The 144,179-nt window shown below is 43.1% G+C and overlaps 2 protein-coding genes across 2 annotated transcripts; one reads left to right on the top strand and one right to left on the bottom strand.

Moving 5' to 3' along the window:
- Window positions 1-19,542: 19,542 nt before the first annotated feature.
- zgc:153039 (uncharacterized protein LOC767698 homolog) lies at window positions 19,543-79,023 on the bottom strand. The gene is made up of 13 exons (XM_041940511.1): window positions 78,441-79,023; window positions 75,723-75,857; window positions 73,517-73,654; window positions 72,608-72,928; window positions 71,082-71,189; window positions 70,860-70,971; window positions 54,933-55,090; window positions 51,357-51,439; window positions 42,984-43,108; window positions 31,814-32,006; window positions 26,449-26,623; window positions 24,389-24,535; window positions 19,543-23,111 (listed from the first exon to the last, which is right to left on the bottom strand). The coding sequence occupies exons 1-13, from the start codon at window positions 78,658-78,660 to the stop codon at window positions 22,159-22,161; spliced, it is 2,868 nt and encodes a 955-aa protein (XP_041796445.1). The 5' UTR covers window positions 78,661-79,023; the 3' UTR covers window positions 19,543-22,158.
- Window positions 79,024-100,878: 21,855 nt separating this feature from the next.
- Window positions 100,879-118,669, top strand: chrd (chordin). Its single transcript, XM_041940467.1, has 21 exons — window positions 100,879-101,252; window positions 103,637-103,740; window positions 103,928-104,054; window positions 105,855-106,007; window positions 106,127-106,244; window positions 106,467-106,554; window positions 107,515-107,656; window positions 107,921-108,058; window positions 108,369-108,451; window positions 110,202-110,349; window positions 111,730-111,836; window positions 112,519-112,798; window positions 112,965-113,206; window positions 113,323-113,436; window positions 114,767-114,958; window positions 115,145-115,238; window positions 115,414-115,470; window positions 115,713-115,816; window positions 116,068-116,331; window positions 117,169-117,262; window positions 117,595-118,669. Exons 1-21 carry the CDS (start codon window positions 101,111-101,113, stop codon window positions 117,657-117,659), a joined length of 2,856 nt encoding a protein of 951 aa, XP_041796401.1. The 5' UTR covers window positions 100,879-101,110; the 3' UTR covers window positions 117,660-118,669.
- The last annotated feature ends 25,510 nt before the right edge of the window (window positions 118,670-144,179 follow it).

The following is a 144,179-nucleotide window of genomic DNA, read 5'->3' on the forward strand; positions in this document are numbered from 1 at the left end:
ACAAAGGCGATCACACGCTCACAGAGAAATGAAAAGGTCAGAAGTAAGAATAGCAATAGAATTCAGAGGAAAAAAGGTCAAAGTTATAAAGACAGAAAAGAAAAGAAAAGAAAAGAAAAGAAAAGAAAAGAAAAGAAAAGAAAAGAAAAGGCAATGGGTAACCAGTGAAGTCCCACAGTATGACGTGATGGTGTGCATGACTGCGTGTGTGTGTCAGCATGTTTCCTGCCTTAATGAGACTGTGGCTCAGTGGAGTGAGGAGGGCGTAGAGGCCGACTCCTCCACCTATCCCTGCTTATTAAACAGGTGGAGAGAGAAAGAGTGAGGGAGAGGAGACACAGAGAAACAGCAGAAAGACAGAGAGAGGAAAAGTGAGGAGGCTGAAAGAAGAGAGGAGGAGAAGAAGGTATGGAGGTAAACAGAGAGGTATCTGGTGTCACAGATTTCCACTCTTTTAGCTCTTCTACTGAATAAACAGCTTCAGCGTCAAATCCTCGGAGTGAACATGAAAGATCTCATTTTGCACAGCTATGCTAAAGATTAGCTCAACACATTGAAGTTTAATATGAATATTTTTGTCTGTTATGCGGATTCAAGAATTACATGTGATATTACGTCTTTCCAGTAAAAATCTGACATTGAGCAGTGGGTGTCACTTCTGATTTAATGCAGAAAAATAATCAATTATTAATCTAATAGAAACCATTTGGGTGTGTAATGAACCTAATCTGTACCTAATATGAAAATATTGATGTGCAGCTTTAAAACTAAATTTGAATGCAGAGTACCAGTGACTGAGGGCGCCACAGGCCATTAACATGTTTGATCCTTAAACTGGGGGACCAGGGTCAGACCTGTCAGCCCTCCCTGTCGTCACTTCATGTAGGAACAAGTTAACTCAATCCTTGTTGCTCTAGACCATTATCTTTAATGTTCAGAGGCCCAACAGTTCCCTAATGAGCAAACCCTTTGAAGAAAAACCTCCTGTTCACAGGTAGAAACCAGACTCTGGGTGGGTGGTCATCTGCCTCGACTGGTTGCTGCTGGTTCAGTTTATACAGAAGAAGAGAGAGAGTGCAATGAATAATAGTTATAATAACAGCTATGATAATAATAGAATATGACTAATGTGATACAGCATGATACATGCATGATAGTATATGTATGTACAAATATATGATGCAGATGGTGCACATAATAACTGTAATATGTACATAATAGTCATAATAGTAATAGAAATATGACTAATAATAATAACAGTAGCAGTGGGTGTCAAGCAGGTCCACGGTAGCTGACATGACCATGATCCACAATCCAGGCGCAGCCACGATCCACCAGAACCTGCGAGACGAGAAAATACAAAGACTGCAGGGAAGAAGCCAAGTTAGTAACATCTCCATCTGAGTGTGTACAGATGGAGAATACAGGGGTGTGAAACATACCTGTGCAGGTTCAAATGTCATCCAAAAAAAAGTCAGCATTTCCTTTTTAAAGATGCTGTATCTTCAGCACATGTGTGCACACTGTTTATACAGCTACCAAATCCTTCACATTATCCAGAGAGTGGCCACAGTCCTAGTAAAAACTGGTGAGTGCATTTCCCGCTGTTCTCAGGCCTGATCTGTGATATGCTTTGATACTAACACTGGGGGGCACCAAAGTCAGAAACTTTCTAATTTTACCTGTGCATATATATATATGACTTAAAAAACTAAATCCCCATGGATCTCTGTCTCCTAGAAATTACATTTATATGCAGCTAATTAGCAACAGCAAATACGTTTTGAAGGCAACGTAATGGCAACCGAAATACTTTTGTATTAATGTACTGAGGAACTGCAGTTAGTTAATGCACCTGGCATAGCGGTACATCGAAACACTGCCAGTCCTTCTGTATCCAATGGCTTAAAGACAAGTTTTTTCTCAAGCTTGATAAAGTAGAAAATACACTGTGAGACTCAAGGGAGAATTGTTTTTTCATACATGGCAGCCCATTATAACCCATTTTAATGTCTTACACCGCTCGCCTTACAGTATTTTGTACCTGCGTGCTGATGCGTGATTGCTTCCTTGTTCGGTTACTGCTCCTTGTTTTCTGTTTAGGCATTTTATGGATGGATTCTCATTCATCCAGGTCATGGTATGTCTATGTGCTTTTCAAGGGCAATTAGGCTTGCTTGAGGTTCTAGAAGACGTTTCGCCTCTCATCCAAGAGGCTTTTTTTTACGGTTGAGATTTGTTTTGGAGAAATCTCTGTAATTTTGTGAAACCTCCAAAGGTCACTGTCAGTATTGAGGTACACCCCCTTTGAAAAGAGAAGAATAAAAGAAATGATCAAAAAATAAATATCAATATACCTGGCAAGTCGCACAAGTGTTAATGATACTGAACATATGTTTACTGACAACATATTTCGTCGTTCACCAGTGGGTGGTGAACAGCACAGGACGTGATGTGTAGTGTTTCAGCCACTCAAACAGTGAGTCTGAACATAATCCAGGCAGGAGCTACCTTTGTCTGAACAGTGTAATTATGAATGCAAATATGCTGTATATAAATGTAAGTTCTAGGAGTTCTGATCAAACCTGAGTTGTGGCTGATGAACCCGGCAGAGTGGGCTGGCTCTCACCACCACTGACAGGCCTTTGGGCAAAGCCCTGAGCACAACATTTGCAATATGTGCTTGTCATGTTATTATTGATATTTTCAACACTGTGTATGTTTCAGAGTACAAATTTCTCAATAAGTCCAGCATTTTCAATTCAGTGATGTGAGTGATGTGACTGCTCTTAAAGCCACTGTCTCATTAATATTCAGCGGAGAACTTTAAAGCTGCCCTAGAGGCCACATCAAGAAATGCCTCAGGGACAAACAGGGAGGTGTTTGCTTTTCCAGTATTGTATGGAAAAAACCTAAAAACGATATGTGAAAGGCTGACCATGGAAGGAAAAACATCCTGCCTGTTTATATTTCTGCAGATATTTTAGTGCATAATTAACCAGTGGAGATGGATGAAAATGGAGGAAGAAGAAAGAAGAGGGGAGAGTGGACTGACAGAGGAGGCAGGATGGGGGGCAGGGGTATAAACTAAAGATCACTTTCATCCAAAAAAAATGAAAAATAAGACTTACAACCTCATAAAGACAAGCCACATTAAATCATGCTCATTCAGTTCCTCCCCACTCTCCCTCCGTCTCTTTCATTTCCACATTTCTCACATCCCATCCAAACTTTACTGTTGTCTTTTTATACCTCCTCTCCTGTGTCTCATCAGACTAAAGGACTAAAATTCACTCGCTCTTTCATAAAAGCACCCTCTTTCAACACCTCTCCACTCTTTCACTTCTGTCTTCATCATTCTGCTCCATCTCTGTCATTTCCATCCCTCCGTCCTCTCCTACCCACCCACCCGCTTTTTCTTCTCTCTGGTGTTTTTTATTAGAGGAGAGGACATGAGTTGGGGGGGGGGGGGATTCCTTGATTGCTCCAGCATATGTGAGTGGCCTGTAAATCTATCATCTCTCTGCTCTCCACACACACACACACAGTGGAACTTAGCCAAACCCTCAGAGGTAACACAGCTACATATACACACAGGGGGGAGATGGAGACGGAGAGAGGGACGGGAGAAGAAAAGGAAACGCAAACGTAGGAGAGTATATTTGCTTAACCCTCCAAACACTAGACTGGAGTGGTGGGCTTTGGAAAGAGTATTGGCTTTCACAATAAAGGTGAGGAGGGCACCTGTCAATCAAAATGGGATCCCAATAGGGGGGCACAGGTGACACGAGAGGCACAAACTGTAGCTCGTGAGATACACACAGAGGCAACCTCGGTCTCCCACACACACGAAAGAGACATTTGGAAGCGGGTAATTTCAACAAGAAGATGAGTTTCGTATCCCTGAATGCTTTCTGGTGATTTATCTGTTAGTGAGACAATCTGCGAGACACACAGCTGTTCCCCGGGAAAATAAACTTGTTTCAAAATGACAAGCCAGCCCCATTACCACACAACATTTTTACAAAGTCGCAAATACGGAAATCTGTTTGAAATGCTCAGATCTATCCGGCAGCTGTTTTTACAGTGACTGATGCTTGCTTCATAGCCTCCAGCATAGAATCAAAACATGCACCATTTAGAAAACCCAGTTGATAGAAGAATCCTGTTTGATCAAAGTTTTGTGTCAAATGAGCCGAAACGCTGTACACTGTAGGTTTCTATGGTGTCCACTTTACAGATTTCAGTCTTCAGTTTTTTAGTTCCCACCGTGATCCTGGTCCTCCTACTTTTTATAACTTAAGTCAGAGTACTTTTATGAGTCGGGAAACTCAGCAATAGACAGCAAGTTTGAATTTTCTGGCTCCAGGACTTTCACACGTGCAACCTTTCAATCGCTGGGTTTACTGACACCTCTGATAACATCAGTGCCATCCAGAACCACTCCTATCTGCCATCTGACTGTTGGTATGAGACAGGATCAGTGGTCTGCTGTATCAAAGGCATATGCATTCCCCGACCCCCCCCTCCTGATGCTTAGATGCTTCGAGGTGCTATACCAATGTTATATTCCTTCCTGCTCAGACAGTAGTAATTGCTGGCACAGCCACACAAGGTCCTAATCAGGAAAAGTGTTTGAACTAACAATCAATGCTCTTGTTTTTCTGGCGAGGACAGTCAGTCACAAAGTTTGAAAGACTTGTCAATAACTTATTTTAAGGGTGCTACAAGGTCAAATGTAACATAATGAAATGGGATTTTTAGTTGCACCTAGTGGTAGCTGAGGGGAACTACAACAACACTGACGAGCTGTGTGTTCCTGCACTACCTCTGCTTTGTGTCCATGGAGACTCAGGTGAGGTGGTGTCACACCACTTCAGGTAGCAGCTGGAGTTAGCATGATTCATGACAAGCAGTGTCATGTGTCCAGACACAGTGAGAGTACTACTGAGTTTGGTTTATTTTTCTAATTGTTTAATGAGTGATGTCAGGCTTGGTTAGCTCTCTCTGGACAGTGACTTGAGTTAAACATAGTGTGGGCAAAAAGGACAATCTCTGCCTCGTGATTTAAGAGTAAATCTAAAATTAGGAATAATGCAGCCCATGCTGAGACGTTTTCCAAGACTATGTGTGGTGTTTTTTTTATATATATTGTGTTATTTTAGTAAGTCTTGAAACAATGACTTTTAAAGGACATATGTGCAGGAGAAAATCCTGGTCTGCAGGACACTGAATAGTGTCTAACTGTGTTAGTAAAAGAAATTCATTAAAAAGTTGGCCAAGTCTGTCAAATGTTAATGGAATTTATACTCAATTGTATCGCAGCGCATTTTTAAAAAAGATCCAGAGCTTTTCCAGCTCTTTTAGTTCAAAGTATCCCAAGTTTGACAACAGTTTTACAGGCGTCACTTTTATAACAGCAGCCTATAAGGAAAAGGCTTTTTGTGTCTTTTTTTCTCGCAATACCATGATTGGCCACTGGAAAAGAGAGGCAGAGAGTCTTACTGGTGACACCATATCCAGCTCCTTAAAACATCTTCCGTATTTGCTAAAGGTTGCTGTATACTGCGCTATGTGCATAGCACAGTATACAGCAACACATTGAAAACAAACAGGACAGCTCCCTCTCCCTGTTTAGAAAGCCTGAAGCCTCAGCAGCAGTGGAGGTAACAGACGACTGACTGGCACTGATCAACAACACTTCCGAGCCACCCTTCAAAACATATTATGGTAATTGCCTGACAAGTGAACAGCCAATCTCAAAGAGGCACATGCTCATCCTTAAAATCTGTGCAGGTGCTTGAATCCGCACTGCCAGAAGAAAAAAAACACAGGAGCACTCTGTGTGCTCGCTCCCAGTTGTTCTTTTTTATTACGAGCAGATGATGATTGACAACGTGTCGATCACAGATGGTCTTCCTCTGGCTTCCTTACCTGCAGAGGAAGAAATGAAGAATTGGAAATGAGCGAGCGGTGCAATTACTTTTTGTCTGTAATTGTGTGCAAAGTGCCAATAACATATTACTGATTGCAACTTTAAGCCTAGACGTCCTCCCATTTAAACAATCATTTTTTTTAAAAACAGACTCACAGAAAAAGAGAAAGTTTAATCCCATTCATTGAAATTGATTTGGGGGTTTTAGAGTCAATTTACGGCACTTCGGTACTGCCTTTAAAAGTTGTAAAGGTGGAGTGGATTACATTATGACAGTGTGTTAAAATCCTGTCAAAGTGAGAGAGCTTCTGCAAGGCCAAATGGGTATTTAAAGGAGTATTTTTTAAAAGTTATCGTCATATCAGGGATGTTAGTGTCTCATCAGGAATCAGTAATTTCATGACTGGGACAAACTCAGTGAACTCCTTTAAAGCAGATCTGAGCTGGTGCAGCACTCAGATGCTTTTCTCTCTACCTGTGTGTGCTGTTGTGATTGCAGAGTCCAGGACGCAGTGTAGCGTAAAGCCACCGCTCCAAACTGCACTTAATCACACACTGCAGCACCGAGTAAATATCTAATCACACACACTGGGCTGCATGAATGCTGATGCGCACACTAATGTGTTTATCATGCACACACACACACACACACTCTCAAACTGCACATTTATGAATGAATGAACACACACACACACACGCAAGCGCACGCTGACTTGTGCCTTTCACGAATCGACGGGAAATTCCATCTTTTTCCACTTTGTGTAACGGTCAGACCAGGCAGGAGCACACACACACACACACACATCACTGTTTGTGATCTATCTCAATGCCACGCCTCAACAGATTCAATCAGAGGGGAGCCTTTGTTTTTTTTCCTATCTGTGGTTTTATTTTCCTATTCTCTCTCTCTCCCCTCTCTCTCCCCTCTCTCTCTCAACCACACACACATATACACGTGCACACGCACATTCACACACCTACACACACACACACAATCTCTCTTTCGTTCCTCGGTTGGAGCCAAATAACTTTAGTCTGAATGTTCCCACAGCTCTCACTATGGAGCTAAACACAGACATACAACAGGACCACACACACACACGCTGAAAGTTCAAGAGAGTGGGGGAGGATTGTGTTTGTGCGTGTGTGTGTGTGTGTGTGTGTGTGTGTGTGTGTGTTTGGGGGACAGGTGACAGTACGAGTGAGTTACAACTGCAGCTCGCTTTCTGTCCAACCCTCTAGATTTATTACACACTCACACACTTCAGATGCTACACACTTAAACAATTTATGTATTACATAACACACACACACACACACACACGCACACACACAAGCACTGAGTTTATATCACTATATTTCTGTGAAACCAGAAGCATTAGATAGATCAGTTATGCTGGAAGATTTCTGAAAGTGAAGTATTTAGATTAAACAAAAAGACATATTCTCATGCCTGGCACAGGTGCACAACTGCACTGAGCAAAGGTGGAGGGAGAAGCACAAGAAGAAGGGAGCAAATGACATACCATAAGAAGAGGAGTCGGCGTGCTGACGGGTGTCTGTAAATGTGAGAAACACAAGACACTCATTGCCTTGTCATGATCTGGTTGATCCCGTTTTGTCACTTCCTGTTTTATGTTGAAGCTTCACCTCATGTGTCATCTTTAACTTTACTTCCTGTGTTTTCCAGCCCAAGTGATTGTTTGATTTGTTTCACCTGTGTCTCATTAGTTGTCCTCCCCTGTGTGTTTAAGTCTGTGTTTTCCCCTCAGGCTTTGTCAGTTCATCGTCGTTCTTTGTGTCAAACCTACCTGGTAGGTAGGTTTAACCTACCTGTTATAACACTATAGTGTGAGTGTACGCCAGCCATTTTGGGATTTTGGACCTTGCCTAATTTCTCATTTTTTAAACTCGGGCTCCTTAGTTGGATTTTTGTTCTTCTTGGGACTTTTGACTTTGGTTTAGATTCTCACCTGCCTACCTGCTTGTAAGTCTTTGGTTTGGTATTATCACCTTGATAAATTTGTTAAACTGCGCCAACCCTATACCGTGTGTCTGCGTTCTATCCCTGTCCACCTGTGACACCAACCCTGACACAATGATACTTTTGATGATTATATATATATATATATATATGTCTATATATCTATATAGATTTATAGAAGCTGTATGCCAGTGGTTCTCAAACTTCACCCCTCATTACCCTCTTCAGAAGCAGAGAAAAGTTCATACCCCACCACATAATTTATATCAATCATTATCACTGGAAATCAAGTAATAAAGGATCCCGAGGTCTCAAAAAGATACTAAGGCTCCGTTGAGGTCTGGTTGTTTCCACGTGGAGAAACTAACAATCTGACGAATACTGAATGAAGAGCCAGTGCTTACATACTGTGTACTCATTGATTATTTATCATAGCTCATAGCTTTTTTTGCCGAACACAGCTACCTGAAACTGCTGGAAACAAGCTTTAGAGGAGTGCTGAGACTGAATCAAAACAGTGAAGTGGTCCAGAAACCAAAAACAATAAGATGAAAGATTCTAAAATGTTCCACAGAACTAAGAGGACCTGCAGCGTTTTCAGATTTTTGATTCCTCCTGGGTTTGTCTCGACACTAATGTGTTAACATAGTAATTTGATCCATTGTTGATAGAAATATGTGTATCAATTAGAGCAGTTTTAAGTGTATGTAAAGTGTTCCTCTAATTGACTAAATCCCTGCAATCCCCTGAAGGCAGAGGGACAGTGGAATGAATTCTATTAAATGGAATAAAAAAAAAAGAAGCTGCACCAAAGTGCAGAGCACAGTTACACACACTGATCAACGGGGCATCTTCACTGAAACATGTGCAGCCAGCATGAAACTCACCATATGCACATATACCGCACGTCCTGCCTTACAGAGACATCCACGTGTGCATCTGACACTAATCGTCGGTGTTGATCGACTGAAAGCTGCTTATCACACCAGTTTATGGCTAGGACAGATGCTTGAGCAGCTGAATACGGCCCTTTTGGCTTTCCATACTAATCACTCATAATTCACTCAGTAATTCAAACTCACTGCTAAATACAGTGTGATCAATATTTACCCAATGAAGGGCAGACTGGGTAAGAGTAAAATTTTTGCTTCAGTTATCCGTTGCTGGAGCACAGTGCGATAGTATGGGTTCAGCTGCTGTCACATCCCTCCTTCTGTTCTGTCTGCTCTTTCTTTGCCGTTCTACCTCTCTTCATGACAGTTAATTGAGAAATATACACAATTCACAGCCTTAAGGTACAAACCGTACAGGTGGGGCCCTGAAATATTGCGGCGGATTGACTAATTAAAAAAGAAAATCCCATTTACCATCAACTTTTCATATCCCAAGACCGATTTGATACGCTTGATTCAATACCAAATTCTAAAATCTCACCTGAGGCGGCAAATATTGCCGAGCGTCTGAATCTAAAAGTCTAAATCCATCTGTTAGCGCGCAAAGCTGAACCCGCTGCTGTCTGCCTGAGCAGAGCAGGTTGCACTGCAGAGTGAGGCAGATGTTAAAGCTAAATGAAGATGTCCTATTTCATTTCCTCCTGCTCCTCAACTCCTCTGCCCACAGTGTCCCAGTCACTGCCCCCCCCCCCCCAAACACACACACACACACACCTTCCTTCCTTTCTTTTCCCTCTCTTTGGTTATGTCCATTTTTTTTCCTTCCTCTTCTCAGTATAAACTCTGCCGTGCACGACTGACTTTTATATGAAAGCGCCATTTCCCACATGGGCTAAAGAACACACTAAGCAGTTAAAGTGTCAGAGGACATCAGTCAGTGGTTACCTCAACAAACACACACACACACACACACTGCTTCTCTATATTCAGACCTCGCATTTTGCAACAAGCGACGACTTCATCCATCAACTAAACACTATGCCTTTTCTACGTTTGATATGCAGTTGATGAGTGATTACTTCACTTTGTATTTCTTAGTGAAGAGAAAGTAACCACGGGACCCAACGAGTCCTGACGTGAATGAAATCTCAAGAGCTGTGAGAGATTATCAAGCTGTCAACGGCAGCTTTCCACTGAAAGGGAACCCAGACTTCTCAGGGATGTTTGCAGCACTTTAAAGCTGCTGCGATTCTACCGCACAACAAGACAGAGTCGAGTCTCGTCAGTTTATTTATAAGGCCCAATATCACAAATCACAAGGGCTTTACAGTCTGCACAGCAGACAGCACCCTGCATCCTCAGACCCTGATGAACATCACATTCTGGTTAAGGTCAGAAAATCATTTAAGACTTACTCCCATTTGAGCATCTTTAAGCCAGCACACCCTCCACACGAGCCAAATCCCGGCCTGAAGCCGTCTGACAGGAGCTCACTGGCTGCTCCGGGGTCTAGATTAAAAACAATATTTTTTTATTGGCTCCTTCCAGAAAACAAGAGGCTTTCATGGCCTGTCTCGGTGAAAAACAGCAAGCGTAAGTGAAAAAAAATGAAAAAAAAAAAGATCTAGATGAGAGAAAACAATTAAAGTAATCTTTAAAATCAGGGCTCCTGCTCTCTCGACCTGCCAAAAGAGTTTTGGCTGTTTAATCTTGTAACATCTTTTGAATGTTCCAGTTATAGATCATTGTTGTTGATTGTCTCCCAGCTTCAGTATCGTCTGATTTTCATCACCACCAGATCAGATATGATCATTTATGTGCTTTCAGCTAACTCTGAACTAAATGTTGATGTTTGCATGATTTTGTATCTTGCATCGCGGGCTTTATATTGGGATGTGAAGCCGGGTCAGCAGCAGAGTCCAAGCAAATGACGACAACAATGGCAGAAAGCTTTGCCACAGCATAATCAATATTTTTGTCTGAACAACAGATCAAACAACTACATGTATGTGAATGTGGTTGCTCATAGTAATGAACCCACATGGAACTATTGTCTGACTCTGCAGATCCTCTTTGCTGCACCAGGCATGTTAGCATCTTTCAGCATATTGTTTCGGTTTAACTGCTCACAACTTCGCAGTTTTCTCTACCCAGATCTCGTGCCCCAAGCCGAAGTGTCCTTCCAGCCAGTAAGGACGGCTTACCGACCAGGCAAAGTGGGCAACTGCCCTCAGAACCCCAAGGACCCAAAGGTCCCAGGTTCTCTGCATTGGTTTTGGTTTTGATCATTTGCTTTGTTGCAAATTAATTATTGCAAACTGAATTATTGCAAATGAAGCACTATCAATATTGAACACTAACTAAGGTGGGTCCTGCAGTATCAGATCTTGAAGCCCTGTCCTGAGCGGCCCTTTGTCAAATCACTTCAAGACATGTTTTTCAAATGCAGGTCACATCTGGATAGCGTCTTATTCATTTTGACACTTTTTGAATATTTTTCTCTTTTTTTCTGTCTGGGTTAAAATTACTTTATTAAAGCACACTTAAAGGGGTTAAAACAAAATTCAAAAGCATTAGCTTATAATGGGAAGCAAAGGTTATTAAGACCTTTTTATCCAAGCACCTTAAAGAGCCATTAGTTGATCTATTTGTAGCTTGAGCAGCCTGATTGGGAACCAGCTCCCTGCCCGAACAAAGTTAGAGTGTTTAGTCATGTCATTGACCCTGACTTCACTGCTGGACTGTGGAGACCTTGATGGACTTCTAACTGCACCTCCACTCATTTACATAACTTTAAGTTGCCTTTCAACTTCTGAAATCTGATTAATCACACAGACCAATGATCATTTAAGTAAAACACTTGCCATTAGCCTCTGTGACATTTTGTTTCTGTGTTTAGTGGATGCACCCACAACCATGTATGTGTGTGTGTGTTAAATGAACCCTGTGGGTGTGCTTTGGCGTAGGTAACACTCCATTACTTGTCCATTTCCTCTGCATGGCTGGCCTGAGCATTTTACCCACAGCATAGTGCACTAATTACCGCTGTAAACACACACAAAGACAAACACTCATAACCATTTACCTTCCTAACTTCACAGAGCCACAGTCCTCCCATCCCGCTGCTTCCACTCTCTGTCCGATTCCATTCAAGTGATCGCAGTTTTCTCCATTGTGTCAGGAGACACAACAACAAAAGGATGACCAGATTCAACCAGGTTCAAATGAGAGTGGGTGGAGGAGGAGGTGGATGGAGGGGATTTCATCTTCATCGCTGAATAGATGTGATTACATCTCTGGGGTTGAGCGGTGGGCCGACGGAGGGGAGGAGGCAGGAGTTGACAGTGGGTGAAGTAAGAGCTGGACAGATAATGACAAGCTGCGAGGCTGAAGTGGGACAGAGCAGATGAGGTCTCTTGCCTCTTTTTGTTCATCTTTTGGGTCATTGCTCTGATTAGTGAAGATGAAATGAGCACTTGTGTGCTTTTTCTTAATATTGTTTAAGCAGACTGAATATTAGATACAAAGCACAGCTGTGTGGTCAGTTCTTGTCGAGCTCAATAGGTAGAGCATGATTAAATTCTTAGTGTAATGAGCCACTGAAAAAGATGAGATTCTATGGATTACAAAATAAGATGAAACTGCAATGTTTATAAGAAAGTTTTTCTGAGGTAAACAATGACCGTCTCGGTTGTAATCTCACAATGTTTTTTCTGTTATCTCAGACCTCGTCTTGGTCCCATGGCTTGTTGTGTCTGAAAGACTGGAGAGGACTCCGCTGTCAGTTAATCACTGCGACTCTAAATTCTCTAATGTCCCCCTTAATGCTTATTTAACTACCAAGCAAGCTCATTTTAGCTGTGAGGTTGTATGCGCAAATGTAAGGAAAGATATCACAATGATACAGTTAGCTTGCGACATTGTGGGAGAATATTTGGACTGCTGTCGACTGTGATCAGCTGACTTGCACCACCAGCAGGTTGACATTTGCAGTTTTGAGTTTCATGGCTTAGCTATAGGGTGAATTGCCATGAAATTTGAGGCAAAAATGCATGTTCCCCTCAGGATGAACAGTATGCACGTTGGCGATCCTCTGACTTGTCATCTAGCGCCATCATCAGGTCAGATGTGGACAGCATATTAGCATACTGACATTAGCATTTAGCACAAAGCATTGCAGTGCCTAAGTACAGCCTCACGTAGCTGTTAGCATGTTTGTAGGAAGATGTAGGAAAGCATTGACATCTCTTCAAAGCCAATCAGGGGAAAAACAAGTAAGCAGCGGTCTTAAACAAACTGCAACGTTAGTCCAACACCCAAAGCTTTAACAGTTCACAGACCAACTTCGGGGTTCAACTTTGACCTCCATAGTTGTTTTAGGTAGTCTGTGGTCTTCTTTACAACCTGTCTGATCATGTGGCTGCCTGTTTCTTGCCCTGCCGTATTTTGTTAATATCCCTGTGTTCACATCGGCCTCAGAAATGGCTTTGATGAGTAAGAATTGATGGCCCGAACTATATGACAAGACCCAAGTTTTAATTAACTGGGATTATCTTTAAAGCATGTCTACCCCCTCTGGCAGTGAGAGTAATTACACAAACACTGTCAACTTGCTGAAGACGCCGCCGACTTAATCAGCATTGTGTCAACTCATTTGGCAAGGGCTTAAATCTAACAGACATCCATTTATGTGTACAAATCCCGCACTCCGGCTTTAAACACTTTTAGGTGTAGTAATCGTGGCTGGGAAGTGTGGATCTGTGCACCAGATTTTGAGACAAACCACTGAATAAGCATTAAGACATTTCACTTAAAAAAACATAAATATCAGTCCCATTGTGGTGCTACACGAAATGTGATCATCATCCAGGTCAGTAGGCAGTAGTAATGTCTGTACAAAATTTCACACCATCCATCCAGCAGTTGTTGGGATATTGAGTCTGGACCAAAGTGGGAGACCAACCGACCGATTGAGTCACGGTGCGAGTGGGGCTAATTGATGAAGTGTAGAGGGATGACAAGGGCTGCTAAATCTTCTAAATGAGGTTCTCATTTGTTAAGTTATTTACCCAATGCCCCAAAATCAATGCAGTAACGATTTCCTGATGTCAAAATGCTACATGTAGCACCTTTTATAAAAGGCAACCGAGAAGAGAAAGTGTTGGAGAACGAAAGAAATAAGAGGAAATCTGGAGATTAATTTTGGACAGTTATTAAACGAGGGGAAAGGAGCGTGCAGCTCGGTGGATAGATGGAGAGCAGATGAGAGGGAAATGTTATGAAAACAGATGTTAAAATAAGAGTGATAGAGAGGAGGGCCAACTCACACAGTATGTTTATTCAGCCTGTTTTTAGTTACATGGAATTGATATGCCATGGCATTCACTCCCACTACTCAGGGACACACAGGCCTTTCACAATGGTCTTGAGTACAGTCAGCAAGGACAAACAACTTCACACTTCCGCACACAATCCTTATCCGAGCTCAGCCTCAGAGAGCATTCCCACTCTTACTGCTAAACATGAAACCAAGAATAGATGAAGGGTGAAGGCCATGGATAAACAGGAGTGAGACCTTTCTGCGTCATTATACCTAAAGCAGTGCTGAGGCGCACACTTTCCTACACGGTAGTGGTTCCATTTGATGTGATTTGTTCATCCCATCCCCTCTCGTCCCACACGCATCCCCTCAGCCCCCTCGAAAATACAAACAAAAAGCAAATGTTGCCAAGTCTCGTGGTGGGACAGTGAATGGAAAATGTAATGGCATTCAGCCAGTAGGCCGCCATCTTCATGCACCTTATCCCGTCCAAGCTGTGTGTGGAAATGGATGAGTATCGCGCTGCAGCATATGGGCCAAACATAAAACAGAATAAGCAATAAGGAATGCTTCTCCACCTGTGGCTCTGCAAGCGCATCCACCATACATATTCAGCAGCACGACGGGAAGCTCAACACGGAGCACAGTGGGGCCACGAGCACACACTGCTGACACTGTAAAACTATGCTAATTTGAGCTCGCGAGCGTGCAAGGCAGATTTTTACAGTAGATGCATTTCATGTAGCTTGTTATTTGCATGGGATGGCCTCATGAGAGTCTTTAAATGTACAAGCCCGTTCCCAGAAAAGTTGGGACACTGTGAAAGTAAAATATGAATAGAAAAAGAGTGGCAATAGCACAAAGTCAACATATGAAATGATGAAACTGAGACATTTCATTGTTTGTTTTGGAAAATTCTACCCTCATTTAGGATTTGATGCCAGCAACACGTTTCAAAAAAGTTGGGACAGTGAGAACAAAAGACTGGAAAGGTTGTGAAATGCTAAGAGAAAACACCTGGTTAAACATCTCACTGGCAGCAGGTTAGTAATATGGCCCAATATAAAAAAGAGCATCCCAGAGAGAGAGAGAGAGTCTTTCTGAAGTAAAGATGGGGAGGGGTTCAGTGGTTTTCAGTGGTGTGAGTGCCTTAACATACCCATGAAAACCACTGATCTTGCTTTGGCTCCTGAGGGCGGATATCGTATTCTCAGCGCTCATAATGTAAGAGAAGAAAGGAAACATGTTGCTAGGCAATGTTTTTAGCAACACTAGTAGCGTGGCTCTGGATGGCGATGTCAATCAGTTAGTCAGTCAACCTCGGCCCATGCTATATATCAACAAAATTGGATGAATGCATCAATCCACACTGGCTCATGATAATTTATTTTCTCAGCTGTCAATCTCAAGTGGGCGGGTCTTGCATAATATGAGCCAACCTAAGGGCAGGCGTAGTGAGAGTAGAGGAGAGGTGCTGCTGCAAATGCAATTCTTTTCATGGTGACCATGATGGAGAATGAAGCATAACCCTTGTCAGTGAATATTTTGGTTTAATTTGTCTTCATTTATCCTTAAATATAAATCTAAATACAAGAATATAATTCGAATATTATTATAAATGAGCCGATATTTTGTGCTCCCCCTCAGTAGTCCAGTATATGAACCTCATATCCAGAAAATGCATCACAGGCTTGAGATAATCTCTCAAAATGTTCTTTCCATAGATCATTTGTTCTTTTCTGTTTTTTTTCTTACCTTCCAAAGGGCAGATAAACATTGCAGATTTGCTTTTTTAAGCTCCACCCTAATTCAATTCCCTTATTCAAACAAGTGCATACACAACCTGATGAGACGGTGGCTGTTTGAGTTTAAACAGCTTACCAAGTTTTCTGCTCAGACACCACGCAGCCAGACACAAGAGCCTGGAAAGTTAAATCTGTGTTTAGACCAGTGTGTAACATTCACAAGTAGAGTGAGTCCACTGCATTACAGCTATTAAAGACCTTTATTCAGAATCTAAGAGTGCTGTCAGTGTTGTTCATCTATGTTACTGTTATTAAACTGGGTTTTGATGAAGAGTTTGCGTGTCCTGCTATGATTTTCCTGTTGGTTTGGTAAAGTTTAGGACTGTTCTGTTGGAAGACGTGATGTCTCAGAAGGAGACAGGTCTGCTGTGTTGTTAGCCACTGGTGTACTGGTGTAATTTGGAGGGAGACCAGTGTGGCAAGGTCACTTCTATTTTCTTTTGTTGTATTTTAATGCAACATCATTGCACTTTAATAGACACGTGAAAGATGCTGTACCGCTGCAGATGGAAGATCCATGGAGGAGGCCACATGATGACATATGACAACAACATTATGCACGAGTCAGGCCTTATTGTTCAAGGACAGAGTGCCTCGCAGGGCCAACCAAGAGCATGAAAGCATCAGGAAGAATGATCATGACGACATGACACAGTCAACATATTAACAAGCATTTCATGTCTTAGGATGCCAGATTTGATGCTGCTAAGAATGAACAACTCTTTGTGTTAAGGTGGAAATATTCTGTGTCACGTTCATGGTTTTTGCATTAACCTGAATGGCCAGGATAATTTATATCCAACAGTTATCAACAACATTTGACAGCAAGTTTAGGGCCCGTGAGCAGTTCCTCTTAATTTATAATCATGCAGGAGACAAGCTAAGACCCCAGTCTGCAGTCTTCACAGGTGAACCTGGGAATCACACAGAGCTACATCATGCTTCAGGATAAAAGAAAGGTTTGGTTTCATGTCAGCTTTGTCCACATGCACGCTCCCACTCTCTCTCTCACTCTTTCTAGTCAGGAGCAAGAACCAGATATCTGATTGTTCTCAGTGGTCAGTGGCAGTAATTCCAGCTGCATTATGTATTTTATGTACGTGTTATGTGCTACAGGTGTCTGGGTTGATCTCTCTCCAGGGGTCTGTCTGACAGGATGATCTGTGCCCTGATGTCCATGTGTTTGTGCATGACAGAAAATCTCCAACCGGCATCGCTGTGCAGTAACTGTTGATGAAAGGTGAAAAACTACTACACATTTACAGTGCTACTCAAAAGTGTGGACATATGTTCTCATCCAGTGGTATTTTCAATGTAGATTAGCACAATAAAAGAGATAAACTGTAAACAAAGCAAACATGTTTCTGTTTTAGATTGTTCAGAATGGCCACCTTTTTGTGCACATTTGTACAGTATCTACCAGATTCATGCACTGTTATATACTGTAGGTATCTGGTAGAGCCTTTCCATCCAGTTCCATCTCAAAGGTTATTGGTCAATGTATTGAACAGAGTTCAGAAGTGAAATATCTCAGTATCATGTTGAATTCCTATCCAAAATTTATTTATAACAGCTACACAACATCTCAAATTGTTCTCTTGGAGGCTTTTTCCTTCTTTCAGTTACAAGTCAAACACTGAATATCTGCACGCTGCTGCAAGAAAACGTCTGCAGCTCCAGAACATTTGCCTGCAAAAACCCCGCACGGGCCGCATCCTATTTGTAATGTATGTCGGAGCGATACACAATGAAGCGTCCACCGGCCGGGTAACACTCTCACGCTGAGCTCACATTGTTGAAGAAAATGGAGCTGTGATTTGGCATGAAGAAAAATGATTTGCTCAAGCTTTCACTGTCGGCTTACACGACACCACTTAGTGCACTCTCCTCTGGGATTGTAAGGAGCGCAGGATACATGTACACACACTCAGCTCAGAGCATACACAGGCTGTGAAGTGCACTCTTAGTGCCACGCTGCTGAACACACACCGCAGACGTGCACCCGCAGCGGCGGAGGAGCGCCTCGGATGCTTTAGCAATCAGACTACGACTGCCGTGCTGAACTCTTTGAGTGCCCTCGTACTGTAATCTGAATGTGCACACACACTGCCTGCTTATTGGAATGCAGACACGATTGTGAGAAAAAGCCAGGGGTCTGTTTGGCCTCTGAAAACCTTAACTAGTAGCTGAATCTGGGTGTCGGAGGGACTAAATTCTACTTGACACCCCGGCCTCCTCTTCATCTGATGACTCTGGCAATCTGTGTGTCATGTAAAATTAAGTGGATCTGAAGATGCGGAGAGGGAGATGAAATGGAAAGTGTGGTAGAAATTAAAAGTGATGAAGTGTGTGTGTGAATCCCGGCAGCGTTTCTGGTGGTTAGGGCTATGACGCACGGTGGGAGTGACAAGGTAGTGACAAGTTTCCTCTGATCAGGGCTGCAGACATGACAGAGCAGAGTTTCAGACTTGGAGGCAAACACACTCAGCCCTGATGGTCTCCATCTTTGATTTTCTCTCTCTCTTACACACACACACACTTGTAAAAGCCCTGTGGGTGAGCGGTTCCTCTCCTCTGCCACAGCCACCCTCCTCCTTCCCGCTGCGCTCTCTTGTTTTTCGTAGCCTACAACTTTTCTGTTTTAACAAGCGAAACGCTTTGAATGCAAAATTGAACTCCTAAGCCTGAAGGAGCCGGAGAGAAATTAGTGTCAAATATGCGTGTTGCATGATCCAAAAATAAAACTGGATTTACAAACGTGTATGATGATCCAATCTACAAACATACCAACCAATCTGAACAAAGATTGGTTGGTGAAGGTTTCATAAATAAATACAACCCAAATTCAGTAAATGTCAGTATTCTACACATACATTCCCACCGTCAGCTTCACAGCGCTGATAGCATTTGCTTTTGAAAAGCTTCCCATGCATGGCAATGCTTTGAGTAATGGTGACTGAGCAGATTTAATTGCATGGTGATATCATCTTATAGAGTGATTGACATTAAATTGTATTTAAAAAATTGACTTTCAGCTAATAAACTTATTGCAATTTAAAATAAGTTATTACTTCTATCTCACAGGGGTTGTGTATTTTCTCATATAAAGTTTTTTTTTAACTCTTTAAACGTGAAAATGAAATCAGTAATATGATAAATGAACAATAACACAATCTACACCGTCTCATCTAAACTAGTCATGGTCTGAAATAAAGGAGTCATCTGTGTCTGAAAATGACTTCATGTAAAGGGTTCACGCTAAAAAGCCCTGGCCATGAACCAGCTCACCGTCAATAAGCTGCACTTTTGCAGGTTGAGGCTTTAGAACTCATTGCTTGAACAGCAGCAGTCAAATCAATGATCAAGCAAACTCAGTTATGTATGTAGCTACTGCATGTTTTTGGTTTGTCACATGAATCCACTGAACGCTGGACATCTGCGTTTTTCACCAGCAGTTTAATGAAACATTTGTTGTCCAGGAAGCTTTTTAAATGTGAATGGCATTCAATTAATGAACTTGAAGTTGAGAATATATTTGGAGTAGTTCAAGGTGGGTTGCATTTATTTGCAAATCTGTTTTACATTGGTTGAGATTGGTTGGTAAATGTTTGTTTCTAATCACACAGTACTAAAAAATACACATGAACATATGAACATGCAAAGAAAACCTAGTCTGAACCATTCTTTACGCGAACACACACACACACACACAATCCTCTCAGTGATAAATGTCAGCCTTCCTCCTCCTGAACAGATATCGATGGTTATTTGGGCTTATTTCTCCAATCTGTTGTTCACCTCAGAGCGGAGATGGAATCCATTTCTGCCTGGTTGGCGGCGAGGGTGACTGTAGGACAAGGTAATTTGGCTGGCTGGCACCCTCTAGTATCTCTCTGTCTGAGCTGCTGAGCTATCTCAGCCTCTGTTTCCAAAGTTTACCTCAAACAAACAAGTGCAGCGGACACAAAAAAACCCTCAGCTCTCTGCTCTGAGGCGCACAAACTGGTCTTTGCTGGAATGAAACAAAGTCCAGACACATCAGTGTTTGTTAAGTTTGATCTGGCGTTCGCAGAGAAGTGAAAAAAAAACAAGACATGTAATATAAACTTATTTTTTAATGTCATTTCAGTTTATATCTTGTAAGGTATACATATATACTTTCAGATTTCAACAGGAAATCAAACACTGAACATTTCATCTCTTCAATAAACGACGGTGTACTGCTGAATTGTTTTGCACACCTGCGAGTTCAAGAGCCAAGACTCCAAGAGTCCAAGACAAAGACTGGAAGAAATGTAGTGTCATCGGTTTGTCTAGGAGTGTAGTGTCCAAACAAGGAGCCATCCGTGAAATGGGAGGGATCCAATTGGTCCACAAGTAAACATAGATCTCATTTCAAACACAGGGATATCAAGATAAGTCCACATCCAAGTACCAGCCTTTCTTCAAATAAGAAACTGAACCAGACAGATGTGTCCAAGTCAGTGTGATGAAGATTGTCAGGACGAATCTATTAAACTCAAAGAATCTATTTGTGGAGACTTTAGACTCGAGGATGCCAGCCGTTTAGATTATTTTCACGATACAGATGGCGTCAAGAATGAAAACACAGCACTGTAACACAGTGATGCTTCCAAAAGAACAGGAGAAATCACATTCTGTCTCTTATAAATGACAAGTTCAATTTCCAAGCAATAAAACGTACCTCTTCTCAAGTCAGTACACTCAGAGCATTTATGTTACAGCCTTACAGCTCTCAGTCTGATGTGACCAAGAGCTTATTGAGGCTAATGTTAGCTAACGTTAGCGTAGTTTCCATAGATAGTTTCTGCTGTGCAGTTGACGTTACAGAGTCAGTTCTCTGACTTTTCACACTCTTCTGTTCTTGTGCACCTGGTAGACAATGTTTTAGTATTTCCTGTAGATGCCACAAGTGGCAACTGTTCAGCCAAAGTTTCATAGATTCACTTATGTTACAAGCACTTTGGGTAAAGGCAGAGGCTGCAGAGCTGAGCCAATATTGAAATCCATTAGGCACTGAGGCTCGTCATGCAGTGTGGTCACTAGTGAGTAAAAACACTTCTAAAAGCTACAGAGTACCTAAAATACATAAACAATCAAAAACAATCACTAAAATCTTGTGGATAATCACAGTAGTTGTTGGCGCTGTAAACACGTTTGAGGAATTTGGGAGAGCTGCACAGCATGCAGTTTGGCAGAGGAAGATTAAAAGTGCATTTGGAAAAAAGAGGAATGTCTTCCTGAGATTCACAAAAAACGATTTCTGGAATAAAACTTTGAAGACTTCCATAGTAGCACCGTAGATAATATTGTTCAGCCGTTTCATTTGTTTTAAGCTCCTAAAATGAAAAGGCAGACTTCCTGCGAATGACTGGTCCAAGATGCAACGCAGTCCAACTTTCTGTCCATGCTGGAATGAACTCGAACTTTAGCTCCCTGACTAGTGAGGCACTTTTCAATCTGAAGGCATATGGAATGATCATTTTAAGGAATTTGAGCAGCAGCACACCGAGAGAAAATTTCAAGAAAGGAAAAAGGGGAGTCTCTCTCCCGACTGTATCGGGAATTAGACCATGGCCTCTATCAAAGATACTGTATGGAGGAAGAAGTAGCTGATGGAGTGACAGAGGTGGATTTGCAATCTAAGTTATCCCCTGTGGGTTGTCAGCTTGTTGAGTATTGGTGATATACAACCTGCTTGGCAGGCTGTATATCTGAATAGCTGTTAGGTACATGCAACCACAGTCTGATTGTTTCATGCTTAAATTGCAAAAGGTTGACTTGAAGGTTTATGATCACGGGGCCTTCAGAAGCTTGACGGGAATACCAGAACTACAAGTTGACAGCACAAGAAAACATTAAGATAGTCAGGATTTTTGCAATCCAACTGGACAAGTCTAACATCCGGTCATCATTTTATATAGTCTAAAAATAGGCTGTCTGGAGACTTTCCTCTTCATTTTACCTCCACGTTGTGCGAGGCAGTGCAGATGGTATCAATGAGTCAGCAGTGGCGTCCCCATCTGGGTCAAATTTCAAGGGCTGCTTTCCCCAGACTGTGTTTGGGTGGAGAGGTCAGTGCTGGAGCACTGCTGAGGTCTGCAGTGACGCTGCACTAAAAGTGGTCACCACACCTTCAGCGGGAACCTTCAGCAGCGGCTACACTCACCAGCCCTCAGCTCCTAAGGGAAGGGGATTGTTCAAAGGTCAGTGGTGATGACAGGTGTGACACCGTGGATGAGCAGCGTGGGGCCCAGGTCCTGGGTCAGCAGTTCCAGCTGGTGTAAGTAGGTGGTGTAGCGGCGGGTGTCCGCCGGGGGGCGGGGCAAGTACAGGAAACGCACAGCAGGGGCGGGCTGAGCCGTGTCCAGGATCATCTTATTGACAGAGGACAGGTAGTCATCTGACAGGCGAGTGGCATTGCTCGGGAAGCTATTAACATAATCTTCATCCTCCTCCTCCTCCTCTGTTCTTGGCTTTTTCTCTTCTGTAGTGGTATCAGTGGACTGCGACAGGTGCTTCCTGCCCCACTTACCTTGCCGCTGCCAGTGTAGTGCCACCTGCTGGTCCCACGGCACGGGATAGACCTGAGCTTTGATTCTCAGCTCTTTCAACAGCTGGCCCAGCTTCTCCTCCGAGCCCCTCACACTCCGCCCTTCCTCCACGCACAGGAAGAGGCGGAGGGTAGCTTTGCGCCAGGCTCTCACCATGTTGAGGATACATGCTAGCTGTAGCAGGAACAGAGAGCAGGTGTCGACGTAGCTACTGCTGTCCGGACGCAGGAGGTTGACCGGCCAGACGTCAACATACACAGCTCCTTTCCCCGGAGAGGAGGAGGGCGGGGAGAGGACCTGGGCTCGGTCAAAGCTGTTGAAGTATCGGGCCAGCACCACATTCTTTAGCATCTTCATGGCATCAGCAATGATCGCTACATACTCCTGGGGTCCGAGGACCTTCCCGTCTCCAAATTCACCATGATCATGTCTGTCGCTGGAGCACCGCAGGGAGGCAAAGTGGAAGAGAGGGGGGTGCTGCTCGAGCTCCTCAGAGGAATCTGTGCACTGAATGGTAGACAGCGATGGATCGATCAGCTTGTCCTTTGGAAGACAGTCATCATAGAATCCGAGGACAAGTGTGTTAGGACGCATCCCACCTGGAAAGAGGGGAAGGAGGAGAAAAGAAAACTGAGGGAAAGAATGAGACTAGACCATTTGTGACAATCTAATGCAAATCCTTTCTTTATCATTGTCATTGATTTGTTGAGTGAAGGGTAGAGGTAGAGGTTTATCAGATGAAGACGTGAAAGTGAGAGACAGATGTAAAGAAGACACTCGCTGGAGTGAGAAATGGAGCCAGGGCGAGATAAGAGGAACGGCTGGCGAAAAGAAGAGTGTTCAAAGTCAGACATGAGTGACAACTCTCAGGAAAGCAGGAAGACGGCAAACAACAAGGAGGGAACTGGAAAACCACTGACAGTCAAACGTCTGTAACGTTTGCAGTGAGTGTTACTGAAGAGGCGAGTGTGCTCCAACCTTAGTTTACATTTAAAACCAAGACTAAAATTACAATCAGACAATTATTTTTAAAAACTTACAGTACAATAAGGGCCTGAAAATAAGATTTAATACATAAACTAGAACTGTAAATGTGCTTGCAAAGATTTGAAGTTGGAAGCACTGAAAGAAATGTCATATTACTGACAGAAGCTGAAATGGTAACTAAAATAGAAGTAGTGATGGGAGTTTAAGTTTCAGTTTAAGCCTTAAATGAAGATAAAATGCCATTTTAAGTATGAACTGAAAGAAATTCAAGTGGCATCATATTTTGAATAAGAGTATAGATTTTGGAAATATTACCTTTTTTGTAGGGATTTAGAGCAAGTATATCATCAATAACATTCTTTGCTGGTATATTAGGAAGTCTAAAATGTTTACTAGCAAAACTTCGCATTTGTAGAAATCTAAAAAAATGTTTTTTGGGAATATGATGTTTTCTTTGCAGTGTTTCAAATGACATGAATGTTCCTTTGAGACAGAGATCTTTTATAAAGACCAGACCATTTTTATGCCAAATTTGAAATTATGTGTCAGTTTTAGACGGTGGGAAAAGGTGATTGTTAACCAGGGGGGAGAAAGAGCTGGTTAATATGAAACTGTTTCCTGAACTGAAACCAAATTTTCAGGCAGTGTTCACAATGGGATTTAAGATTTGAGGGTGTGGGCCTGTAGGTATTGCAGAACTCAATAATGAAATAGGTGAAATTGCTACATTAACATTATTTTAACAATGCAGTAATCACATGAAATATGTCACACAGCAGCTTTAACTACAATGTTAGCACCATCAGCAGCTGTAATCCCAGATATCAATGGAGGCTTTCCAATGTCCTGGTGACCAGCAGGCACATTATGTGGTGAAGGAGACACTCACCTAGTCCAGATATGAAGAGGAGATGTTGGATCCCGTGACGCACAGAATCGGCCAATGTCAAGTTGACAAAGGCTTTGATGTTTAGATGGTCCACCAGGGACAACCAGGAGTCGTACTGGGACTGCAGAGGGTCAGATGGCAAAGTGTCTGGGAGGGTGGAGGGAAGAGAAATGGTACGATATGAGAAATACAGCTGACGGTTCAACTGAAGCGTATTTGGATTCAGAGAAGGTGAAGGGAAGAGAAGGCCGGGAACAACTGATATACAAGTCAAAGGAGAGAGCAGGGAAGTCGGTATGACAGAGCTGGAATTAGAGGCACAGCATGAGAGAGATACGAGACAAGACGCCGAGATGTGGGGGGGCACTGAGAGAGAAGGATGCGAGCACAAATGACAGCGTAGACAGAATGTGAGACAGAGAGAAAGATACAGGGGAGCACAGGCAGGCAGGCAGGTGATCAATCATCCAAAAAACATCAATATGTATGTGGAGAGCAATCCAGAGACCACATCTGCCAGCTCCAGAGACAATTCCTGTGGTAGTTTAAGCAGCGTTAGGCCCTCGACAGACTCCTAACACTGTTGTTCCTATGGATAAGCTCTCTTTACATTCAGCTTTGAAGCGCTCGGCTGTTAGACAAGTGGGGGAATAAATGGACGGACTTAAATATATCAGGGCGGCGATGTAGAAGTACTGTAGCTGAGAGTCCTCAAAAACCAAACTCTTTGAATGTAATTATGTGAATGAATGACTCCTTCATTTCTCAAGACCAAGTGCCTCGTCAGTACTCAAAATGAGAGAGGGGCTCTTCAGCGGCTAATGAACTTGTCATTTTTTTTTTTTTTTCACTGTGAAGCACTCAGAGGATTGAGATTCTGAAGAGTCCATTCAGGGCCAGTCCCAGTCTCCCATCAACACATAAAAACTCCCAACAAAATCCTCCGAAGACAAAGAAAACAATCAATGGCCCTGCTCCTTTAGAGTCTGGAAGTGTAAGCCTCTGCAGAGAAGAAAAGGAGATGCCTCCCGAGCACTGTGCGCAATTACATCCCACGAAATGAACCGCGGCAGATGAGCCGATGTCATGGAGAAAGGTCTGGTATGCAAAAAAGGTCCTTTGAATGATGCATTGCTCACTGTGCAACAGGGAGGCATTTTCTTCATTCATATGCTTACATGTTTTGAAAAGACTTGAGCGAGTGCTGAATGAAAACACTTCAGTACGTTTTCTGATAAAGACTAACACAACAAATGACTATTCAAAATCAGAAATAATGTTCAAGTTGACAGTCAAAAAAACATACTTTTAGCTTTGACTAAATAAAGTTAAACCATCTCAAAATCATATCTCATCTCCAGGCCTGATTTGTTTTGCGCATGATTAATACTCGCCCTGTCACACCAAGCTGGTTTTGATGGGAAACGGGGCAAAATCAAAACCATTCAAGCACTCCCGATGAGCTGATGTTTTCAGGCAAACCGCCTCGTCCCTGTGTGGTTTCCTGATCGTTCACAGGAGAAAGAACTGATTTACAGCAATGTTTCATCACGACGGCTGTGTGCAAAGCAAATGTGATATTACAGGTAGCACAGCCGAACACACTCAGGGACTAAAGTCTTGTCTACACAGGGATAATCTGAAAATAAATATTTGTCTCTATGTTTTTGAGGACGCCTTCTAAAGTGCAGATTTTCAAAACTTTGCCCATTGCTGCTTTGTGTAATGAGCATGTGTCTGACACAACAAGATTGGAGGCGACTGGTGACTTTCCATTTGGTTAGCACTGCTCGGCTAACAGAAATAATTAGCTACTATTGTTTGTGCTCTTAAATTACTACAGCCAAAGGACAATACGCTCACTACGCATGCTCAGAATGTTTTTCTCTGGTATTTGATCTATCGTTCATGTAGAGTTTATCCTCACTTACTGGCCCTGCATGCTTGTTTGAGCATCTGAGAAGGGTTTTTACATCAGTTGTCAAATAATCCATATATGTGTAGAGAAGACCTTAACAGTGTTGATTTGTAGAGGTCGAGCTGATTTTCAGTGTCCTTACTGAGATCTCCTAGCTGGACGTGTCCCAGCACGTAGAGGCCGCTCTTCTTGATGTCGTTGATGAAGGTGATGAGGCCCACGCTGCTGCGAGGGTTGGAAACCATCAGCAGGACCTGAGGCCTCCAGAACTTGACGTGGTCCTTCCTCACATCCAGCATCAGCAGGTACTTACGCACCTATGGGAAGCAAGAGAAGTGGGATTAGGGTTGTTATTGGGATGTGGGTTAATTATTAACCCCGTGGTCCACACCAGTGGACTCAAGTGACTTTCAGACAGTCTCCCTACAGTTCTTTCCTGCAGGTGATGTGACTTACACACATGCTTACACTCGCAGTAGAGATGTTCAGCATAACATGTTTTGAATATATGTATTTGCCGGCCTACAGATTTGATATGTGACCCTTCTTACGCTTAAGTAAACACATATTGGCCATATAGCCGTGAACATACTCATTCATACATCTAAAGCCTGGTTTAATGTTTTGTTTTTCCTCTATGACCGGGGAAATGTGCAGGAAAGGGAATTAAATTTTATGGATCACTGGTGCATTGAGATTTCACATGTGGATAATGCATGCGCCTATACTAAACCCAACAACAAATGAAACATCTATACCAAGTATAATATCTTATGCACAGGGAAAACACATTTGTTAAATAAGCAACTTTAGAAACAACACTGTTAATGAGCTCATTTGAGGTTAAGAGAGACATGAGGGTGCTGTATATTTTAAAGCCATAGGCCAATGGTATATTTGAACCCTTAGGCTGCTACTAGAGCTGCTATATTTTAGCTGTAATACAAGCTGAAGACTATCATGAGCTACAGGAAAGTCAGGTTTAGGATAAGATAATCCATCCAAATTAATTAAGGAAAACCACAGTTCCACCTAATGACCTACTCATAAAAACAAACGTCATGATGAACATTTCAGTGTGGACACAAACTGAACTAGAAAATTTGCAGAATTATAACTGACAAAACTATTTCACAACAAGGTCAATTTAGTAGTGGTTTTGGAGCTTTTCAAACACAGTGCATGGCCTCCATCAGCACACTGCAAGGACTCTGAACCTCAGGGCTGAGGAGTCCTCTGAAAACTGCAAATTCCACAATCTGATCAAAAGCTCCACAACAGCTACTAAATGGACCTTGTGATTGAATGTTCAACCTTGGCAATTACACCATTTAGCATGGTCATTAATGAGATAGTGTTTTCCTTGAAAGTCTTCTCAGCACAGCATTGCCACAATTAGATGTGTGTCTGCTTCCAGTCTTATTTCTTCCATAAGTATTTTTTCACTGTACATTTCTGATTTGTTTCCACGATTTCTTTGAGATTGAAGGCAAAGGCATGAAAAAAAACAAATCCCTGAAAGCTCCCACCAGACAGCTCTGGCAGCGTCAGAGGTGTGGACTGGATGAGAGCGATTTGAATAAACCGAACGAGCTGCCAAGAAATTCAGTTAAGCAAATGAGTCACATCATATGGATCAATGGACTTTTCTTGTCTATCTTCAGACTTCAGAGTTTTGAACTTTATGCGAGGCTATGTAATCTTTGAAAGAAGAAATGGCACAATCTTCCTCTTACAAATGATGTTAGACGTGACAAACGTTCTGCTGCGGCAGCTGCACTTGGTCTGGTATGACAAGTAGCTTACGGCGGCTAATGTTAGTACATGTTGGCAAAGTTTATACAGATATCGCTGTTTAACTGACATTACTGAATCAGCTCACTGACTTTGTGACTCTTTGTGCTGCCGCTCACACTGGTTTTATCGCTAAAGAAGAGAAGCAAACACATGACGATCACAACAACATTCCTATTGTAAACGTCACCGGTGGTCAAAGTGGCCTCAGCTCAGCAAAAGCTCCATGGTCTTGATTTCAGTGGCTGAATGTCCCGCGTGCATGTGTGTGTACCTCCATCTGATATGTATGCATGTGCTGTCGTATTGTCACTGCTATGTAGAAACACATTACATCTCCAATCAACATCCCATTAGGACAAAAGACTATGGCAGGGACCAAAGGTTTTGCGTGTTTATATTTGTATGCATCTGTGTATATGTATGCACCCACGTGTCAATCAAACGCTTACTGGGCACCCATCCGTGATTGCTTATGGGCACGCTCTTAAATGTGCATCACTATTACAATGCACTCTACAGCACAGCCATCATTAGGATTCTGAAAGTGTGTTGATGAGGCGGCATCAAGGTACCATTAAGGAAATGTAACCAAGTGGAGCCAAACATTAGATCTAAACCTACAGTCTACCAGCAATGATTAACACTCAATTTATGGCCTCATTGGAATTAATGACTATTAGCTCAGTGACAACATGTCCACCATGTTAAAGCTGCTACTTAACACAGTTGGATTCACCTCTTTGAGAGATGAAGGGTAACTTTAATGGATGATTCTGTGTTTTTCATGGCTTTTGCACGCTTCGCGGGTGACTGACACGCTCGCGGGGGAAACTGCTTGCATCATCTCCGACGCCTGTGAAGCTTCTCAGTCATCCAAGTCGTGGTTGTCCAAGGAGGGTTGAATCTCGGGCGACTGGGCTCGGCCATAGAAATCGTCATCTCTGACGCAAGTGCAGCTTGATGTGATGTGAAGAAAGTGAACTTTACTGAAGCCAACCAATCACCTCACCTTTAGGAAGGGGAAGTGGAGCCAACAGCGCTCACCAATTAAAGCAGTCGCCCTTTATTCAGTTAAAACACACATTGGAAAGCATCGCTTGAAAATGACTAAAAACACTATAACATGACTTTCAATTGAACACTTTCAGGATGTGTTTGATGGATATGGAGGAGGAAATGTAGGAAAAATGAAAGAATGATGCTTGTCTCATGTCGCAGCTCCACTTGGGGATTTAGCCTGAAAAGAAGTAGAACAATCAAGCCACTAATGACCGTCATGGCACTGCAGGTTTAGCTCAAGGTCCTGAAGCTGCTGATGTTCTATACAGCCATCAATCAAAAATTAGGATGCACATGTTTTCTAACAATTATATCATCATAATCACCATGTCTGTTGTCACGCTCTCTTCCGCTAATTGCCGCTAAAACAACAAAACGAGGTCTCAGAGGCGAAGTCCAACTGCCTCCACTCATCTAATCGTCTGTCTATCTTTATCTCTCCGTTTTCCCCTGTCTTCTCATCCATCAGGCTATCATCATTTCTCTGTCGCCTCAGCCTCATCCATCACTTAGCTTCCCAATCACTCATCCCCTCTTCCTGCTTCTATTCCGACTCTATCTTCCCCTCCCATGATACCATCGGCGTTTCTCGCCTCAGTTTGTCTTTTTTTCTTCGTTCTCTTCCTCTCTTAAACACTGTTGTCAGCCGCCTGCTTTCTTCCAGTGTGTGTTTTGTTGCGAGCTGCTGTGTCCTCCGTTCCTGCCTCAATGTCACCCAGTTGGCACCCGGCCACGCTGGCTACTGCCGGAGGGGGCAGGAGCTGAAGATGAGCGCATGTAAGAGATACGTACACGCGCACACTTATGTCCATTAGTGTAATCTGCAGACGGGGTCAGTTTTGAAGAGAGGAGGCACATTTGTGAAATGACTAAAAATGTACATTTAAAGCTCAGATTCTTGTCAATAATAAACTGTACGTTAGAAATTGTTACTTTGTACGGCGGCTCAGATCTAATCTTCATTCAGTGCAATAAATGAATGACAAATAAAAGGCTTTTATTCCAGTATGAAATAATACACTGCTATTTCTAACTTCAGACAGTCGATAGTCTTGGACCGATTATGAGACAGTGTGCATCTCTCTGTGAACGTTTTGTCTGTCTCTTTGTGGTAGTTTTGTCTGTCTCTTTGTGGTCTTTTGTGTGTCTCTCTCTGGTCATTTTGTGTGTCTCTTTGTGGTCATTTAATGTGTCTCTCTGTGGTCTTTTGTGTGTCTCTTTGTGGTCGTTTTGTGTGTCTCTCTGTGGTCTTTTGTGTGTCTCTCTGTGGTTGTTTGTGTGTCTCTTTGTGGTCATTTTATGTGTCTCTCTGTGGTCTTTTGTGTGTCTCTTTGTGGTCATTTTGTGTGTCCCCCTCTGGTCATTTTAAGTGTCTCTCTCTGTGGTCTTTTATGTGTCTCTCTGGTCATTTTATGTGTCTCTCTGGTCATTTTATGTGTCTCTCTGTCATCGTTTTGTGTGTCTCTTTGTGGTCTTTTGTGTGTCTCTTTGTGGTCGTTTTGTGTGTCTCTCTGTGGTCTTTTGTGTGTCTCTTTGTGGTCGTTTTGTGTGTCTCTTTGTGGTCGTTTTGTGTGTCCCCCTCTGGTCATTTTGTGTGTCTCTCCGTGGTCTTTTGTGTGTCTCTCTGGTCGTTTTGTGAGTCTCTTTGTGGTCGTTTTGTGTCTCTTTGTGGTCGTTTTGCATCTCTTTGTGGGTTTTTTTCGTCTCTTTGTGGTTCTTTCCATCTGTTTAACAGTATCTTCCTTCTGAGGCTCTGGTCCAGCAGCTCAAGGCCTGCACCCAGTAATCCATTAATTATACTAATAAGCTAACGACCTATCACCTTCTGACTCTGATGTAGGGGCACCAGGGGTGGCCAACCACATTGGCCCCGTCCCCGTTTGTAGATGCTATGTCGGGTTGAGAGAAACAGCAGAGGAGGGACAGAAGGAGGAGGAGATAAAGAGAACGGGATGAGAAAAGGAAAGAGGACGGAAGGAGGAAAAGCTCAATAAGTTAAGTGGTTGTAATAATGTTCTGCCTCCTGACAAGCTGCTGGCAAACCCGGCCACCCTCACCCTCCCTGCTTATAACCCCTGCCCACAGCCTTGGCAACAGCTTCCCTCGGCAGCGGGCCCTCCTGGCAACAGTGCCCCCTCTCCTTGAGAGCAACAGGCTCGCCAGATAGAGGACATGGAGAGCTGGATGATGTAAAGCTCTGTGTGTGTGTATGTTCGTGAGTATGTGCGTGTGTGTAATAAATGTAGAGACTTTGCTGAGGAAAAAGATGCAGATGTGTGTGCGTGTGTGTCTGGTAAACCTGATATAAATGTGATAGATAGCTGCTGTAGGAATGACAAGGCAGTGTTGAGTGTATGTGTGAGAAAAGAGACGAGAGAAAATGTGTGTGTGTCTGTCTGCTAAATGCAGAGGGCTGGGCTGAGGGAGAGGCAGCAGAGATCAGTCTGTCTGTGTGTGTGTGTGTGTGTGTGTGTGTGTGTGTGTGTGTGTGTGTGTGTCTGCATGTCTCTATAAACCTGATAGAACGATTGCTTGGCAGAGGTACAGGCTCTTGTAAAGCTGAGGGGATGAGATTTTAGTTGCTCTAGTAATGACAATGCAGTACTGAGAATGAGTGTGTGTGTGTGTGTGTGTGTGTGTGTGTCTCAGACCTGGTGGAAAATAAGCGCCTGGCTGATGTAGCCCCAGCTGGAGGTGGGACTGAGGTAGTGAATCAGCAGAAGCAGCAGCAGCATGAAGGCGATGCTGGCCGAGGCGTAGATGGCGTTGATCAGGAACATCATGACGGCACAACCCACGATGCCCAGCACACACGTGTGCCAGGTGAAGTACCGGAAGGTGGGCCTGAGAAGGGAACAGGAGAGGCGGACAGGTAAAAGTTACGCTGGAAGCACTACAGATTTGCCCACCTCTGATTTGCAAGTATCGGGATAGTGCTTTCAAGTCCATGTCCGATGCCAGTTGTAAACATGCTTCTTTGTTTAACGTTCTTCAGAGGACATGATAAGAAAAAACTTCAGCGGTTAGCACCTGGCTCATTTCTAAGACCTCTGGCGAAGCACTTCCCAAACGTCAGTTCTTTAAACTTAAAGGGATTTGACAAACCACAGAGGACTTTGATAAAAAGGCAGCTGGAGTGAAATCGAGATTCTGCAAACATGGTTATCCATCCACCTGGGTTGAAAAAGCTAATGAAACAGGAATCTCATACTGAATTATTAAAGTCTATCAAGCGTAAAGAAATACATCTTCAGAGTATTAATACTTTCTGACCTTATTCCCACGCTGTCATCCATTTTCAGATAGCAATGGCAGATTTTTTCAGTCAGATCCTGATTGACCTTTTACACTATATGACCCCATTCCTGGTTTAAACGGCACTGATGTTCATTTTAAGATTTTATAGCATGAAAAAGTTGGCATCTAGGGGGGTTGACCAAGACATGTTAAGTAAACGATATTTTTTTACACCAATTTAAACGCATCTATTGGATGTCGACTGTTTTCAGTTTCAGTGTTAAACTTGTAAAAGGCAAAATCATCTGAAACCGGCATTACGCTAGAAACAGACATTTTCTACTTGCAGCACTAAGAAACACTTTCCATCAAAATACCGAAAATGCGCTGCCCCTTTTGATTAGACCTCTACCCTGTTCCTCTCTTACCTGTAACTGTGTGGGCAAATCCAACTTCAAGGTGAGGATCATACCAAACTGTCAAAGCGCTGCCTTGAAAATAGGGCCCATACCCTTTACTGGTGTCTCCGTATGTGTTGAGTGTATCTTTTCATTCTGATGACTAGCATGTTGTTTAGATAAGCGAAAAGAAGATATGATTCTGTACGTAAGAAAATAAAATACAGCATTCTCATAAGAGCGAGTCAGCCATCTGGAAAATGACTGAACTTTCACCAACACTGAGGCAGCCTGTTAAATAGCTGCTACGCCCATGAAAGAATTTCACTCGTCTGGCTTTCGCTGGAGAATTTCAGTGTCACATGATAGTCTAAATCCCCTTTCCGGAGACTTTTCCACTCTGACAGGAATAAAAATCTTTAGGAAACATTCAAGACACTTGATGCTTGTTGTTTGTTTGAAATTTGGAGAATGAAAATAGTCAAATTTAAGTTCTACGGCACAACACATCAGTTATTCAAGATTTAAAATATCCATTTGGTGAGGCTCATACTGTTCTGCTTTTGTTGAGACTTTCACTCAGCTCAGTGGTCATTTTGGAGGTATCTTTGCTATGTTAAACAAACATCCTGTTCTTTCACTCCGTCTTGCTGAGGCTCTACTTGTGACTGCTTTCTTGGCTTTTGACATCATGATTTTTTTAAAGCCTCCCCTCTGGCCCTACACTATATCATTTTCCGCTGGTCTGGCCGCTGTTGTACCACTGTGCCATACAACCACTGTAAGCTGAATACTAATTAACAGTATGTGGCAGCTGATGCCATTCATGTAGACAGACTCCGGGGCAGGCAACACACACTTGCAGAGTAGACATGCATGTCATTAGGCCTGGGCGTCTGCAGCTACAGCCCTGAATGTTTTATGAATAGATCCAGATGGCCAAAAAATAAGAAAATAAATAATAGATAATAATTAAAAAAAAAAATAGCCAAAGATCTTTTCATCTGTCATCACACATAAAAGCCCATTAAACCGGTTACAAGGGTTGTCACTGCTGGCATTTGGTGGTACTATGGATAAAAGAAGCTTTTTCAAAAGGAAAAAGAATGAAACCGGCAATAAGTCACAGGTGAGGCTACAGGGGGAGGAAGAGTTATCTCCTGTTGCTGTAGCAGCAGATGAGTCAGGAGGACGTGAGAGGGCCAATGCTTCCACAAGCTCAGGTTGGTGCAGATGAAGAGGGCTTTTTAGCTAGCTAGCTACCCTAGCCTACGCTCACAGTGATATCAATGTGAGAACACAGGCTAAGCATAGAAAGAAAGGGTCGAGACCTCGCTTTGCCTCTGTACAGCTGATAAGTCTTCAAGCAATAACTCATTTCCCCTGAAGCATATGTGTGGAGCACCTCTGCAGCTGATGGGGGATTGAAACATGCTTGTCACTCAGATGGCTGGCTAGCTGTGTAGGTATGTATAATAGGTGGGAAGAGCTATGATGACTGTTTCTGCATTGATATCAATACTACATGCATTTTGACAAATCCGCAATATCAAGGCAAGTGTGGAGAGCAATATACAGGCAGGCAGAGAGGAGTACGAAGCAGATACACTCCGTGCAACGTCATCAACACGGCCACTCTGTGTAGCAGTATAGCAGCGGCGGCGCATAAACTTTGAATAATAGTATGCAAATACAACATAAGTGATAGTTGCTGCAGTGGAAACCTTATTGCCAAACACAGTCAAAGTATATACTGTCATCACTCCCAGCCCATCTGAGAGGTGCTAATATTTTTAACATCTAAATTCATAATCAATCTGCCAGAGTGCATTTAAAAAACATCAAAACAGAGCTAATAAACTCTCTGTCAGATCCTAGACACGCCCCAGCCCACGACTATATTTTTTTTATTCAATAATTATATTGGCAAGGTAAACAATTTTTAATGAAACTTTTCACTCAATATAAACTTAAGTTCTGCAATCTGAGCCAAAGTTTTGCTGAAATATTTTTTAAAAGGTCAAATTTTAACCATGACTCATCTGGATCTCATTTTCAGACAAACCATAATTACTTCAACTCAAATTCTCCACACACACACACACACACACACAGTTACAGAACCATTTAATGTGTGACTGCACAGCAGCATCAAAACAAATGTGGAGTTAATGCTGGGACAAGAGCAATTAAAACAAACACCACACATAGCTAATAAGCTGCAGACTGCTGCAGGTCTCTCACTGTTTGTGTGCATGCGCCTGAATTCGTATATGAATGAGTGCATTCGTTGCACTCATTTCACATACGCGCCTGTCAAAATCTACTTCCATAGGTGTGCGTTCCATTTAAGTGTAAATGAGTTGAATGGGGTCTTGGTGTCGGGAGCCACACAGCGGATGGAAGCACACGCATATTTGGAGGATCATGTAATTGACCCCAATTTCCCTGCAATAACTGCAGCCATGTGGATAAACAGTCATTAAAATAGTCTCAGCTGTAATTACACAATGCATCTCAAATGACCGACGGGCTTCCTGCTCGGATCCACTAACACATTTTGACTATTTAAAGGGGGGAAAGTAAGCACTGCTGAACACTACGCAGCAGGAAAGCGCTTAGTATTGAGACGCTAGCGGGGGTGAGACCACCAGGAAGCTAAATTAGAAAGTAGGAAAAACAAAGAGATCGACAGACAAAGACAGCCGTGAGACAGTCATTAGCCCTCCCATTGGTCAAGTTCATTTCTTTGACAACGGAGGGATAAATAAGACTGGGAGCAGGTCTAGGGTTTGAAACATGAAAGTAAATAGTTTTAAATATCAAATATGCTGAAAGCTAATACTCTGCACTGATATTTAACAGTCTCATCCGGTTTAAGAGTGAGACCCATCTGTCAGATTTAGTGGGAGTTAGAACCAGATCAATACTGGATTTTTAGGTGAAATTTGACTTCCATACATCTAATATCAATAAACCAGCTGATATTCATTTGGAGCCACTCGAGCATCATGGCTCTATGGATGGCAATGTCAGTCTTTGAGCTGGTCCACCCCTTTGGTCCAGTCTGAAATGTCTCTTTTTTTATTTTACTTCTCACCAATAAATGGACCAAAAGCAAGACTCATCATTATGCCGAAGTTCTCCTTTCTGAGCAGAATATATAACTTAGTCCTGAGCAACATTACCTCTCTTGTCCCTTTGGCATCCATTGGCGTACAGTATAGCATGACCCTGGCTGGGTTGCTTGACATAAGCCTGTGAGGAGTTACTGATGGCTCTTTCACAATAAAACACTTGACTCTGCTAGTTTGGTGAGACTATTTTTAGGCATATACATTCCAGACAAATTACAAACACTCTTGTCAGGGTGGAAAATCCTCTGAAACAGCAGACTGTCTGGACACTGAAACTCACCACTGAATGTCACACTGGTGAAATGATGGTTGGCAGCTCTTGAAGCCAGACTGGGCAGGTTTCACTGCAGGTTTTAAAGACTGACATTCCTGAAGCTGTTGAGTAAAATCCGCTCAAAGCACAGTGGGATGATCTCTTATGACTTATGAAAGGAAATAAAAATAAAACACATCGGCCAGTTAAAACTCAGTAGGAAGCTTCATCATATTGTAAGTGGATGACTTTATCATCCTGACATACCTGCATTAGCCGGTGCCCACTGTTGCACCGTACCGGCCTACTCTCTTTAAACTTTGCTTTTATTTCTTCTTGACTTTATCACTTAGCATCGGCGATGCCCACAATTCTATCATCTTATCCCCGTCTCTATCCCATCGGAGAGCGGGTGTAATTACGCTAAAAGCTCACCCACAAGGTCCGCCCTCCCCCACCCATCCCTTTTGTCTCTACGGTCCCTCCATACAATCACTTCGCTCTCTCTTCTGTCACCCCTCTTGTTCTCCAGCAAGTGATGTCACTTAGCTGACACAGCAAAAGCACCCTGAAATAATCACCGCCAATCAAGCCCTTAGGGACATTAAGGAAAAGAAACGGAGAGCGATGAAGATGGAGAAAGGACACCCGGCCTTTAGCCAAAAGACACGTCATAATCGAGGGAAAGTGGGGACAGAAACTTTGTGCTGACACTCCCTCACACACAGACACACACTCTGAGACACAGTCAGACACGCAGGGGGGGCTGCCAGGAGATGTCAGGTTCTATAAGTGAGAGGTCAGTGAGTGTATGAGACATTACGTCAGGCAGCGTCCCAAGACTGGCACAACACCAGTGGAGACTGGACTGCCTTTAAGAAGCCACTTAAGAACTTAAGATCACTTGATATTGGACCAGTCTGGGATAACATGACAACACAGTCACCTCAGTGTGACTTGCCCTAAAAACTACCTGAACACAGCCGCATGATGGGACCATCTCAGGTCATCTTGACCTGATAAACCTCCACACAACATAATCAAGGAATCCTGTCACAATAATACACGCTAGTGCAGCATCCTTTTTTTAGCATCTCCTGTCTCTTCTTCATCGTGTGAACGGTATACTTGAGTTGAGCCTCTGTTGTGTAAGTGAAGTCTGTCCTCTTTGCAGGCCTTTGTGGTACGGAGGAGGTCTGGTGATCGAGGCTCACAGAGGCAGCATCTTTCCTCTGATCCACAGTCTTACATCAACTTTTACACTTTGCCTGTTAATATAAGAGGTGTTAGCTGTTAGCTCAGCTGTGGCACGCACTACATTATCCTACTCTTCTGCTGGATGTTCATTTATGCTGGTCAAATAATTACTGTAGTAAGTTCCAAAGTTTTCTCATCTCTTTGGCCCCGGTCGCTAAAGTGTGTTTTCTAAACTGATCTGATCTGAGAAGAATCTCCTCAACAACTTAAAATGAGCTCTTTCACAGTGTTTCCTGGTTTATTCAACTGATTTTATTTCTTTGTGCATAAGAGGTGAGCATTGAGATAATACATTTATTACAGCAATCTCAGAGGGCGGAACAAGACATGCATTAATCTCTCTACATATATTTTGTCTTGTGCTGCTGCTGCCTAAACTATGTTAATCTGACGGCAGTCAGTGCAGCACCATGTTGAAAGTGTTTGTAATAAGTGAGCTGTGTGCTTATTCACACATGAGAGCGACAAACTGCCATTAGATTTATGTAAAGGGGTGCATTTCTGAAAGGGACTATATTCAGTGACTTGAATGTTTTACAAAAACGAAACAATCTGAATCAACAAAGTGATTCGTCTATTAAGTAGGGATGTGCGTGATTAGTCGACTAATCCATTAAATGTTGCTAACCTCGCGATTTAGCACCAGAAATAGCAGTCTGTTAAACTAACTATTGTTACTTTACTAATGTACACCTTTAAATTACAGAATAATGCGTTCATAATTTCTGTTATCTGGCGATTGTTTTTTTTTTTTTGTGGGAAAACTTGCCAAAGTCAATCTCTTCAGTCCTAATGTCCAGTGAAAATAATTCCCAGTGGCAAAAACAAACAATTCTAATGGATGCATAAAGGATTGCATTGCAGCCCATTTTGCAGCTGTCTGCTGCAATGCCCTCATTTAATACTGGCCCAATTAAAAAAATTGGTGTCCCTATCCATCCCAAAAACAGGGGAAACAGGGTCCATATACACAGGTAATATTTGACCGAAATTCCTCAAATTATTCCAGGACATTGAAATCGTAATATATAACGATATATACATTTTTTGGACGATGTCTAAACTTAGATATTTTAAAATGTTCCAGCATGACACAGAACACAATAAATAAAGATAGTTAATCACTCTCAGAAACTCTCAAAAACCCAAGTCACAAGCTCATTCAAGCCTAATTAAACATTTTCAGACAACCACGATGTAACTGAGGTTCAACGTCAGCTCAACATGATGTTGGGTCCTCTTGAAACTGTGAAGACATACTGATTTATAATCTTTAGTATGGGTCAAGCTCCAAGAACCCTGGGTCCTACATTTCCCATAATGCAACTTCACAAAAACCCTTCATGCCTGGTAAATGCACACATCCTTTGATACTCCACACCCCCAGTAAAAGGTATGAAGTCTTTAAGACCAAGCAGAGACACCCACAAGGTCACGAGGTATATTTTGCCACACTTGACAAAGTTCTTGTAGAGTTAAAGAAGACATTACACAACCATTTTACAGGCTGTGTCATTCTCAAGTAAACAAGTAAACAAAGTGTCCTTTAATGTAACACGATGATGAGCAATCCAAGTTGAGATACAGTCTACCTACACATACCTGTTAGTAGAAGGTCAGTATGAAGACAGGGCAATATCACAGAGAGCCTTCATGAAAAGGAGCTGATCACAAAACAGAGCTCTGAATATCAGTTTGGAGCTGAGGCTGAGGATAAAGGCACTTTTATCCTCAACCCCTCCATTAACAGATAATGATCCTCTAACAACCCACTGTCTCTCATCCATCCAGACACAGTTGACGATCCATCTGGTTTTTTACACTCCCCAATCTGTCAAATCACTCTGACTCATATTTGGACAATGGATGGGCCCGGCAGAGGACAAAGCTTTTGCTTTTGGAGCTAATGGTTCAGCTGGTCAATTCGCAAATTATTACAAAGACAATCGAGGTAGCTGCACAGATCGCTGCGGTAATTTGGACATCAGATGGCATCGAGCTGCTAAAAGTGAAAAGAGTAAAAATGTGTGTGTCCCTGTTGAGCTGCCAGTTGCTGTTGCTTTCCGGTCGCCCACTCCAACTGAAGGTCATCGCCTGCGTGTGACGGAGTTCCACGCTTTCCACAAACATCCTTTGGCATCAGTGCGGAGCACTCGGTTGTGTCCTGAATCCTGGCCAGTGACCCTGTGATACTGTGTGTATATGTGTGTGTGTGTGTGTGTTCATGCGTGTTTAAGCCCCAAGTCCAAGTGACCAGTGCCCATGCAGCATCAGCAGCAGGACACACAGCACCCCCCTGAGGAACACTCCACACAGCTGGAGCCGCCGCTGATAAAGCTGCAGCCAACAGAAGCCTCCTCACACAACACACACACACACACACACAAAGATAAAACTGCAAACACACACAAATGAAGGCACGAAGATGCAGATGCACTCACACACCAATGGCCCCGAAAAAAATCACCCAACATACTTGGATCTCAGACACACACACTCTCCAAATTGCATACCTTCACTCTCCTGTTGTATACACAAACACACACACACACACACACAAACACACTTAACAAGCAGACATCTTTTCCGCTACATCATAATTTCAATCCCTCCCCTCCCCTGCACAACAGCAAATTTAAGGGAAAGGGAAATATTTCTGCTAAATTAGTTATGCTAATTACAGAGCAGTTCTCAGGGGGAGAGACAGCACTAAATGGCTTTTAATTCTTTTTGCCTGGAAAGAGACGTGGGAGAGAGCCAGACAGAGAGAGCAGTGAGAGAAGCACAGAGCACGAGCAAAAAAAAAGGAAACCAATAAACACACAAACAACTGGCGTTAAAATTTGCCCAGTGACACAGCGACAATGAACTAACAGAATTAACAGCTCAGGGGGAGAAGAAGGAGGCCCAAAGCAGGCGGCCAGCCAGACAACAAGCCGCCTTATCAGCTCCGGGGGCCGCGGGTCTCCCGGCCGACAGGGAGAGGAGAGATCGACGGTGGGGAAAAAGTTTTGCAGCTAAGTTTGCGTCCCGTAGCCTTTGCCAGCGGTCACACTGCGATAACGAGGCACGAGCAGATAGCACGCAGCACTGTACATGGAAGGCACCGGAGGAAACACTGGGCACTGCACAGAAAGTTACTGTAGTTCGTCTCTCGCACACTCTCTAACAAACAATTCCTCACTGTACCAGCACTGTAGAAGAGGCCCTGTACACTGATGCTGACAGTGCACTCTTGTGGCAGTTGAAATGGATGCATTTTAATACTTGTACAAACGTGAAATGCACGATATAGCCGAGTTACAGCAACCTATCAAAACGTCACAAAAATCTTGTAAAACTTGTAAAACTTATCACTACATTTTTTGGGGGTGTTAGGTACTTTAGGTATTTGAAAATCACTGTATGCACTTAAAAAAATCTTATCTTAAATCTTATTTAGAAGTAACAGATGCAGCTGAATAACTGGAAAGTGTGTCACATTCATATCAGTTCATTGTTTCCCACAGGGGAATGACACATAATAATACATCAGGTCTCTGAATTGAGCTGAAAGAGAGCTGCAGAACTGTAGATTAGGGAGACAACAGGCTAAACCCAGTGTTTGCTGCATGACTAACAGTGGCTAACCCTTTGATAAGCTTTGGTTTGGTTCCAACAGTCATGGCCTGTTGGCAACACAGACGTCGCTTTGGTTTCCATGACTGTCAGCTGGATGCTACAACAGCCTCAGTATGTCTGGTTAAACCTAAAGGATCTTACTCGGTAACAAAAAGGTCAAACTCTGTAGGGATGCTTTCCATAATGTTTCATAAGATATTAGGCACGTCGCCATACTCCAAATCTAGGATTCGATATGACTTTCAATTTTATTGTCAGGATTCGATTTGATTTGAACTTTTAACAGGACAGCTATGTCATTGTTAGATCAACAGATCATTGGTTTATTGCTCTGAAAACTTGCACTTTAAAATTCTTCTTTAAAAAGTTAGACTACAAGTGTGAGATTATTACGCTAGTCTCTTTTTCTCTAAAACACAATGAGTAGTGTAAATGTAGTCGTAAGAATATGTCTGACTCAGAAATAAATATGGACTAACTGTCTGAGACTCGTCTGCCTCGGTTTCATGCTGGCCCAATCACAAGAGACGTTAATGAACTGATTCAATATTATTTTGTTATGGCCAATCGTTTTGGACCTTTGAGTGATAGGTTTGAGAACCCCTGACATGAAGGCTCATTAAGAGACAAACCATGGGGACAGTTATTTCCATTTCTCCCAAACATGTGATTCCAGAGATTATAACAGAAAGATTTTTGCCATGCAGCTGCTCTGCAGTTCAACAGACCTGAGATGTGAGTCACATAGAAATGTGTGAAAGAAGGGCTGCTGATTTTTTTGGGGCTATTGTTCCATTGATCAGCTTCCTTAAAATGTGACAAGAGACTTTGCACAAACATCTTCTCCGTGCTCACATTTAAACACAAAGCAAAGCAAGCAGCTGCTGCTGAAGAGCCTCGTCTTGCAGGTAAGACAACGGGAGCTTCAGCTCTCACCCTCCGTGCGAACGCTTTTTAAGTGCGGTATCGATTTAATCCACTAGCAGCATCCTGCGAAATATTCACAAGCGCAACAACTGACTGAATCCCATTGTGCTGAGGATCAATGTTACAAGAGGAAGTCATTGATTTGAGAATTACTTCTCAGCCTCTTTGTTTGCCGGATGTACAGTATGCTTACGCTGTCGGTTGCTGTATCCTGATTTCAACCAGACTTGACAGATGTTTCCTTGATGTGGGAAGCTTCAAATGTTCTCGCAGGTCTTACGATTCATTTCGATCACTGCGCATAAATATATAACACCCAGCGCACCGCTGGAGGCAACCTGTCACAACAATGAAATGCTGCATGGTGTTTTTCTGTCTGACACCACCGACATCACACAGAAAATGTGGAATGAGTCATTAAAAAGCCGCAGAGTGAATCAAATGCCAAACTCCGGCCGTGCTGACGCCACGATGTGATCATCAAGCTACATATGCACTAACGCCGTCCTCAGGTTATACTGCAGCTGAAAATGGCTTCAGGGGGCTTTTATAAATCAGGATCATTCCAAGTGTCCTAAGAATACAAACAGCACACACACACCCCGATGCACATACACAAACACTGTAAATTTTAATCTCTAAGCACCTCCACGCGCTGTTACTTGAGCATCCAGTTCAGGCTGCGCCCACACAAAAACAAACACACACTCGGTTTTATTGTTGGTCCCTGTCCAATATGGGGCTATAAGCAGTGGCCAGTTTTATGTCTTTTATTTGTACACTGTCACCATAGCAGCATCCAGCTGGCAAACAACCACCTCCTTACACACATACATAAACAATGGCCGAGGTAGAGAATAAAAAAAAGGAGGAGGAGTGTGTTTAGTGAGGAAAATGAGCTACAGAAAGTCACAGCATGGGGTGTTGACCACAGGCCACCATTATGACGAGTAAACAGCGCGTTCCAGTTAAGTAAGTCACACGTGTGTACCTGAAATTAGGCGCTGATGCCCATTCCAGAGCCAGGCAGGCCAAGTCCACGGCAGCATACACCAGCAGGAAGAAAATGGTCACAATACTGGCAATGGTGTTGAGCTTCCCCGAAAACAGCACCAGCTAGAGAGACAGAAGAAAACAGACGAGGGAGGGAGAAGAAGAAAGAGGGATTAACATTCACAGCAACACGTCATTCCACGGTGGGACACAAGAGTGCATTTTAATGCCTTTTTCACATGACCTTTTCCAGCACGCGGCTACTTTTCACTCCCAACAACATGCCTCTAAAATATGAAGGCGAGCACGCGATTCGCATGTTCATGTGCTTTCTGAGTGGAAATCAGATGGTGAGACATCTGATTTATAAGTTACTGACAGCGTTTAGAGCCTTTCATCAACCTTCATATGGGAAGTGACGACACAAGCTCATGTATCAGTGTTTCATGCCCCTACTGTATGTATGGGAGGTACCCCCCCAGTCCGTTTTTAGTACTAATTTGTGTCTTTAAAATTCTATCGACTCTCTCTCCCCCGCGGAAAAGTCATTGTGATGTCACAAATCATGGTTGTACATATTGTATGTGTCAACTTGAGAATTAAGGTAAGGAGAGAGAAACTTTCCCTCTTTGGCAGATGAATGTGAAAAAACAGCCTTCTGGTGTCAAACTCAAGTGATGTTCAAACATCCACATGAAGTAACAATAAGCCACACACGTCTTTGAGAGGAGGAGGACATTAAAGAATTATGACTCTGTCAACTTAAAGTGGTAAAATCAAATAAGACACTGACAGAAAGTTACCCTGCTGCTTCCGACCCCAACTGAATGCTGTCTGTTGGTATTTCTACTGACTCCACATCCAGAACTGAATGCACTTATTCAATCTGAATCCTCTTGAATCCCTTTTTAAAAGTAAGTAACTAAAGTAGAAAGCTCAACTCTACATTCAAGTTACATCTCTAATCTCTTTCACTAAAACACTGTAGCTTTTAGTGGCAGCTTGATTCATTTTCATTCATGAAAAGTGCAGCTGAAGATACCCAATGTTGCACCATGACTACTAACATGTCCACTTTATTTTTAACAAGTTGCTTTCTACAATTATTGGACAACAAAGTTTAACTGGGATATTATTCTTAAACTGATGTAATGCAATCAGACATATCTCTTCTCTGGAGGAGAGGTGCCACTCTGTTGGATTTGTTGAACTACATGGTTCATGAATAGTCACAAACGTGGAGGCCCCACATCGACTCAAATCCACCAGTCAAGGTCACAGCTGGCAAAAGCCTGCTACCTGAATGCTTTATACATTGCTCATTTCCTCTTTAATTAAAAAAAGAGCGACAAGAAATAAAAAGTTCTCCAATAGACTCATTATCCTCCGTGCTTAATGAATCAGGGTGTTTTTGCCAGCTGTGAACCGGAACCAGTTATCAGACCTGAACCCTAACCACTGAGAGGGAATGGCAGAAAGCCAGACCTGTCCCATTTTTAAGCAAATAAAAACTTGTGCCTTCAAAATAATTAGAAAAATGTTGTAATTAAAAGTTGTACACATTAGGGCACGGAGTGAGCTGTTATCAAGGCCGGAGGTTCCACACATTTCTGGAGTCAAGGAACCCCAGATAATTGAGCTTTAGTCCATTTTGGTCCCAAGAAACCCAATGAAGACTTTCTGCTGTGAGATATGATTATCTGTCCGCACTGTAGTTGGAAGGTGGCAGCAAGTATAGATTTGACTCACATCTAGGGAGCGAGACACTGTTAAAATGAAATTGTTCTACATTACAGATGGACCAGTGTCGGACCACAGGTGGTCCCCAGGCTCCACTTTGGGAGCCACTGATTGAGGCTAATGTTCGGTTTTAATTAAGATGGTATCTCGGCCGCTTTTCAGCGGCAAGCGGCCAGCTATGTTAGCCGCGGCAGCTACGTGACGACAAGCCAAGTTGAGCTACATTGCTTTTCAAATTCTCAGTGCCTGATTTGGAGGGAGAGTGGTAAGTCTAATAATACTGACGGCACATGAATGTATTCTTCTATGACTGAGGAGCATTAGGTGACGTCTAACAGAGGAGGGAAGTGATGACCCCATTAGAAGCACCGGCCCCTGCCATGTTCCCTGACATCAGGATGTGTGAACAGGGCTGCAGGTTCCTCATCACTGCGGATGAGGAAGCCAAGAATGAAAATCGCAAGAGCTTCATCTGGTTCATCTGCATTACATTTTTGCTATAATACTGACCCCGATGTGGTCACAATTCTGATATTTGAAATAGCAACGTAAGAAGTAGCACAATAAGCTGCAAACACATGATGGATATACACCATCATCACCTTACAAAGCTGCTTTGGTGAACTTAGCATACAGTCGCCCTGTTTCCACATCAGGCAGACACAGAGAGCAACTGTTAAAATAACAATCATGGTTGGTTGAAATTTATAGAATTATAGTAGTTTCAGTTTCATCATTGTTTGCACAATTAAGCTATAGCCTAATCAGATATTTGGATATTTATAAAATCAGATTCATGCTGCATTACCTCCACATTACAGTTGCCATATGCATCATTTTCTAACTTGTAAATACAGTTCACATCAACATTCGTGCAATAATTCCAACCAAGATTCTTGCAAAGTAAAGTTCATTATTTAAAGCAACCACACGCGGTCCGCTGAGGACATCATCAGAACTGTAGCCTAACTGTCCGCCCAGTGTGGAGTTTATGCTCTGTGCCAAAAACTGCACTGAATTGTGCGATGGCTTGAACAAAGTGATAACCACCTTCAGTTCCATGTGCATCACGCCACCTTCATGGTGGAGGAACACAAAACGTGCATAAACATTAAATTATCAATTCAAAGGCCACCGTTAGTTTTTCTGTACCGACTGAAACATTTTCTGTGGGTGTTTCATCATCGAGTGCGCTTCCTTTATCTCTGTGAAAGCTACTGAGACTGATTGTGCAGAACAAGGAGGTAATGACAGCACTGTACTGTACAGTCTTTCTCTCCAATTACCATGCATTTTACAACTGACCACTGAGAAACTCCACTGTAGTTGGAGTATATTTTCTTGAACTCAAGGACACATCATTGGTGTTTATGGAGGGGAGAAAGCAGCAACTCTGTGAGCGTTAACTCTGTGACCATGAAGCCGACGTAAACTGAAGGGGAGAGAGAGGAGAGAAGGTAATAATGGGAAATAGAGATTAATGATGTCACATTATTGACAGGCGGTCAGAAAGAGAGAGGAAAAGATGAACCGAGGGAGCAATGAAGATGGAGAAGGGGGGGGGACAAAGAAGAAGAAGAAGAAGAGACGGAAAAAGAGAACAGAGGAAGAAAGAGAGAACAGAGGAGGTGGGTAAGAGAGCATCTCTGACCTCTGGCAGTCAAAGTCAGTGGGTGTCTCTCCAGCGCTCCCCTGGGAGCCGGCTCTACCAGAGCATTAATTAGCCATTAACTCAGACACAGGCCAGCATGGACAACTGCTGTCATAGCGCACAAAGTGTGTGTGCGTGAGATGTGTGTGTGTGCGTGTGTGAGCGTGCACACCCGCACACTAAATCTCTCCTGGGCATGTTTTTGTGTGGCGATTTGAAAGAGTGTTTTTACTGGAAAGCAGTGTGCATATATTGCCATAAATTTCTCTGAAATAAGAGGGCTCAAACAGACACTTTTATTAAATAAGAAGAATTGAGGGGAAGCAGCTGAGTAATGCCCTGGACTAAAAGGCAATCCTTTTCCAGAAATGTCTCCGGGTTAAAGGTTGGAGCATGCTGTGTTTGGGTTTCAGGTACAGCGTGGCTACTGAAGCCATTAGTTGCAGTAAACGTGAAACAGTTTAACGGAGAAGTGATCGAGAAAACCTGAACAAACATTTTACCCTCAGCATGCATGTTCAATAAACAGATTTTTGGTGATCATCGAAGCCCAAAATGATTTAACTGTGGCAACTTTAACACAAGGGTTAGCGAACATGTTGGAACCATTTCTGGTTTGTTATTTTGGAATAGAATACAGAAGAAAAGAAAACTAAAAGTCAGCTATGACCGTTTAACGAGCTTACTGCTAATCGTGATGCAGCTTGCTGGCCAGGGAGTTGTACACGCTTCGGGGACATTTGTTTTCCCTGAGTTGAGTCTGTAATCCCATTTTTTACCAAGTAGGTCAACAATGCAAATGGTTGCTTTTAGGTATTGCATTAAAGATGGTTCAGTTGTGGTTCAACTTTTAAAAGTGGCTTGGCCGAGGGAAAGCAGCACCTGAGAGGACGTGTTCTAGAGCGGGGGCGCCCAAACTTCTTCCCTTTGAGGGCCAAAGCTAAATCTTAATGGTGGGCCACGGGCCAAAAGCAGACGCCTATTGTACTGTAAGAGTGCAAGTGAGCATCTGAGCCTTGATCAAGTTCATGAGACTGAATGTCTGTTCAGAGACGTAGCTGCTGCCAAAAAGGAAGAGCATCACCTGTGCATGTTTCCTAATGGTTGGGTACCTGTCTGCTGGGACACACGTGTATTAGACCTCCAGGTGGAGAAGATTTTCACACCGAACTCAGTCAATTCCATCTAAAGTTCATCACTGACTGCGTCTGAAAAAACAACTCCAAGTCAGCTGCAGGGTCCCTGAAATCCTCAAAGCGTCTGAAAGGCCTCTCTTCCACCACGTGCACCTTTCTGATAAGGTCAATTCATGCAACTACAGACAATACAAGACAATCTTTAATAACGTAAAGAACGTAAAAAATGACCATACAGTACAGTACAATAATTAAGGTAGTATTATGTTAAAAAAGATGATATGTACAAGGTGTTTTGGACGTTTCTTTATGTCCTCAGAGTAGCTGAGAGATGATCTGAAGCTGAGCGTTCAACACATCGAGCGGTGCTGTGATGTCCACAAAAGCCAGGTCAGAAAGCCACTTCTCATCCAAGCGCACTTGAGTATCTCTGTCCTCACTATAGAGGAAATCTCTCATTGCTTGACGCAAATCACAAAATCTCTTGATTACCTTTCTGTGACTCAGCCACCTAACCTCCTGGTGGTACAGCACATCACCAAACTGTGCTCCCATCGCATGCCACAGGGCCTCCAAGAACACCAAGAGCTGTACCGAATCTGAAACAGCGGTGCTGTCATCACACACTATTGAAAATGCTGCAATGAATTTGCAGCTTTTGCCCTTATTTTCTCTCTGATGTCCTGAGGAATATCTTGTGGCGCGTTGCTGTATTCCATGACGAGCTGGTTTGGGAGGGACGCATCTACTCAGCAGCTGAAGAGAGGCACTGTCTGACAAACTCCCCAGAGGCAAATGATAGCAGCTCACTGGTCTTTAGCTTTGGTACTTTGAAAAAGACTGCTGCATGTGTAGTGTTGTAGTGACGACGGATATCAGAACAGCAGCAGATCACTCGCAGATAAGACAGCTGACTTGAAATTCAATAAAAAATCCAGAAAAAGTCTTCTTGCCAGCTTTGTTTGAAATGTCGTTGTCCATGTGACTCTGTCTCTGCGCTCCAGTTTTTTCTTACCTCACTTGCACCAAACTGACACCCTGAAAAATTATAATTTATCAGAATCAATTTATACATTCTTTAATTATTTTTATTTTTTTTTTTTTTGTTAGAAATATCTATATCGATCTATACAGTCCATTCCACCAAAGGCACGGTGAAGACCCACTGTAGGTGAACAATTTGCGCAGTATTGCCTTTACTGATTCTTACTCGCCTCTGTGGGCATTTCAACACACGCAGGCTAGCGAGTGAGCTAGCAGCTTGTTAGCAAACCTGAGAAAAATCTTTTTGATGTGAGAAGGAAGTCTTTTTAAACCAGCAACCTTTGAAATATGGGACATTCAACAACGATCTCCTCCATCGTCACATCTTGTAAAGACGTCACTTCCTGGCCTGGCACTTTCTCTTCAGCTGGGCTGAGCCCTGTAGGGTAAGGAGCTCATTAATTAACATTAATTTGTGCCAAACTGCGGCTTAATTTCACCTCACCTATCCAGCTCTACCCTCGTTGAACTTCTCTTAACTTCCTCTGTTTTTCTTCTCCACTCGTTCTTGCAGTTCTTGCTTATTTTCCCTTTACTTAAAAGTCCAATAAAAGAAGCCTTGGCTCACGCCTTCGCCCTCCTCCTCCTCCTTCAATCCTGCAGCGCGCGAGATTACAATCAGACTTTTGTCATCAGTGAATCATTCAAATGGCGGAGGAAGAGGCAGAGAGAAAGAGCACGAGAGAGTCAATGATCTCTGATGGCGGCGGCGGCGCAGCTAACGATTTCCATCTAATTGCTCCTCCTCCACTCCTGGAGAGCGGCAAGGGATGAGGAGAGGAGGATGAGAGCGGGACGGCGAGCAAGAGAGCGAGAGAGCGAGAGAGAGAGGGCGCAAATAATGACAAGCCATTCAGCCTTTAACACTCACCTCTGATAATGATGGGATAGTCGGGCCTATTCGCTTTTAAGATCCTCCTCCTCCTCTTTGTCTCTCTATCCTCACCCTCCTCCCTCCTGCCAATATTTTCTCCTCAGTCTAAATTGACTTCTTTCCCCCACTAAGAAGACACAATAGAAGAGAAAAGACACAACAGGAAGAGTCTTCGCCCTCTCTGTCAGAGTGAGAATAAGTGTCTGTTTGTTCCCTTCAGTGTTTCTAACACTACAGTATTCGACCGGCCCCTGCTGCCTCTTGAAACAATCTCTGCATTCCTCCCACTGATTTTGACAAAACCAGGCCAGATGCATGTTATTCATGCCTTCATTGATTCTATGTTGATTATTGGAACTACACTACTAACTATAATAAGCAGCACTCAGTAGAAAAGCACTTAATCTCCTTCAGTTGGATCCAAATGCTGCTCGGCTTTATTAGCAGAAAACACATTTCTCCATTTTTAGCATCCCTTCGCTGACTTCCCATTGCTTCTACTATTCAGTTCAAAATTGTATCAATTACTAAGAAGGCATTAAATGGATTGGCTCCAAGCTACATTTCTGACCAAGGACGCTCGCTGACGTCGGTGGGAAAAGCTCCCCTCACAGCTCCTAAGTCTAAATTTGGAACAAAGGGTGAATGTACATTTGATGCCATGGCAATAAGAAACTATTGTATGCAAAACTTTTCGCAATTCACCCTGGCTCTCGTGTTATTTGTGAAAGAGCATTGTAACTATGTTGAGAAAAGTGAATCCTGATTTGAAGAAAATTTTACTTGGTGAGAAAAATGCTGCATTGGTTAGAACTGGACTGACTGCAGACCCTGCATGCACACGGCTGCATGAGGGGAAAATGTCGACCATTGCATCAACAAAACATTTTTTTTTTTTTTTTTAAAGTTACTGATTAAGGAGAAAGGATGCAGTTTTAGATGCAGACAATGGAAAACAGCACCTTTCCCTTCTGTAAGCTCCGTCTGGTAGCAAACAATACAGTGACTTCTCTGGGAAATTCATTGAAAACTATTGAACCCAAGAGAAGTCAGTGTCCCAGAGCAGTTTTTTTTTTTTTTTTTTTTTTTTTGACGCATTACAAAATGAATGACTTCAAGCATTGCTTGTTTAACACAAATGTACAAATTAAAGAACGGTACAACAGGCGTGCGTGGATGCAGACTGAGCAGCTGAGGGAAACAAAGAAATCAAACTGCCCAAACTGATCTGCTTTCTCCTCTGAATCAATCGCTTCCGTTTGAAGGAGGGATTCTCTTGACTTTCTGATCCTCCTGCCTGAGGGCAAGACTTCACAACCCAAACAACAGGAGCCCGGGCTGATTTTGTCCCACTACATCGCCAACCTTGCATCTATTACCCAAAAATATTAGCAGCTTGTTTGAAGCCTCTCTTCCTTCCTTTTGTACTGAGCTTCACTGCTCCCACAGCTCTGCAGGAATTTCTCCTGATTTATTGATTTCACTGAAATATTTACAACATAGTCTGAGGCCGGTGCTGTATCTGGATTCTTGACCCGTGAAGCGCTACATTCTTAGGGCGACTGATCACACAACAACAAATGAGTGAATGCAATCAAAAAGTCTTCTTTTAATTTAATAGAGCCAGAGAGTGGATGCTGTCCTAATTCAAGGAAGCACAGTTTGAAATGTGGACAAAATGTGAAGTTGAAAGGAGAAAATGAGTGGAATTGTTGTGTCTAAAGAAGCAATGGGATTTATTCGCCCCCTTTACATCATACCAGATCAAAATAAAACAACATTTCAATTGAATAAGTCATCTGTCAATACTTTTAAGATTTTATTTGCTGGGATTTCCCCTTTGATGACTAACCAGTAACTTCCATCAGGTATAAAATGTCTTTATTGACAGTCTCCATCATCCTATGTTTGTCTGTCTCCACTAACCTGCACAAGGAACCAGGAGATGAGCACAGACACCCAGGGGTTACCACTGCGGGACGTCTTCTTAGCTGGAGATAACACCTTACCTACATGGATGAAAAAAAAATATTGGTGAACGCAACAATCACTTCAGATTATAGAGAATTATTAGCATGAAAATTACACAGAATATTCTTTAGCAGCTTCCATATAAAAACATCAGCAGTGACCTTTAAAACCCACATCAGTGAAACCCCATCACCCATCAGTGATGCACACGTGGACAGAAAGGTTTAATCAACGGATAAATGTATGTTATGAGTGACCATCCTTGGGTTTAATGAAGAACTTCCTCCAAAGCGTACTCCATTAAATGTCAGCAGGCATTTCTCTTTGAGCACACCCACAGTGTGTGTGGAGGAGCTGAAATAGCAGGTAGACGTTGCTTGTAGATCGCTCAAATAGATGTCTGTTCACTTGTCGATGCGGGCACAAGCTTGCGCTTGCGCAGTTTAACTTGAACCCCTCGGCTGACACCTCCTCCTCACTGCTATTCCTGATGAGTTCTGACACTGTCTCCCACAAGTCCCCACGAAATGCTAATGTATTCACTTGGCGTGCAACGTTGGCTTCCAGCGGACGTTTTCTTAGTGAGTCACACAAAACAGCATTGTGACAGACTACAGTGCAGTGGAGGTCTGCAAGGATTTCTAACAATGAAACCCTCTCCCACACACTCATGTGGACATTCTGATCACTTCCTTCTTGCAACTGCATACCCCGTCCCACGAGGTAAATAACAGCCATGTATTCCTTCTGGATTTTTTTTTTTAATCTAAAGAAACGTTAAGGTCAAGTTTGGACCAACATTAGCACTGTGTGAAAAAAAAACACAGCTCCTTCGTTCATCTCAATGAGACCGCTAGGGTTGACGTGGCGGTGCTGCCGATGCAGAGGGCTCCAATAAAAAAGTTGATCCAACACAATGTGATGGCATCTGGCAACACCCTGCAGTCGGACGTGTCAGTCTGCATTAATCCCATCATGTGGGTATTTTCCAAAGTGTTTTAATAAGAAACTCTGTTTTTGTGTTTCCACAGACAGTGTTTCTGTGCTGAGCGGCAGTGGAGGGACAGGTGCACTGAAAAGATTGATTTGATGCATTATATTCACTTCAGATAAACTTTGGAATGTATTTTTCATTGGAGTGGATTTTGATCTTTCCATCTCTGAACAGTGCAAATTCTTAGTAAATTAGCCTACTTTGTAACCTGAATGGTGCAGACATGACTATGCTACTGTGTGAAAAACACAGCCCTCTCAGGCCTTTGAACCTCAACCTCAACCTCAACCTCAACGCAGCATCATCCCACAAGGTGCTCTGGCCGATCACCAATAATGTGAATATCACATTTTTACCGCTTCTGTTTCTGTCACAATCGTTGCAATCAAAGATAAAATGACTGTCACCATGATAACTCTCCACAGATGTAAATTTCCTGTCTCATTATATGATTATAAACCACCGACATGTGACAAGCCGTCAAACTCATGAACCTTTCATCAGTTCAACTGGCCTCCCTGGATCAGATTTCGCCACCGGTACCTGAAAATAACACCCCCCCACCAACACGTTCATTGTGTATTTGTACAGTCTGAATGCCAGCTAATTACTCAGTTGTTAATGTGTCATCTTAGTAGACGTGAACTACAGTAATAATATGAGCTAAAAATAACCCTGTGAATTAAATAAAATGCCTGGACTTGTTCACCATTGCAAAGAAAATTGAAACAGAAGAATAGAAGCGTATTAAAACACAGGGACTATACTTGTTTTTCCTGTGTTTCCTACAGCAACAGATACAAACCAGTGCATGGATCATTAGACCAAAGAGTGGCAGTGATTTTACAGATCAGATAAGATTTGGATTAGAGATGGCAATTTCTAATGCTACTGACATTTAAATCAAATTTGCGCAATTAACACACATCCAGCCAAGGAAAGAGAGAGCAAGAGCGAGGGAAAGCGAGTGGGCGGGCGAGACAGCGAGGGCGACTAACTAAGATGACACAACTTTATTTAATACCTTCCGTGGCTGTAGGGTTCACTGGAAGAGAAATCATTCACATACAGCCTCTCATTTTGGCATACATGACATTTCATCTCACGGTGCTGACATCTGTGAGTAACGCCGTGGCGGTCTGTACAGTGGAGGTTGCACATCCAGAGTGAAAGACAGACGCGACAACAGAGACTGAGAAAGACAAAAAAAGAAAAGAAGAGCAATTCGTTGGGGGGGGGGGGCTATTTCCGGACAGGGAATCTGAGTTTAAAACTAAATTTCAGAGCTGATAAAGGGCTGGAATTAAATCAGTGAGACTTTAAAGTCAAATCAATGCGGCTGAGCGGAGTGGACTGAGTGATGGAGAGGATGGAGAAAGGCGGGACAGAGGTGAAGGAGTTGGAGATTAGGGAGTTATAGAGAGGAGAGAAACGCAGGATGTGTGGGACACATCCATCACTCCGTTTGCATAGGACAGTGGCAAGGTTAAGCTGTGAGCGGCGTGCGTGAATGACAACGACAAGAACAACACACAGCTGTGCACACGGTGTGGTCATACTCACAATTTCACACCCCCCCCCTACAAGAAGACAGCTACGGTTCCCCAGTCATTGAGTCTTAATGAAACACATTCGTCTAAGTTAACCCTTTGGCTGTCGCTGAACAGACAGCTGAGCAAGAGTCATCTGCCTCCGCTGCATCTGATCACTCCATGGAGGAACCCGCGCTAACACAGTCATTTACCTCCCCTGACACACCCGCGTGCATGGCCACACACACACACACAGGCACAAACACGCCAAATCAATTTGCAGTAGACTTAACAAAGGAGCACAGGGTGGGATAAGGAAGCTGCTCACAGTCATTAATAATGACAAAGCAGCAGGCAGCATGGAGTCACACAGAGAGGCGGGGGGGGGGAAATCACATGACTGCTGCGTTCACTTGATGCGGTGGGAATAACTTCATAACTGACAACTGATAACATGACAACTCATGGTGCTTTCGTGTTTTGTGTGTTTTTTGACAAATCTCAGGCGTGACATATGAATTAGTGACTCATTCCGCTTCAGAGGCTTCAACACACACATCTGCCTTGGAAGCAGAGGTATGAAAGGATAAGTTCACATTTTTTTTTCCAGTCTGTTTTAAACAGTAGTCAATTGCAGACGGTCTTTAACTCATTCCACCGGGAAATTTCTTTCACTTGCTTTAAGAGAGAGATTTAAAACTCAAGGTTTGACTGTTCACTTACTGCATTTACTGAAAGCAGAATGGGCCTTTATAATATTTAAAGTGTTGGAGTACTTTGATTTTCAAAGAGTGACACAGTTTAAGTTATTAACACTCTTAGTAAGTGTCGTACTTCAGTATTTTAGCCTCTGAGCCATTGGCTGAAAACAAACATACGTACAGAGTACAGAGGGATTAAAGGTTGGTGACAAAAAAAATCATTCATTTATGTGATAAACATTCATTATAGGCCGCCAGTTTCAGAGGTCATTCCTGCTCAGCACAAACCGCTTGTGCGACCTACCAAACAAGTCGTCCCTGGCCAGGGCGTAGAGGATGCGCGAGGCTCCGATGAGGTTGCTCATGGCGGCGGAGAGAGTGGAGGAGTACACCCCGATCGTGACGAAGGGGTTCCAGATGTTGATGTCTCTGAGGAAACTGTAATCCCTCTGGAGCAGGACACTGTAAAGGTTTGGAGATTAAAGAGATCAATCTCACAACCATGCAAGTTTGGTTCTGGCCTTCACAATGAGCCCATAAAAGACACAGACAGTAAACAAACTAGTGGTTTATCACTTCCTACTACAAATCAGTGGTAAAAATTAAAACAACACCACACAGAAGACACCCGGCGTCTCTACCGCCATTAACAGACAAAGGCTTCATTCCATTACATTCATATCAGGGGATCAAAATTCAGTAGTCTGAAAAGGTTGTGTGTCATTTCAAACTCATTTGTTCTAGGGAGCAAAACGTGTCCAATGAAAATGAACATGATTGAAGAGGAAGTGATGATTAGTCTGCCAGGGTGCCTAATGATGAGATCCTGGAATAAGGGGCTCAGTCCAGCGAGTGTGTGTGTGTGTGTGTGCGTGCAGGAGATGCTGCACTAGACATGAAGAAAGTGAGATCAGAGAGTACAAAAACCACAGCAGGGTGTGCATGATTGTGGCCTGCCCCCCACCTCTTTTCAATACAACCCAGCAAGAGAGAGGAGAATTAGAGTGCAGAGTGTTTCTCTCTCTCTCTCTTTCCTGATCCATCTCAATCTCTCTTTGTGTTTCAACACACACACACACACACACACACACACACACAATCCATCTATTCCCCTCCCTCATCACCTCTATCTCCCTCATCATGATGTTTTTAAAACCCACTCAAGGGTTTTTTTTTTTCTGGTTGTCTCTCTCTCTCTGGTAATTAAGAGTCTCACCACGTTTTCTTTCAGGTCCAGTGATTTTAATACTTATTATCATGGCCCTGTTAAGTATTGTTCACTCCATCCAAAGATCTGTGCACACTATTATTTCACATGGAGCCCAAGAGGCGCACACACACTCCATATATACAGTTCACACGCAGACACACATGCACACAAACATAAGGTGCACACACACACACACACATGCACTTATGCATTGCCACAAATCAACTAAACAAAGGTTCTGCAGAGAAGTTAACATCACCCTCGAAATTAGGAAATGCCAGCTGCTTTGTTTATTTGGCGTATTTGGTGTGTGTGTGTGTTTGTGAGACGTGTGTACTGCAGTGAAAAGTTTATGAACCATTGCTTTAATCAGACTCTGTGACATATTCATGACCAAAACACACTGTTCAGTGGTCAGATATGCAGGCACACCCTTGGAGGGGAGTCTCAGTTTGTTGCGCAACAAGAGGAGAATCATGCAAAAAAAAAAAAAAAAAAACAAGTGCTAAGCATGATGAGGAATTAAAGTGTGTGCGTGTGTGTGAGAGAGAGAGCTGAGTGATGATGTGGGTCAAAACTTATAGGATGATTATTAATTTCTCTGACGTGCCGCAGGAGCAAAATAAATCTTGAAAAGCTTGACATTTCCAAACTGGCTCTCAAAAAACAAAGCCGCTGCAAACTGGGTGACAGCGATGACAAATGGTGTGTGTGTGGGTGAACGTGTGTGTGTGTACGTGTGTGTGAGAGAGAGAGAGGATGTTCATGTGCTGGGTCATAACAGACTGAACAAATATATGTATTCTGTGTTTCATAATGTCTTCCAGCGCTGCGTATTCATCAACGAGAGAGTGCTGCTCATATGTGGCTTCCTCTGTGCGTGTGTGTGCGGCCTGGATAGTAATTATTGATTAGATCATCCAGCTGAAATGAGCTCTGCCATTGAAATAAAGAGGAGAACAAAAGCACGAGGGAGCGGGTGACAGATTAAAGGAGCTCGTTTAGAGACGAGGAGGAAACAAAGCTAAAGGGCTAAAAGGAGCCCGCAGAGATTGTTTGGCCGATTGTTCTCGCTCCTCCCGGCCTGCTCCATCCTTCAGCTCATTTGTTTACCACTTTTATTCATGCCCTCATTTGTGCATTCATGCGTATTCATCTTTTAATCCATCATCTCATGTGTTTGTGCTTCTGATAATGCACCAGCGCTTTGGTCCAACGTTATGGATTAATTATCCTTGATTTTTCAAATGGGATGAAAAATGAAGTGCTGTGTTGAGGTGTATTATAACACCAGGTTCAGAATTCACATCGCACACAGTGCTTATTCTGCTGTGATCTCGGTCGTCTCAGCTCTCGGACGGCGAGGTCACTCCTCATCAGGACTGACATAACGATCCAGGATCATCTAGTTTAATGATCCTGAAGAAAAAGGCTTGGCAGAATGTCCAATAAATGCTCATGTGGGATCATAGCTAGTTACTGAGATGGCTCCGGCTTATGGCTTACATCACTGTTATGCTCATTGTACCATTATGTGACCATTTGTGTCCCTGCAATATGGACCTGATGGTCCTGTAAGTCAATACTCAGGGTCTCTGTAGAATTCAAAGTTCGGTCCCTCTTATGACTCAGTAAGGACAGCATGTATCTTTACTGCATTTTTCTTGCCTTTGTCGTTCTCTCCGTGTTTGCAAACAGGGATGGGCAGATATAGTGCCGAAGTCTTTAGATAAAAACTGATGACAGTCATAATTTGTGCTCTTATATTTAAAAAAAAAAAAAAAAGATTTTTGACATTTTTATATATATCCTAGCATATTTCTCCCAGACCTGCACTACTCAAAAATATCATTAAAGCTGCAGTAATCAAATTATTGTAATGTGAAAGGGGTCACTAACGGTGACAAATCTCTACGAGGCCTTTTAGCCTGTTTTAGCTCATTGTTTTAGTTTTCAAGCCCTGCAAATCACCCTTTTTATATCAGCAGCAGCAGGCAGATGTTTCCCACTGTTACCTACCCGCCCTGCACCGAAGACCAGGCTGACAAAGCTAGCGATTAGGTGGTGAAGAAAGTCAGGTATCTAACAGCTAAAGAGCCAACAGCTAGAGGGAGAGTGGCTTTAGATTTTCATTTGTCGGGTGGACAAAAAAACAACACCAAATTAAGGCTAATGTTGCTTTATTTGTGCCGGACATGCAAATCGGCATTTGAAACTCACCATAACAGCATTAAAATGGTGATAATATCTCAGAGTTGGCGTTTTTAGGCTGTTGTTCTGCTCCCTAGTAGCCAGAACAATAAATGACAGAAGCTTTAAAGATCCCAGGAATTACTATTATTCCCTTAATGTGATGTATTTCCTGTTTGATAAACTAATGATAAATGAATCAGAGTTCTGTCTTCAGAAAGACTCAGTCCACTCGCGGGTTAGAGAGTTCATCCCTAACAAATGATCTCTGACACGTACAGACAAGGTGCAGGTTCATTCTGGTCTGTCATCAAGTTACTCAAGGAACGAACGTTAATTAGTGACAGCTGCCTTCATTACACGTCTTTCATTAAGTCTGGAGCCTGAGCTGAGATACACGTGATAACATCACTATGACGTCCTCAGGGTTATTTTTTCAAACTTTTAAAAGCTCCTCCGGAGCCACAGATGACATTATTAAGTAGACCACACTGTTTTCACAAGTGAGACCCTTTAAGGGCCTTTTTGAAAGGCCAATGAGAGGTTAACATAGATCATACGCTCGTTGAGTTATCAACACGATCAATCCAACACTTATTTCAGGGTTTCTGGTCTTAAATGAAAAAGCACTGACTATGTTTGCTTTATGAAAGTGTTCCTTCATCAACCAAAACTGAATTAAAAGCGGGATATAAATGCGCAATCCCAATACCCAAAAAGTTGTGCCACTGTGGAAACCATAAATACAAATCAATCTATTTAATGTCTGAATCTGATGCCAGCAACACGTTTCAGACAAGTTGAGACAGCGGCAACTAAAGTCTCCAAAAACACCTGTATACCAGGTAAACAGGTTGATTGGTAACAGGTGATAGCATCATGATTGGTTGTGAAAGGAGCATCCTGGAAAGGCTCAGTGGTTCACAAGCGAGGATGGAGCGAGGTACACCACTTTGTAAACACAGTGTAGGGGACACTGTAAAAACATTAGGAACAAAACAGTTGGTTGAAATGATTTTATTCTGTATTTATTTGCCTTTTACACAGCGCCACAACTTTTTTGGAATTAGGATTTTATAAATGCAACAGTTGAGCTGAGAGACATGAAAAGGTGACAATTCTATGGCCCAATTTTCCACTATGCCAGTGGGGAAAAACAAAGAAGAAGTGTTTCTGCGAGTAAAGCCAGTGGCAAAATCCTCAGAGCACTCTTCAAAAAGTCTGAACAGTAACAGCCAGAACACGTGGATCTCAATTCACAAAAGACCCGTGTTACCTTTACAGAGTCTGTATCTGGCCAGGTGTGCTTTGAATGAGCTCAGGCCTCTTAGAGACGACTGATTTGACTCAATGGCAACAAATGCGCCAGCACAGAACTACACCCTTTACTGCTGGGATTTAGTGTCGGTCTTTAGCCCCACTTCACCTTGACCTTGGAGGTACTTTGAGAGTGTAGCCATCGTACGCCGGAGGTGAGGAAGAGACGCGGGCACATAAAGAAGCAGCCGAGGAACAGGAGGCAAGCAGAAAGTGAAAGGGAGGCAGAGAGGGGTTGTAAGAGCCGGAGAGAGGGAGGGAGAGGCAGAGTTAAGTGCTCTCAGGGGAGCAGACTGTGGTTAAGGATTATTAAATGGGATCAATAACTAACAAGGCCTCTGTGTGGACACGCACGCGCGTGCACACACAGACAACCTCCTTCTCCCCCCTCCCTTCTTTTCAACCCTCCCTTCCTCAGCTTCCAGCCTTCCCTTCTCTCCCAACTCTTCACATGTACCCTGCTCATCACAAGATGTTTATCACATTTTGCCGGATACACTCATCTTGTTTTACAGCTGCTCTCAATTTCACCTTTTCCAGTCGTCAGCCGCTCTTGTTCAGTCAGTCATTCTTTGCAACAACTTTCAATTTCCAGCCACTTTTCTCAATCACTTCATCATTTGTCCACGATGCCTGTAACAAGGGGTCGACTGATACAGCAGAGCAATACTGACGTGCATCATGGGACATTAAAAGTCCGCAGTGACACGCAGAACACAATCATAAAGAAAGTCAACTATTTCATGAGAGCTGTAAACCCAACCAATTTAAAAACAGCCTCACCACCGGACCATTTAGTAGCTGTTCTGGAGATCTCAACGATATCACATGATCTTCATCAGCAGGTGTCATGGACTTGAAGAAGCAGATTTAAACCTCTGCTTTTAAGCCAGCGTGGACGAGAAGATCTCAAAGTGCTCAGAAAAAAAATGGAAATTCGAACATCGTTTCCAATGACATTTCCATGACAACTGGGCAAACTCCATCTGTGGAGGAAGATGGTATGATACGGCTGAATGCTCCAGAACAACAACTAAATCTACAAACCCAATTCCAGAAGAAGTTGGGACGCTGTGTAAAACGGAAATAAAAACAGAATGCAATGACTTGCAAATCCTTTTCGAGCCATATTTATTGAATACGCTACAAAGACAGGATATTCAATGTATACGCTGAAACTTTATTGTTGTTGTAAACATACACTCATTCTGAATTTGATGCCCACAACATGTGCCAACAGACTTTTGACAGGGGCAAATGACTGGGAAAATGCTCTGAAAACACCTGTTTGGAACATTCCACAGGTAAACAGGCTCATTGCTAACAGGTGATAGTATCATGGACAAGGACATCACCATGTACAATGCAGAATACTGTCAAGAGATTCAAAGAATCCAGAGGAGTCTGCAGGTGAGGACAGTGGATGGCTGTGACCTTCAAACCCTCAGGCAGCACTGCATTAACGACTGACATGATTGTATAAGGGGTATTACTGTGTCGCTGCATCTACGAATGCAAATTAAGACTCTACCATGCAAAGCAAAAACCATGTATCAACAACATCCAGACCCTCTGCTGACTTCTCGGGGCCCGAGCTCATCACAGATGGACTGACACAAAGTGGAGAAGTGTGTTGTGGTCTGATGAGTCCACATTTAAAATTGCTTTTGGAAATCGTGGATGTTTTGTCCTCCAGGCTAAAAAGGAAAAGATCCATGCAGACTGTTACCTGTGCAAAGTTTAAAAGCCAGCATCTGTGGTGGTACGAAGGTGTGTTAGTGCCCGTGGCACTGGTAACTTGCACATCTGTGAGGACACCTTGAATACGACAACAGAGACCCCAGCCTGCTGAGCAACTGGAGTCATATATCAAGCAAGAATGACAAAGAGCTTTACTTTCAAAACTTCAACAATTAGTGTCCTCTGTTCTCAGACGCTTACTGAGTGCTGTTAAAAGAAAAGGTGATGTAACAGCGCGGTAAGCATGCCCCTCTCCCAAATCCTTTCTGCTGGTGAATCTTGATCTTCAGTTCCTTCCTCTAATGTTGCATTAGGTTTAAGTCTTGATTGACTGAGTCATTCAAACACCTTTATTTCCTTCCTCTGGAGCACACTGACAGTCTCCTTTGCTGAACACATTTGATTCTTGCAAACATCTACAGGCTCCTACTGCTGTGCAGGAAACTTCAAAGAAGCTTCAGCATGTCTCTTCTGCAGTCATGGAGTTTTCCGGTGCATTGTCTATTGTTTTCTCCGTAAAGACTGTACCTGCTACTTATAGCTCTTTCTGGAGCTCTATTTTGACTGGTCCTTGGCTCTTGAGCTGCTCTTCCAGTGACCTTCCTGACTGCCTGGTTGGAAATCTCGCGAGGAGCCCCTGTGCGTGGTCAGTTGAGTGATGCTCCTTCCACTTGCAGATGATGGCTCCTCTGGTGCTTATAGGACCATTTAAGAGTTTAGAAACCCATTGCTGACCAGTGCCATTGCTTGGTGCTTTTTCTTACTGTGTTCAATACTACTTCAATACTAACTAACGATTTCCTAATCTGTGCCGGTTTATTGAGTACCAATGCCGGGTCTAGATTTCATGTAAATAGCTTTATTGGAAATATGTTTAATGAAAAACTTGTCGACCTGTTGAATGCTCTTTCATTGACTCCATAAAGTGCCTGCCAACCCAATAAAAGAGCCTAGTATCTAAACTACTGTCACCCAAATCCTCCCTTACCATCTCTCTGTTGCTCTAAGCCTCCGTCACTCCAGCCCTAGCAGCTTTTAATTCAGAGTGGACATGCTGTCGAAGACTTGGCCAGTACTGCTGCCATTGTTAACCCCCCCACCCACTGTAAAAAACAAAGGTGAAAGCAGTGAGAAAAAGGAGAGAGAGGGGGAGACAGTGAGTTGAATCTCTGCAGTGTAGAGATAGGGATGAATAACAAAAGGAGGAAACACGGCTGTGTGGATGGATGGATGGATGGATGGATGGATGGATGGATGGATGGATGGATGGATGGATGATAGACAAGGAGAGGACGGAGACAGGAGAAAGGGAAGCCAAGCCAAAGATGCTGCTGTGGGGCGATAGTGCCAAGACAAAAAGGAGGGAGAGGGGGGAGAAGAGATGCTGGATCTGTTGCCTTACAATGGCTACAGGGTGGACAAGGAGGAGCAGAAAGCCTGAAAAAAAGCCCCAACAAAGCAAGAATGAAATGATCAAGAAAGTTCATGGACTACATAAAATCCAAGAACGTGCTTATGTTTACTTTGCCTTTGCAAAGTAAACTCCTTAGAAAAGCTTGCATAATGACAATTCCTGATTCTGGAATTCTGTCAATTCCAGAATCAGGAAGAAGTGTTACTGTGAACTCTGTTTCTTTAAGCTTCTCCTGAGGTTGGATTAAATGAGCAGTTTGACATTATGGAAAATACACTTCTTCGCTTTCTAGCAGAGTTAAATAACAAGACCAATATTAATCTGAGTCTGTTTGCAGGTGGTTTGAAAATATGTGCAGATTTCCATATTTTCATTTATTTATATTGTTTTCCTGTGATGTCTAAAAATTGATTTCAAGAAAGCAGTCCTGTCAACTTTTATTTTAACACAGACGCAGTGTCTGAATTTCATGATGCCTTGATTTCTGTATTCTCTACTGTGTACATGACTAACATGATGTAGGTGATCAGGCAACGTGACTCCAGGAAGACAGTCAGAAGAAACAACTGCAGTATGTAACTCATTGTTGAGCCTCAGCATGTGGTTGTGCCCAACCAGTTTGGTTCTGGGGCGTCGGCCCCAGTTGCCACCCCATACAGTCCTACTATAAAGACAAAACACTGCACGACAGGCTTTAGTTGCCAAAACACATTAACATGCCTGGAGGTTATTACCTGTGTTTTACCCTGTTTGAACTTTGCTTCCTCATCAGCTGGTACGTGTCTTCATCAGCTGGTTGTTAGTATCAAAAATGGTGGCTGTCTGATTCACCATTAAAGACACTGCAAACTAGAAGTTAGGGCCAAGCTTCCTTAATCCCTTTTTACATTGAAAATGAGTTAAAGGTCCTTCAGTTATTGATAAAGCTTCAGAGACCTGGAGAAGATCCTGCAGACAGGAAGGGGCTAAAGCAGGAGAGAAGATGCTGAAAGAGTAAAAAATGTGGAGAAAAGTCTGTGATTGAAAGGCAACCGGAGTGAGGGGGGAAAAACAAAATATAGAAAGGGAAAACAGAGGAGTGGAAATAGACAGTGTGTGGGTGACGGGAGACACAGCAGAAATACAGAATGTTTTTTGGAGGACGGAGAGAAAAATTTAAAGTGCTGTGACGAAAGATGGGACTTTTCTGGAAAAGTGAGAGGAATTAGACACAGTGTGTGTATGTGTGTGTGTGTAGGTGTGTGTGTGTCTGTGTGTTTGAGTGGGTGGGGGGGGGCAGCAGAAGTGAGATGAGAGAAAGAGTCACTTCGGGGGGGTGCGGATTGCACACACATTGACAAGGCTGCATGTCAGAGATAGCACAACAAAAGAAGGCCCAGCAGATTCAAATTAATAGAATTATCAAGTCAGTTATTAATACAAAAGCTTCCATAGCGTAGGGCGGATTAGCCCATGGGTCACACACGCACGGTTCATGTGTGCATAGCACATGCACTCACACACACACACACACACACACACACACACACACACACACACACACACACACACACACACACACACACACACACACACACACAAAGAAGTCAATCAAGCGAAGACAACCCCACACACTAAACGAGTCAGTTAATATTCAGGCACAAAACCAGTCCTAAAATAATAGGAAAAAACTGCAGAGCAACAGAATGAGTTATCATGCTCACTCTGTTGCTTTAACTGTAGGTTTAAGTTCCTAATCCACACACACACACACACACACACAACCAAAAGAGCTTGATAAAGTAGCGACAGGGCAATCTGTCATGGTTGGCTAGCTGGTCACATGAGGTTAATAGATTCCCCTCTATCTCACATCCCCTCAGCCTTCATCGTCATCATCAGCAGCCCTCTTACCATAGTGGCATATCATCGGTGATAATCTCAAAACAGACAAAATATGGGGCTGCTCTATTAACGGTGACCTGGAAACCAGTCGTACGGCTTTTACATCCAAATGAGCTTCATTTTCTTTGCGACGCTGACAGCCGTGAAGCAGAAAATGTGCTCATAGAGCTGTTGAAAAAAACACACGCACTCAGTACCGTCAGTGCATCTGCACAATCAATCTCACAGTCACGGGGATCCCACTGTGGAACGGGTGGAAAATGCACAGCGTTCCAGAACGAAGTTGCATTACTTTGCTGGAATACTTCTGAAAACGTACTTAAATGTGTGATAGATGGTAAAGCATGTTGAAAAATTTGTGAAATTCTCTGACTGGCTGAAAGAAATCACCAAACAACATCACCATTCCACGATTCTCCAGGACTTCTATGACCAGTGAGAACTCCACAGAGAGGGCATAACGGACGGAGTAGTCACTGCTGAGGCACGTCATAGTTCAGGCCCCCTCCCCTCGTCCCCATTCACACCTGAGTGAGGACTGATGCTGTGAGATCAGCACACACAATGACACAGGTAGGCAGTTATAAAGAGGTACCCTTACTGTGCAGTACAATTATTTTCAATGGCCTCTCTCCTACCTACCTGACATTCACTTTTAAATACAATCTTAACTGCTTTGCCTTTTAAAGCCACGATGCAGAACCACAATTTGCAGAGGGTAGCAATTTACTTATGTAAAGGTTAGTTTGTCACTCTAAATCTCCCCCATAAAGAGAGCACGGCTGGTGGCTCAGAGAGCGTGCCTGCCACCCTCTGGTCAAGTCACGCAACTACAACAGGCACTGAATTTCCTTTGCCTTTACCAAACAACCTCCTTCTTACAAAAACCAGTAATTAAAATGGATATTTTTCAGCACAGACAGGCCCAGTTGGAATAAAAGCTGCAGCTTTGACAGCATTAGTGTCATGCTAACCTCAGCTGTTACAAGACCACAGCCTTTAAGTCTTCCAGTTTATTCTAACCCTTCCACTCACAATAACATACACAAGCATAATAAACAATTTAAAAATGGTTTCTAACACTCTCTGATGTAGTTAGGATGATGTGAGGACATTTTAAAATGTTTACATACAGATACTCCGGAGTAATTTTCCAAAAATGCTTATTTTTAATAGGCATGTGGAGCCACAAGCACTAATCATTTTATATGACTATGAAATAACAAGCATTTATTATATCTAATTAGGCTCATTCTGCTTATTATATTTCGTGAGGTACTTACATATACTGCTTCTTCGCTCTCACGACAACTGAGGAAGCTATCCTCTGATGAGATCAGGGAGAAATTAAGTGGACCTCAAGTTTAAAACAGTCTTAAACCCGCCTGTGAATGATTTGTACATGTGTATATACAGTAAATGCTGTAAGCTTATGTTCTTGTGTGAATGACGCACAATTAAACATGATTGCAGCTGTATTTTACTTTTGTCTGTTTATGGATGCTTGAGGAGGTTCTAAAGGTTGGCAAGGACATTTAAATACTAATAAGCCCTTAAAATATCCTTACATGTGCCCAAAACTATATTAAAGTGGGTTATAAACAATAGAAATGCTAATGAAGGGGTGTAAAGTTAAGGGTTAGGGTTAGAAACATATGCCTACCTACCTCTTCCCACAGTGACATCCCATAATAATGAGATACTACCAGCATTACCGTTACCCTGGAGTCTCATCTCAGGCGTGAGGGCTACCCTTGATATGTGGTGAGGTGGCGCCATAACAAGACGAATGACTTTAATAGAGGCGGTCATATTTTAATCCATGATAATTTGGTTAGGCTGCCTCTGTGCATAATTTAAGAGAAGAAACCTGCTGCCTCCCTGCCTGCCTGCCGGACACATGCCTGTGTGTCAGTGTGTGTATCAGTGTGTTATCTGGAGTTGGCATGAACAAGTAGCCGTGTGAGATAAATGTAAGATGAGTTTTCGCCCCGCAGGGTTTTGGTTTCCCTTCCTGCTGATCCCCGATGTTTTTAGGAGAAAATCTACTCATAATGACTCGATTTCTATACAAATATCTCAGGGTAATTTTCACAGAATGCTTTCTTTGAATAGGTATGTGCTCTTGTGCTTCCAATGGATGTCTCTGGAACAATTTGCACTCAGTAAATGGATGTTACTTAAATTCTTCTGTCATGATAAATATTGGTCTTTCTCTAATTTCCTTACAGAAAATCAATAAGTTTTATAATGCACTTTAGGTATTGTTGGTAATATTTTCTCTGGGAGTGAGCCGACTTAATGTAGCAGCAACGGCGGTGAATGAAAATGTTTTCCTGGAAGCAGAAGATGAAATGCACTGCAGCACACTGCTTACAAACAGGTAATGCACAGATGCTCTTATTTCCTCCATTAGAAAATGAAAGCTTGATATTAAAACAGATTGTTCGCTAGTCTGGCCTGTCGCTGCCACCATTGGCCCACTTATCATCGCCTATAGTGGCTGCTGGCCAGTCAATGGGTGCATTCTTCTGAGTTAGGTGTCAAATATTGTCTGGTGACTTTTTCCACATTGCACAATCAACCATTGTGCTAATCTGGGGAAGTGAAAGCAGTTAACTCCAGCCCTTGACACTTTATCACATGGTCAGATTCATTTACGCAAAACCAAAAATTCTGTATAAGTTTCTAAAAGCAAGATGAGAAACACACTGTGAGAAGTATGAGTCCATTTAGCCAATTAAAACAGCTGGTTCAAATTTAAAATGACCACCTTTCCTTCTTGTCTCACACTAACCAGCACTTAGAAAAATAAAAGGCAAAACTCACAAAGTCAGACAGAAACAAGTGCACAATAAGGAATCACCCCGCCAGTGACTATTCTCCTAGTGCTTCCGAGAAATGATTACACATTTTCTCCCGCAAGATAACGCTCATATCAGTTCAATTCTGGTCTGCCTCAATAAACCAAATGGCCCTGAGCTTACTGAAGATAAGACAGAGAGTGAAGTCCAATAAAACAGGTTTTTACACTCCATGTTTACATCCTCTGTATTTGTATACTCTGTACACAGCTGTCTGTCCGTCTGTCTGTCCATCTGTCTGTCCGTTTGTCCGTCTGCACAGCTCTGAGGAACTTGATGTTTCACTTCCTACCCTGTTCCTTTTTACAATCCTGTCTATTAACAGGAATCTTTTACATGTCCAGTCTACAGTAAGCCATCAAGTCATATGACCAGATTTCCACAGACACACGCGCACACGCACGTGCGCGCACACACACACACACACACACACACACACACACACACACACGGTGCACATGATGGGATGTCACATGTAGCTGCCAATATCAGTAAGAATGTTGCAGAGCAGAACAGATTTCCATTGATGAAGCTGAACGAGATCTTCATCACTTGGGAAGAGCGCAGGCCCAGGCATGCAGTTCACACACGTGTAACATGTCCAGACTGCGTCTATACGCGGCTGCAGTTCACGCCTGACACCGCAGCGGAAATCAAACGTGTCTCCAGTGAGCACCTGCGATCAGAATCCGCTGACCGGCTCCCGTTTGATGTTATCTGTGGGGGAAACTGTGACCACTGCAAGCATAAAACAGAACACACAAACACCTCAGGCATACAGCTAGAGAGGAGACTGCAGTGGCTATGAGACACCTCACCTCACCTGTGGGGAGGCTGACGGGACCAAATGAACTGGGGAGGTGCATTTGCACAACACTACACACTGTACATGTCAGTGGTTCCCAGCCTTTCTGCTGTCAGATGAAGGTATGCGTACGCCTCCACCTGTCACGTTACAGATGTGTTGATTTGAATTCACTATAAACTGGACACATTTAACACTATGAATTATGCAATGTTTAACTTGGTTTAGTCGAGTTTGCACTGGCACTACAACCACTTGGCAGGAGCTGGGCCTTTTAAACATTAATCCATTCTATTCAGCTATTTCAACCATTTATCCAGTGCTTTTAGCTCACTATTCAGCTAATGATCGCAACTGTTTATCTATTTTAACAACTTATCCACTTTTCCAAGTTGAATAACTTGAGCTAACTTTTTCAACCATTAACCCGTAACCTATAGCTAACTGTTACTTTCTATTGTTCCACTGTTTATCTGTTTTAAATTACATTTACATTTATATATACCTAACATTTGTAGTAGTATAACTTTATTTCGATCACATAAACAACAATAAAAATAAAAATAAAAGCACACATGTATACATGGATACATACATAGCTATACATACATAGTACCTATATAAATAATAATAATCATAAGGAATCATAAGGAAATAAGTGCACATTAAAAAAAAACAACCCACAAAACATCTCATAAGCAATGTAGTTTAAATGAGCGAAAGGGAGTAGGAAGAAGTATAAACTTATCCAATCCTACCCCTATAAGTTAGTTATGTATTCCGACCATTGGTGCAATATTTTCAGCTAAGTGCTGACCTCTCTGCTCACTCGTTTACTGGTTTTTATGCGCTCTCAAACATGCATGGTTGAGGCATTACAACCAACTCAATATGTGGCTACATCCTCCAATCAAAACACGATTTCTGTTTCTACTCTGTCCTCCCCACTGTGCTGACTCGGCCCTTCTTCAATGCACTGACACCTCCTCTGGTCTTCACTGATGACCAAATGACTGTATATCCAACAGAAGCCAACAAGGGAAACTGCTTTAGAGATCTACAATAGATGAAACCCATATGCAAGCACACACTGACCAATAAGGCACAAGTAATATGTGTGATTCAGGGGGTAATGATAGAGTACTGCAGAGGTGGAGAGAGTGTGTTAAGAAACTGTCTCTTATCAGTGAGTGTGAGTGTGTGTGTGTGTGTGTGTGTGTGGTAGGCGGCAGCAGGGAGGACGGTGCAGCAGGGTAAATAACGGCAGTATTGATCTCTGATGCTCTTTTATGGCCCGTCATGTCACTTTAGCACCTTGGCAACACCAGCTTTAGAGTTACATCAATACTGAACTCTGGCACTCAGCAAAAGACAGGCCGAAAGAGATTGATAGAGAGCGAGGGATGACAATAAATAGAAAGAAGGAAATAGCAAGTCAACGCCACGGCAAGGACTTCTCGTCTCTAACGTGAAGTGAAGTGAAGTGAAGTGAGGACACAGACACTGAAGTTATCCCGTTAGCCGTTAGCTGCATGCTAACAACTAAAGGAATGTGTCACCAGATCTTGTGGATTGTGGATCACACTGCACCAGTATTTCAAAAAGTTATCTTCACTTATATTCCAAAACACTGCGAGTGCTCCAAAGGGCAGAGGACAAAATACAAAGAGGACCTGGTGTCACCTGCAATTCCATAAAATCCAGCCTTCTGCTTGGAGGAATATGATTTCAAAATCCTTCAAGTCTGAATTCCCACCCAAAAAAAACTGCAAATGCATAATTTTGATTTTGTTGAGAAACAAACAACTACCTATTCGTGCTTAACAAAAGTATTTGTGTGTATTCCATTATCCACATAAGTGCATAATAATAACCACCCACTCACTTTTGCTCAGTTGCCCTTCTCAAACTCTTGCACAAGTTTGCCTGCACAGCTGCTGAAGTGTTACAATGTGCCCCACTTTCAGCCAGCCGCACAATTTGAGCAGGTCTTTCTAATTCACTGTTTAATCTTTAGTCTCTAGTAGTTTCATCAGTCACCAGGGAAGCAGTGGATAGTAGCAGTGGACTGATCAAGCCAGTGCGTGCACGCTCATTTGTTGCTGCTACTGCACCAGCATTTAAAAAGACGAGTGTCTGAGCCGCATTGCACAGAAATTGCTCCTCATTTGCATAACACAGACAAGTGCAAACAAACAAAACGATGAATAAAAGATCTGACTCTCTAAATTGCTGTGAATGATCAGCGTCGGCGTGGGCTTGAATGGAGTCACGCCGGCCATTCTCACGCACAGTCGTGCGTTTCCATTATTTTGTCCACTTTCTTTCAGGCACGCTGCAGTTGTTCAAATTGATTATCTGACACCTGGTGTTGGATAACATTCACTTGGAATAGATGCTTTTGAAATTGGCCTCCTCTGATGCTCCAATTCTGTTTGGTGAAGCAGAAAATGAACCCTGTTTGCATTATCTGATAGTCACTGAGTATTGGATTTCATCTGCTGTATCTATTACTAGACACCACAGCACCACACTTGTACTCTTATCAACCCCAAGGTTTAATTACCTTGTTTGGATCTGTGCGGCTTAATATTCAATTATGGGCCGTTTCACTGCTTTTTGTTTGTTTGTAGATGTAAATGGTAGAACTGAATGTGTTACAGTAAGTAAAAAACCAAGACACTTTTATGAAAATGATGCCTCTCAGACAATTTGAGTTGAACACGAGTGTAAAGTACCCCAATCACGTCGCCAAAGTGTGTGCATATACAGGAGTGTGTGTGTGTGTGTGTGTGTGAGTGACTAACCGGTCACAGGAGCAGGCCACCAATACAGAGAGCAGATTGTAGATGATGAAGGTGAAGATGACAGCTGTGATGGTGCCGCGGGGGATGGAATAGCTTGGATTCTTCAGTTCACCTGGTAGATAGACAGGTTTACTGTGTGTTCATATAAAAGTAATCAGGCGACACACACACACGCACACAGTCGTGCACGCAACCACCCAACCACAACCTGCCCTCACCCACCTGACATGTTGGAACCAGCCATGATGCCGGTGCAGCCATTAAACATAACAGCGAAAACGGTGGCAAAGGTCATCATAGTCTGTGTTGTGTAATCCAGAGTGTAGTCAGCTGTAAGAGGCAACAGATAAGTCACTGCAGTTGTGCTTTTATCAGCATCATCAGTCTCCTTACAGAAAGTTCAATTTGGTTTGCTGGCAGACACTCCTCTGTACCTGCTCGCCACCAGACCTCATAATGTTTTACAGCATTTGAGAGAAGCACGAACTTTTTTTCTGTTGTTTACAGAACAGCATCTACTCAATCACAGGGCTTCGAATCTATTTATAAGTAAGGTCTTTATGGTCGTACTGTAGGTGTATAATTGGAAATACAAATCATATTTACCACAAGGATTTTTGATCATTATTCCCACACCTCTCCAACATGGACCAGAACTAAACTCCTAGACAGTACTTCACTGAATCATGCAGGTAAACAAGGAAAGTAATCTAACAGCTGTTATTAAGAACAGTTACATTTGTAAAGCACTCAGTACAGCAGTTAGATGTAAGCAATAATAAGAAGAGAAGTAGGATTGCACTGCCACTCCACTCAGGCCCTTTTACTCCTTAGAATGTAATTAGACAATTTCAGAAACCATCATTAGAGGTTTTAATTGTGAACACATGATTACCATTTTTTCTCAGCATATTAACATGTAAAATCATATTTTGACATGTTTCTGTGTGTGTTTGTGCTCTGTTTAGTCAGATTGAGGGATTATTCAAAGCTTGAATGTCTGACAGTTCTCACGTGTGCCTGACTGCATGCCTGAGTTACCGCAATTAGCTTAGTAATCATGTGCTTGAATATAAATCCCTGCAAACAGACTGGAGTGCTTGGTTAGTTCTCCACTGACATTTAGAATCAGAGAGCGTGTGCAACATCTAATTACAGTTCAATAAAAACATCCGTCCTCTGCCAACAGTGCAGGAAAAGTTTATGCACTTTAAGAAAAGCGGGGACACATTGGGGCCACCGCCGAGGCTCTGGCTCCTTTCACAGCAGAGCTGATTTTAGTTGTGTTAATGGGTGGGAAGCCGGTGAGGGATCGTGTCCTTGTCGCTGTCATAGTGATTCCTAGTGGCTGGTGTAAGCATCTGCAAATGGGGGTTGGGGGAAGAGTGAAATGCAACACTCAATGCACATAAGACTCCATCATTGTCGAGGGAGTAGTTGGACATTTATTCTTACTTGTTTTCTTGCTAAAAGTTCAATGTATGGGACACGCTGTGGTATCGATCTTTTCATTGATTTATTTGTGGTGGCCTGTCACAACAATGGTCAGACTGAAGCTGGAAACAGAGTGTAATGAGTTGACGACTGTCTTATATCTGGAAAAAGCAATTATTCACTGACATCAATTTTATCTTCGTCACCTGACAAAACAAACAAAGAAGCAAACACACCAAAGATCAAATAAGGATCTCCGAACATGTTTGTATGAGTACATCCTGAGAGAGCCATTACTGGCTCAGCCGCCTTACCCCACAGGTTCCCGAGCAGCGTGTCCAACTTGAAACCAGTGAAGTTGGCCGTGGTGGGAAACGCGGGGCCCGTCCCATTGGCTGTCGGGTTGGCAAACGTGGGCAGGACGATGGTGCGAGGGCCTACGGCAAAGAAGCTGATGAAGATGGTGCCCAGGACAAACATGACGATGAGGAAGATGATGAACGTGGCCTTGGCGTAGATGTGGGCCCCTACCAGGCACACCAGCAGGCACAGCAGGGCGATGGCCGTGGCATAAAGAAGAGACCACCAGTAGCCCGACGGCAGGACCTGGTAGGAGGAAGCTGCCAGAGTCCCATCTAGAGATGTAAAGGTGTGGAGGCAGTGGGTGAGGAGGGGAGAGATGAGGGGGAAGATCTAGTAATGTGTTCCAGACTATAATGTTACAGCAGCGAATGGAAATTTGAATCGGTGCATTTAAAAAGCTCTGAAAACAGCTTTTCACAGGAATAAACAATAATGTCAGCACCTTCAGTGTAACTGTCCCGCAACACAAAACACGTTTTTTCAGCTTCAGTTACTCAGGAACACTGCCTGAGCCTTGTGCTATTTTCTACAAACTTCCTACTTTATATTCATTCACTTCTACTGTTCACACCTCAGATCTTGTCAGCATTTCTTCTCAAAGGATGAGCACTTATACATAATGATGGATTGAAGGAACAAAACGCTCTCTAAACGACCTGCAGTAAGTAATTCAGAAATGAGTTTCAATCAGACTGATGTTTGAGGTTGGTAGACGGATCAATCCGCGTTTTAGTCTGTGTGTGTGTGTGTGTGTGTAATAGTCAGAATGTGTGTTATATAAGATAACTAAATAGATATAAAATCATGTTTGGAACCTGAATCAATGAGGAATGCTGACACTTTTCCAGAATTGGACTAACCTTCTGGCACTCCAAAAGTGGCCACAATGGCTTCAACCAGTCCCAGCACATACAGAGCGCTGCCACACACGTTGGCCAGGAAGAACATGATGCCGATACTGCCGCCAAATTCTGGCCCCAGCGCTCGGCTGATCATGTCTGAGGGAAGTTGAGGCAAAGTGCACTTGTTCGGTGGATAAACTGTGAAACAGGTGTGTGTTTGTTTGTGTGCGTGTGTTTTTTTTTTCTATTTCTATTTTTCTATTCTTGTAAAACCCAAGAGCTTGAGGGCGAAGGCTGTCTCCTTTACAAAGGATCTGCTTCGAGTTAAGATTAGAAATAGGTTTGGGTAAAAGAGAGGTGGTGTACATCCCGAGGGTGTAGCTCATGGTGTTTGGGTGAGAGAAAAAGTCAAAGGAATAGTCTGACAGTTTGACAATAGGTTTGGGGAATACAATTTGCTTTCTTACTGAGAGTCAGATGAGAAGATACCACTCTCATGTCTGCGTGGCAGATATCTACAGCTACAGCCAGGAGACAGTTAGCTTAGCTTAGCATAAAAACTGGAAACAGGGGCATTTATTCATTCATCCATGTATTTGTTGCCAAAAGACGGTTACTAACGGAGTCTATAGCTGATGAATCATTCGGTTCAGCGCAGATGTATTGTTTTTTTTTCATCTACGTAACTATAGAAACACACATCGTGCCCTGTTATGATGTCACCAAGTGGCAGCAGATATAATGAGAACAGCAATGGACCAATCAGCTCCCTGCAACCCCAAAACACATGTCATGCTTCTCAGATACATGATCTCCAAGACTGACGTCAAACTTTCTCCCTTTGATGTTTGTTTTAAACCAGTTTAACACACAGTCACAAAGACCAGCTGACTGTTCAAGACCATTGATTAAGATATCATGGTCAATCGTATCAAACGCTGCATTGAGAAGAAGAACTGAGAGCTTATTTTCATCAGAATTTAGTCTGAGGTTGCTGATTATTTTAGTCAGAGCAGTTTCAGTGCTGTGGTCTGTTCTAAAGCCAGACTGGAATTTCTGCAGAATGTTATTTCCTTTAAGAAAGGAGCAAACTATGTTTTCCAGTATCTGAGTGATGAATGGAAGGTTGGATATGGGCCTACAGTTGGTGAGCGCATTACTAGGCTGGGTTTCTTTAATAAGGGTCTGGGAAGGTACCTGTTTGCAGAGATGGATTTAGGACGTGACTTGACACACTGTCAAACACCTGCTTTATAAACGCTGTAGGTACAGGCTGAGCGCATGAGGTGGAGGAGTTAGACGCAGTGTCAGTCTTGCAGAGCTCGGTTAATGTAATACAGCTGAATTTTCCCATGCTTACATCTGCTCCACAGACTCTCTCACACTCACTAACACTACTGTTGTTGTTTAACCACTGGGAGATTCTGTCCCTTGACCTCTTTTCAACCTTTATGGGAGAAACCGTATTTAAGGCAGGTGACGTGGTATTGTCGAAATGTTCAACCGTGTCATTTAAAGAGCAGTGACTGCACAGGGATGGTGAGAAATAAGTCATTCTAATACTTGAGCACTGTCAATGATTAAGCCTGTTGTTATTGCTCAGGGCAAAGGGCACAGTCAAAACAGTCTATCTATAACAGTGTTTGTAGACATAAAAACATTCCTTATTTCCATTCAACTATATTCCTGAGCCTATGGCACAATTCAAATATGACGCACAGGCGGCTAAGAGTTGATGGGAGACAGTACTACTTACTGCAGATGATCGATGTTTCATTTATTACTTCTATAACAAATCATCTACAGGAGGTCACGCCTGCCACGACGACAAAGCTGTTTACTGTACGTGTGTCTAAGTGTACTGTGATATTAATGTATGAGTTACAGCTTCAGAAAATGATGGAGACGGCCTGTTCTGACTGATGAACAGCACTGAGTGGGGTCATTTACCAACTTCCTGGCAACAAAACACACTGGCCTCTGTCTCAAGCAGCAGTGTCCTATAGTGCAGTTAATAGACATATCAGTCTCCATTCAGTGTCACAGACAATGCTGCATATTCTTCACTAACACAATGCTCAAATGAGGACAGTTTGTCTATGTTTAGTACAGCAGGGGGTTCCACAAGAGCACACTCTTGATATCTTGATCACTGACAATGTTGCTCATACTTCGCTGGCTGTCACATGCAAATGTCATGATGGTGCATGCGTGAAAAGGATACAATAGGCTCCCCCAGCATCCAGGGCTCCATTGGTGGAGATGGCACAGACCGACAGCACAGTCATGCAGATGATGAAGTATGCCACCAGGAACATGGCAATGGCTTGGTACAGTCCGGACTGTCCCACCACGAAGCCTAGTCGGAGACAACACACACGCAGTGAGACCAAACGGCGAGCACCTGGTCGAAAGCAGAACCTCTGCCATGGCAGCAGCGTCAGTGTGGTTGAAAAGGGAAGTTAAACAGAGCCCGCACACACTGAGGATGTGAGCACTCAGTGTGGCATGAAGACCACTAAAAGAGGAAGAATTGTGCTTACAGTTTATGACTAATACATTTCTGGAAAATCTGATAGAAAGCAAAAGAAAGTGACCACTGCACAAAATGACGCATCACAACAATCCATCCCACCTCAGAGTGAAACTGGAATCAGATGTTGAAAGTGATTCCAGCTTCCTGTCCTTTACTGCAAAAGCCTGTGGTTCTAATAATCTGTTGCAGAAAAACATAGTTCCTGGTTTAACAAAGAGAACCAAAAGAAAAAAGGGAATCAGAGTTTGTTAAAGCAACCTGAATCAGTGAGGAGAGAACAGCAAAGCCAGCTTTCATGTTTTGGATGCGCATGTTGACAGCTGATGATTTGATTTGGAGGCTGCAGTCTGTTGAGCATTAAACTTAAAGCAGAGTGCTGCTGCTGAGCAGTTAGCTCAGTTACCAGTTCATCCAATAAACTGATAACTGAGTGTACATTGATAGTGACAAAGTAACTGTAGGGGAAATATCATATGTAAGCTTCCCCTTTGCATGCCACAATATAATGAAGCACACCAGCACTGGATACAATGACTGATGGCTATTCTTCATCAGGATAATGTGTCTGAATGTCAGTCTGACTTTGTTACTTGCAGCTTCTTTATACGGAGCTTCTAAGTCCGACTTTTTAACATATAATGTGCAAAAGCATGTCATGCAGCAAAACTAGTCCAGATGCCAGCAACAGTTGATTATATAACTGAAATCTTTCATCTTCATAAGCAAAGTCATGCACATCCAATCAAAGCGTGTGAGAAGATTTCAGTGGCGTTTTAGACCATGTTAGACATATTTTCCACATCACTTTCTTTTACTGTGAGATTTGTATATATTTATATAAAATCAGTGGCTGTGACTAACAGAGTAATGCTGCTGTTTTCATGGTCTGGTTTTATGTCATGGAAAACGCATGTTTTTCTTTAGTTTAGATGGTAGTTTTAAGCAAATTCTAACATGATGAATGCTTTGTTTTTAAGCATGATATAAAATATAACTTGATTTACTGGCATATGTTAGGCCATGTTTGATTTTAAAACGTTATCCAACGACATGAAAGTCTCTTCATCCACATGTGTGCTGAGGCTTTCACAGCTGGTCAGTCTACAATAGTTTCATATCCACCATGAAACCACTGCTGGTTCCTGTGCAGACCGACATGTTACAGTGTGGGGAATAGTCATCTAAAGTGCTAAACAGACAGCTACTATGTGTGTGCATGTGAGTCTGTTCATGTGTGTGTGCGTGTGTGTGAACTCTCTGTGTGTTCGCTGCACAGCAGCTGACATCTCATGAGACCGTGGGGGTAGGGGAGGGGGTGAAACGAGTGAGAGTCAGAAAACAACTTGGAGGTAGAAGAGGGAGAAAAACACACAAGCACGGCACCCATACAGCCAGAACAGAGATCTCAGTCGTCAGTGGCCTCATTATACGCTTTCACAGCAGAAATATTAAACTTTTGCATGACACACGATTATCAGTTTCAGATGAAATCAGAGATTTTACCCTCTTGACATGGATTAAAATTACTCTCAGATAGAGAAATCCATCCTAGTGTCACTGCAGCAATAAGTCCCTTAAGGATATGACCCACAGAAACCAGGAAGTTACACTTAACTACTGATGAGGAAAATGCTCCAATAAACGCATTTTACTTAAATATTAAAAGCTTGAGTGCCTGAAGCTCATCCCTCCATGCCAGAGTGGAACCAGCTGGACTGGTCAAATTATGACCAAAACCATTTTCGCTGTGAACAAACTTTTGTCGAGTTTGGACCAATTTTACTCTCACTTAAGAAATGTAAATAAGGAGGGAAAAGCTCTCCTGCTGACTGGGGGAATTCATCCACCTTGCAGGATACATGTGAGATTTTGAGCTATACTTATGAACATAATACAAATTCATTCACTCACCTTGCATGTAACTGTAGACTTGAGGTCAGTCAATACAAATCAAATCTGGGCACTTCAAAGAGCCAAAACAGAAATATAACCCTGGTTTTGACTGCAGGTGCAGTGACTACCCCTCAAACTAAAAGCCTAAATCTCTTTCATAAACAGTTGAGAGTGAATGAGGGGAATTAAAAGAAATAAAAGTTTTTGATGGATTCATCATATCAGTTCAAGCACAACTTTATTTTCAATAAAATCAATGGGTTCACAATGCTCACTAATGCCCTCCATTGTAATTCAGACAAATGACTGAGTGCTTTAAAAGTTGATATTACTTAATTATATTTGACGGCTGGCTTGCATACCGCATTGACCAGGGGGCTCCAAAAAAGCTTAAAGTAATGTTTTATACTACGTGCCTCTAGTGATGAGCGAGGCAACGTTAAAATCTAAGAATTCTGAATGGGGTTTGGTGTGTCTCTATGTTGGCGCACCTCTGTTATCATCAGCACTCACCTATTCTGAGAAACACTACCACGCTGAACATCGACAGCAAGGTAGGGATCACCACACCGAAGAAGATGGACAGTTTCTTCGGTTGCCGTTGATGGGCAGACCTCTGCCTCGGGCTGCCCGGGTGCTGCTCCAGGGCCTGCCCGGCCGGGGGTGGCTGCAGCCCGGATTCATTGACGCTGGTGGAGAGGCGGTAGTGGAGGAGAGGAGTCCGCTCTGTCATAGTGAAACCTGCCTGGGCGCTGGCTTCACAACTTAACAGAGTACTCTGAATAATGTCAGAGAGAGCTGTCACTCCAGCCTGACGGACTGACGACTATCTCCCAGATGTTAGTGAGCGTTTCCAGTGTTTTTCTGGGAAGTTAGTGAGGCGTCCTGATTGACGACAGCTAGGCAACAAGTAGCTACATAGCAGAGTAGGAAATAAGAACTTTCCTTACCAACAAAAAGAGTTAAAATCAGCGAAGTAAACCTAAACATCAAAATGAGCAGTGGTGAAAACGATTAAAAATCCACCCAAACAGCCTCTGTCCATCCACTGCGGCTTTCTAAGTAAAAACGACTGAATAGAATATCATGTGATGTGCGAACGTCAAACTCCCCCAATGACAGGCACAACTTCCGGCTATTACCTTCAGTATAAAAGCTATTGACAAGCTACTATGATGCCTGTAAAAATACAAGGCAAAACGGAAATCAGTACGGTATTTTAACAGAATACACAGTAAAAGTAAAATCAGTTGTTTTGTTGTTGTGCTTGTGTTACTATATATATAAATCAGAATCTATAGATAAGTGCCATAGACAAAAAAGAAAATCAATGGTACCATACAAACATCAACCAAACTACTAAGATCTATTGCCTGCTGTCACGTGCTTTTTTTATTTGTATATTTGTTTTACAGTTCAATCTTGCAATTTCCGGTTTTGTCCTGCCTGTCTGTATCCAACTTGACCAGCTCTCTAATGCCTGAATTTTCCTGCGATTTCCAGCCGCCGTATTTCCAGCCTGTTGCTTTTGGTCATGTGAGCAAGTTGGTTGGACCAATCAGACCACTGCATTCTTCCGGCCACCTGCCAATGGGAGCAGCATCAAGTCTGACACACGTAGCTGCTTAAAATCTGCCACTTTCTGTCCATGTTACTTCACCTTGAAAATAGTTTAAATGTACATATTACTGAACACTTCAAAGACATGCGACAAGGTAAAAGAAGACAGCCTACTTAATATTAAATGTAGGTTAACTATTATAGATACATGCAGTACATGTTTGCACTTAAAATTCCACAGCAAATTAATTTATCAATATTTATTTTTATCAACAATGCTATTTTGCATGGATCAGTATTGCTATGAAAATAAAATGTACTGTGGGAAAATAATTCTTAGAATAAACCAACTTGCTCCTCCTCTTCTTTTACTTCTGGGGTCTCAAATAATGATGCAAGCTTGTTCATCAGTGAGGCTTTTTTTTTTTTTTTTTTAACTTATGACTGATTTAAAACTAAAGATGAAAATGATGCATACAATAGAGAGTAGTGCAACAGTGCCATGGCCCAGTCCCCTCCCAAACAACCCGAAGTCCTCCCCAGCGAATAAATAATACATGAACACACATAACAGAGTCTGACTAGCAGATCCTGAACGTCTTACCTAGACACTATAGTGATTTAGTAAGAATTATATATTATTGAAAAAATAAAGCACAATTAATACATATATATTATATAAATGTATTGATACATATATTCTAAAAAACAAAAACACATGCATACATATCTATAATATCTATAAAAGTGATGCAGCAACTCTCTGCATACAGACAAACATACATATTTTCATTTTCATCAGATATTCAAAGATCTCAAGTAAAACATGAAAAACACGACATATTCACAGATTTTGTTGTAGCACACCAGTTCCTGTTTCTGCTGTATTGGAAATTCAAAAGTATACTGGGGAAATTTCACAATTTGGGACTGAGTGCTTTAAAAAAAAAATCACTGTATGTTTGGTTTTACTGTATTTAGGTTTGGTTTTATTGTATTTTTACTGTATTTTTTGATGGTCTCATTTGCATTGAAATAATTTTATTCTGTCTTTTCTTCCTCTGTTTAAGATAGATGGCCTATTAAAATCATTAACAAAGTTGCACTTGCCAGCCTTCCACAGTCTAAGATGAAAAAGAGATGAGATGCCAATTTTCCCTGTTTCCATGCGGGCAGATCACAGCAGGGCCCAACACAGAGCACCACTCATCCAGCACCCACAGAGGGCGCTACAGTTACAGCTTTGATTACACACTGCAGGTAGAAGTATGACCAACAAAGTGCACTGCCACACTGTGCTCACATGAGCGCTGGTGTAAGGAGTGTCTTTTACAAAGTGGTGGTAATTGCACAATTACATTGACTTACATGGAAACAAATGAATTCCCATCAGAACAGTTTCACTTCAAAGACCGAGGAGCCCTGAGAGAAATTTTCCTGGCAAACACTTGGTTGCTCAATATTTCTTCAAAATAATTGTTAACTTCCTTATGACTTCCATGTGATTATACTGTTTTCTTTAAATCTGAAGCAGCCACACATTGCTATGAGTACAAACTCCTTCCCTTAAGTCCCAGCTGACAGGTTAAGTGGTTTAAGTTAGCCGTTGTGTCTTTTTAGCCACACTAGCGACATGGCTCGAGGGATAGAAGTGTTGGTCTGTCAGTCAGTCAGAAAGTGGTGGGGTCACCACACAACTGGATGGGCTGCAGTGACATTTGTACATACATGATACTGACTTTTGTGATCTACTAACTTTTTCTCTAATGCCATCATGAGGTTAAAATTTAAATCACCTAAAATTAAATCTAAATTTGCCCTTTGTATAATTGTACACAAACATTTTGGTTTACGAGCAAAACCTGCAAAACTAATGACATTCCCATCTCAGTTGCATTTTGTGCTTAGTGCTAATTAGCATATGCTAGCATGCTAACACACAAAACAAAGATGGTTACCACAGTAAACATCATACCTGCTACACAGCAGCATGCAGTCATTGTGAGCATGCTAACATGCCGACATTAGCATTAAGCTGTAGGCACCACTGAGCCAAAGCACAGCCTCACAGAGCTGCTAACATTGCTGTAGGCTCTCAGCCTCATTGGACGGTTGAACTTTCTTCAGCTCAGCTCAAGTCACTAAAACACTTGAAAAAGTCCTCAGAGTTTCTTTGAGTGGAGACCTCTGGCTGTGGTCTTACTGCCTTTTTGAGAAGCTTTTCCCTCCACTGGCTCCTTGTGAGTGAGTTTTTATGATGTTCAACTCAAAAACGTCTGTTTCAAAATTACTCATCAGTTGATGCCTTTATCCATTCTTGTTTCCATATAACCAGACAGCCACAGATGTTTTCCACCACCACACTGATCTATCCTCAAATCCAGTTCCACTCCTTTCTCGGGTCTGCGTCAACATGGTGGACTCTCTCAGTCCACAATGTGCTGTTCCTTTCTTCATATCCTCTTACATCTTGGATCATTTCAGGTAACACAGCTCAGCAGCACAAATAAGCTTTCCATTTGTTAAATTAGCCATAAAGTCTTGGATTAGCATTGTTAATTAGTTAGTTCTCGGGCTGACGTTGGTTGTCCTGCAGTTACTGTCTTGGAGGTCAATAGCAAGGTACTCGAGTTTTCCCATGAGCAGCTTTGTTAGCTGATCCAGCACTTTGCTCAGGCTGGTTTGGCTGGGACAGTTCTGCACTGCAGACTGAGGTGGTGTGGCTGTGCCATTCTGGAAGGACCCAAAAGAAGACACGAGTTATTATACAATAGAGAGTTTTAACAGGGTTTGACAAACGTGTTTTTCAGAACCAGTATTTTTTATTTATTTACTTTATAACATTTTGTCTATGATATGTTTAAAATACTGTACAATATACAACAACAGTGTGTGTTTGTTAAGCACATAGTGTTTTGAAGTATTCACGTTCATGAGTATCACCTGTATCTGAAGCCTGTTGACAATATCCAGATAATTTGTGATGTGAAGCTCCAGTCTCCTCAATAATAGGCTCTGACATTGCTGTGTGGTCTGATTCCGCACTCCGTCTTGAAACATCTGGAGGGCCCCCACCACCTCTGCATACTTCTGCTGAAGCTGGACAAACACACACACACAGACCGTCACAGTGTTGCCATGAAATGTAATTGACTGGCTTGATGAGTACAACAACCGATTTACGTTGACTTGGCAGTTTAATTCTGGGTGAATTATTTCATCAACAAGACCAGCAGTGTACAGCCATGTCCCTGTGAGGCTCTACTTCAGCATGCTCGCATTCTCACAATGAAAATGCTAAGATGTTGATGTTTAGCTTGATATCGCCATGTTTACACACTAACCCACCACATGTTGGGCTAGTATGCTAGCATGCAGACATTTGCTAATTACATTACAAATATAGCCTGGGCTAATGGGAATGTCACTAGTTTTGCAGGTATGTGGTCATAAATTAAAACATGGGACAAATTAAAATGTTGACCTGATGAGATATTTCAATAAAGAACTAAAAAGTCGGCCTTATGGTGGTGCCAAGGAAAAATCAAAAGGTTACCAAGGACAGGAGAACTCATCGTCCAGGGACCATGAAAGTCGGTGCCAAAGTTTGTACCAATGTACGTAGATGTTGAGCTATATCATAACATAAGTGAAAACTTTGACCTGCAGGCAGCGCTAGAGGGAATATCAAAGGAGTAGTTGTGGTGATATTTCCCTTTGAACCACATTATAAACCTCACGGTGGTGGATTCGTCCTCTGCGGACCGTAAACGTCTGCACGAAGCTTCACAGCAGTCCGTCCCAGAGCTGTCGAGATATTTCACCATCAAAGTGGTGGAGCTACTCATAGCCGTGTTGCTAGCATGGCTAAAAACGTGAACCATATTGGACATTGAGAAACTGTTTGAAGTTTGAGTCACTGTCTTGTAATATCAATCAAAGAGAAAATAACAATTTTATTTGAATGATTTCATTAAAATGAAAACACTTAAATTTATCAAACCTCATTAATATGTAATGTACTGATTTGACAGTCTATTGAAGGCTCATTGTGGCGCTGATGATATTGTTGGTAACAGCCTCCTCCACATCACCATCTGCCTGTTTAGGTTCTGCTCGAGAAACGTGACTCTTGGACGTTGTCCATTTCTACTGAATTGCATTCTGCTAGTACTATCATGCTTCCCCCGTCAACATGAAGTGGGATACGCTCCAGACTCAGCACACGATAACTGCTAATAGATAAAAGGAAGAAATATTGTTATACAATGATGCCTCATACTTTCCATTTCTCTTGCTCATTTCAGTTTGCATCACTCACAGGTTCAGGTTCACAGGGCGTGTGTCTTTGACTTAACGGTTCAGTGCAAGATGAATGGTTTTATGTCAAACATTGACATGAAGTGTAAACATGAGCGCTTGATACATGACCCAGGTATGTACCTGTTGGTATAAGGATGCTCATCTTCCAAACATACCTGTTAGAACATTTTCATGACGTGATGAGTCATGAGTTTTTCATTTTTCTGTACAACTGACGAAGCATTTCAGCTTTCACCATTCACATTAAGGGTGGATAGGTATGGCAGCTTTTGTTGGTCGATTGGTTGGCCCACCACTTTGGTCCAGACTGAAAAATCTCAAAACTATTGGAGGGACTACTATGAAATTTTTCTACAGAGATCCATGGTCCCCACAGGATGAATCCTAATGAATTTGGTGATCCACCATGAGGCGACTGTGCTTTTAAGTGAAATGAAAATGTAAATTATTGGATAAAATTCCATGAAATTTGCCTCAGACATTCTTGTTCCCCTCAGGATGAATTGTAAAAAACTTTTGTGATCCCTTGTCTTTTCATTTAGTGCCATAAACATTATGTATCATCATTATTTTGGTTTATGGACCAAAGCTAATGACATTCATGCTATAAAAAAAGGCAAACATCGTAAATACCTGCAAAACATCATCCTGCATTTTAGCATTTTCATTGTGAGCATGTTAGCATGCTGGCATTAGCATTTAGTTCAAAGACCTGCTTTGCCCTTCTAAGGCCCTAAACATGGCTTGTTTCTCCTTTGCTTTGCACTATATCTGCCCTGACAGGAGCCAACACACTAAAAGAAGATTAAGTAAGTGTGAGGTATAGTTTGTCCATCACCTCTGCTTGCCCAAGTGCTCATCAGTGCCCAATACTAGTGCTTCATAATGTATGGCAACAAATGAAATACACAGTTGTGCAACTCCTGAGTTTGTCCATTCATAATGCTTTAAAATGGCAAAATATATACAAAAATCCAAATAATAGTGCAATTTCCTGGTAAATTGCATCAGCACAATTCAAGCCTAATTCAATCAATTATGTGAAATTTTATTCCGAAGACTTGTCATGTCTACAAGCCCATCTGTCACAACAACACACCTGTTGGACAGGAAGAGCAAATTTTGGCACATGAAGCTGACAAGCAAAGAGAGTAGATATCACATAACCTCCCTGGAAGTATTTGCAGATATAAAAATGGTGATGATTCTTGCGGAAGTAGCTTTTCAATCAATGGTGAGAGGTGATATGTTTTGTTTTTAAACAACATGCTTTCGTATGTAATATGCCAACCAAAGTAGCATATTATTACACTGGATAATGAGTTACTGAAAGAGCACGCTCTCTTATTGCAGTTTGCTGTTTTCATAGATACAGAGTTGTACTCATAGTAGTGTGTGGCAGAGTCATGAATGACAGAGAAGCGGAAGGTGTGTGTATGTGCTTCAGTCGGGTATTACTCACAGTTTTATTTGCCCATTCTGTTGTGTGTACCCAAACACATGGTAGCTGAACAGGAGAGGACAGGACATCTGAACCCACGCAGTCCGCCTGGGTACGTGAACAAAGTTTTGTTACGCACATGCATGCACAGAACATCACACAGAAATTCAGTCCCAGTCACTACAGGTTGAGTTTTTGCCTGTTAAAAATTGACATTTACAAGCTCTTGTGATATGATGAATTCCTCACCATGTCTCTCTTCAGCCTGTCAATCATTGTCTCCATAAATTTCCTGGCTTGACGGTTGCACCAAAAGTCAATGTGTCTGGTCTGGACTTCTGGTAGATAGGTGGAAATCACTCCCATCAGCAACAGCAGGAGTCCTGCAAGAGCACACAGTGGAGATGACTGACGAACTCCCATCTAGCTCCTTTTTTTGCTGCAGTAGCAGCAGCACAAACACCCTTCCACTTTAGTTGTGCTCAGTCCAAAACCCGCTCATTGAAGCTCACAGACTATATAACACCTATTATCTGTTTCCATATCTTGCCAAACCCCCCAGCACCGCCCCGACAAGTGCTTCCTTTTCCAAAATAATCTGGCTTCTCTACAGTTATTTGTGTGTGAGCATGTTGGAACTGAATGAATGAAGGGTTACATGGAAACTGTCTGCAGCCTTTTCTGAAGAAGATGAGGTCACATCCAGTACGAATCACTTCACAAGTCCGTGATAAAATGCAGTCTCTCAATGACCTGAGGCATTATATCACATGCTGTTATCGTGTCCTAACATTGAGATGATTAACAGTGTGTAACATCTTGTTTGACGTCCAAGTGACACACTTACACCATTGTATGTGTGCATAAGCCACAGTAACACCAGGTCTCACCCTTTGTAAATGACAGCAGTATAGCAATATAAGCAGTCGACTTACTGCTATAAGCCATAACCCGTTCCGGGGTGCATGGTGTCCCTCAGCTGTGGTCTGTTGAGCTGCATCCTTCTCCCATTCAACTTCCCGAGAACAAGCTCAGAACGCAGATACTCAGAAATCATTCGGTATCCAGAGGAAGTGCCATTTAACGTGCGTAAAGGTCAGGCAAAGTCCTGAGTCACAGGTTCCAAGTCTGGTGAGAACACCACTCAGCTGCTTTCTCTTTTAACAGTTTGACAACGGTCTGATAAACTGCTGTGTCAAGAGCGGCGTGCGCTCGCACGAAACCATGACTGAACCATGACTTTTAGAGCGAGTGGGCTTGATATTTGATTTAGCCCGAAGTTAATGTTTGACTCCTGATCTGCAAACATGACAAGAGAGGCACCATGAAGACCTAGACGGTACTAACCCAGTTATGACACGATGACACAGACAAGTCACAATGTTTTGAGAAGTAAGTGTAGTTTATATCTGTTGGTTCATCTGCCACATGTCTGTACCTGTTGGTTCGTATTATGGCCAACTAAAGATGTGTAATAACACAAGTATGACGCTACAACTACTACTACTACTAATACAAATTAGAATAATGACTCATTCAACACTTGACAAGACAGAACTGTTACTAAACAACAACCCGATGCAGTTTTTCTCCAGGCGCCACATGAAACAAGTTTTGTTCGGCAATTTTACTGTACACCAGCATGAGCAGATATCTCTGATGCATTTTTCATTCACCTGATCAACTGAGAAAGGTATTGGTTAAGCCAAGGCAATTTCATTTGGCTCAGCAGTCTTTACAGCCTTTCGCCTACAGCCTTAAAACACCTGTTCCGGCCATGATTTGGATTTGGGAAAACTACACACACACACGCACACACACACACACACACACACACACACACACACACACACACACATAAACAAACAACAAAAAAACAAGGAACAGAGGGACAGAATAGAGGACAGAGGTTGCGCAGTAGATACAAGAGGCAGTAGGAAAAATTGACATGTTATCGCCATAACTGGTGATGAACAGTTACTTAATTTTACACACCCAGCTGACAGGAAGCAACATTAGCATTGACTGGGAGTCATTGTCCTGCAACCCAACGGATTTAAGCCCAATATTCACTTTCCTTTTAGCTTTGTTTTGGTTTTCACCAACTCCTCAAGGGAAATATCTGACTCTAGCTAAATGTTCCAATATGTTCGCCAGCTAGTCTCTAACTTTGCCTGTGCTGTTTGGTGCTGGGCAGGTTGGGTTTTTCACACTGGGTTTATCAAAAGTTTTTTGCTGGAAGACCAAAACAATGAGCTAAAAGATGCTAAAACGCGCTGTAGAGCGGATGGAAATTGCAGAATCGGGTGATAATTATGTGGATTGACAGTTACAAATTGACACATGGCCATTTGACCCTTTATTCATGTAAAAAAAACTGATTGGTGCAGCTTCAAGTCAACATGAAATGAAAGAAGTTGGCGAGAGTTTTAGGTAGGATGTAAACATGTAGCAGTAATAACACCATCATAATCATCATGAACAACATTTGCTGTATATAGGCCTTTAATAAACTGGGGACTGCAAACATGCATATATGCTGGCATTCTAGATATATATTTATTACTGTGCTATAGTGTAAATGTTGTACATATACCCACCATGTGCAATTTTAATTCATGTGCAATTTCTGTTAAAACTGTGAATCTATACAATTTTTAGCGGTATATTTTTATGGCAATATTATAGTTCTTTGCGGCTGAATTTCCCGGCTGGGGCTGAATAAAGTTTTGTCTTATCTTATCTTATCTTTTCTTAAACACAAGACAGATGAGCAAGAAAACCATTTCACCATGGCTTATATGTGTTATTAAAGTCACTATGTGTATCATGTGCATCAAACTTCCACAATTCACTTCCCACCCCATGTTAATGTTATTGAACAAACACACCTAGAAACGCATGACATCAGAACAATGTGCAAGATGCTATAATCCTGAAAAACTGCTACAAATAGGTTCCCCAAAGAATGGCATTGTAAAAAAAATGGAAAGTTTAATTGTGCCTACTATTGCATCTTTAGAGTGCAATACTACATACTCTAAATGCGGGGGGGAAAAAACAGCTCTGAGACGACATGGCTTGCCAAACTTCCCTGGTATTATGTTGCGAAATGCTTTGACATCATTGACTGCTGATCCCATGAACTCCCATGTTGTAAAGGATCCGTTCGGCTCATGCACAAAGGAATCTCTGCATGTCCTTTTGCCAACAAACTGTCAGATTTAATTGTACTTTTGTACCTGATGCCAAAATCAAAGCCATAGTACTTTTTTCACACAAGGTCTGCCAGGGAAGTATTCCCTTCAGAGTATCTGAAAGCCCGCCCCCTGTGCTGACCTCAGATGTGCCCCTTACATTGTAGACAAGGCGAGGGGACAATGAGCTGTCTCCTTCTCACCAGCACTGAGTTTCAAAGAGCTGCGACAAATATCCTTCACATTCACAACAGGAATCACTCGCTGATAATCCTCTGAGGTGGAGCCCAGCTGATGCACAGGAGAGCAGAGGAGAAAGGAGGAGGAGGAGGAGGAAGATCTGTATGTTTCAGTGTGTGTATCATTTTGTCTATGCGTCGCTGTCACAGAGGTTTTTCTCGCAAACATGACATTAATGAGCTCTTTGTTAACATTTAGACGTGTGTGTGTGTGTATGTGCACAAGGGTTCTGTGCTGCACATTATCTCGCAGCTGTGCGTCTCTACGAGAGAGCCATCACCATGGCAACACCAAGCAATGAGCACATTTCAAAAGGCTGGGCTCCTCTCTCTGTCTCCCTCTCTCTATCACTCTCTCTCTCTTTTATCTGCACTCAGGCCGTTCTACCTATTTCACCCACAACAGTCAGCTGGGAGACAGAGAGGGTGGCACAACAGGAGGGTTTCTTGATGTCTGTTTAACAACCTTCTTCACGTCCCGCAGTCTGACAGTGTGCTGTTGGTCTGTTAGAGATGAGTGAGCTTTGTCATTTTTGTCACTGTGGGACATCTCTACCCACTAGAACATCTTTGTGACGATACCTCGACAATAAGATGCCGCCTCTGTGTATCTTTCCTTGAAGAATGGATAGTCGATGCTGTCTTTGGTGACAGAGGCCTTGCTTACTGAAGATAATAGTTGGATATACACAGTGCAGTATTATCTCTATGCTGGAAACAAATGGAAATGTGTGGGGTTTCTTCTTGCTGTTGGAAGCAAAACTGGATTTTTTAAGGAAACATGTGGACAAAGAAATTTTCTTTGTTGACTTTGTTCACCAGACAGAAAATGGGAAAATCAAAGAAGCAATGGCTTTTAAGGAATTAATTTAATTTTTAGCAATGTCAGTGAGGACCTTTCATCATCAGAGAAGACATTGGGAGCAGAAGCTTCTGGATGTGGAAAGAGGAAAGCCTAGCAGGGAGGAAGATGAGGAGAAAGATATGGATTGTTTGCAGCAGTTCTCTCGCTGTCCAGCTTGCATCCAGGACCGTGACGTTGTCCTGATCCTGCCGTGCTCTCACACCATGTGTGGTCACTGTATCGCAGCCGCAGAGGGAGTAAGATCGGGTCAGCCTCAGCGCCGCAGCGTCGGTCTACCTGTCTGCTCTGTGCTGTGCCCAGGCTGTCGACATCCAGTGGAGCTGCCGTGCTGGAACTGGTCATCTGCAACTTCCTGTCTCCCGAAACATCCCACACTGAGTCCCAGCAGGGACAGAAGCAACAGGGAGGGGGCATCTGAGGAAGCATCTGAGGATCACAATCAACATGTGAGATCGAAATTAAACGTTAAAGATTTCGAGATTTTATTGGTCACATGCTCACAAAGTATGTGCCGTAAATTGCAGGATAATGCTGAAGCCTAAAAAAGCCTAGTGTGCAATAAATAGTAACAGTCAGGATAAGTGTTAAAAAAATAAGAACTACAAAATGAAATAGAACAGATTAAAGTTGTTTTATACTGCATATATAAACCAGCTTTTGCTGAACAAGTAGGTTGAAGTAAAGTATTACCAAAAATAAAACATAAAATGACTGATTTGTAGTATTGTATGTGTGTAACGTATAAATGTATATTACACATCTGTAATACACATCAGAGTGTGAGTTAAAGCCCAGCCTCAGATTTTATTCATTGACTGTTGTGATGGAGAAATATTAATTAATGAGTCATTTTTTGTTGTTGTTGTGCTGTCAGTCACATTTAAATGCATTTAGGTTAAAAACACTGGAAACAGTTTGTTTATTTATGCTTTATGCCGTCAAATAGCAACAAATAATAGCAGCAATGTCAATATAATGTGCTAACTGATGAGCCTTAGAGGTGCTGGTTAGTGCCTGTCGGGTACATTTGGACAGAGGAAATCCAGCTGTGTCACATCTATCTGTTCTATGTGACCTACTGTATGGTCCTGGTTTGGACTTACAACTAAATTCTCCTATTCATAATCCCGTCCCACTGCTGTCACTATATTTAGGGGGACACATACTGCCAGGATGCAGGTGACAGGACAGCACAGAGCTGCTTACATGGTGAGTGTGGTGATGTACTCATAGGTCCAGCCAGATTCTAAGAACACACCTTTTTCTATATGATCCTCGCTGAACCCACACACTCCCGTACCCTCCATGTGTTTTACTCAGGCTCCAATGCTGGCAGTTCCTCAGTAGCACCAGTGGATGGCATTGTAGACCTGCAAGAGGAGGAGATGGAGCAGTCCGTCTTTGGTAAGGACTCACACTTGATGATTTTAGCGCATAAACCAAATACATTTATTATAGGTTTATGTGTACAGAACACAAACATTTTTTTTTGTTTTAATGGATTACTAGCACAAAAAGAACAGAATATTCTCTTTATATTCTCTGTTTGGTTTACTTTAGGACTGCTTTTTGCTCTGGACCCCTCAACTGTCCCACCATCCCTCCATCTTTCCAACTTCTCCCTCACTATCACCTACCACGGAGAGAGTCCTCCTGGCCCACCTCCAGACAACAAGGTCAGCAGATCAATGACCTCTGACCCCCAGCCTACACTGGCCGTCCCCCAGGTCTGCGCTGATGTTGTCATAGCACGGGGACAGTACTACTGGGAGGTGGACGTCTGTAACAGCTCTGTCTACAGGATCGGTAAGAACCCTCTTGAGTTTGTTTAGGTTGGTTCGATGCCACTGTGCTTATTGTTTCCAGAAACTCTTACCGTTAGTCAGCAAGACTGTGCTTGTTTAAGCCCACACTCACTTGTAAACACACATGCACACGTCATCAGACACAGCATTCAGAGTGCCACCAAGCGCTTAGACTATTGACAGACCTTTGATGATTGGTTAGGCAACATTGGAAAAGTGATTTCTATTCTTAGTGTCTTCTGAAATTTTTGGAACAAGTTGTCCTAATATCTGCAGCTTTTGTTTTACTATATATCCCTTGGTAGAGCATGACCAGAGACAGATTTTCATATGCATCAAATAAGAAGAACGATCACTTTACAGCTTGAAAAAGGAAATGTTAACCACAGAAAAGGTATTTTTGATCAAAGAGAGTACGTTCCATGAAGTGGTTCAAAATGAATGTAGTAATTTCACATCTGGAAATCTTGACCCAGATCATATTTGAGAATGATATCGACCATCAACAGATTGACATTAAAAGAATGTCGTTATTAACTCATTTTAGTAATTGAAGTGTTGATATTGTGCCTGTCCACATTAGCCTCCACAATCAGAGGGAAGTGCAGTGACCCTGAAACCCTGGGGCTGCACCACCACGTCACTGTAACAGCTAACACAGAGAAAGCTCTTTTTACTGCGACAATTCATGTGAAGTCACAACAAACTGGAAAACACAGCATTGGTTTTATACGCCCGCTGTTCCCTGCATGCAGCGAGAAGAAGGAACGAGACACTCTGTCATAGCTCAGGTCTCTAATCACTGGATAAACACTGAAGAGAAAAACACCAGAGCGAGACGACAAAACCGGCGAGGCTAGTGGCTCTGTGACGCTGTGCGTGGGTGCCCGCGGAGCTCTGGTTTTTTTAGCTAAATGCTAATGTCAGGATGCTAACATGCTCACAGTGACAATGTTAGCATGCCGATGGTTACCATTTAGAGTGTTAGCATGCTAACGTAATCAAATAAGCACTAAATACAAAGGCCCGTTTTAAGGGAAAGTCATTGGTTTTGCAGACATTTGATGAAGCAGACTACTGGACAAATTGAAATTTGACTTGTTGATGGCACTAAAAGAAAAGTTAAAAGATCACCAAAGTTATTGCACTTCCTCCTGAGGGGAACATAGATGTCTGTGACAAATTCATAGAATAGTTTTTCACTAAAACCGAATGTGGCAACCTCATGTAGAGGCAGAGGAAAAGTCCATGTACCCCATGAATGTAAATGTATCGGCACTCCGTTACTTTATTAAAGTCTCCAAATGCATAACCGTGCACAGTGAATATGAAATCTCACTTTCACTCTCCCAGGCGTGAGCTCATTGGACGGTTCTGGTGGCTGGTGGCTCGAAAGGCGGGGCTTGTCTTTTTGTGCAGTGTACGATGGGAGCCGGGAGCCGCTCTGCACCGTCCCACCTCAGATCAAAAAAGTCGGAGTCTTCCTTAACATTGGCGGGGGCACGCTGAGCTTCCACAACCCTCTGACCCAGGAGCACCTGGCCACGCTGCCTACCTGCTTCAACCCTGCCGGAGTGCTCCCGGCTCTGGGCCTGGGCCAGGGCCGACTGAGGCTGTGCTGCGGCCTCCCCCCTCCTCCTCATGTGTTCCTCAGTAAGGACTCGGTCTACAGGGGGCCTTGTGGGGCCGGCGGAGGCCGGTGGCGTGGGGAGATTCCCTTCCTGTCCGTGAGGAAAGTGATACAGAAGTTTGAGGAGCTGGCTGCGTCAGACTCAGACTCAGGCCTGGTGTCCAGTTTTGGATCGTCGTGCTCCACCTTGGCTTCCCTGCCAGATGTGGGGATTCCTGGGATGTTTTCCTCTGGGCAGGCAGGACAGGAAACTCAGGCTGAATAAGAAGAGCTTCAATGGGAGCATCAGAAAAACACCCACTGCTCCTTTCAGTGGTTTGATCTCTGGCTGTCATTTGAAAGGCTAATTTTTCATCTTGAAGGACTTCTGGCTATCTCTTTCCACTCTCTGCGTGACCCCGGACCTGCAATTGACTCTCACCCCAGGACACAGCCCTTCTTCTCAACCTAACAACCCCCACTGGTTTGGGACCGGACCAGAAAGAGTGCTCTGTAATGTGAAGTGTGAGGAAAGGGTGGGCTCTTAGCAGCGGGACTCCTGGATTTGTCTCTGTGTGACGGTTGTCAGACAGTAGGGGTCCTACAGTAGCAGTGCGCATGTTCCTGTATGTGTGTATGTGGGCACAAGCGCTACCCCGAGCATGTGCGTTCGCATTTCAGTGTGTGTGAGCGAGAGGGAACAATGTACAAGCGACAGGGGGGTAGATGACGAGGTGTGAGTGCAGTCACACCAGCGGTGTTGACACGGAGCAGTGGGGACAGGTGCTAACATACGTTTATCCCGCGGCCTGCCTTCGATAGGACAGTAGGAGTGCCCTTTCCCGACCCTTTGAAAACCACAGGGCTCCCAAGGACTTCAAAAGGGGGGACAGAGAGTGGCAGAACAGAGAGGGAGAAAGAGAAAACACTATGCATGAATAAAAGACAGCAGGTGATGACCTGGTCAAAAAGTAATGAGCTGAGAGAAGGATTCCCAACAGCTTTCATGCCAAGAAGCTCTGAATGGATCAACTGGCTCAGGCCAGAATTGAGCTGCCACTGCTTTCCAGTCAATGTGGTGAGATCACACCACAGCGATAGAGATGCAAAGTTTTTCAGTCAAGCACATGTCTTTTCATTGATCGGAAGCTAAATACAAATGTTTTCATGCTTCTGTTTGCTAAGTGTTTTCTCTGCAGACCTTCTCTTGTGTCTCTTCTTTGCTGGCTTTTAGCTCCACACCCCTGGTTTTGCATGTTAGGCACAGATTCAATTTGAGCAATTTTGGCAGAGGAAGCAGTGAAAGTATAAACTTTTCCTCATTTTCTCCCTGATCCCTACGGCTCCAAGCCCCATTTGAAGAACCACTGGTGCCGAGGACTATTTATACTTGGCATGGCCGATATTCATATTCTCCCTGTGACCACTTGACTTATGATTAAGTAGTGCAGGCCCTATGGAAGAATTCCCTCTTGCCCCACCTTCTTCTTTCCTCGCTGTTTTTCAGTGATTGTATTTGCCTTTTTGGAAGCTGCGATCTCCAAGTATGTAGGCAGGCGCCCAAACTGTAAATCTCATTGTAAGGATTTAAAGGACCCTTGCAATTAAAACAAGAAACAGTCTGTAGTAGCACTGCGGGGCACTTGTGAGGACGAGTAGCAGTGGAGTTGGGCCAATTTTCCATTGAGCATCATTCATCTCATGCATGCACGGCATCAGTTAAGCAGCGGGTCAGACTCAGTAATGAGCGATGAGTCAACGAGAGGCCTGTTAGACTGTCGCCTCGCAGACCACTCATCAGGGTGACTGTGTGTTGATGCTTAACGGTCGAGGTATTTACCGCGCGAGTAAAAAATGCGTGTGCCGCGACCGCTTTTGGCGCAGCTCTCCTTGCAGATCTATTACCAATAAAGTGTGTGGAAGCAATTTGACTCTTGTAAACAGAAATGAGAGAGGCGTGATGCAGATTTCAAAGGGCCGGGAGGAGAGAGAGGGGGAGTCTGCCAGGAAGGATGGATAAGAGTTGAAACGCGCCGTGCCATGTGTGCGCATTTGGCGGCGTCTACTGTGTGAAGTCTGGCTGTCTGTACACGAACTGTTCCGCAAGGTGCAGTGGTGGAATGTAACTGAGTATATTTACTCAAGTATTTAACTTAAGTACAGCTTTGGGTATTTCCATTTTATGCTTCTTCAAGACATTGACTCATGTTGTACACTGCACTGTGTTTTATATGTCCTGTCTCACTCTAACTTGAGGTATTTTTATGTTTTCTTTTGTCACTCTTCTATGTGTCTGCATACTGTCAGTTGTTTCCTTTATGTTATGACTTGCCTTGTTGTAATCTCGCCTCACCTCTATTCTTCCACTCCACTACATTTCTAAAGGAAATATCAGTGCTGCACATGGCAACAGTTACTTCAGATTCAAGTACATTTACTCAACTACTGTACTTACAGTACAGGCTTTTGTCCTTTTGAGCTCAACAGGTTTACTTCCTCTTTCCTGCATTTCAGAGGGAAACTATCTTTTTACTCCACTACATATATTTACATACAAACATATTAGGAGTTTATTAGGAGTTTTTAGTTTCAAAAACATTAATAATTTTAATGAATATTAATAATTCCTGCAGATAAACTACACACACTAACAGTTTATAAGGTAGTAAAATGATGCCTAACAGGCCAATAGCAAGCGCAAAATGCTGCTTACACTTGAATGCATCAGTAATGAAAATCCAATATCACAATATTCAATAAAAAACACTGACATGAGTCATTGTGATTAATAATCAGTGCTTGTTCTATTCATACTGTGGGCTGATTTGGCTCATAATACGACTGTACTGAAGGGACTATTGTTTGTAAAGGAGTATTACTACTCTTATTATAGTCAAGAGTCTTAATACTTCCTCCACCACGGTCGGTATATGAAACATGATGCATTAATAAAGGTTCAGCCAGTATATATATAAGATAATTCAAAATCAGCTCCAAGAGCTACAGCATTAACATGATGATTAATGCAACCATAAAGAGAAATGAATACTGTCTTATTTTTATTAATATAACACTGATGTGGGGCCAATTTATTGCGGATGTACTTTTACTGGAGTGGAAAAAAAAACTACGGGTTCTTCCTCCCCTATTTTTCTTTTACTTAAGTAAAAAATCTGACCACTTCTTCCAATGTATGCAACCTCCAAACCCTCCATCTTTTTCTATTTATTGGTGGCAACTGATGGAGGGTTCACCCCAGAAGCTCCCAGCTCCTCTCCCCGAGGTGTCAAAATAAACCAAGCGCCCGCACAAACCCCCACAGCAGCCATAGCCAGTACATTTGGAGATGGCTTCTGCCCGCTAATTGCCTCCAGTAATGATTGTCACACACTCTCCATCATGGATCCCAATTCGGAAATAGTGATGGTGAGGAGAGAAATGGGTCTTTGGCTTTTCTCTCTGAAGTTTCGACTGCGTCTGCAAATGGATTCCGTTTGTATGAATAAACATCAACTCTGCAAGACTTCTCCCATTTGCATATTGAGTGAGGAAAAGCCCATTCGCCCTTTTCCGTTGCCGGCAGCAGCACAAAATTAGCTTTACAACTGAGCGGGCCGCCTCTTATTACCATCATTATCAGCATCAGCATAACAGTGGCTGTAAAAGCATCATGCACCTCTTGTTGTGCTGCTCTGTCAGCTTTTACTGCTCGCCCTGAGCTACATCCTGCCTCTGACTGATATGCACTGATACTGCCAGATGAAGATCGCGGCTCCTGCGGTGGGGAGACAAAAAAAATCAAGTGCAGTTCACTTCGGGTCTCTGGATCTGATTATTTTGGGCGTCAAAGATTGTGTTTTCCGACATATCTTTAATGAGTGACCCTCCCTCAGATGTCTGCCGATGATAGAATAACCTGAAATGCGCACAGGAGTCGGGAGCGCAAGGGGAAATGCTCAATTCTGACCAGAGTGTGTTTCACGGCTTATCTGCACATTAGTCAGAAATAATTGGGTGTTTAGGATGCATTTCCAGCAAATTCATACGGGTGAACGGGGAAGTCACATGTTCCGCAAACAGAATTTGTTCTTTATGGCGCATGGGAGAGTTTTTGGTGCCGTAGCATTTATTGGAGAGGTTGTCTGAGGCTCCAGGAGTTATTCGTGGAGAGTTACTGTCCTAAAGGTGCAGAAAGCGCATCCCAGCCAGACTAGAATTTTTTTCTTTTTTAAATTTTTTGACAAATTACGCGGCTGCTTAAGTCTCATTGTCATGCTTTAAGTGCAGCAAGCTTGCATGTGATGAGGAACAGGTGGTGTGTGTGTGAGAGAGAGAGAGAAAGAGAGAGAGAGATGGAGAGAGAGAGAGAGAGAGAGAGAGAGAGAGAGAGAGAGAGGGAGGGAGAGAGGCACATCTGCCAGACCATCATAGCTCCATAGCTCACTGGCTGAATATTCACACCTCCCAGTCCGACCAGCAAACAGGATGCGGTCCCCTGTGTGTGTGTGTGTGTGTGTGTGTGTGTGTGTGTGCTGTGTAGTCAGACAGATTAAGGAGGGGTGGTGGTGGAGGAGGAGGGGTGGGGGTGATACTGCTAAACAACCCGTGTTTATGACCTGCAAGCTGGGGCGTCTGACAAACAAGAGCAAATACACAGCGTGGTGATGGAGTGTGAAGTATCCATGTGTGTATCCATCCAGCTGCACCATTATGCCATAATGGATGACTTACGGCTGACAACGCCCCCCCCCCCCTCCAAACGCGCGCGCGCGCACACTCCCTCGGCATGCATGCATGCATGAAAGCGAATTTCGATAACGCGCTTTTAACGATGTCACATTTGGGTCTGTAAAGTCTGTTGCGTGTTTCTTCCCTGCATGCCTGCAATGGCTCATTCCGCAGAAAGAAAGGCTCCAGGACTCCGGAGCGGTGGAAGCTCTTCTATAAAGGCCCGGTGCGTCTGCTTCTAATTGAGTCTTGGTCGGAGTCGTACTCCTGCTCAGAGCCACGGAGCGCCGGCCGCGGGTCATCGATTTTTTGGGGGGCTGTGTTGTTTCGCAGCGCATTAGAAATGACCACATTGATTGATTCTCACTCTTCTTGTTCTCCAGTGCCTCTCTCCCCCCCACACACCCCCCAGGGAGATTTGGTATGGATCAGTTCCAGATGAATATTGTTTGTTGATTTTAGAAAGAAAAGGCATCTGTAATTGGTGAAAGATTATTGTCACGCTATCGGCCTATAAATGGACGTGCTGCAGCTCAGTGGAGTCCAGCGATCTGGAGCCACGTGACATATGCTTCAAAAATGAAACAAAGATTACAAACAAAATTACAAACTCCCTCACTATGTTCAACATCTTACAGGCTATTCTATACTAAAGCATTACAAAACAGGTACAATTATATGCAAATGTCTTTAAAAATGGGGGTTCATCTGAGGCTGCTTGGTGGGTCGTACTTCGTTCGGAAATCTGTTAATTAAATGTTTTTTGCTCTTTCCTTATCGCGACGCCAACACTTGCACATTTTTCTCAAATACGTGGGAAATGCTCGTGGCTTCGGCGTGGACATGCACCTTTAACAGATGCATTTAATGTTTCCTCTGCCGTTCCAGACAGATTTCACCAAGATAACGGTGCTTGGAGCAGAGAGGATGACTGAGGGGAGTGTTGCGTGAGTTGTGGGCGATTGAATAATGGCCTCATGTGCAGGAAGGATCTTGTATCATAATTCATTGTTCATAATGAAATGGGGTTCGGAGCCCTCCCCGAGAGTCCGTTTCCAAACATTGGTTGGACACTTCCAATACACAAAGCGGCTGTCGTCATTATCCCGGAGGAGCTGCATGTGTACTGGGACTGGTTCACTCCAATAGACAATTTACCATCCAGTCTGCTTAATGAATCACCGTGTGCAGCGCAGAAGAAAAGTGTCGCTTATCGCCCGATGATGAAGTGTGAACAGGCCATCATCGACTCCCATTGCTGCCGGGGAGGGCGGCATGAATCTCCACACTCGGATGGAAGTGGCTCCCACAGGCCACATGATGTGACACATGCATAAAAATAACACCTTGCGCTCGCACCTTGGCCTGGACTTTTGGCACAAAACCGAGCAGATTTGGCACTTTTTTTACGCGACGTTCAGTTTAAAGACGCGGGGTTCGGGGTCTCTTGGGTGGTGCTGCTGTCTGCTGGTTCTCAAAGTAGAGTCTGGAGACTTAAAGCAGCAACATTTATTCTCATTGTAAAGATAATATTTTAAGCATATTCTCAAGATAAGGCTATATGTTACAAACTATAGATGGAGTTGCACAGGCCAACATGTACAGGAAGCTTGGGAACATAATAATTAGGCCTACATATTATTATTATCATTGTTATTTTGTCCAAAACAAATCCCGTCAGTCACTCCTTTATTCCAAGCATCTCAGCCATATAATAAGTCTGACCATTGCTGAACTCGCTGAAATAAATTACCCATGAGCACCACTACAGTAATGTAAACTTGAACCGCAGACCATTTGTTCTGGCCCCCAAGGGACCACTATGAGGAGCTGGACTGTTGCTCAACAGCTCGGCTTTGTTTGATGGGAACATTTCCCAGACCTAAATAGGCTAAAATAAATTTCATTCGTTGTTGATGTTGTGAAGCTCCACACTGGCCACAAGTGAGTTTTAAAAGATTAGAGCTTCAATAGCTGGCACCTGTATCTATGTGTGTGTGTGTGTGTGTTGGGGGGCTGACATGCAACTAAGTCATAATGAATGGGATTTTAAGTGGAGTCGTCCAGGTAAGCTCTTAAGCAAGCTAAAAGAAACAGTTTGAGAAGTGAAAGAGGACAGAGGTTCGCAGAGGACAAACTGAAACGGGTTTGCCTGAGGCATTCCAACTATTTTCATTTGTTTCTGTTAAGTCACTTAGGTCTCAGCTCCAAACACACTTGAAAATATCAGCAGCACACACACATACACACGCACGCACGCACACACACACACACACACACACATTCCTTACTGTACATGAGCTGGTGATTCACACTTTCTCTCCACAGGAGCACTGATGTAGTTTCTGCCTCATCGGTGTCAACTGACTGAAGTGTGGCAGCCAACAACCTGAGCAGATTCCTCTGGGTTTTATCACTGCTGCAGAGTGTGAAAATCAGAGCATAGATACCATAAATCTATGTGGAGGCCATACGACAAACAATCAAAACAGCAAAACAAATAAATAAGGGAGCATTTGGTGCCACCACCAAAATGACAGTGCTAATAATGGAACATTTTGTTTGCCTTTAAATGAAATGAAATGATCAGATATTCTCAATAAGACAAGTTAACCAACAAAAGACCATAGCCTAGGAGAAAAACCAAACAGAAAGGTCCCTTCAGAATAAGAAAACCTTTAATTCCCAGTTAAAGGTTTTGCAACTTTGATGGTAAATGCAGTTTACTAATCAGCCTTTACTTTTTAATCAATAACAAAAAGGCAAAGTTCTATGGGAAGACCTGTTTTATTTTATTTTATCATTTTTATTTTATTATTTTTTTTTACAATGAAATGACATTACAAAAGATATTATTTGTTTCAGGACCTTAAAAGCTTCACTTTGTCCCTAATGATTATTATTGCTATCATTATTATTATTAGTCAAACCAATATTTTTGGAGGGTTTGCTACGAAATGAATCAGACTCAGGCCACTTATCATATCTTCACCGTTAGTGAATTGATAGGGGCGTCAATTTCCCTTTCCATCACCAACCCCCACCCCCACCCATCACCCATCCCACCCCTCATCCGCCCCCCTCCTCCCGGCCGGTGGCTGCTTCAAGCTGTCAGGGAAGCAGGCTATAAAGCAGAAAGGGACGGGACTGTGAGGAGGCTGCTGGTACTGAGGAAAGGCACACCGCACAGCTGACTGTGCTGTCTTCGGGAAACCTCGGCCTGACTCTAACTCGGATCATCTGAAACAGGAGATTTTCCAGCTAATAAGAGCGAATACTTGGATGTAAGGAGGAAAACCTGCATTCGTTGTGAGGGTGTGCAGTTAGTCGCTTTAAGTCGACAGGGGCTTCATAGAGTTCGCGCTATCGGAAGTTTGCGGGGAATACTTTGTGGAGAGACGAGACGGAGGTTTGGGATGCTGGTTCCCCGCGCGCTCCGCTCCTTGCTGTGCGTACTGAGCTGCGCGTGGCTGCACACCGGAGCGGCCTCGCGACTCAAGTCTCCCGCTCTGCCCATCCAGTCTGAGAGAGAGCCGCTTCCCTCCAAAGGCTTGTCAGGTAAGAGAGCCGACTCATATACTTTAAAAGCTTTGTTTCCTGTCGGTATAAAAGTCTTATGTTTGGCTGTGTACGGTGCTATTGTGTGAGGTAGCTCACAGAACCAGCACAAGACAGAGACGAAGCTCAGTTTAAAATGTGTCATTTTAAAGTGACCAGCGCTGGGACTGTCGGATCTATGCGACTGTAAAGTGACTATACGTTTAGGATGAACTGAGAGGAGCCAGTCGTGAATTCGGCAAACATTCAATGTAACAAGCAGCATTTATTTTATCAACAGTTTCACGCTTCAAAGCGAGTTACAGGTCCTATTCATCATGATGGTTTTGACCCAACACACGCCGAGGGAGGCAGCAACGAGCGCTAAGTAACAATTTAAAAGTCCCGATTTTTTTCAAAGGAGTGCTATAACTTGATATAACAATCACGCCGAATTGCAGTGAGCAGGCGATTACTGCTAAAGTGTAAGTTAAGTATGATCTGTACACATACTTTGCTGAAAAAAACGCAGAAACCTTTAAATTGCAAGAGGTTTTCATTAAGTTTGGGTTGTTGTGCTGCTTGCGCGTACCGGGGCCAGTTATGACCTGGGTTAGCCCAGTAACTGGCCCAATAGCCCGAGGAGCTCACGTTTTAAGAACATCAACGCATAACATTTAAGGGTTAGTTAAAACAAGTCTTCCTCACTTCTCCCACTGTAATGGCATACAAAGCCGACCCATTTTTCGTGAATTTCCATATTTCCTTCAAACGTCCCTGCCTGGGTTGCTTCATGTGTAAACTAGCGGCAAACATCTGAGTCATAACCACAGTGAATGCCATTTGAATCATGTGTGAAAGCCCCTACGTACAAAGCTCATTGCGGTTTTTATAAGGTAACTACTCTGGAGTTCAAAACTGTGGGAACTCCACGGTCACCACCCCCGCCTTAACGTGTAATTCTATGTTGGAAACTGTAATCAATCGACTTTCCATTACAAGCGTCGGCTCCTCTTAGATGATTTATTTTAGCAGAGACAGAGGTGGCAGGAAAAGCGAGGGGATCACAGTTTGGCTGCCTTGAACTGGACTGGACTGTTTAAAGTGTGTAGTCAATTTAATGAAAGAATAATGTGAACCAGGCTGGTAGCAGCGAACGAGGCAAGGCATCAGCTCGAGGGAAGCTGGCGAGGGGCGACGTTACCAATGATGTGTGCGTGCGTCTGTGTGTGTGTGCGCGCGCGCTTGTGTGCAGTCAGACAAGGGCTCCCAGCACACACACTGCTCACAGGCACTTATCCCATCCAAAAATCCCTGTAATATTCCTGTAGTAACACAGCATGACTAACACTCAATTATGATTTTAGTATAGTAATAATAACGCTGAAAGCTATTTTTATCTCCTGTAACATCAATACACAGTGCAGTCCCTATATATTAGAACAGTGATGTGTTTTGTATAGTTATGGCTCTACTCCAGCACACCGGGCTTCAAGCGAAACAATGACTATAATGTGCTGTCTTTAAGCTTTGAGAGTGTTCACAAGCATGTTGAGGGAGGAAGGAGCTGTAGCCCTTTTTATCTTTGGGGCGGCTGTGGAGAAAAAGGACTTACATGGTTGTTCTGATGTGGAGTCATCACTCTGTAGTCTCATAGTCATTGTTTCATTTTGCTTGTGATATGCTGATGAGCCAAAACACGACTGTCCTACTGTGTTTGATATCCAGCACTACTACACAACAGCATGAGTCTATTGTAAACTAGAATTCCTCACCTCCTATTGCTCACTTTGCTGACTATCACTTTGCATTTACAGTGCGCCTTCAAACTGTATTAAATGACTTCATTAAATTCCTTTTTAACAAGGTTTGGCCCCACATTAATTCACATATTTCTGGGAATCTCTGCTAATCTTTTGGTGGAAAGTTGAATGTCTCCCACGTCTGCTCTGCTCATGGATCATTTAGATGAAGCAGGATGCAAGGTTGAGTCCCAAAACTGACGAGGCATTCAGGGAGTTTCACTTGCCTCCAACATGCCTGGGCAGTGAGCTGTGCAAGAATTATTTGTAGTTAAATCTGAAAATGGGTACAATGGCTTGGCCTGTACAGTTTGTCATCTTGCATGGCTGACACGTAATAAAAGCTTTGCAGTTGCACTTTTTTCTTTGCATAAACTTTATGCAAGTTAGCTTAAATGCCTCAACTAAATTCTTATGGTAACTCTAGTACAGTTAAAAAGGACAAACCTCATATATAATCGTGTCATTTCTCTTAGTTTCTTATTGAGACTGCCTCTGGTTTGGAAAGAGCCAAAGAATCGCTGTCATAACTACCCCGTGTTGAACCCTGAAGACCGCCTTGTGCAATGCGGCCATGTGTAATCAGCAGTGTTTGTGTTACAGGATGCTCATTTGGAGGCCGATTCTATTCTCTGGAAGAGACATGGCACCCAGATCTGGGGGAGCCCTTCGGTGTCATGCACTGTGTCCAGTGCCACTGCGAACCTGTAAGTGTCGTCTCACCGTGTCACTCTGTCCCAGTATCTGTGCAGTAGCAGGTTGAACTAGCTCTAACTCCAGATGAATTTGCAATCAACTGTGGCTCCAGAAAGGCCGATTTCCTCACTGTGTGTTTTCGGATGAGATTTGGTCAGCGACCCATGTGTCTGCCTTTCTGTTTTTTTTCCCTGGCAGCAAAAGAGCCGTCGTGGCAAGGTGTTTGGGAAAGTAAACTGTAAGAACATCAAACAGGACTGTCCAGACCTGGACTGTGATGATCCCGTCCTGCTCCCGGGGCACTGCTGTAAAACCTGTCCCAAAGGTAATCATCTGCTGACCTACTCTCTCCACCTGGTGCTCGAAGATTTTCTTTTCTTTAACTCCTGATCCAAATTCAAGCTGTCCTAAATGCATGAAATAGTCAGCTGAGAAAACAAGCGAAGCACAGCTTAAATTGCAGCAGAAACCTCATGGGAAAAACAGCAAAAATGAATTACTCGCAGTTGTTCCCCGTAAGGCCTTCTTTTCCAGTTTTGGTTTATTCTTTGTTTGATTCATATCTCTATTTTTCTTCCCCTCCTCCCTCCCTGTCTGTCTTCCCGTCTTTCCCTGTTGCGCTCCTGCACCCCCCACATTTAGTCCTCACAGCTGTCGCAGGTCAATTGATTTTCCATTCAGCTGCATCAAATGGACATTTTCTCTAACCAGTCACAACTCAAAGTACCACCCATCAATTTAACCTCATTCACACATTGCCACTTGTCTACACACTGCTGGGCACACAATTCCACCTTATTAGGTGAATTAGAGCTCCACATGCTCACACACTCACACATACACAGGGTGGTTCTTCATGCTGCGCTGTTATTCAGCAGATTGGGTGTTTTTCTACGCTGTGTGTCTGGTAATGGAATGGAAAGTAAAGGTAAAGCACTGTGTGGACAACACTGTGCTGTGTGTGTGTGTGTGTGTGTGTGTGTGTGTGTGTGTGTGTGTGTCACGAATTGGACAGGCCCAGGATTGTGTGTGTGTGTTGTGGTCAAGTCTTAAGGAAAAGGTTGAGTGTGTTTGTCTTAGCTTTGGCACCAAAGCAGCTTGTATGTTTGTGTAAGTGATGGAAAATGGTGTGTGTGTGTTACTGTGTGTGTGTGTTTATATATGTGTGTGTGTGTGTGTAATGTGGTGCACCTGAGGATACAGTGTAAGTGGGGGGAAGTGAGAGTGACACTACCCAGAAGCCCTTGAGCGTGCCCAGTGGAGCAGAGGACTGAGGGAGTGAGAGAAGAATGATGAGATTTGAGATTTGTGTGCGTGTGTGTGTGTGTGTGTGCAAAGCAGTAGGGTCTACACATTACATAAAGACGCACAGCAGTTTGTGTGGAACAGCAGGTCATTGTAAGGATTGCACGCCAATGTCACTCCCAATTCTCCTTAAGCTCTTCAGCTGCAAGAGACTACCCTGGTTAGTTACCTCTGGCTGAGAGAGAGAGACAGAGAGAGAGAGAGAGAGGAAGTGAGGAAGACAGAGAGAATGCACTCTAGCCTTCTGACACCCTCCAAATCGTTCCATCTTTCCAACCCCGCTCTTTCTTCTGTAATTTCTATCTGTTTCGGCCAACCCGCATTTGTTTGCAGTTTCTCTGCGGCTGCTTGCGTCCACACGTTTCACACCCCTCATCCAAACTAAAAACGCAATCAAGTGAAAAATGGAGGTCGGCCGATGATTTAGTCTCATCTGTGCACCAGACTTTGAGAACGATGTCGCAGAATGTGTTTTGAAATGCTTCGGTTCACTTGGTTTATCTTGTCAGATCATGAAACACAGATACTAAAAGTCTTTATTAAAACCAGAATTCTGCTACTGCTAATGACCCTCCCATCACGGACTATAAACACAATGAAATATATTTCTGTTTATACTCACTTTTGTCATATTTAAACCAACATTCAGAGGCTAACATTTGCCACATATACTGACAAACTGTGTACATAACTGTAACGTTACTATACAATTCGACAGTATATATAAGCCTCACTATAATATTTACAGTACGTTTCAGAGCTTAACCCTCCTACAGGTGCTCAGCAAGCGTCTCTTTCCTAACTTTTTTTCCTTCTACAGGTGTGGACGACAAGAAACAGACAGACTCTGTGCTGGACAGCTTTGAGTATTTCCACGAGAAGGGCAAAGAGAAGGAGGATGACCTCCACAAATCCTACAACGACAGATCCTACCTGAGCTCGGAGGAGGTGGGTCCAGGAGAGAGCCGCACTGGTGAGTAGGAGCACCCATAGACTGATAGACAGACCACCAACCCTACAAATACAATTATGCATGTCTCAGAGAGCACATTCATGCAGTAAGCATCTATCTAATGCTCTCTCTTCCTGCAGACTTTGTAGCAGTGTTGACGGGAGTGACGGACTCATGGCTGCCCAGCTCGAGTGGTGTTGCCAGAGCTCGCTTCTCTCTGACCAGGACGAGCCTGACCTTCTCCATCACATACCAGAGGTAAAACACAGTGTGCGACAGCTAAAACCACCACTTCCTTAAGCATTTTGTAGCATCAGTCTCTCTTTTTCTGTTTAGATTAGCATAGATAAAATACGCCACAGCTTCTCTGTTGTTTCAGCCTTATTTTTGTTAAAACTGTCAGCATTAAGAAGAAATAAGTTATTGAAAACAAGTGAAATGTTTGTCCATCTAATCTCCTGGTTTTCCCTCGCTTTTCAGAATGGGCCGCCCCAGTAAAATAATCTTCCTGGATTCAGATGGGACCACTGCTTTTGAGTACAGAGTCCCCAAGGGACAGTCAGACATGGTAAGGCATCGCATAAATAGAAAATCATCTCTTGCTTCCGTCGCTCGCTTCAGTGCTGTTTTCATTATGTGTGTGTGTGTGTTTCCTGAGAGAGCGGGAGAGGTGAGAGGTACTGATATGAAGAATGTCCTCGCTCTTCATACCAACTCTGACTCTACGCTTTAATAAACAAGAAACACACGCACGTGCATACACAGTGACACTTCCTTTCTGCTTTGTTGGCTCTTTCTAAACATCACAAACTCAGTCTGATGGCAGTAAACATCAACACACACTCACTCAAAAGGTAACATCAGGGACTGAGTTTAGTAAAAGGCCAATATTATCCTGATAAATCAGTAAACTGATATGTTGGTATAACAGTAGTACCCATGCATGCATGTCCACATACTCCCTAAGGTCTGGCTACACATCATTTCCTGCCAAGATACACACATCTCCTCATTCCACTTCAGACCAGAACACTCAGACACTGCTGAGCGAGGCAGGAGCCCCCTAAATACAGGTCCCAGAAATTGGCCTATTATTATTTTTAGATAAATGTCAGTGTCAAGCACTAGAGGACCTTAGAGAAAACACTTCAGTGGAAGAGGGGGGGCAGGGGGGAGTTTGCTGGACCAAAGCTTTTGGAAAGAGAATTTTTCACATGTTACATCACTGCTTAGCTGGGAGACAGAGAGTATCGCTAATTAAAACGGAGATTATCCTTGAACTGAAAGTTATGAGGTGCCGGCACGCTGCCACATTTCCTCCCTCCGCCCTCAGAGGGAAGTAGCAGTTTTATGCTGCAGGTTTGCAGCGTAGGGTTGAGAACACAATGAGATGGTCTGATGTATTTAGCAGATGTGCATGTGTTGTCTGTTTGTCTGTGTGCCTGAGAGATATACCAAGATGTTTGGAGATCGCTGCCGCCATGGTACTGTGTATTACCTGCCTGTATGTGTGTGTGTGTTTCTATAGATCTGTGGAGTGTGGAAGAACCTGGCGAAGCCTGTATTGCGACAGCTGCAGTCTGAGCAGATGCGCATCAGCATGGCGTCATCGACGAGCAGAGGAGAAGAAGTGGAGGGGAAGATCATCAAACACAGGGCGCTGTTTGCTGGTATGTGTGCATGTGGGATAATACAACAATCTGATGGTTCAATGTTTCTTTGTTAAGCTTCTTTAGCCATGTGCATGTCTTTGTGTTGCAGTACACAATAAACTCAATATTTACAAAGCACTGGAATTGTATACGTTCTCATGTATCTTAAAAGGCTTTGTGTGGATTAATGCAGCTACTAAGTGTGGGCTTTGTTTACAGAGGAGTATTTAGATAGAAAATGCAGATAGTCAATGTGGTAATGTGCATGTGTTCTGTGAACAGAGACGTTCAGTTCCACGCTGACATCAGAGGAGGAGAACTCAGGCATGGGAGGCATCGCCATGTTGACGCTGAGTGACACAGAGAACAACCTCCACTTCATCCTCATCCTTCAAGGCCTCATCCAGCACAAAGACAAAGGTGAGAAGCAAGACGAAGAAGAAGAAAGAGAGGGTCGGCACTGAGATGCTGAGAAAATTTTAGGTTTGACAGAAAGAACTAATTCAAAACTCCCCCTGCAACAGCTATTATTGTGTCCTTTAAACACCTGATTACCAATTCCTCCACTGAAACTGCAGCTTAAATGAGCCCCTGGGACAAGAACCCTCTTTCGGCATCTCTGTTACCATTTCAGCTCCTGCCAATTTTATCTCAGTGTTTCAATCTTCCTAAATCTGGGGACCGCTGTTGAAGGGGTGACATTTATAAAACAGTCTCTCTGTCTCCGCAGAGCCTCTTGTGGTGCCCATCCGAGTCCAGCTTGTATACCGCCAACACATCCTGAGAGAGATCCGGGCAAACATCACCTCTCACGTGAGTAATAATAGCATGGGAGTTTCAAGGCTGATGCCAGCTGTCACAGCTGCTGTACCAAATATTTCTATCTTCATGCTTTAAACTGTTCAAAAAATAGAAATACTCAGCATTTCCCATAAACTATTTGGAAAAACAATAAATCAAAAAGCCAATATTCAGCCTGAAATAAGTGGGAGGTTTTAGGGAAAAGTTCTATCTGGGACAGACGGTGAATTAAGGGGTGACTGGTGGAGCAGCCGTGCTGTTGTCGGTTAGGAACATATGACACAGCAACACACTCACACTCCTGCCCCCCACTACACCCCCCACCCCTCCTCTCCGAGACGGATGTGGTTTGGTCACCACATCCCAACGCTGTTGTTGCCGCCGCTGTGATCACAGTTAACTGCCCTGAGACATGACAAGAAAAAAAAAATGGATGTAGAGGAAGAGTTCGGGGAAAACAAGAGAAGAGAGAAAGTAAGTGAGAGGAGCTCTCGCAGGAGACAGATGTGAGCGAGGGATGAGACGCAGAGGAAAGAGCGGAGAGGCTGGGGAGGTAGAGAGGATGGACTGCACACACACTCCTCACACATGTCAGTGGTTAGTGGTCTGTGGGCTGAGATGGATGGAGGGAGGCAGAGGAGTGATGAAAGGCGGGTCTGTTTTGAATTCTGCCAGGAATTGCGTGAAGGGCCGACGCGCCTCTTTCGAGCCTAGCGGTGAGAGAGGCCGTCCGTGAAAACTATGTGAGCCCCGCAACTGCCGCATGACCCCTCAACGTGTCCTCGAGCTAGATGCTGAAACACAAACCACCGGCTCATCTCGAGTCTAGCTGAGAAACAGAGGCGCATAAACAATGCAACTGAAGAGGTTACCCACCTTTACTTATGTCTAAATACGCACACAGAGAAGAAAACACATCTGATTTTTAAATGTGTGAAGTCATTTTTTATTGGGATAGTAATCCTGACAGTGTTGCTGCTCTGCCCGACTTACACAACACCTCAGTATATCCTGCTTCCCTCTCATTATTCTATCTGTTCAGTTTCCCCAACATAAGGCACCTTCCCTCTGCCCAGCCCCTTCTCCGTCCCCACTCTGTTTTGGCTCCTCGCTGTGTGGATTTATGGTACAAGTATATTTATATTGAACTGAGGCCCCGGGGTCATAAAAGTAACATTTCTTCAACACGCTCGTACATCTGTCCTATTAATCCCACATTTCTCGGCGTCCTGACCAGCCCCCTCCTGCTTTCCCCGAGTCCAGTCTGCCTGCTTGAAATTAAACCTCGCTCAATATGAAACATGTTCAGGAAATGCAAGTCATATTTTTGCCCGGGATTTAAATGTGCGCTTCTGAGTGGGGTGATTTAAAAATCATGTGTTTTTAAGTAACATAGCAGTTTGTGTTCTTAATGGCTTTTGACTTTGTGTACCTTTGTGATTGCTGAATTAATCCTGTCTTGAGGAGATCTTACTGTCCGGGGATCTGTTTTGCTCTCTGTGCTCATCTCATCTTTGTTTAGTATAAACTGAGGGGATGAATTCATTTCAGTAAGAAACATGGCACCACCATGTCTTAGGTCTAACGAAGTTGGGGTTAGGTTACCTTGGTAACCTGTCAGCATTGTACTAACATCATGTCAGCAAGATCTTAATGGCACAGTATGACATTTTCATTTCTGGTATTGAAAAGGCATTTGTTTACAAAGGAATATGGTTTTAGATTTATCCACTTGCTGATCAAACTGTTTCAATCTGTGCAGGATCCAGACTTCGCAGAGGTGCTGACGGACCTGAATAGCCGCGAACTGTTCTGGTTATCTCGTGGTCAGCTGGAGATCGCCGTGGCAACAGAGGGTCAGGATCCCCGCCAAATCTCCGGCTTCATCACCGGCAGGAAATCTTGTGACAGTAAGTGTCCCCTGTAGTCAAGCACGTTTGCACAGGCGAGATGAAAACGTCTTTTCTTCACGTCTCTCTTCACATCACATCCAGCAAGGTGAAACACTGCAGAGGCAGCACACACAGAGGCTGCTGAGAATGTGTTTCTCTTTGTAGCTGGCTTGTGCTGGTCCATCTGTGGCTGTTTTTGTCATTCTCCTCTATAAATACTTGTTCTCTTTTTTTCCGCCGCCATCCTTTCAAGTCTTATCGCTGGGGAAAAACCATGTTTATGGACCTTCTGTTGGACTTGGTGGGCCACCAAGACTGTGTATGCACGTCTGTCCGTGTGTGTGTTTGTGACAGACACAAAGAAAGAGAGACGGAGGTTTAAAGAATGTTGTGGACAGCCTGATCGTCTGAAGCCGTTAAAGCATGCACACATGGTCTTTTCACGGGACGCGTGCTTGAGCACGATCGTCGAACACCAAGGTGTTCGGCACTTTGAAAGACGCTTTTATTTTCCAACATGCACAAATACCTGCACACAAACAGACACAAATAAGCACAAAGATGTTTTTTTTTTTAAGTCCCAAGTTTAACACACCAAAACGCAGTGGTGCTGCCAAGGTCACAGTCTGCTGGACCTGACTCTCCATGCTGGTGTTCCAGTGCTGTGATTAACAGCTTGACGTTATGTGTGAAGAATTCAAACCCAACACACTGCTTTCCCTCTCTCCCTCTCCTTTCTCCCCCCTCTCTTTCCCGCTCTCATTCTTTCTGTCTGTTCATGTCTCGAGCCCGTCCCATCTTTCCCGTCATTCCTCCTCTCTGGCTTTTTTCTGTCTCCGTGTCGTTTTCAAAATGTTTCTCTGCTCTTTTCTCATCCCTCTCTGTTACTCATTCCCTCCTGTCTTCTTAGCTCAGTCTTCCTAAGCCTGCCGCATTCAACAGGGGTTACCTCATTCCAAGGCTTAACCTTGGGTGGGTTTTTTTGTGTGTGAGTGTGTGTGTGAGCCAGGCAGTCTAACAACATGTATGTTTTTGGCCCCTTGTGCAGCACACAATTACACAAGCAGCAGACACACCTCCTGATTAGAGGTCCAATTCAGTCTGTCCCCTCTGTGACTCTTGCTTGGTTAGGGGGTGACATTATGGGTTGGCCTCGATGTGTGTGTGGTTGCAGAACGTGAGCGAATGTAACGTAGCCCCCTTCCTCTCCCTTTTTGATCCAAGCAGCAAATTTTAACATGACAGAAATCATTGCCTCATCTCGCATGCTGTCAGGCTTTACTATGGTTTAAGGGAGGGAAACTCCGTGGGGGAAAGTGATGGTTTTAGATAAGTCATTTGAGCAGGAATGTGCTCTATAGTGGATTTTTGATATTAATCTGTGTTTGTCTGGCACAGCTATTCAGAGTGTGATGTCCAGCGGTGATGCACTGACGCCGGGGAAGACTGGAGGAGTGGGATCCGCTGTCTTCAACCTCCATGATAACGGCACACTGGACTACCAGGTATAGATTTGTCCACCACGAGTTTGACTTTTTTATGATTAAACCCAGTTTTAACCAGCGGATGTACTGCATGACACATCTACACAAAATTAATATTTTGTTCTTATATCTTGTTGGTGGGGTTGATTATAGTATTAACACTATAACAGGCACTTTTACCAAGGTTGCAAAGCCTCATCTTACCCTGCTGTTGTATCATAGATGTTGAACCCATCCAGGCTGACAGAATTGGAGTGTTTGTGATTGGGTGAGCTGGATCACAAAGGCAAAAAGTCATTAAACCGCTAGCCAGTCTTCCACCCAAAAAGATAAATGTCACCAGTCTCACTCCAAAAGAGTTTTATGGATTGATGGATTTATGGATTGAAAGTGGAATTGAAGTCTCTGAACAATAAAAAACCAGGCCAGGGCACATTAACATCTTTATTAGTACACTTTCCTTTTTCATTGGCATCAGAACTCAGATCAAACAATCCACAAATAACTAGCCCTTAATTAAGGATCCCCTCCAGACATGCTTCAAGACATATGAAAATAGATTTATAACTTGTGTCTGATTTAAAAAAAAAAATGCCATATGACACAAATTATGAATAAGCAGTCATAACCTGTCAAACTCAGATTTTAGCACACAAATGGGAAAACAAGCTTCAAGTGACAAACATCATTCTGCACCCTCCAGGTTCAGGTCGCAGGTCTCACCAGTGACTTTGTTGGCCTCACTATTGAGCTGAAGCCGCGGCGGCGAAACAAGCGCTCCGTGCTGTATGACCTGACGCCGGAGTACAACAAGGCCACGGGCCAGGCGCAGGGCAGCTGGAGCCGTCTGGAGGCTCGACACATCCACATGCTGCTGCAGAATGAGCTGTTCATCAACGTGGCCACGACACACAGCCAGGAGGGGGAGCTGAGGGGGCAGATTAAGGCCCTGTTCTACAACGGCCTGGAGGCACCCAGACATGGTACAGATATGTGGAAGCAGGGGAGCGAGAAGGGCGGGGTGGCGTTAATGAGAGGGAGGTCATACATGGAATAACTTTCTAAATGTGCTGTACACAGCAGTAAAACATCACTTCTTTCAAATCCTGGGTGCACACGCCATTAAACCATCATCAACCCTTCTTTCAGACCTGCCCACTCCTCTGGCCGGCCACTTTGTGTCTCCACCAGTAAGAACTGGTGCCTCTGGCCACGCTTGGGTGTCAGTGGACAAACAGTGTCACCTGCATTATGAGATCATCGTTGCGGGCCTCAGCAAGGCGGACGACCTCACCGTGAACGTCCACCTCCACGGACTGGCTGAGATCGGAGAACTGGACGACAGCAGCACCACTCACAAAAGGCTGCTGACCGGCTTCTACGGCTCTCAGGTATTCACACACAAGCACATAGAGAGACGTACAAATTAATGCAACTATGTGCACACATAGACACAAAAATACACACTCATACAAAACACACTTCAACACTCGCTCCTCTCCTCCAGGCTCAGGGAGTGTTAAAGGACATCAGTGTGGAATTACTGCAACACCTGGACCAAGGTACAGCCTTCATCCAGGTCAGCACCAAGATGAACCCCCGAGGCGAAATACGAGGACGGGTATGTAAACAAAAGCTACAACTTTACATCCATTTGTGGTTTTTAAGTTCACTATTCAATTGGAAGCAGTTTCCTCTGTCAGATGGAATAGGCCAGGATTTGCTCTCAGCCTTGGAGAGTTGCCAGTTTTCTAAAACGTTTCCATGAGCCTCTTTCTCAGCAAAGGATTTTAGTCTCCCAATAATGGCCCACATTAGGAGCAGAAGTCCTGACATTATTGATCATTATTAGCATGACAAGTACTTAAAGATAGCGAATTTTGTCATAAAAGATCAATATCAAATACAGGAAGTTGGGAATGGAATTTAAAACCCATATATACGTCCTCGGCACTAACTCTGGACAAGCATGACATAGCTGTTTTACAACCACAGCCCAACGGCCTTATCCACAAAACTGTTTTACTATTACAAGACAACCATAATACAATAAAATGATAATAGTGCAAGCTAGCCACCAGCACTGTAGCATTAGCTATAGTTACATTATATAGTACAGTTATATTATAGTTGTGCTGTAGAGGGCTAAAAGGTCAGAAAATGCCTCTAAGAATTTAGGACTATGTCAAAACATCTGTTTGTAGCCTCAATTAAATATATTTGTTATATAATAAGTATAATTTATCTTATCTTCATGCCCTAGTAATGATGTCAATGTAGCAAAATAAAGTCATAGCATTTAAAAACAGAGTGGGTAAGGTGGTATAAGTGATGAGATCACAGAAGGAAGAAGTGAGTGGGTGAGTAGTGGAGTCCTTGCGGCCTCTTTTAACCACCTCAGTGGTTTTGTGTCTGTGTGATTGCTCACTTAGCGCTCCGCGGCCCACACAAACACACACTTTCACTGGCAGGTGCTGTCTGCCTGGAGAGACTTTGTTGAAAAGTAAAAGTTTTATTGCGGCTCAGAAACACACACAGACGCAGACCACGGTCGCCCACAAACCTGTTTGCGGCTTTGCAGGTGTAGTGGTTGATGAGTTCTTTCAGGCTGCCAGGTACTAACAGAGAAAGTGATGACACACACACACACACACACTGCAGGGTTCAGCTGTCTTAATAGCAAACAGGTCTAACACATAAACAGCCATCTGCTTGGGAGCACAGAAACGCTCCATTTAGGAACAATTAACAAGTCAGCTTGACACCAGCCTTGAGTCAGGTGTGGCCAACACTTCTGATGTCCTAACCATCCCTTTTCTTTTTTTCTTTTCCTTGCCTCTCTTTCATTTTCCTCCCTTTCATCTCAACCCATCTCACCCTTCCTTCCATCGACCTCCTGCTGTCTTCTCGTGTTCCCTTCTTTTTGTTTCCTACACATTTCCTCTCTGCAGGTCCACGTGCCAAACAACTGTGAGTTCGGTACCAGGGGGGAGGTGGACGAGACCGAGTTTGACGACCTCTTTGTGAAGGACCCGGAGGAGCTGAAGAAAGACCCCCATACCTGCTTCTTCGAGAACCAGCACCACGCTCATGGCTCCCGCTGGACTCCCAACTACGACAAGTGTTTCTCCTGCAGCTGCCAGGTAAAGGCAGCAAGTCGAGCTCTTTGTTCTCTGTTGAGGCCCTGAAATGTTAAAGCATATGAACAGAAGCTGGAAAATAAATTTGTTTGCAGTCTTTGGGAAGCAGATCTAAGGACTAAATACACTACGATTTTGTGTCAGAATTTAAACGTAACTGGTCGTCGTCTTCCTGCATGTTTTCTGTAGAAGCGAACTGTGATCTGTGACCCAGTCATCTGTCCGGTGTTGACCTGCTCCCGAACCGTTCAGCCAGAGGACAAGTGCTGCCCCATCTGTGATGGTGAGAAAGAGTTTGGTCGTCCATGAGATATATTTTACATGGCTTATTCTGCTTTGAGTCCTTGTTTTTGTGCATATTTTATTGTTTTGTATGAATTCCCAAAGCACTTCCCGCATCAATCATAAAGTTGAAAACTAATTTGTTTTTATGTCTCCGTTTCCTTTTTCCTGTTCAGAGAGGAAGGAGCCCAAGGACATGAAAGCTCCAGAGAGGGTAGATGAACATCTTGAGGGTAGGTACTCCCTCTCCTCTCTCTGACTTCGCTTCCCTCTGATTGTCCTTGTTTTTCTTCTGTTACAATTTTTTCTCTGAAGACTTTTTTCTGTTTTTCTTGTATTGTGTCTTTCCTTCCTTGTGTCACATAACTGTATTTCTTTCACTGAATTTCCAGCAGTTGCACTGTTTAAAGTAATTCAGGCCTTTTCTTCTTGGCTGTCCTCAGTAACCTTCTTTCTCTTCTTTCCTTTCTCTCAGGTTGTTACTTTGAAGGAGACCAGAAGATGCACGCCCCGGGAACCACATGGCATCCCTTTGTACCTCCCTTTGGCTACATTAAATGTGCTGTCTGCACTTGCAAGGTAAATATACATCAATAATCCCACTCACATCTGGCTGGATTTACTTTTCCAAAAGCTGTTAATGGATCATTTATCTTGTTTGAGATTCAAAAGAAACTGAGGCATAAATAAATTTCTCATCAGTTCAACCTCGGGGAACGTTCAGACTTTTCAACTATTTATGTGGAAAAAAGCAATAAGTCAGCGGCGTTTGGTGCAAGAAAAAAAAGCATTTCTGCTAACCTGCTGCCAACGCTGCTTTATGTCCACAGGGATCTTCAGGGGAGGTACACTGTGAGAAGGTGACGTGTCCGGCGTTGACCTGCAGTCATCCCGTCAGGCGTAATCCCTCTGACTGCTGTAAAGAGTGTCCAGAGGAGGACAGGACTCCTGCAGGCCTGGAGCACAGTGACATGATGCAAGCAGATGGCCCACGGCACTGCAAATTCGGCAAGAACTATTACCAGAACAGCGACAACTGGCATCCCTGGGTACCGCTGGTGGGGGAGATGAAATGCATCAACTGCTGGTGTGATGTAAGTATTGTGGATGACAAGAAACACTTCTCAGGTGCAAATATTGTTGCTTTGCTGCAATCTTACTGAAATATAAGCCAAGTTGTTGGTTATGAAAATAACTTGGAGGTAGCTGATTAAAATGGATAAAAAAATCATTTTTCCATAGAGTATAGAACTGATGAATCACAGTTTACAGAAAGTTCAAACACAATTCTTTTAACTTTGAAAGTGCTCTGATAATAATGATGTATTGAACTTGTGCGTGGAGTCTTTTATCTTACTCAGATTTAAACCTATATGATATGATCAATGGGCTGATTGACAGTGTGTAATGTGTAAGGGGCTAAGTTTGGGCATCTTCCAGCTCATTGTTCTGCTTTGCAGCCGGCAACTTTACTGTTTGGTTCAGTCTCGCCACTCTCATGGACAGTTTCCAGATGCAGCAGGTTGATTTTCTCTGAAAGCTCCGATAGACCCACCACAAAGCCGCAGACAGACAAAGTTAGCAACGGGCTGGTGAACATAGTGGAGCATTTAGCAGCTCAAGAGTCTTTCTCAGGAGGTGGCGGAGACCAATAACAGAGCTGGAATGAGAGCACACAAATGGCCAGTTTGACGCTGAGCAGTTTCTGATTCAGTATGCAGAGTCTATGCCTGCACTTCCTCACATCCTGACATTCCTGTCAGGGTGGAAGAAGCTGTGTGATCTGGCGTTACGGTGCATTAGATGAGTATCCCTCCCCACCTGACGTTATGGGGTACATGTCTGTCATGCCTCCTTGTGTCTCTTTCACCTGCGCCTCTACATTTAGATTCTTTTCATAACTAATGAGCCTCCTCTCTCATTCTCCACAGCACGGTGTGACTAAGTGTCAGAGGAAGCAATGTGCTGTACTGACCTGCACCAACATCACCCGCGGAGAGGGCACGTGCTGTCCCGAATGCCTCGGTGAGCAACAAACACACACAAAACTGCAGCTAGACTGATACATCTGAGCACTTGACAAGGCAGCATGCTTTACCTGGATCTGATCCAGGTCCCTGCCTGGCCAGTAATGTCATAACAGTGTGTAAAATATGCAGTGAAACAGCATTCATTTATATAATCACTTAAAAAGTTAGCTGACCTGGTTAATGTTTGGCTTGCGGGGGAGAGGTTTCCTGTCTTTTCTCCACTCTGACACGAGAAAAAAATCTTGAAATATAGGCACATAGTATCAAACCTCTGGATATCACAATCCTACTACTTTGGTCCTAAGTAGATGTTTCTGTTCTCCATAGATTCCAAAGAGGAAGATGGCCTGATGATGAAAGTTCCAGACAAGAGGCAGACCTGGAGACACTGATCTGTGGGGGGCCGCACACCCTCCTCTACCCATCCCGCCCCTGACGGACCCAAACCCAGAGCTGCACACTGGGTTTTCCCACGTACCCTCCCTCCTCACCTCACGCCCACCCTGGCATCAGCTTCAGGATTGTAATGAACAGTGAAGAGCAGAGACGGAGGAACGATAAAATAAAAACAGAATTTTTCCAAAGACTCTTGAAGTGAAAGGATGAAGCTATGAAGAGGACCAACCAGACTTTACAAACCTACTTTGCTGCCTTCTGCTTCCTGCCTTGCATTTTTGCTGGAATTTCTTTTTTTTTTTTTTGCTCAGTTTTTCAAAACAGCTCAACAGGACAAAAAGTTTAGATGTACAAATATAACCCAGCCGTTCAGTGGGATTTTCTTTCTGTTGGTCCAGCTTTGCTTCGATCGGCAAACTTTGGTCAGATTGAGCAAGTTGTATTTCATTGACAGAGCTTCTTTTTGAAGTGCAGCCATAGCTACTGTAGCTCTCACTGCTCTCACTGGATAGAGAGAAAGATGTTGCTTAAATCTGTATGAACGTGTATGTGCGTGAATGTGGTTGTGCGTGTGGGTTTTTTCCTTTTTTTTTATACCAGTTAAGAATACGACTAATCAGCAATAGAGAAACACAGTAAACTTCCTGGGTGGCAAGGCAGGGTTAAACAACTGTACAAAAACAGACCTGGAGAAAGTGCCGCCCCCCGTCTCTTCAGCCGGCCTGCAGCTTCTGTTTGTTGTGAGATTCAGATCGATGTCAGGGGTGTCGGCGTCAGGATCGGCGCGACGTCATTGGAAGAGAAGCTTGGACTCGGCTTGCTGTTATTTTAGTGTAATACTTAAACAAACATGAGCTTTGCCTTCAACTCCTGTTGAGCCCGATGCTTCTCTGCTTTGGTTGTTCCTGTTTCTGTTTTGAATTAAGTAATATTTTATGAATTTTTCTATCATTGTTGTTTACGAATATGAAGCTGGTTTGTATTTTGTATTTATTGAATGGTGTGGAGACAAAATAAAAAAGTTGTCTGTAGAAAGGGGGAATGCCTGTGGGTTTGATTTGGATGCTGATGCTAACCAGCTTCCCCTAATGATCCGTCCCTTGTTCCCTCTTTGCATTTATTTGTTGCTTTTTCATCCAGACTCCTTGAGATATTACTTTTCCACTTTGTTGCTGTCTTTCTTTTTCCTTTGTATTTCTCTTTCCTCGCAGTGTTTTTTCCATATGGAGCTGTGATTACTGAAGGATGACAAACCAGATTGACCCGACTTAATCCTAAAATTTTGGTTTCTTTTTCCTCATCGCTCTGCCTCTGCCTCCTTTGCTTTTCATCGATTCCCTTCATCATCTTCTGCACTTTTTTCTTCTCCATAACTTTACCCTCTGATACTTTCTTTCCTTGTTGTATCCTTTCTCATCCAACCTCCCCACTTTCTCTTTCAATTTCCTGTTGTCTTTCCCCCATTTCTTCTGTCTGTTTACATCATATATCATTTTCTTTCCTTCCCTTCCTTTTCCATTCCTTCTTTTCTCTCCTTTCCTTTCCTTTTCTTTCCTTCCTTTCCTTTTCTCGTTTGCTTTCCTCCTCAGACCACATGTGCTCAGCAATGATTTGTCCCTGACATGCCTCCCCATGTACACACAGAGTGCAGACAGACTGAAACATAAACACGTATTCGCAGATGTACACATGTACAAACTCCTGAATGAGGAACACACACATTGCCAAAGGGCAAGCAGAATTCTTTCCAATACATGACACACACACACACACACACTGACACACTTCTGCTGCTGCGCCCTGCTGGCCAAAACATGGTATTACAGCAAAGGTGCCTCCTAAAAACCAGCTGGCTGACAGCGAGTCTGCCAACACCTGTTGACCTCCTCCAGGCACAGAGCACTGAGTGTAAAGGCATGTTGAAAAGTCATCATCGGGCCGACGGGGGGAGGCGAGGGGGGGGTTGTCAGAGCCGGATGGTGGAGGTCAAAGGTTAAGCATTCTGAGCTACAGTCCGTGGCTGGCTCTGAACAATCACGAGACGTGTACCAGCCTGAGCCCTGCATCTACAGATACGTGCCTCTGCGTGTGTGTGTGTGTGTGTGTGTGTGTGCAGTCCAAAACAAGAGATAGAAGCCAAACAGCTACAGCCCAGAAAGCTTTTCTCTCTCCACAGAACGCTCTCTGGACATTTGACACATGCAAGTGATTTTGTGACGGGCTTCTTTCCTTTCTAGCGTGTTGTTAAATAATTTTTAATGAGCCAAAATATCTTCAAGTATCATGACACAAAAGGTCTGTTGACAAGAACGGGCTGAATATTCCACGACTCCTTCTTTATCTCTCACTGACACCTCCTCAGATATCTGTTTAGTCTGTTACTGATACGAAACATTTGACCAGCACTGTGATGAGTTATTCCTCTGATTTATTACTGTGATTACGTTTAAATCAGAGCCACATGCGGGGAACTGGACTCTGGTCCCCTTTCTTCTTTGTGCTGAGAGAAAAACACCACACTCTTTTATTCAACCTGGATATCCCACTTTTTTCTTTCTCTTTCATTTTCATTTAGTTTTTTGCTCTCTGTTCTTAGTGCAAATATTTATCTATGTATTGATTGATTGGTTGGTTGGTTGATAGTTTGATTGATTGATCAGTTGACTGCAGCAGAGCACAGGACAGTCTAATATTTTCTGGGCATGAAGCATCTCATGGATCCTGTAAACCACTGGACTCTCCACTGGTTGCCTCAAGGCGACTCCAGAGAGTCACATTGCAGCTAAGAGATAATCCAGCTCGCTTAGTTGTAGGTAACTGATTCTGAGAGAGGTACAGCTGTGCATTTTCACAACTTTGAAAAGTTGTGTACAAGGGACAGCTTACAATGACGAATGGATGAATGAATGAGAATATTCACAGGCATTTTTTCCACAAACTAAAATGTTTTTATAGTTGCTTTTTAATTATCAGATTTGTTGGTTTCAAATGGTGTCAACTGTGAAGATCTGTCAACCCGGGATTCTGCCATATTTTACCCTTCTGTCTGTCATCCCGCTTCAATAATCTGCAGTATGCTTTTAACCTTTCTAAAAAAAAAAAAAAGTTGACAGGAGGAATTACCGCCTATTTGATTATTGTGTTTGCTAAATTCCGCTGTGGTGCAACAGGTAGCAGCATGTAGAACGCTGGCTGTATATTTATTCACAAGGAGTCATTCACTCAAAGGGCACCAACCAAAAAAACATGAAGCAGGAGAAGAAGAAGGCTGAATTGGTAGGAGAGGGATGGAGTACCTGCCTAAAAGGCTAAACGCTTGTGCAAGTATGTCACCAGATGGGAGGAGGCTTACCTCGCTTAATGAAGAGCAACATCGGTCCAAGTCATGCTTTCTGTAAAATATGTTTAGTGTTTCACAAAGAGGGAAAAACAAGAAAGCTGCCAAACATAAGCTCCCAAGACCCATGCTCCACCAGTGACTGCATCCAAACATCTCTCCATCCACTGACAGGATCACCCTCTCCTACCAGCCGACAGCTGGAACTTAATGTCATCTACTCAAACATCTTTGAAGTCACTTCAATGTTTAAGATTATTGCATTTTTAGGCTGCTGCAATACATTAACTTAAAGCAATTTACTTTTATTATACATAATTTGTGTAAAACATGATTTGATTGTGGTATTTTTCAGCATTTCTGAGCCTCGTGTAGAAGTTAAAATAAGCCTCCGTGGGCTGGAAAAAAAGTTTGTCGACAAAACCTCTTTTTATAATAAACTGCAGATCAGCGGGGTTTAAAGTAAAGGGTCCTGATGATATTAGAAGGTTAAAGCTTGTGTACTTAAGTGAATTAATGATGCCTCAGCTCATTAGAGGGAAAACTAGTGTGGATTAACACAGAAAAACAGAAAGAAAAATGCGGACGGTGTCATGAGAGCAGTTGTTCAGAGGATCATCTGAGAGAAAACATAACAGCTAATTTGAAGCGTTGAACTGTTGAAAAGATAAGAGGAGGAGGAGGAGAGGAGGCTGGTCTGTTGTGACCGAGGCTATTTATCTTTATTTATGTGGAGTGTGTGTGTGTGTGAAAAGAAAAAGACAAAGAACAAGAGAGATTCCTGAAAATTTCATTTCAGCACCTTTAGGTCTTGCTGGTGGTTTTTTTTTTTTTTAGATATATTTACCAAAGCAGCATCAATACGACACGTCAGCAAAAGCTCAGCATGGTTTGAAATATACTGAGAGCATCACAGCAGCAGCTCACTGTGAGCCGACACATCACACAGACACATTTGTTATGTATTGACAGTAGAGGAGTAGTGTGAAAACAGGTGTTACAGTCATCAGAAGGCCTCATCTGTCTCTCTCTCTGTCTCTCTCTCTCTCTCTCTCTCTCTCTCACACACACACACACACACAATGTAGTACTCAGATCATTTACTTAAGTAAAAGTAGTAATAATAATGAAATACTGTTACAAGATCAAAAGTATCAGAATCAAAAAATACTCGAACTATTCACTACAGATGTAGTGCTGGATTCTAATCACTGATAGATAAGCATCACTTTAATGTTACAGCTGGTCAAGTTGGAACTTGTTTTAATTGCTTTATATTTGGCTGTGTAGCCTAATCTATCATAACATACCCTCATCTTATTTATTGATAGTATTGATAACCGAATCTGTACAGGAACTAGGAACTAACTTTTTTATATAGTGGACTAAGAAGAACAATATTTCCCTCTGACATGTAGTCGAGTAGACGTATAAAGGGATGTAAAATGGAATTACTTAATTAAAATATCTCAAAATTCTCCAGTACTTGGAGTACTTGGAGTACTTAGTTACGTTCCACTACTGGTGATCAGGGTGATAAGAGCAGTCTTACAACCCCTTAACATCCTGCCTTCTTTCATTATAAGTCGCTTCAAGGTCATGAAATGATCTGTCTGACAATGTGATGTATGTTTTTTTTTTATGTCAAATGCAAATATTCTCAATGTCTTTTTCAATTTCTCCAAAATTCAGAGGGGCAGATTTGGGATCTTTGTAAACTTCGGCCTCTTCAAAAGAATTCACAGTAAAATAAAGTTCTGTGGGTTTGAACAATGTTTGTCTACACTGCATGAGCTTGTAATGACTGCCCAACCAGCAGGACGGTGGGGCTGAAGAGGTTAAATTTTGGACTTGTTGATTAAGAAGTCAAACTGATTAAAAATCTGTTATACAAAAGTATATTATGCTGCTTTGGCTTGGTTTCCCTTAAACACACCACAGGGAGCGAGTGAAGGCTCATCAATATTTTATCACTGCTGCCCTCTGCTGTGAACAGCTGAACTGACACCTTAAATCACAGCATTAAAACCAGGATTTACAGTGTTTAACTGACCGTATACACACATAAGCCCGAGATAGCGTCATAAAACGGTCCTTTAGGCCACTGCTGCAGCAGCAGCATTTATGGTGCCATAAAGAACTTTTTCCAAACAGTTCTGAGATGTTGACACGCTCCACTGGTGCAGAGGGAGAGGCTCAAAGGCACTGTGGTAGCAGCTGCCCAAGCCTGTTTCAGCCTGGCCGGGTATCTAACCTTCAGGCTGCCCAGGCATACACAAACAGGTCCGATGCATCGGGGAACTGATCCAGAAAAAAATGCACAAAACCAGTTTTTATCATATCAAAAGGATTTTGAAAGTAATTTTCTTGGAAATTCCCTTTTTTGTTTAGCCTGTGCCTGAAGCAATGATTCACCCTCTGGGCTTACAGATGAAAGCAAAGTCATTCATTCTATATATATATAAACACTTTGTGTCACAAAGGGCGAAAGTTAGACTTTCCCCCTTTCTGAAACTTCTGCTTGACTATGAGTTTTATACCACTGGCAGAAAAGTTAGAACCTCTATTCAGGAAGAGGTCTCTTACTCACTTCCATCATCTTTGCTGCTGCATGCTGGCAGATTGCTGATATTTGCCATTTTACAAGGTTCTGTGTCTTTGCCGTACTGTCTAGACGCCACAGCAAAACAAAGTTTCTTTTGAAATGAAAAGGGAATACTGCAAAGCATTGAGACAAATAAATACATGAATAAAAAATAAGACAATATAAAAAGACACATAAAAAGTGCATACATAAAATAGAGGATAAAAATAACCTTGGAGATTAGAGGAAACAGACAAAACAGGAGAGTAAAACAACAGCGCAATGAGAGATATTAATGAGTATTCCCAAATTTAAATGAATAAAAAGCGGAGGTGAAGAATTGAGAGTTGGTGCAGATCACCAAGAAGTTTTCTGAGTCTGTTTCAAATATGTGGAGCATAAAACCTGATCGCAGCTCCTTCTTTTTTGCTTCGTTTTGACCCCGTGTGGACAGAAACTTTGTAAAGTAAAAGTAGCATTTCAAAATCAATTCTTTGATGCACAGGAAGTCAATGCAAAGATCTGAAGGAAAAACCTGGGTACCACTGTCATATCTGCACTGTGATATGAAGCTAACGAGCTTTGCATCATACAGACACAACCATGGTAAATCTTCTCATCTTACTCTCAGCAAGAAAGTGATAAGAACGTTCCCAGAGAAGTCTGGGAAGTCTGAGTCCTACTTCACCAAAAAATCTGGTTCTGCTTGTAGTCTTTAACATGAGAGATTAAAGGTGAGCGCAGACTTCTAATAATTCCAAAAGCAGCTATTTTGCTTTGATCGTTGCTTAACTGGAGGAAATTTTGGCACATCCTATAATACATTTGGTCGATGCTCTTACTCAGTGAATGTAGGATCATTATGTAAGTCAGAAAAACAAGCTGCTCAGATGTGGAATTACTGATTGATTGTGCAAACAGAGACTGTAGAAGTCTGAGAATAGAGCCTTGAGGGACTTTGCATTGGCTACAGCTGCAACAGGAACCCTTTGCACTTTGCAGTTCCTTTAATAGCTCCAAGTTTTACGCCCAGGGAACCTGGTCTAGCTGTTACTTGTGATGCAGTCTTGAATCCAAGGGAAAAGCTCAAGGTTCAGTATCTCGGTCAAGGGCACTTAAGCCACGCAGCCTGTCTCCAGACAGTTGGAGCGCTGGGGGATCAGACCTCAGGCAGGTAAGTCTTTGCTTCACCTCTCCGATGGCCACTGAGTGAGATTTATGCTCCACACGTCCTGCGATGTTTCTGCGGTTACATCAGCCAGCCTGTCAGAGGCACCCTTCCACCTTTTTCTTCATCTCGACCCTCAAAGATGAAAGCGCTTCACATTACGCACGATTCAGGAGTCGTGAAGACGTTTTTCCAACTGGCATTAAAGGCCTCTCGATGTTAATCTGTGGGGGAAAAGGAGTTTAAACGTGACATCTGCACAGTTCTCGGGGTTTCTCGTCCATCCAGTGAGCTCGCTTCTCGTCGTGAGGCCAGCATTTTCAAATGCTTCACCTTCTCTACGTCACTCCCCACCTTCTGTGCTCATGACCCCCTAAAGAGTTCACCACCTGAATCTTTTATGCAAAAAAATCATTAAGTGAAGTTTATTAGCGAGTGTCTCTGAAAAATAGATGAACCTATCATCTTTCATTCTTTAATCAGTGAATGATGGAGATAATTACATTTGAGACACTGAAGCATTGGATGGTTAAATATTACCCAGCTCCTATTCCTCTCTGTGTCCTGAGAATCTCCTGCTTTGTTATACGCTGTGTGAAGCTATGTTGCTGTGTCATATTGTTGTTTCATCTTACTTGTCACGTCATGTTATGTCTCTTAAACACATGTGAATACACGCTGTGAGGCACATTTACAGTATGTGAAAATGAACTCTTTTAACGATGCTGTAAATCTCACCACAGAGGAGCTTTCACTCCGCGTTTGTGAGTAAGAAGAGCAGTTATTGGACACGATGGTGCAGTCTCGCAACGTGTTTCCTCTGCCAGCTGGATGTGGCATCATTCATCATTTCCTGCAGGGTTTATTGCAGCTTGTAGCTGCACTGAGCCCTCATCAGCGACAGCGGGGCCCGATATGTAACGTCAGACTATCATTACTCCTACCACTGCTATCACTGACGTGGTCATTATCTGCAGAGGTCGAGGAGGCCGGAGGCTGGACGGCCTGCGTCGTCTTTTTCCTTTTTTCTTTTTCCTTCCTCGCCAGCACGCTGCTGACAGCTGCCGCGGCAGAAGGAGAGGGTTTTTCCTCTGTGAACATTTGCTTTTTCGCTGTTCTAAATGTTTCCTTATCCGTCATCTGGGCCTCTCTCGTGTTTTCTGATTGAACGAATGGCTTTCAAGCTGTTCCTATTCTGAGAGGAGCCAGAGATTTGATACTGTATCAGATGTAACACAGAGTACATGACATGCACTGAATTATGGTTTCTAGACTTAAGAGTGGCCTCATCCCAAAAATGAATATAGCAAGAGTGATATTAACCTGTCACACCAGAATACTGTGCCTTCACTTTGAATGCACAACCTCTGACATTCCTCTTTCAGGAAGCTTAATGGAACTGAAATGTTTGTTAAATAAATGATTTCCTTTAAGTGATTTACCCTTTGAGACTTAAGTCTAGTAGCCAAGTGGCCATGTGGGCACGGTTAAAAAATTCAGCTCAAATGTGTGTCAGTTACTCAACTTTATGTGGTTTCTGTGAAGATGAAACTTTCACATTTCAACTCAAGAAAATGTAGCAGTTAAACCTGATTTTGACTTTGCAGTCTCTGGGTGTCTTTACTGTCTTTTTGGTGTTTTTCTTCATATTCACTCCTGGAAACAGCTTCTCCTCTTGGCTTCTCCTTTTTCCTCCTCATGTCTCTTCTGATGCTGCTTTGACTGATCAGTGACTGCTGTGGAAGGGGATGACATATTCTTGAAGGCCAACCCAGAAGTTAGCATTGCTGGTTCCCTCGACAAAGAGCCAGTAGGATTGTCCAAAGTTTAGGATGCTAAAATGTTTTGTTCAGCAAGATAATCTTCACAAATAAAGAGCACGTTTTGGATTTTTGAAGCGTAAATGTAATCACTAGAAGTCAAAGCTAAAGAATAAACTGCATGGTCACATGACTTCAGCACAGCTGAGCTTCCTAAAACACGACACGCACTTTATTATAAACTGATGAATCTGCAATCAGGGTTGTAAAGTTTGAGTTAGAATAGTCTGCAAGTGCTGTCGAGGCGGACAGGTGAGTGGATGAGTTTCTGTGCTCAGTGCGTTGTCCCCGACAACCTTTGCAGTCTCACCTGTTAGCAACCAACAAGACACTTAAAAGGTTCAAAATTCATGAGTAGGGTATTTACTGACAGAGAACAAAGCATCAAAATCTCTCAAGCTTGTGTCGACCACAGACCTTATTTCATGCATCTGACCACAAACCAGTTCAAAAAACCCTACTGAGTTCAAGACGAGGGAGCCAGAAGGGCAACAATGGTAGCCCATTTCCTGCAGCACCCAGATGTCTCTATTATCTATTAACATGACTTCCTTGTTGATCTACCTGTGTCCTCTGGCTCAACCTGTTGCTCTAAAAGTGAAGTTTCATTGCAGTAACAGACTCTATTACGACTTACAGCTCAATAACTCCGATTCAACAAAAAAATTTAAGAAAGCATAGCAGCGTCCTCCCAAACAAACAGACCTCTTATAGTCGAACGTGAGCAAAAACACGTCATGGACTTAAACACTTTTTAATTGAATTAAGTCCGACCACTCTGCTGTCAGCAACCATGAGCCGTCTTCACCTGCAGCATCAGTCCAAAAGGCCCGGTGACCTTTCCCAAGACGCACATTCATTTCCAGCCACAGTAATACCCTGTAGCAGACCACTTACCATTCAAGCTGTTCAATTCCAAAAGTCCAAAAGTGTTGCACTCTATTATTGTGGAGGGACTCTGTCATCTCCACTGTGCTTATCGAAGCGTGCAGACAGAGAAAATTAGGTCGTATCTCCCTCTGGCAGAGGAGAAAAGTAGCAAAGAGCTAAAATATGTTTCAAATTTCTATACATATAATCAACGCAGGGTTGTGTAGATATAGCTAACAGTGTGAAAGTAGGAGGTGGAGAGAAGTTTGCTGTTGTGAGAGGTGGCAGAAAGTGCCTGTGAAGTAGACTAATATGTCTAATATGCACTGCTTACATTTCCTCGGTCTTAGAGCCAAGGGTACGATCATCACCCCCACTGCTGCTGTATATGTTAATATTGCTCATCAAAGGCCTAAATTAAATGCAGATAAGCCAATAAAGATATAACGCACATGCAGTTGGCTGAATATAAAGTCAACAGGCTGAGGAGGAGTCAAAGATGAAGATAATCTCGAGCAGATTCCGGTGCTTTAAATGAGACACAAAAGAGAAGCACAACAGGGAGGCTTCCTGTACATGTTCTTAACCTTTTAACCTCAGACCCCTCGGGGATATCCAGGCTCTAATTAGTGCTTATGGATTCCAGTATACCCCTGTGTCCTGAGACATTTTGCAACACAGCGCTTCTCTGACTTTTCCAGTGCATGGATGAATCTGCTTTGGGACCGTGGCAGCTGGCTCGCTAATCCATGCCCTAATTGAGTGAGATTGCGAAGGGGCAATACAGGAGTTTTGCAAATTACATTATTGACTTCTGTACGCTCGCTGCTTCGTGGCTTTAGAAGAAGAGTCTGTATCGCAATGTAAAGCATGCAGAAAAATGAGCGCCTCACCTTCACATGCTTAGGGTTGGAAATGAATTCAGTGTATTTACTTGTTCGATGTTTGCACTGGAGGTGTCACACTGCCTGTGACCGGTAATCTTGTTCCAAAACATCCCGGCCGTACTGTAGCTAGCTAATGTAAGCTAACGTGAATACAAAATCTCTGTGAGCTACTTAAAAACTCTCCAGCCGACTGAATGTTTCCAGGTGACTCATTTTAAGAGGAGAATCCTGTAAAAGGGTCTGAAACATGAACCTGATGGCTAGAGTGGTTAGAGCTGGTTAGTATTATAGCACAGTATTGTAAATAAAATGTGATTAAAGAGTTAATTTTTCTAAAAATTAAACAAAAAAAATCCCTTTTTTTGATTTGGCAAGCTAAAGCTTGGACAATTGGTTCGATTCATGCTTTAATGTTTGGATTTAAAACGATATGTTTCACAATTAGGCTACAAGAGGAAAAGATGGAGGATGAAGAATAAGTAACGAGTTTGTCAACTTCAGTCCTATCTAATGTACAGCAGCCTAACTTTGGCTGGACTTGCTGGAGTGTCGCATTAACTACTGCCTACTACTGTCAGGAAAATATCTGCTGACTGTTGCAGTTTACGTCAGGGCAGAGACACAGTTTAATCCATTCTTTACAGTTTTGCTCGTGTTTTTGGTTTTGGAAGGATTATAAGAAAGCTACCATGCACCCTCCAAACTGTTCAGGCTGCATCCTGCATCTGCACACAGTTTACTAGGCTTGAACTGGACAGTCACTGTGTGGGGCAGGTGTCACCCATGCCAGCATTACATGGCATAGTATTAAACTGATGATATAATCTGTTGAAATAAAACCTAATGCTTTAATTGTAGCTAAAAAATAAAACAAACACCAAAACGTGAATGCCATGAGATTTGTTTTGAAAAAAAAAAGTCGGCCCTGTGCACCCTGTGAGAGGTAGACGCATCCCTGACTGCAGCTCATTGGGTGTTGTATCCCCTTTAGGCGACCGTCACATTCATCTTCTTTTTTTCCAGTTCCAAACGCTCTGCTGAGGTGTTACTTTTGACCAGACCGCCTGTAGCAGAGTGTCAATTTAGAAACATAAAACCACAGTGGTGTGCTGATTTTAAACTAGGCTATCATAAGCGTTTTAATGTGCCCATATACCGCTGATATGTCCCAGAGCAGACACCATTAGATAAAGGCTTTATATGAGAGAAGCAGATTTTATTCAGCAAAAAGAGAGAGGAAAACTTCTAACCAAAAACAACCTGCCAGAAAGGTTTATTGATCCAGAGTCAGGTCCTCTGAGCATTTTAATGTGACAGGATGCCTCTAATAGGCTCAAAGGTTCTCCAACACCACGTTCAAACACTTTGACATGGACCTGTTACGCTCCTGAAGTGAACTGCTTAAGAAATCACAAAATGCGCCAAACAAAGTCAGAGCTACTGTGATGTCTGTTTCTGAGCCATTTTCTAATAAGTCACCCTTTATAAACTGTTTGTAAATTGTAACAATGACTTCATTAATGCGAGTAAATGATCAGGCTATACAAGACTCAAGCTTTATCCTGATAACGCATGGCACACCTTCTCTCCCTACCACTCAGTTTCTCTGTATATCTAAACTGTCCATCTATCAAATAAAGCCCCCTCATCTATTCATGTGCACTGATTTCTGACTTTCTAATGTCACGAGGAAGAAAACACATCTGGAGCACCTCATGATGTTCTGACAAACATCAGCATGATAAGAATTTTTTGCCCTCTCTCATCTGGTGTGAAACTTGTAATCCTTCCAGTCTACAATTGTAAATGTCAATAACATCTTAAAAAACAGGCCAGATTTTGGTCCAGCTAAGTGGTCAAAAAAGACAAAGCCGCACATGCTTATAAATGTATTTATTTTAACTTATTAAGACCATTGTTTCAACATTAAGCGGCTGCACAGTCAGTAAGTAAGAGCTTTATGGGAAAGCAAAGAGAAAGACACCCACATGACATCTTGGGGGAGCCTGAAGTCAGCTTCTATAGTGTGACGAGGCCTTTTTTTACCATAAGACTGTTACACTGCACACCATCCTAAACACATCACCCCCGGCATGAATCACGGTGACGGCAGCATCACACTGTCGTGATGCATCTCTGCAGCAGGCCCTGAGGGCTCGTGAGGGTAGAGGGTGAAATGATTGCAGCAAAATGCAGAGAGATCCTGGAGGAAAACCTGATGCACTCTGCAGGAAACCTGACACTTGGTAGAAGATTTGTTTTCCAGCAAGATAATGAGTCCAAGTAGAAGAGCCAAAGCTCCGCAGCGATTGCTTCCAAGCAACATGTTAATGTCCCGGAGTGTGTGATGTCCACATCTCCAAAAGAGGCTGTTCGCTTATGATGTTCATGCAACCTGACAGAGCTTGAGCTGTTTAACGAAGAAACACAAGAAAACCTTCAAGTGTCCTCATGTGCTTGCATCTAATGGAGTGGAAGAATACTTATGCAAACATGTATTGTGTATTTTATATTTGTAATTGATTTATATTGTGGAAATCAATTTTTACAGGCTCTTTTTGTACATGTCAGAAAGCTCCAGTTTGATTCCATGTTTTAAAACAATAAACCATGAAAACTTCCAAGGGGGTGAATACTTTTTATTAGCCAATTGATACCGTGTCATTTCTTAAAGCTTAATCTGTTGTTTTTAAATGTGAGGATTTCCGTCTGTTGTCATTTGAATTATGGTGCAGCGGTGCTCGCTTCCATCCTGCTCCCAGCTCAAATAAGTGGACAATGACTTGTTCTATTAAACTTAATAACTTAACTATTGCTGGTAAGCTGGTGTGGTGACTATAATATTAGAAGTGCATTAGATTCTGATTCACATTCATCCACTGCTCTGACCACATACAGAAAACAACCGGTGCCGCGCCTTGACGCGCGCATGAGACAGATGTTCCTCACATCTGCGCGCTTTGCGTTTTCCTGTCGGTGCTGGCATCTGAACTGAATCCGTATTAGACCTCCCACAGGTGGCTTCCTCTCTCTCCCATCCAGCTCCCTGCGTCGCCTGCCTCCCCCAGCAGTGCGCACTCCTCTCTCTCCCCGCCGCATCCCAGTCCGTCCAGTCCGCTCCAAGCGGTGGGAGCCCGGCTCAGCTCTGCACATCTGGAGCAGCGACGGGGAACCCGGGGATGAGACGGGATCAGGCGGTGTTTGCCGCGGCAGAACCCGCATTGCAACACAGGAGGGATGCCAAGGGCAGGCTGTTGAATGTCTGAGGAGCGTGCATCGCCTCTGTTCATTGTTCTGGTTGTTTGTTAGTGAATAGACAGATAAACACTGGCCGTGCGCTGTCAGCGCGTCCACTGGTGTCATCTTTTAAGATTTCCAGGATTACAGAGAGGGTGTGTTTTCTGGATTTTAAACGCGCCTTGGAAGTTGGGGCTGTTGCAACCAATAGGATTTCTCTCCAGCCTAGCATCAGTGGCCGCCTGGAATAGCAGGATCCGGACCGGGATCTTGGCAGCGTACAGAGATCTTTGCAGCAGTCAAGTTCTTGTGGAGGATAAACTGTTGCCTTGAATCAAACTTTGTCTTTGAACTTGCGGGATTTTGACCTGTCCGACGCCCCCTCCCGACGCCCCCTCCTCCGCCCTCAGCGCTCGGAGGGTGAGACATGGAGAGCTGCAGGTGACTGACCGCTCACCGCCGCGTCAGGACGCCTACTGTGGACTTACTGGACATACTGGGAATACCCAGGTGCCCCGGGCAGGATGGTGGGTAGGCTGCGCACTGCGCGTCTGCATGCCTGATGAGTGTGTGTGTGTGTGTGTGTGTGTGTGTGTGTGTGTGTGTGTGTGTGTGTGTGTGTAAAAACAGCAACAGCATCAGCTGCCTTTCGTCTGCCCTTAAACGGCTTCACGTCACCTCTCGGTCAACTTCCTCACCCCATCCTCACCTCCGCCACCCCCCACCCCCTCTCTCTCGCGCGCGCGCATACGTTCCAACATGTCCCGCTTTTCTGTCGCGGTGGTCACGGTCGTGCTGTCACAAGACAGATGCGATATCTGCACATCAGCTGCGGGCTCTCAAATCACAAGACGGGCTCTTTGAGTGGCTCAGCGCGGCACGCACATTAGCTGTGTTTTAATGGGCGGCTGATCATGTGCTCCATGCTTTCAGGAGACGGCAAAACTCTTCTGATTTGTGAGGCTTGCGTCCTCGGTCATGCCTCCACACTTAAACACACACACACACACACACACACACACACACACGCACGCACACACACATAAACACACAGAGACAGTTGGCACATTGCTGAATAGGCCAGAGGCGACCAGTTGCTTTTGATTTGGCAGATTCAAAGGCAAAGCAGTGGCCTGCTGCAGAGAGCGGGCCGCTCCACAGGTCTGGTCCTCAGTTAACACTTCATATGTTGAATGTCCACATGAGGACCATGACTATGTCTGCATTGTCCCACTAGAGGGCCCAGAGACACCATGCTGCCGGGTCTCTCAGCTTGAACCCTGTGTTTCAAAAACCCTGACATACAGTGAAGCTGCACTGCTGAGAACCATCCGTCTGTGCATTCCAGTAGCGTTTGCTGAATTTGGGTGTTCCACGTAACTGTTTTGCTCCTCGGTGCTGGGTTTCCTGTGCTGTGTTTCCCTCAGTGGGCCTTTCAGTGAGCTCGCCAGCGGGGCTGGACAGGTGTGGCGTGGTGTGTGACAGCGGTTGCAGCAGCAGGAGGGTGGTGTTCTCATCAGGCTGAGCGTTGTGTCGCTCCTCTCAACAGGTGTTCTGTGTGAATTTCATTTGAAGTCTCTGCTAATTCGGTGGCAAAGCTGCTTCCTGTCAATGCAAAGAATTAACAACAAAATTGATCGTCCTTCTGGCTCTGATGGTCCCAGCCACCGTGGATTTGATGTGTTTAGGTCCCACAACTGTAAACAGCTTTTATCATCTTACAGTCTTTTATAAAATAAAGGGAATGATAAAAATGTGCTGCTTAGCTCTGTTCACATGGCACATGTTAAATGCTGACCGTGTTGTTTTACTGAGTCTCATCGTCATCAACGTCATGTCATTAATCGATTTGTGAGCCGGAACGTGTTTTATTGTGTATTGGATTTTCTTGAGGAATGGCATAGAGGAGAGTCACAGATTTGTACCAGATTGGTTCCCTGTGGATGGAGTAATCAATAAATCCACTCATGGTGCCAACGCTAGATTTGTATATTATCTCTGTAGACTGGATCGTTCCTGAAAAGTTGCTGATGTGACTAATCTTTTGCTTTGATTCTCTTGATTTTTTTTTCTCTTTTTCATGTTTGTCAGTCCATATTCAGGACCTTGCTGTAGACTGGGGGCTCTGCAAGGGTGGGCTGCACACAAACATGCCTGAAGTGTGATGGTGTGGTCAGAGAGAGAACAACGAGAGATGAGAAAGGCAGCAATTCTTTATGAATAAAAATCTAAAAACATGGAATTCTCCTCTTTAACATGTGACTGTATGCAATGCTTACAGGCTCGAAACAGCCTTTCCACCTGAGGAGCCTGTGTTGAGGGATCACAACTTTGCTCTGTCTTGTGCTTCAGTTACCGAGACCACCTTCATATTGGGAACACATTACTCCACGAGAGGTTTTCTCGGCTCCGATGTAAAACTGCTACATTAGCTATCTGCTCTCTTAGGCTCTTTAGACACATTTCATTAACGCTGTAGTTGACGTTTAAGTGTGAAACAATTAGGTGAGGCTGCAGCCGAGTTGGCAGGGAGCTGCAGGTCTGCGGGGCGGAGGGGTTTTTCGAGTATGAATCAGTCCAACGTATCCACCAGACTAATAGAGTTGTCTAGCACCAAATAAACGGCAAGTGTAGCAGCGGACATGCTGCCCAGGGCATGTGATGGATTTTTCTTCAAAGTTCACCACTCGAGGGACAGCATCAGACTTGTTGAGACAGGAAAACAGGAAGGCTTGAGGTGAGGGTGGAGGCAAACGGAGGCAGGTGGGGGGATGGAGTGTCAGAGAGCGGCTGGATTGCTCCCAGTATTTGATATTGATCTTTGCATCCTGCTTCCACTTTGATGGTCTGAGAGTGAGCCGGAGTGGTGTCGGATGGAGTGTCAGAGGACGTGAAGTGAGGAGCAGATCAAATAGCCTGTTTTGTTTTCAGATCTTGTTCAAACGAGCCAACGTTTGCGAACAGAAAGCAATTTTAATGAAGTTCATCCATTTCAGTCTGTGGGTGGAGCTTTAGAAATTAGGACTTAATTGCGATTGCCTTGATTCCACGTTGCTCTCGAAGGAGCTCAGCCAGCCGAGTTTATGTGTGTGCGTCTGTGTGTTCATGCATGTGTCTGTGCAATTGTGTGTGTGTGTGTGTGTGTGTTTTGCACTGCCACTAACATTCTTGTTCAATTTGTGCTGGATAATCATTTCCCTTGATTGTACACTCACTGGGGCACAACTTGGATGGGCCGCAATGCTGAGCAAATTACAGTTTTTCTGTTGATGGTAAAGTAATGACATGCAGCAGAGAGACACAAACAGAGCGGTGACTGAGTGTGGTCCATCGCGGTGGGCTCTGTTACATGCAGCATGTTCAACAAGAGGAGGAAAATCCCCCTAAAACTGCTCTGGAAATGGTTTTTGGACGTTTTTTTTTTTGGACTGGTCCCTAAAAGTTGTGTTCACATGTCACAAAATGTTCCAGGTGGCAGCTATGAATAACTACGCCCGTCATCTCCACCTTGTCTCTGTGATTCTGAGTGCTGCGCTGCAGGTTACACCACCTAAAACTCTCTAAGCACCTGCACAGCGGCACAAGAACACACACAGATGTGCAATATTGGGAAATGAGTATCAAATGCAGCAATTGGTCATTTGATGTCATATAATCAGTCGTAGAGACCAGAGTCATCTCGTCTGAGAACTTGTGCGGCTTGTTTCACTGCTGATGGCCCACTGGAGCACAGAGCACTCAGACAAACATATTCTGTGTTTTGTAGCATCTGACAAATGACTGTAATTTAAAACTAAGTCAGGAACCAAAACCAAAGGGGACAACAAAGTGGATCTGATTTCTCTTTTAAATCATCTCAAAAAATTGACAGAATTATTTCACTTTTAAAGGGTCATTAATTGATTTTATTTGGCTGCTTGAGGGCAACAGAACAATCTGTAAACACAACACTGACTATTTACACACCCAGCAGACACAGAGCAACATCAGCAAACGTTTTGAGACGTGTTTGACACCTGACCAATGCACTCTGCTTTTAGCTCCGTGTGTGGCCCTTTAGCTAATAAATGCTCCTTTACGTTTACTAGGCAGCACCTAACATTGGCTTTCTACTATTTGGTGTTGGGCTAGTAGTTTATGAGATCAGATTTATTAGCTTTTTCACAGAAAACAGCTGCCTGCCTGCCAGCCTTATCAACATTGCAATGCCAGAGCAAATGAGCATCTCTGTAGTGTAAGAGATCCAGACAGATCCTGGACACATCCAGACAGAGTGTCCACAGTCTGGCCACAGAGGAAGGACACTACGAAGAAGTCCTTGCTAGTAAATTGTGGGAGGATGACATTGTTACAGCAAAAAGTATGACATAATGGCACTTAAAATGTGAAAACGTGATAAGTATCTAAATAACAGACCAGTTTCATTCTTCCACCAGACAAGGTGGACAAGAGAAGGAGGGGGCTGCCCGAAATCTGAAGGTATGTCACAAACTGAAGGACAGGAGGGACAGGATAGGACTAATAATAATAATAAAAAGTCCTATATGTAGTCCTATTTCACAAAATTTACTTATTTCACTGTGTGTAATGCTGCTGCTGTACTGCAATTTCCCAGCTTGGGATAAAAATAGTCTATCTATCTGTCTATCTATCTATCTATCTATCTATCTATCTATCTATCTGTCTATCTGTCTATCTATCTATCTGTCTATCTATCTATTAACTAGAATCTCTGGTAAATCGTTATGTGGTTATATAATTCTGGCTTCGGCTTCACTGAACATTTTTACTGTTGTATAATGTCAGCATGGGGACTTTAAGTCATGAAACAGTGGATATCAGCTGTCACTGATATCTAATATGATCAGCATGAGGCAACTTGTTTGATATAGGCAGGTTCAAGCTTAAAAGCTGCTCTGATCAATATTTTCATATCAACAGTGGGTCAGATGAATACAGTGTGTGTGTGTGAGAGGGATCACTCATAGTGATGAACCCACAGAGACTCCAGAAGTACAAATGTACGCTACCAGCCCAGCACCGAACAACAGCAGCAAAAGAGCCACGTTTCCCTCTGGAGTTGGTAGAGACCAAAACAGAGCTGAAAGGAGAGCGAATATTGGACTTACATTCCCCAAGTGCTCAGAAATCTCCAAATGAATGCTAATGTTGCTCCTGAAAGTATAAAGCAGGGCTGCACCCAAATCAAGATTTTAAGGGTTGAGTCTGCATTGCAGTGATAAGCAACACAGTCAGACAGCAGCTCCCTCACCCCATAAAATATGATATCACATTTAAAGCTGCTAAGAAAATAAAGGTTTTGCAGCCTCAAGTGCCCCCAGTCCAGAAGCACATCCTGAATAAGCCCATTGATCCTTGGCTCTGTAGGCTATAGATAGACAGATAAAGATACTTCATTGATCCCCTAAGGGAAATTGCAGTGTTGCAGCAGCAATTCACATACCACAAAACACACATAATGTACACTAACCTTAGCTGACCAGAGGTGGGTAAGAAAAACTTTGTTTTAAAAATATATGCACATGTGCATAGAAACTGCTGTCCAAGATAGAAAAACAAATTAAAAATAGATTAGAATTAAGATATGATAGAGGTCTCACAGTGCAAATTAAAGTTGAATGTACACATTTACGCTGCATCCCACCACTAATAAAGAAGCTGGGTTTTTTATTCCAGACATACTGAAATAGTCCCAGCCTTTAATAGTCTACATCAGAGGGTCTTCAGGTAGACAGCAGCCACCGTGAACCAGGAAGGAGAAGGCAGACGAGCTGAAAAGCAGAGCGACAGACCAGAACAGAGTTATGGTGACATTTATGGTGCCACAATCTGTTCCCCATCACCTTCGGCATGTTCAGACCTGTGGCTTCCCATCACTGGCAGCCCACACCCATCTGTTGTTTAAAAAATGATCCACTGCCCATGGCACTGGCTTCTTCCTTTTTTTTCCCTCCTCATTCTCTCTTTGCCTCCAGACAAAAATCGGCGCCTCCTCCAACTCCGCACCGAGACGGTGGGCGGAAAAAAAGACAGAATGAGAGGCAGAGGAAGAAAGAGAAGTGAGACCTGGTAAAATATGGCGAGCTGCCACATTTTACGGAGCACGTTTAATTTTTAAACACCGCTGACTCCTGAAATGCCGATTCCAGTCCAACCTGCTCACTGTGAATGGTTTTAATTAGGTCCATAGTGTGAGGCGGGATGAGCGCCGTTTGCAGCAGCTTGTTTCTGTGTGCGCTTCACCCATTCCACACTGTAAGTTAGAGTCCTCAGGTGCAACAGTCATTACTCAGATGGGGTTTCGGGGGCAAGTGCAAGAATTTATGCGTAAAACCAAGAACTCACCTCCCAGCATGTGAATGACTATAAACATCTCTGCAGGTGTTGCAGAGATACGAAGCTTTTCTGGTTTGGAGAGAAACCTTTTCATAAGCAGAGGATTTGCAGGTAGACGTGCGCACAATTCAGATATCACACACACAAGGCAGTCAGCCCTGAACACGCTGGGAGGTTGCTTCTCTGCGGAGGGGGCTCAGTCTTGCATATACACACACCCAGACACACGTACAGAAACTTTCTGATACATCAGAGAATCTTCATTTCTTGTAATTGAATCATCTCAAGGCTTTTAATCCCTGCAGAGACCAGTCAGCACGTATACCCAAGGTCACTATCGGATGCACACACACACACACAGGGATGCTCAAAGATACAATGACTGCACACAGTCTTCTGGAGGCACGTTCAGATGCTCAGCAGTCACCTGTTGACCTTGTCAGTGCTGCACACACACACACACACACACGCAGTGAAACAGGTGCTGAGAATGACAAGACATATTCTTTGCACAAAGTAGCAGCAAGTCAGAGCAGATTGAAGTCTTTGATCCAGTCTTTGTCTTTGCAAATGTCTTAGACCCAGATTTTGCTGACACACATTTTCAACTGTTTAACTGATTAAATGGCTTAAGTAGATTTAGTCCAAAAACAAACAGGGATGCTTTGGAGAGAGAGGAGAGCCTGCTGCGTACAGCCACAGAGAGGAGAAGTTGAAAAGGAAAATGTAGGTGCAGTTTTTGTCCATGTGTTTTTACATTTGCTTTAAATGAGGACAGGACAGGCTCAGTGTCAAGAAGTTTTCAGCCCTCTAACCTTCATCAGTTCCACCACCCTGCAGTGCAGATCAAATGACACATTTAAGGTAATTGTAACTGCACTAAAGGCGAGACAATCAGATATTTAGTTAGCATCAAATGTCAAATCTGCTTCTTCATGAAAAACCCTTACCTTGAGATTATTCACGACATCATGAGATTTTTCTACACAGTATAAAGTGGTTTTCAGTCATTTGTCGCAAAACCTCTGTGATCACAGAGGTGCATGTGGCTCAACAACAGAGCCTGTCTTGTAACAAGTTGTGCCAGAGGGAAGCATGTTTACAGTCAACATCAAGTTCTTAGCCAGCATCCCACGTCTCAAAGCTGACTGGGACGTCCACTTGTTTACCTTGTGTCCACTAGAACAGTTTAAGGAGAATGGAGGAGTCGATCTAAATTACAAAACAATCACTACATCTATTAGATCCCAGTTAAAAACAAAGGTCTGGCAAAGTGCACTATTATAGAGAGATAATCTACTGTCTCCTTTTGTTTCTGCTGATGGACATTCTTCATCCACTAAACTATGTCCACAGCTGTGAGACACTTTCATACAATGCAAAGTGCAGGAGCTGTTTTGTGAGAAGACACGGTGGCTGGGCACCATGGACCTTTGCTTATAATGTCAAACTAACAAGTCTTACCAATTTGTACACAGCACATTTGAAGCTACCTCTCCTCCAGGCGTGCCACTGTACATTTCCTCCAAAGTCCGTGACAGGAGGCTGGAGAGCGCTTTGTGAACCTCGACAGTGCGTCCCGGGGATATGCAGGGTGATTCATTCAGTACAGACCAGCTGATGAAATGCAACCCATTCACTTTTGGTTTTAAAAGTTGGCTCAACAGGACCACAGTAATGACAAATGGAATAAAACAGGGAATAACGTAGCGTTGCGATGGATAGTAGAACATGGAGAAGGAGCTCGTGTGCTCATGACGCTGTCAGGATGAAAACCTGAAGGTGCTGCATGGAGTATGTCACAGAGTGACGTGTTGCGGTGTTTGTAGTGAAGGCTGACCTCAGTCCCACCAAAGAAAACAGCATCAAACAGCAAATATCCACCTCAAGCTATTGCTTAGTGCTGCTTCTCCTAGCGTGTGTATGTGTGTGTGTGTGTGTGTCTGTGTGTGTTTATGTCCTCAGGCTGTTGTGCACGACTGGCAGAATGAGACACAGATCAATTGGCAATGTGTGTCATATATTACTGCAGAGGCACAGCTACCTGCGCTGTGTGGTGGTGTTTGTGTGTACTGGCATTAATCACGTTCTGGGTACAAAACTCTGCTCACAGAGTTACATTCCAGTGACTCTCACCCGTTCAGGAGCACAGAGATGGCCTCCATAATGTTAAACCATTCAGTTTTAGGGTTCTTAGGGTTGAGGCTTCTTGGAGACTCTTTGTCCCTGACTGTCTAAAAAATACATCAAAAGAGTCCTGAGAATTATGACGTATAGAATTTATCTAGGAAGCAAAGATCTGTGTGTGCCCACTTGAGATCTGGTCTTCTACCACTTCATGTTCAAACTGGACTTCATGTCACTGTTGAAGAAGAATAGCAGACTTGTCCATTTTGTTGTCCAAATCATTGTCCTTTTTACTGGAAGCTGCCATAGTTTGATTAGAAAGATCAACAGATAAATTGATTTTGTAAGTATGGAAGATGCACATAGAACATTTAAATTAACTTGGAGACAACCTGGGGAATGAGAAAAGTCTCAATCATCTTCCAGCATGTCTCTTCTTTATTTGAAAGTAAATAGAAGCATGAACTTTCCCGAACAATAATCTAGGATATGTGCAAATATTGCGTTGGGTGAAAGTGAACAAATGAACTCACTGAATGTCTTCTAGGGTTTTTGCAAAATCACCCAATATCAACCCTCTTATCTCACAATCATGTTTACATGGAGGTGTAAAACCTACAGAGCTGATCAGATCGGTGGACTGATTCCAAGATGTTTTCAGCTCAGTTTCAACTGGTGCAAATGATCGTTAAATTCAACGAGTAAGAAGTCTCTCTATTTGTGAACTGTAGAGTGCGGACAAGCAAATCGTGTTCATTATTATGGTTCAGGGTCAGGTTTGGGGTGAGGCATGTAATAGCTACAGTGTAGTTAAAGTTGGGTTGGGTCTCCAGTGAATGATTATAAGCCAGTCCATGTGTGACAGAGAAACCGAATTAAAAGCAACTGAATAAAAAGTTAATGAAGAGATATAGAGGCAGACATGGTGATAAAATAAGGAAACAGAGACACAGATGACAGAGAGACAGCGTTTTCATTGTTTTATCTCGAAGCGGTCTGCCATTGATTTTCAAGGTTCTTGGAAAGACAGTGGTCCTCATTCATCAAACTATCGGACTCTGATTGTTACGCAGCCAAACTCCATATTTATCAATTCAATCTCTGTTGGAGCCATAAACAAAGATCTGACTCATATCTGCTGAGAGCATCTCTCTGCTCATTTCAAACACTATTTTCACTGCTCATGGAAGACTATTGGAATTGTATAATGAGATTACCTCCGTGCTTTATGGCCACATTTATCAGTGTGATATTTTACTGTGCCAAGCCTTTCTTTAAAGAGGTCAATGCTCACAAAATTACAGTTTTTCATATGTAAATGATGAGCTCTTAAATCACAGTCACCACTGATTTGTTTGTGTCTGTGAATGTTTCATTAATCTGAAGTGGCAGGATTTTAGGATCATGTCCAAAATACATTTGGCTTTTTTTCTACAATGACTTGATCAGCCAGTGTCCTTGGATGAACACCACATTTTGAATCAGAACGATCTTCATGGATTAGTTGGGCAATAATCCTTTAGAGCGGTTTATTTCGATGCTTTGGTGAGGACTGAAATAGTTTTAAACATTTGTAACAAGGGGGGTGGCACACTGGGACCTCTGTCCCCTGCCACACACAGATGTGTCTCCGTCATTTTTGGGGACTTACATTAATTTCCTGGAAACTTACCATAACCATAACCACTACTTGCCTAACCTCAACCCAAGTCCTTACCCTAAACATTTACATTGTGGGGACTTGTGTTTTTCCCCTTAAAGAAGGCGAGTCCCCACAATGTGACTGTGTAAACAGATTTATGTCCCCACAACATGAGGAATACATGGCCACACACACACACGCACGCGCGCACGCACGCACACCACCCACCAACACACATTTATCAAGCCCTAACCAATGGTCATATAAATATTAAAGGGATATTATAGGCACACTACAGGCAGCAGTGTGTCTCTATGATCCTCTCACTCTTTCACGACCACATGGTGCAATTTGTCGGTTTTGTCATGAAGGGAGCCACTGCTCTATGGAGCATAAAGGCTGCAGTATAGTATAGAATTGAATATTTACATATATGGTTTAAAGAATATGATAGCTCCAACACGACGCTGACAGAACAGTGGGACTGAGAGGAAAAGGCACAACAACAATCATCTGCTACTTCAGCACCACGGACAGCTCTGTGGATTTATCAATACACAGCACAGTTAGGCTACTGATATCCAAGAGTCATGGTCGGGGCCATAGATCCTAACCTGCACAAACATCAGAGAGATAAAGGATCAATGAGTCAGGCAGACTACTAACATGTTCAGCTAAATAACCCCAATGCCCCTGCACTGTCTCTGCTACTAGGGGATGGGGGGGCAGGTACTAGGTGTACTGTGTGAACAAGGCTCAGGTTCCAAAAAAGCTAGAATTTTCCTTAAGCGGTCACATTATTCTGACAGGACAAAGACTGACATTTCACACATGAAGACATATGATCTGACTCTTTCATTGGTTTAGATAGACACTCCTATAGACACTTCACTATAATGACAGTAACAAAATGCAGAAACAGAAGCTATATTGTATTGGGATATTATTTTTAGACATCTTTCTCTATTGCGTACTTTGTGGACTGAGTCAGACACTCTAACTTTTAATATAAATTCATGAGTCATAGTACAGCAGTATGTTACCAGGTGGGACTCTTGCTGAAGTTGTTGGACTTGTTGTTATATATATCCTACCTTAAAGGATAGGTTGGTATTTTGTAAAGTCTGTCTTAAAACAATAAGCATGTGCCCATATGAACGATTACACAGTTGCATCATATATACTGTCCAAAAGATCCCTAACAAATACACTTTCAATGTAAGGGATGGGGAGCAAGACCAATCTGAAGTCAATGTGTGTTTTCAGCAGTCTGAGTCTGAGTTTGTGGGTTTTAGCTCCAAGTCTGTCTTTGTGTTTCCCTGTTAAACTGCTGTTCAAGGATAGTAACAAAAAGGCTGAGTCTACAGAAATCCTAGCAGCTCTGTGAGGCTGCACTTAACCACAGTGGTGCAATGAGATAAATGCTAAATCATGCTAACATTAGCCAGGTAGCAGAATAAGTTCAAGTCACAGGATCACCAAGTTATTACAAGTGGTCCTGACTGGAACATGAATGCCTGAACTAAATACAGCTGCTGAGTCATATCACTTAAAATCATGAGTGTCAACCACTACAGGAAAAGTCAGGGGGTCCTTCATGGCAAGCCATCAAATAGTTATGAAGATATTTCAGTCTGTAGCAAAGTGGTGGACCGACAGACCCGTGGATCGACAGTAGAACCATGCCATTATCATGCCAAAAAGAGGGAATACTGCACTAGAAAGACTGAGACCTTGGAAGATACTGACTGTATCAGCAAGCTTCATATCAGCTTCAGAGAAATGTTGGAATACCTTTTGGCTCATAAACAAGTGCTGTCACTGTCACTTACGCTGAAAGCACATTAGAAAGGGATCTGTTACTGACCAGTGTGAGCAGGAGGACTCATTACACCAAACAGTTACTGTTTCCATGTTCACGAGTGCACCCGACTATTGTTTTGTGAGAGACTTCAAAACTTGTAAGCCTATCCTTGAACCCTTCAAGACTCGTTGTGTTTTTCTTCTCCTTTCATTTCAATAATCACTCATTGTTAAATGAGTGTCATAGAAATCATAAATTCAGTCTAAATGGTCATATTTACATGCATGACAGGCCTTTAAAATGCATTGTCAGTTTTTCAAAACCACTTGGACAGCACTGTCTGCACTCTTGTCCACCTGCTGAGTATTATTATTAGTATTAATATTTGCTTTTATTGCTCTCAGCACAGACAGATTCAAACTAAATAAAGCCACTTCAGTGTTGTCTTGATATTTCTTCAAATCTTATACAAGAACCATGTTTTGTTTTGAGTTGTACAAAATATAGAATCATATAAAAATAACACTGATTCTGGTTGATTCTTACAATGTGGTTTGCTGACTGAGCCAAGACTTCCTGGCTTTGGAGGCCCGTCTGCAGCTCTGTCGAGCGTCCAGATGGACCGTCTGCTGCTGCTTCTCCTGCCACTTCACAGTCTGAATTATTCATTTTCTCCAGTGTGG

This window comes from Chelmon rostratus, chromosome 7 (genome assembly GCF_017976325.1).
Source record: "Chelmon rostratus isolate fCheRos1 chromosome 7, fCheRos1.pri, whole genome shotgun sequence".
NCBI classification, from domain to species: domain Eukaryota; kingdom Metazoa; phylum Chordata; class Actinopteri; order Chaetodontiformes; family Chaetodontidae; genus Chelmon; species Chelmon rostratus.

Bases quoted from the DNA above. Each gene is read 5' to 3' on its own strand.
- zgc:153039 (XM_041940511.1), bottom strand. From the start codon at position 78,660: ATGACAGAGCGGACTCCTCTCCTCCACTACCGCCTCTCCACCAGCGTC. The intron at 72,929-73,516 runs GTTAGTCCAATT...TTACATCTCTAG, and splicing joins CACTTTTGGAGTGCCAGAAG to ATGGGACTCTGGCAGCTTCC. The intron at 43,109-51,356 runs GTTAGTGGAGAC...CTGTCTCTCTAG, and splicing joins TCTCCTGGTTCCTTGTGCAG to CTGGTGCTGTTTTCGGGGAA.
- chrd (XM_041940467.1), top strand. From the start codon at position 101,111: ATGCTGGTTCCCCGCGCGCTCCGCTCCTTGCTGTGCGTACTGAGCTGC. The intron at 111,837-112,518 runs GTATAGATTTGT...TGCACCCTCCAG, and splicing joins ACGGCACACTGGACTACCAG to GTTCAGGTCGCAGGTCTCAC. The intron at 115,817-116,067 runs GTAAATATACAT...TTATGTCCACAG, and splicing joins GTGCTGTCTGCACTTGCAAG to GGATCTTCAGGGGAGGTACA.